The sequence below is a fragment of the Stegodyphus dumicola genome, chromosome 6 (genome assembly GCF_044657685.1).
Source record: "Stegodyphus dumicola isolate Sdum_Otavi_A_Nest chromosome 6, ASM4465768v1".
Taxonomy (NCBI): Eukaryota; Metazoa; Arthropoda; class Arachnida; order Araneae; family Eresidae; genus Stegodyphus; species Stegodyphus dumicola.
In genome coordinates this window covers 157,707,210-157,849,079 of record NC_140773.1, presented here as the reverse complement: position 1 = coordinate 157,849,079, position 141,870 = coordinate 157,707,210, and the positions used below count along the sequence as shown (strand labels likewise).

General features: G+C 34.8%; 1 protein-coding gene and 1 non-coding gene across 2 annotated transcripts; one reads left to right on the top strand and one right to left on the bottom strand.

The window, feature by feature from the left end:
• Nucleotides 1-81,686: 81,686 nt before the first annotated feature.
• Nucleotides 81,687-141,650, top strand: LOC118200544 (agmatinase, mitochondrial-like). The gene is made up of 7 exons (XM_085817922.1): nucleotides 81,687-81,997; nucleotides 106,930-107,055; nucleotides 112,530-112,714; nucleotides 122,458-122,658; nucleotides 133,328-133,472; nucleotides 138,845-138,939; nucleotides 141,303-141,650. The coding sequence occupies exons 1-7, from the start codon at nucleotides 81,841-81,843 to the stop codon at nucleotides 141,417-141,419; spliced, it is 1,026 nt and encodes a 341-aa protein (XP_085674048.1). The 5' UTR covers nucleotides 81,687-81,840; the 3' UTR covers nucleotides 141,420-141,650.
• Nucleotides 110,429-110,500, bottom strand: TRNAA-UGC (transfer RNA alanine (anticodon UGC)). Its single transcript has one exon. It is a non-coding gene; the product is annotated as a tRNA-Ala (tRNA).
• Nucleotides 141,651-141,870: the final 220 nt, after the last annotated feature.

Genomic DNA, 141,870 nt, shown 5'->3' with positions numbered 1-141,870 from the left:
TTTTTTTTTTTTTTCGGTGCTTCTATTCCAATACACCTTCAAGATATGTTGGGCATCGGGAGTGAATATCTTTCAAGATCATAATGCAACAAGAGTAGAAATGCTTTGCTACAATAGTATCCATATAGCTGATATATTTTTATTAGACAGCAAATTTGTATGTACGAACTGTAATGCAATCCTCTGGTGAGCTGGTTTCAAACAGTCACATGCCCATCAAGAAGTCCAAAACTTTCATGCTGCCCAAACAACAAGCATTAGCAAGTTCTGATGCCAATCAAAAAATATGTGATATGGTATCTTTCAACATTAGCTGCCATTATAATTGGAATCGAATGACGCAATTCATTGCCTTTAAATGAAGATCGTACATCAGAATGAATGAAATCCACGCGAAAGCTAATGAATGTTTATGTAACGCAAACCAGTACTTCAGTCTAATGTAGAGTGAGTTTTACATAAGGACGACCTACACTGTATTCACATGTTACGACGTCAATCCTCATAATCAGAAACTTATACTTGGCATGTGAAATTTGCACACTAGTTTTGCCAAAATATATCTCTCAACCGGAACTTCCAGGGTGACGTCATCACTCTCTCCCATCCACGGGCCGATAACGTAATTATTCCAGGACTTCAGATACTATTACTTACAGTTTTCCTTAATATATTAATATACCTTAAATATGTTCGCCATTTGCTTAACTTTTTTTTCATTCAATAAAACTACTACCCTTTTGCAATTTCGAAGGTGGTTGGAAAGCGTAAGATAAGACCATCACGATGCTCTAAACAAAAGCGGGATTTATCAGAGAATCCGAACGCCTGTGATGTGCTTGGTTGAATAGACCTTTATAGGTGTTGCCTCTGTGCTATAGCGTCAAAGGAAACCGAAGCGATGGTCACCTTCCTGACGATCTGTAGCGTTTCAGAAGCAGCTGCATAAGTACGTGGAGATACCTCCAGGGGTCGACTGGGAGCAATCCGGTGTTCTGGCTAGGTCAGTATCTAGACAGACTCGAATTTTGGAGAAATATTAACAGTCTTCACAGTGACTAGAACCATCGTTTATTCGGTGATAGGTTCAGGGTCGACAGGGACCACGGGCCCCCTGGTCTTGTCTGTCGCCTGGTTGTAAGGACGTTACATGTTCAGATATCGAAGGTTGTCATTGGGGATTTGGCTCCGCTTGGTCAACACTTGGGACGGTCGATGTCGAGCTATGTTACCTTTTTTGGCCGACCAACCGTACACCATTGTGATTGTGTTGCATATTCCCAGACCTTGTGAAACAAAAATCCTCCTCCTGGGTTGATGGCAGGGTTATGCCTCCTTGAATGGCCTGTAGGAGTTTGAGGCGCTATCGAGCCAGCCAAATCTGGGTGCCCCTTCCTTCTAGTACACAGTACGTGGAGATACTTGAGCTAAACAGCACCCCTAAACTGCTGTCCTTATTAAGCGCTGTATCCCCACTATCCGGTTACAGTACCACAGCTTTCAGTCATACTGGCCTCAGCTATTACACTCACAACCAACACTTCAATAACATACACTTTTATTTCCACCTATATTCCACCGCACCGAGATCCGTTACAGGTCAAGGCTGATATACGTATACTTCTTACACTTGATACACATGTTATAATAGGTGGAGATTAAAATTCTCGACACCGCGCGTGGAACCGCTATAATTCTAACAATATTGGCACTGTAATCTATGACGTGACCTCTACGGCGGGATTACACATAACAGCTCCCAAAACCCCAACACGGTATGCTTCAAATTCTATAGGGATCATCGATTTCTTCCTTCTCAGAAATACTAGCGTTCCGCTGGATATTTCTGTGTTGAATGAACTCTCCATAGTCTGGTCAAAATGATCCTGAATACTAGCAGTTATACCTCACTAGACAACAGAGCGTTTACTACAGACTGGCATAAATGCGCCAAAGGTCTGCACAACATGTATTACACATTCCAACAATACACTCGGAGGAGGACACTGAAAGTTTAATCAAGGTATTCACAAACGCTGTTCAAAATGCTCATGAATTTGCTAAAAAAGAAATGTGTCAAAAGTGAAAAGAACTAAAGAGCTTGCTAAACTCATCAAGGAACGAAATTCTGCTAGGAAACAGTTTCAAAGAACAAGACACAGAGATGACAAGCAGAGATTCAACAGGTTAAATAATTCAGTCAAGTCTGTTACAAATGTACAAGCACAACTCGACTGAACTCGACTGGAATGCTTAAATTTTCTCTCTACAGAGGATAACTTCCTGTGGAAAGCTATTGGATAATATAAGAAATATCACAATAACATTCCGCCTCTGCCAAAACAAGATCCACTACACCTAAACTGAAAAAGCACTACTGTTAGTACATCGTCTGGAATCTCAGTTTCGCATAAACAACATTCGTGATACTACAACAGAAAACTTATTTCAGAACTTCAATATAATTCCAGTCTTGCCACTGGAAGTCGTTGGCTATATCCAAAAGTTAAAGAAGAAAAATAGCCCTGGCATCGATAGAATCTCTAAACTCCTGATTAAGAAATTTTCGCTGAAAACTGCTTTCCTGTTCACAAAAATATGCAGTGTCATCTTAAAATCGCAGTTCTTCTCAAGCTAATGGAAGACCTTCTATTAACCCCACCCTGAAAACCCAGCAAACCTGCTGGAGTACCACAATCTTACAGACCTATCAGCTTATTGCCACGCCTGAGCAAAATTATGGAAGCCATTCTACTTAAACGACTCAACGACCACATCGAAGAAAGAAGTATCCTCATCTCGTATCAGTTCGGATTCGGAAAAAAATCTTTCGACAAACAACCAGCTATACAAGGTGGAGGAGACTACCTCTGAAGGTCTGGCTAAAAGAGAAGTAACCAGAGGAATTTTCATCGACATCGCTAAGGCTTTCGACCGAGTGCGGATGGATGCACTCCTCTACAAGTTTTACTGTCTGCGTTTTCCAGATTACACCATAAACATTATGGAATCCTACCTAACAGGTAGACACTTTGTCGTTCGTATCTGTGGCGCATATTCCACCCTCCGAGACATCAAGGCCGGTATACCACAAGGATCTATACTTGGACCTACATTATTTAACATTTATATGAAACATCCCTACCGCACCCAACTGTGGTCTGTCTAGATACTTTCAATGTACGTTGATGACACAGCGATTGTAGCCCAAAGTGGATTTCAAGGCCCAGTCATCCAACGGTTACAACAGATACAAGGGTTAGAGACTTGGCTCACCAAGTGGAAAATTCTTGTAAATGTCGATAAGACCAAAGCTATCGTATTTACAAGAAAAAAGAATATCGAAAAGAACCTGAAGTTTCATGGTGCTATCCTACCATGGGCCAAGCAAGTCCCTTATTTTGGGATGATCCTCGATAACACGCTCACATGGACCCAATACATCACATTTATTACACAGAAGTTTAAATGTGTAAAGCTCAACTCTTCCCGCTAATTGCTCGAAATGATGCTTTATCCTTAGCTAATAAGTTTCTCATGTATAAGTCCGTTTTACGCCCATTACTTTGCTAAGCATGTCCAGTCTGGGCTTATGCCTGTAAATCAAATAGAAAAAGATTACAAATGGCGCAGAATTATGTTCTCAGCCAAATTACAAATTCTGCTTGGTACTTATGCAACAGGTGTATCCACGAAGAACACGGGATTTGTCTTCTTGTTTCTAGTTTTTAACGTAGCATTATTTAGGACGTTATAGTTATTGCTTATTGTATATTTATGTATACTCTTGCATTTTATTGTAGTATTACTGTGAATTTTCTCCATGTGTCAACTTGCTCTTATTGCATCTTAATTCTTTACTAACAGCACTAAAACTTTTCGTACTTGCCAATATATTAACCACTTTTATTTCAGGCTCTTGCACCTAGCTCGAACGGCACAGCTGAAAAATTTAAAGATCTTAAAAAAATTTAAATATTTAAATATTTATCACAATGCTTTAATAAAACTTATTATAACTTTATTGCCCTGTTAATGTGAAGTATTAATTAGGAAACTTTTATAATTCGATTAGGGGTAGTGCTTCGTTAGCCAGGTACCCAGGAGTTACACCGTTCATCAGAGATCGAGGCAGCACCCCTAGTTTTCTGATCCAGGACTTGTGATGTGGCTGTGCAGTCTCCAAGAACAAATACGGACAAGTTGTTTGCCGTTTCGAGCATGGTGAGTGAAAGCCGTTGAAATGTCACATATCGTTCGATATGTTCCTCCAGGACCCATCGACTACAAATTTTCTTAACGCCAATGCGAGTAGCAATTGCGCGATACTGTAAACCGCCGTCTCAGAGAAATTTATTTTTTCATGATATGTTTGCAAAGGAAATGGGATAGTTAATGCATAATTACTTTCAAAATGACTACTTAAAGTATACTACAGGGATTGGACTTCAGAAGAGAAAAACTTTTAATTTACCTAAACAAAATTTTTCTTTCCACCTAACCGGTATAATGGTTAGTTTCGTGCCGAAGGGCCCGGGTTCGAATCTCGGAGAAGGCACGGATGTTTGCAAATGTATAGTGTCGGCGTGGCATGGCGGCACTCTAAATATGAGGCGAGCCGAAAGTCCTCTCGTGTGGTTTGGTGCATTCGCAGATTACCCTTAGGACCCTTTTTATTGATTTAGTTTCAGTTTTGATACTATCCAATTTGCCAACCAGTAACCCTCTGAAATTATTTCACTGAGGAAAAGCAACTTCATTGTCACAGGTAAAAATGTCACTTTATTGCCCAGTTGATGTGAAGTATTAATTAGGAAACTTTTATAATTCGATTAGGGGTAAGGCCTCGTTACCCAGGTACCCAGGCGTTACACCGTTCATCAGAGATCGAGGCAGCACCCCTAGTTTTCTGATCCAGGACTTGTGATGTGGCTGTGCAGTCTCCAAGAACAAATACGGACAAGTTGTTTGCCGTTTCTGACTAACTTTTGGCCTCTGAATCCAAAAATAACCTCAGTCTGTGTCTCTCACGTTAACTTTTTAAGTTACAGTACATTCTCTCTTTGCCTCAAAAGCCTTAAAGAATATACCTATAAAGAAAAACAAAGTGAAAGTTTATACTGCTCACACAGAATAGTTTTATTCAGACAAGAGTCATATATAGTTACTGAAAGTTAAATGTTGTTCATACAAATAGCAAAGTTTTTTTTACCAAATAGTAAACGTACACATTAAGGTTCAAAAGCTTTGCTTGATCTGTGGATATTCTCGCTTCATGTTCCAAGAATAGTCAGCTATCATATGTACACTGCCGGGGGGGGGAGGACACTTCTTTATCTCCTATTCTATTGGGCCGATTGACAAAATTCAAATTACGTTTTCCATGTCTCGAAAGCGCGACTTAGGATATGTGTTAGATTTTTTGTATAGCTTTGTTCTAGCATAGGTATTTTGACATAAAGTTGGACTGTTCTGAAATCACATACCAATTTTTTCCATATTTGGATTCCACTCCTCAAATCATGCCTAGATATTAAATTTTGTAATTTTTGGTAAGAAATTTATGGAAAAATTAAAAAATTTGTTTTGGCGAATTTATTTTAAATTGCGCCAAGAATAATTCATTTGGCGAACTTCTTAATTTATATAGCAAGCTATTTTCTTTTCTTTTTTCTTCATTGTCTACGAACGGAAAAAAGTAACCACTCATACTTTCAAATAATTTTTAACAAAGTGCTAAACCATATTTTTGGTAGTATTGCGAAATTCAGTTTCATTACCTTGATACCGTGATTTAACCTTAATACCATGCCCCCATGACCTTCAAATCTTGATGGAATAACTCGCCCTCTCATCACTGACTGCACGGTGATGCACATAAATGCGCCAAATTTCAAAACGCTCCAAAATGTAAATTCACGTATAGCTTAGGAAATTTTGAATAAAAAACTCTAATTTTTTGCAGGTATGCTTAGAAATATATCTACTTTAAGATGATGGCAAAACTTTTATAGGTTATATATAAGGTTTAATGTTATATATTTTATATGTTATAGCTTTTATTCAAACGTTTTCGAAAAATTTATAAAAATTATTTAAAAATACAAATTTTAAAAATAAATAATAAAAAATAGATGAATTTTATTTGGAATGAAACTGAATTTCGAAATATGAAAGGAAGAATTTAATAAAAATTGAAGTTTAATAAAAAAAAGGTATTAATAAACATATATCAAATTCAATTAACATTGAGGAGGTAAAATTTGGCAGTTAATTTTTTAAAAACTGCTCATGCGATTTTTACAGAACTTCGCAATTTGGCATAATTTGAGCTGTAGAATTGAAATATGGAAAAAAAACGCATGTCATTTCAGAAAAAAATCTGATTTTGTGTTAAAATACGTGTATTAGAACAATGTGATATATATATATATATATATATGAACAATATATTATATTGTATATGAACTTATATTGTATATGATTTATTATACTTATATTGTATATGAACAATATAAGTATAATAAATATCCCAACCCGCGCTTTCGAGAGATGAAAAACTCAAATTGAATTTCGTCAATCGGCCCGACCCCTCTTTTTTTGCGTAGTGTACATCTCATCTACCTTGATTCCGTGCCCCAATGACCTTCAAATCTTGGTGGAATAACTCACTCTGCTCATCACTGACTGTAAAAAGATTTTCAGGTAGTTACCAAGACGGCTACATAAAAAAAAATGCAGTTGCTTATATTGCAACCAAGCATGTTGAAGCTCTCCAAAAGTTGCTGGACAATTTGTCTGTAATTCTGTGCTCGTGTAGCTACAAGAATGCCTTTGGCAATGTTTTTGAAGGAAAACCTTTCTTTTGAATCAAACATTCTTTTGAAGTTCTGTCATTGTAACGATGAAATGTTGATCTTTAAGGAGTTGTCGGATCTGTTGACCATCAACAGATTCGACAGGCCTCTTTTTTATCTTTTCAAATGATAGGCTAGGAAATGCCCAAATGAGATACTTGAAACAGTCTCTTTCGATTGGCAAAACTTTAACAAATTGCTTTATCAGACTCAGTTTTATATGCAGAGGTGGAAATATAAATTTTATTCCTGTCAATATGTGGCTGATGTATAATATTTGGATTACTAGGTTTCAGGTCAGATGTTGGTAGTAATTCGACTGCATTCAATGCTTTTCACGAGCTCTGCTGTCCCATATGCAGAAAAAACAGAGACACATAGTATATCCACGTAGCTTGGCCAAGGAGGAAGCAGAAAATTTTAAGATCAACACAGATGATTCATTGGTGCATGTGATATTGCAACAGATCAATGATTCCCTTTATGTCACCATACTCTTCACGCAAACTGACTGGCCTATTGGGACTGAACCAAATAAATTTCCATTGTGGAGGAGGACCTAGTTTAAGCTCCTCTTCAAGCTGTCGATGAACAGCCGCCATTGAGTTGCGTTATTGACTGAAGTCCCTACTCTTTCATTAAAACATGTTCATTTTGGCAATACACAAATCTATCTCACTTCAAAAGTATTGCAGAAATGCACTTTCTCTTGATCGAAAATAGGACACCTTAGCTTCTTTTCAAGCGAGTGTTGATGATGCAGTCTTGATGTTAACAACTCTAAAGCTTTTTTAAGTAGTCCCAGACCTCGTGTAAGATCATTTAACTCATGCTGGTTAAATCCCTTACGAACGGAATCATGTCCAATTTAAAAATCTACGTCGTTGCTGTCAATTTGATATTCATCAGAATCGCATTTTTTGTACTTCCAAAGAGGTTAGTTACTGGGAGTTCAGTTGAGTGAGGCACTAGGCGTATAACTGATGGTAAACTAGTACACTTTATTTTAGATTTGTTTCTCTTGTTATTTTCATAATACAAAAATAACAATCATATAAGTGGTCTTTGGGATTTTGCCAAATCTTAGGTATATCAAATGGAAATTCAGAACGTGTTCCATTCATGCACATCCATAAATACTTGCACACTTTGTGACACAATACTCGACAATACTTGCACACTCTGTGAGAAGCTCATGAATTATTTTGCTCACCAATTTTTTACTTTAAAATAGGCAAAACAAATTTTCCTGGCAAGTATTCTGATGTTTGTTTTTTGCTGAAAAATAGTAAAACCACATATACAACAAAACGAATCGGAGCTGTTTAAGCACATAGTATGTCGCAAACTAGCAGAGGAAGACATACGAAAAGGTTTCAATTTATATTTTCTCTCTCTCTATATATGTGTGTGTGTGTATAAGTATGTACATATATAAAGAGGGGTATATATATATAAAGAGGGGGAGAGAAAGCGACGCAAAGCGTTTCTTGCAAATGGATGATAATTATCTGATATGAGCTTAGTTAACTGAAATGTTTTTATTATAAATGCAAATTTTAATGTCCTGTTTGTTTTGAAGAACTCAATTAGCAGAATACAATTAATTAACAAAGGGAAATTAAATAATTTAAAAAATAATTTTATTTGATAAAGATATAGAATTGCAAATCAAGATGATTTTGACTAACCTAGTAAGTCCTGTGGTATGTCATTTTAATTATTAGTAACTTATTTAATTAGTTTAAATAAGAATTGTAGTTTCACTAGGATAGCGCAACGAGTAAGAAGGAATGCATGGATTTTATATTCAATAGCCCAATATGGATTCTTTTCCTCTTTATTTTAGACCTTTATGTTCAAGCAGAAAAGCAAGTATTTCGCAAAATTTCAGTTGCTTTGTTTATTCAGGTGCTACATCTTGGAGATTCAGTAGCATTTCTATGTTTTGTGCAAATATTTATACATACTGGCAGTAAATAATTTACGAAAACGAAGAGAAACTGATAAAAAATGGAAAAAACTGAAACGTATTTTTCCATTTTAATATTATTCTGTCTACTTTAATTACAAATAATTTATATGGAATTTATTCATTTAATTTATTTCTTTTTATGTCTTAATTTGGGTGCACTCCAACTGCGCTAATGAAAATCCCCCTCGGGTCGAGCGATTGTCCAACTGCGCCAATCAAAATTTCTTTCCCTTGCTGCCTACAGGGTTACAATTTAACTTTTCGAAGCTAATTGTAGCCAAGAGAAAAATAAAAATAAAGAAATAGAATTACACATCACAAGAACAAATAAAAAATATCTAATAAGCAGGCTAATTACTTGAATAACAGTAATAAATGAGAGAGCTAACAAAGAAAATAAAAGATATTGGTAAACATACATATTAGCATCACAAACATCTTTCATTTATTATAAAAATATCATAAATTAAATAATTATAAAGCATACAAATAATGTTTTTAATAAATTACATCAATAATAGTCAAGATGTCTGAACTAGACTGGAAAATTTAATAGAATTCACTAAAAAACATTATTCCATATTAAAGTGTGTTAAAGTGTGATAAAAATATTTTTTGTTAATTAAAGTAATCATGTAAATGTTTGCAGAAATTAAATTTAGTTAAATTAAAAAAAGCTTAGCATGAAATCTATTATAACAACATTACTATGCATTTGGAACACTGACGTATGAATTGCAAATAAATTAAAATTATTATGCTAAGAAGTTTTTTCCAAAATTTATCTAGAAGAAAGGAATTAGATAAACAATACTGCAAATTAATATAATCAATCAGGCCTCTCAATAAATAAATTTTTAATAAAATAAATAATAAATAAAAGTTTATTTTCTGAACCAAAAATTAAAAATTGGGATGCAAAAGTTTGAGTAATATACTTGGAAATATCTGAACATATAATTAATTAGAAATGTATAATTAAATTACTAACAAGCTAATTAACAGTAACATTAAGCTTAATTTCATTCAATCTAAAACAAGCAATCGATCAGGAGCTCCGCATAACTGAAGTTTTAATGCTATTTTACGTAGATTTGCGTATAAAATAAAAGTTGCACTTGTGAAACAAGTGAATAATGTACTGATAGTCAACAGGAATTAAAATACAGTGGTTAAAAATATGACTACTTGTCAGAAGGTATGCAAAGTTGCCTTGGCTAGAAAAATTGAATGATTATAGAAAACTCATAAAGTTAAGCGCTACAGTGTGAAAAGGAAATTCTGGAATAAACATGTTAAGAAAATTAGATGGAGAAATAATCCTTAATTTATTGATATCCATATAAACTCTATGGTTTTGGAAAAATGTTACATATAATTTGCACCGAGGTATCAATCACCGAAACCGAGTTAATTTCTTTCCTTATTTTTTTCTTATTAGAGGGATTTGTAAAAAGATATGCCAAGGTAAAAGTGAAAATTTTTGCAATATTTTTAAAGAATAAATTAAAAATGTATTTTTACTTCATGAACTGAAATTTTACGCTATATTTTTACACAGTAAATAAGTACAAAAATAAAGAAAGAGCTGGGGGATCACTGGGACTAGAAACTCGAGTCGAACTACCAATGTTTAGTGACTTTTCCGCTTGATCATAAGACCTTTTGAAATTAGGCTGAACAATATATTAAAGAAAATAGAAGATACAGCACACGTGAGAACAAAAGTGGGCTGAATTAGAGATTCACATGTTTGGTGAATGAGTTAAACTTACCTGTATGCCATTATGAAATATTAGGAATGTAGCATAAAAGCATGAGTGAAGAAGGCAATGGCAATCTAAATCATTGTAATCTAAATGTATATTATTATCAGTATCTGCTATTAATTTCAATACTGCTGAAAAAATTATAAATGAATTATATTATAAATCACATGAACTCTTTGCATTATAAATTACAACAGTTAGAAATATTATTAGCGTGATTTAGCGACCATCTTTGTTAACAAATAATTTCAAGTAATTAATTTTACAAATAATTCAGCCTGAAACTAGGTTAGAAAATAAGCTACATGCTGAAGATTAAGGTTTGCCAACGTGTTATCTTCTGTTAACTAGAGTTGCGATGCAAGAATTTGTAAAAATTATCATTTAAATATAAATTGGCATAAAAACAATACAAAGTATATGAATTCTACATACATGAAAACTTGAGTACAGTGCAACAATATGTGAAAAAGGAATGGATTAAAAGGGAACGGAAAATCTCAGGATATGAATATAAGGGAGTTTGATTTTTTTTGTTAATTATAAAAATTCTGCTGATGCACATAATTACTAATTTATTAATTAAATGTGTATTATAAACTAAATTTATGCCAAAGTACATCAGGTGGAAAACAGAATAAATATATAAGCGTTTCTAGTATTAAAATATGGAATTTGTAGCAAAGTTAAACACCTTAAAATAACTTCAATGACTAAAAATGGAAAACTTAATACCGGAATATATTGCAATAATATTAGTATGAATTTAGAGTGACTTAAGAAGTCCAATTTTTAGATTTAATAAAGAGAATTATTTTTAATTAAATTAGAACTGTTTAACTAAAATGGTAAACTTGAAAGTTAAAACCATTCTGCTATTTAAGAAGATTTGTTAATATTTATCTAGACAAGAAAGTTATTTAAGATCAGCTACAAATCCGATATTCCGATATTTGATAGGTTGATTATGTATCAGTTTTGTGTATGTCATTAATCTATCAATCAACGACTAAAATCTACAACTTGGAAAGTTTTTAATTCTTATAGAGAATAAAAAAGATCTGGCTCATCATTCCTTTAAGCATCATAACACTTTAAAATGAGTGTAAAAGAAATTTATTTTTACTTTAGCACACGCCAGACTTTAAATTAATATTTATTTTGCATGCACAATTTTTATAATATTGATAAACGAAAATAAAGGCTTGCAGTCTCAATAGAATGTCCCATTAATGGCGATAAATGACTTTTTGTAGCACCCAATTTTCTTGGTAAAGAAATAGGGGGCAGGAAACGTCGCGCAGTTCGTGGATTAGATAAGGGGGGACAGGGATCTTCGATCAAATTCGGCGCAGTTCGTACCCTACCCTTAATTTTGCAACTTCTCAGGAGACCGTGTGATTTACGGGGTATGATTGTGACATTTAAACAAAATGTTTAAAGATTTAAATATTCAAGAAATAAGAAGTTTCATATCAGAATTCACATTATCACAATTAAACATGTAAGGCTGTTCAAGTATTAACATAACGCTACTTATTAATTCCTAGAATAATTTTCAAAAGTATTGAATTCGTGAAATACTCGCAGATAAACTTATCTTTAAATTTTATGTTTAAAAATTCAGATTCAAGAATTATGTTAAGAAATACGGAAATTTTAATTGAGATTCTAGGCAACAGAATAGTTCTAAATCACTAGTAGAGTAATGTAAACATAGCGCAAAATTTCGCAATTATTTTGACGTATATCAGGGAATTTTCAAAAATGCATTTTTCTCAAGTCTCAAAGAAATCCGAGAATTATAGTTTTCTTTCTATTAATATTTGATTTCTATTACGATTACTGGAATTTTTTTTTATATTTAAATAACTTTTATTCCCACTTCCTTAAAATTTATTTTGAAAAACATACTTTTACTCCAGCGTCCTATCCAGAACTTGGAAATATTTCTCAGACTGCAAGATAGGTACTAGACCAGCGAAGATTTGTTAGATTTCTGAAACATGATTCTTGAGAAATATGAAGTTGCCATACTTCGTCGTCAGTACCCGTTAATTATATCAATGCTCCGCGACCCTTTTTCTTAATTCAAAGAAGATTTACATGACAACGTACTCTAAAATAATTAAATATATATTTCTAAAATATAATGAATTAGCCTAAGGTCCATTTAAACGAAATTAAATGCAATACATTATTTAATCACCTGCCATTTATTTAAAAGAAAAAATTTCTTCTAGTATAAAAACAAGGACATCATAGTCAGACTTTTACTGAGTTAAAAAAATAAGATTAATTTAAAAATATGTACTATATTCAAAGTCTGTTATAGAAAGAGTGCAGTGAGTACAAGACAGCAGAGTCTCAAACTGTACGGAGTTCCCCCGCCTGGCGAAAACGTAGTAATAATTTTTTTGATTCATTTAATTACATTTTGTAAACTTGACTTGAATTTCACGCTTTAAGCACATTATTGGCAATTATACGAAAATATCTCTACTACTGTTTTAGTAACCATGTCCTGGTATGAGAGTACTATTTAAAAAAAAACAAAGAATTTTTGTAATTTTAATCGCTCTGTTACTGGTTACTGCACTACTACTAATAATACTGACGAATAATAGCGATATTAATCCAGAATGTTTAATTCTGAATTTGAAACTCTTGAAAGGGATATATAGTAGAGTCTCGACTTTACGAACTTACACGAACCGTCAACAAACGTCATATAATTGAGACTTCTTAAAAGAGAACGGAATTAAAAAGCAAAAGGAATGCAAGTTGTATTCCTTTTTTATTTTTTCGAATTAAACATAATCACTTAAGTTTAGATTGTGTAATTAAACTTCCATAAGCATATGATTCTATCAAGATAATGCTCGCAAGTATCTTGGAATTGTTAGCCGCTTCAAAAAACAAACAAACAAACAAAAACAAAAAAGATGTCCTAGCAGCTTCTGTTGTAAGCCTTAAAATGACTTCTACGTATTCTTCTTCCTAGTCGGACAACCTTGCTGAACTTGTGCTCAGAATCTGATAAAGAATTTCCTCGATGGATATTTCTTCAGTGCATTATTGTGATTTTTTTATGTACGTTCAAGAATCCTGAAAAGCTGAAAAGACAGGTCATCAAGAATTTGAAGGTTTATAAGATATTTTCTCCCTCCTTTCCGCGTGACTTCTGTAGTAACTGGATAGAACGTCCCATAGCAATCGGGATATCCAGTACTTGAATCCCTGCAAAGGCACTGAACATTTTTCAAGTCTCTTGCTTCGAATAATCATTCTACAGGTTTTTCTGACAAAACTCGTTAAAGTTTCTTCTCCGCTAAGATTAGAATAATTTTTGCTGATTTCTGGCATTAGAACAATTTTATCTTTAATGAAACTTGCGTGATGCGTTGATAATCCTTTCCTAGAAGCAGATCTGGATTAAGACTTTTAGTGGCCCTAAGCACTTAAAAGAATTTAGTGCCCCCACAAACATTTACTTCATTCCTTCCGTTTTTAGCTGCACCATACATTCCATGATGAAACTGACAATGAAAAATTTTTTGTAGTACCTCTTTTCCTGAGCGTGCTTAATAGCATGCTTATTTTCTTAATGGTGAATCCAGCTCTGCCTAGGAGATGCTACTTTATGCATTAACATACAGAAGCATATTGCACTAAGTACATGGGTGTCTTATCATTTTTCAAATTGTAGGTTCATATGAACCTTTTTTTGAAAACACATGCCTATATTTTCGTTTAAAAAATTAGAGGATGCCTTGATTAGTGGCTTGCAAAAACTGAAATACGAGTAATATTTGATAAAAGAAATTAAATATGGATCGCTTGAAACCATGTAACTTCAATACGAGGGGTATAGTTATCCGCCGCAGGGATAATTTTAAAATTCTTGTTTGAAAAACATTAGTCCAGCTTTTTTTTCAACTATTTTTTTTTCTTAATCTACTCTAGATCTGTCTTCAGGCATTTTTTAAAACTCTCACATCATCTACGCTTTGATATTAGCATAATATACCAAGGAGAGTTTCTTTACGTGCTCAAAGTACGGTACTTCGGTTTCTGTATTTCGCTAAGAATGAAAATGGGACTTTTCCTTCACCAATCATGTTAGCTTTATTAAATGTAGTTCTTTGTTTAACAATTTAATCACCATTGCTCTTATCGCCTTTCAAAACAAATATTTTGTCTGGTAAAATTCTAAAATAAAGCCTCTCTCATTTACATTAAAATTATCTTCTGGCAGATGTTCTTAAAAGTAACAGTTTTGTCTCATCTTCTTTCTTTTTAGTAGTATCTACATTTTCTCCTCCAATTTTACCAAAATTTAGACCATTTCTCAACATAAGTTTTTACAGTTAGCTATATGATCCCATAACATACTTGAAGTTCAGCTTAAAAACCGAAAAAATTTCATTTTGTTCCTTTGAGAGGTGTTGATAGAGAGAAAATTTTCTTTTGACTTTTACAATCAAGCATTTAGTGTTTTCTACATTTCGGGAAGGTTTGATTCGATTCTTGGGTCACTCACAAAATAATCTTTTACCCTAGTTTGACAGCTGAACTTGATGAATTGTGTACAATTTCAGAATTGTTTTCTAGTTTCGGTTTTAGTCAAAACATGAGCATCTACCTGTATATATATATATATACATTCTCCTCTCTCTCTCTCTCTCTCTTTTTTTTTTTTTTTTTTTTTTTGATATATTCAATTAGGAAGTCAAAAGTTAATGAAAGAAAAAGGCGAACAACACACACGCTGGAAGTTCTTTGGCGCAAATGAAGAATGTCGAATGGTTGATTACTCTCTAGCTCAAATATCAATGCATTTTACGCTTACAGGATCAATTGCTAATACAATCATTTTTGAAGGAGAAAATAAATTTTGTCGTAACTCTTCTTTCTTTTCTGGATATAGGCAATTCTCCTCTGTCTGAAGGTCTGAAGATGTGAGCAATTTCTTTAGTCAGCCAAAACCGAGAAATCTCCTTTTTCTGCATTCAAATTTTTAGCTGTCGGAGAGAAGCAAAGAAAAGAAAGTGAAGTTTATGATATAGAGGGAAAATATGATTTTAGTTCTTAGATCAAAGAAGCAATCCTGCAAAATTAGTTCTATGACATATTTTCCAGGACCAACGCAACAGTTCCTAAAAATGAGCAGTTAGTTAATTAGGCATCCGTAAAAACGCGAGTCGACCGTATAACAGCACTAAAAGTAGTATATTTTATGACTAGGAGTTCGATTCGCTGTAATTCCGAGTCATTTGACTCATTGCATTTAGAACTGTTAGTATGCCGCCCAACCGGGATAGTGGTTAGTGACTCTGACTGCCGTACCAAAAGGCGTCGAGTTCAAATGCCGCCGAAGGCATGGATTTTGCAAATGTATAGTATCTACGCGGAATGGCGTCACTTTAACTATGCGGTGAACAGAAAGTCCTCTCGAGAGATTGGTGGTAAAGGAAGAGGGATAGGAGACCCTCAGTCCCATACCCCCGGCGAGCTTTTCTTCAAAATTCAAAGTCGTACTGTCACCTGTATGGTACCCAAAGGTCTTGCCAAAGACAGACAGAGTTTTGCCTCCTTACCCCGATAAATTTCGTGGGTTTGCTGTGATATCAGACAACCGAGATTAGTCACAACCACAACTATTATATTCCGTTAATATTTTAGAGCCATTATATTTCACAAATAATAAACTATTCAAAACCGTGTCCTCCTTTGCAGTCGTCTGTTTGCGTATAGGCTTGAGCGTAATGCAGTGTTATTGATGATGTTGGAATAAATGAATTCATAAACTGATTTTAACGTTTACTTTCTGCTTTACTAAGTAGCAAATTTGTGTTAATGACTTGAACAAAATGAATGTGAATAAATAAATAAATAATCGGAAAGCTTTCCGATTTTACATTACGCACAAAGGGGCGTTTTTTAACGTTTTGTGCGTTACCTTTATTTATTAAATATCATGTTAAATCATAAACTTCAGTTCAACAGCAATATCGTAAAATTATTTTTAAAAGAGCCTATTTTTAGAATTTCCGATACACAGTCTCCGCGCTGGAGGTAATTTTTTTTCCCGTACAGTGTTGCCACTGCTCGCTTTGAAATCGTTGAGTTTCTTAATCAAAAACTCATACCCCCGGCATAAATGCTTTACAAAGTATGAAATAGATAATAAAACAAATTCCAAATTTGGGTTTCCAGATGCCCATATTCGGGTGGAGACGTACGTTATTCAAAATTGGAGGGCTCAAGGTACCGTTGTTTTATCACAATGCGAGAAACATACGTACATTTATGCAGATTCTTCATTATGTAATTTATTTAAATATAATACAGGACTGTAGTATTTGGTGGCAACATTTTGAAAAGTGAACCGACATTTAAAGTTTTCAACACAAATGCCAAAATGAAATTATTAGCCCTAATTATAATAATTAGCCATAATTCTAATAATTATGTGATTCTTAATTAGCCGTTTGGGCTAATTATGACAGTTTGAAAACTAGACGCTGTGTGTTCTAATTCTGCTGCTGTAGATCTTGAATGCAAGTTTATATATATAACAGCAGCCAGAGCCTGATTTCTGATAGCAACACGAACGAACTTTATTATTAGAAAAAAATTTTACATGCGTAATTCGAGAACAGGGATTCTTTTACTCCTTTGTAAGAATTATCCAAACATTCTATTCTAAATAAAATAAACCAAATTCATGTAAATAAAGAAACAGAATATCTTAGATTGCTATCAGAAAGAACAATAGATGTGATTTTTTTCGTATCTAATAATAAGCTTCTATTAGAAGATCACTAAAAAAAATCTAAATAATGGGTTTTTAAGCTTATCGAATTTTTAAGTTAGCATGGCTCCATGAGTGGACGGAAGGAAACTGAATTAAAAATTCAAGAAAGCAGTTGCATATCATTTAATATAACAGCTGACAAGAGGAATTGTCAGGGATTTTAAATAATGAAGTGCAGAGAAAAATTTAAGGCTAATATTAAGTCACATATATAGAACTGCATTCAAATGTATTGCACACTATAAATATATTATACACTCACACACGGAACAGCTATCAATAATAATTTTAGTTATCAGGTTTTCTTGAAGCAGAAGACGTGAAAAATTTGAAGTGCCCTGGCTGGGACTCGAACCCTCGAATACGACCTCTCGAATACTTTTTTTTTTTTTTTTTTAAATAAAGAGGGAGGCGTGAAAAATGAGCATTGCCTTTGCCGAGACTCAAACCTCAACCTTTCAAATACGCGCCGAGTGTGCTACCGTTACACCTTGAAGACATGCTGGAAGGAGGAAGAAAATACCTTATAAGAATCCATTTGCAAATCCTCTAATTTAGGTTTTGCATATAAAAAATTAGAAAAAAACAAACTCAGCCAGATTTCTTCCAGAAGTCAAATCTAGCAGTCAAATCTAGCATGATGCACTCAATGTTCAATATTTTCATCCACTCAGTTATTTAGCAAGTTGAAATTCTTTAATAAAGCTACAGTATAACAGTTTTTTTTCAAAGGCGGGCGCTTGTCTATATGTGGTGGGCTCTTTATTATGAAGACACATAATAGGCGAGCCACCTTTGTCTTCTATGAAGAGGTAGACAGATTACATCCATGCCTTCTTCGCGATTCGAACCCGGGCCCTCGGTATTACAGTCAGGTTACTCTAACAACTATACCGTCTGAGAGGCCCAATAACAGTTCCTTAATAGTTACTTATTTTATTATCGTAACTACCTTAATAGAAGTCGCCAAATTCAATCAATCATAAACTACTGTTACGTTCTATTTTTCCCCCTCAGAGTAGCTTGCTTTATCACTTTTCAACATTTATCCTCAATTGAATTTATTGTACTGTAATTTCAGATGATATTTTCCATATTTCGAACTTAAATCATGTGATATTTTCTAGAAATGGTGATTAACCGATAACTTTGCAAGTTTAGACTTGCCGATAACTCTCTATCAGTCTGGTAAGGTTATAGAGCTTAAATTCCAGTATCAGACCAAGTAAAAACCTTTTTGTGTTATCATGCACATTAAAGTACCTCATGATACAAAGAAAAAGCAAATTTTCGTTAGCCTACTTGAATAATATTTTCATGCGGGATTTCGTTTTCATTTCCTGCATCGATGTAGGCCACAAATCGCCAGCAGGTTGACAGGTGCAGAAAGGGAAATGGTATCTCAACAATCATAGCGGATTTCTTAATTTAGTCGATACTGATTCATTAAGGAGCGAGATATATTAGTTACGTCACCCACACGGTATAGTGGTCAGAGAAGCCTACTACGGTACCGAAAAGTCCGTGTTCGAATCCCGCGTAAGACATGGATGTTTATAAATGTATAGTGTCGGTGCGGGGCATGGCGGCACTTTGTATATGCGGCGAGCTGAAAGTCCTTTTGTATGGATTGGTGGGAGACCCTCGGATTCCCCGGGGATGCTCTCCCTCAAAATTGGGGTTGGAAAATAACAGACAAGTCCAAACTCTCTTCGGAGTAGGCTCTGGCAACCATTGTTCCATATAATATGGACAAGACAACAACAAAATATATTAATTACAAAATATTTCATAGCAGATTTTAACTGAAAATTTTCCACACATATGTTAGTGTGACTAGAAGTACACAAGATAGACAAAATATCGTATTAGAACAAGCGAAATAAAACATTTCCAGCAAGATTTTAGTTGAAATGTGTCTAGTAAAATTTAGCCAAAATTGCGTCCAAAATTCTCTTCGAGTGCGTAGCAGCAGAGATTTCCCTTGCACATGTATGTGAGTTTGAACAGAAAGTAAAAAGTTAATAAAAAATATCATATGAACATATTAAAACTTGATACATTTAGCATGCATCATAAACCATTATAACAACTCACTACTTCGAATTTAGTAAAGTGCTCTTTACCCCCCCCCCCCCCCAAAAAAAATTGCTTTTCTTATAGAATGTATATTTGTATATTTTCTTATAGAATTTAAATAGCGTTTTAAGTTTTGCACCTTCAAATAAAATGTTAAATGTGTTGTAAGATTTCAAATGTACTTAAAGTCGTTTCAAAACTTCGGTGGCAACATCACTGAATTTAAGCTCATGTAATTCCCCCCCCCCTCGAAAAAAGGTAATAAAAAACAAAAACTCTGAAAGTTTTCAGATCTTATATTAAGATTTTATTTAACGTTTTGTGTGTTACCTTTATTTATAAAATTTTATGTTCTTGGCACTTAAACCATTAAATTCAATTCAAGAGTACTATCCCAAACTAATTTAAAAAGAACATATCTTTAGAATTTCCGACACACAATCTCCCGCACTGGAGATAATTTTTTTTCATTCAGTGTTGCCATGCTCGCTTTGAAATTGTTGAGTTTCTTAATGAAAAACTCATAAATGCTTTACAAAGTATGAAATAGATAATAAAACAAATTCCAAATTTGGGTTTCCAGATGGCCATATTCGGGTGGAGACGTACGTTATTCAAAACTTGATGGCTCAAGGTACCGTTGTTTTATTACAGTACGAGAAACATACATACATTTCCGCAGGTTCTTCATTATTTAATTTCTTTAAATATAATACAAGGCGATATATTTGGTGGCAACAATTTGAAAAGAAACGCCATTTATCGTGAAACATCGTTTATCGTGAAATTCCAAAACGAAATTAAACGCCCTTTAAGCTAAAAAGTTCACATTTTTTTAAAATCTAAATATCTGTTCACTCATAAGATAATAAAACAAGATTTACGAAAAATTAAATATATTGATGCTTTGAAGAAACTTTTCTGATAGTGTTTTCAGTTTACATTAAATAGATGTTGTTGCTAGTTGACAACAGATAAGAATTTTCTTTTATCTTGGATATTATAAAAATGCATTGCTCAACGCAGCATAAGTTAATCATTGAAAAAAAGTCATCTTATCTTGACAACTTAAGAAAATTTCAGAGCAAATGTTATATTATACCATGACTGTCATAAACAAAATAACATTTTAACCATCTATAAAAAGTCGAAAGTCCCTAATATGTGTTCACTAAAATAAGGAAATAAAACCCAAAATAAAATCTTAAGGATTTGAAGAAATGTTTTTCAACATGTACACTGTATTCCGCTATACATTTCCAATATTCTGGCATTTCGTCTTCCTATCGTTTTAAGTAAAAAAAAAAAAAAAAATCTGAAATGTTTCAGATTTTAAATTACGTCCAAAGGGGCGTTTTTTTAACGTTTTGAGTGTTACCTTTATTTATTAAATATCATGTTCTTTGCACTTAAACCATAAAATTCAGTTCAAGAGCAATATCGCAAAATAATGTTAAATTAAGCATATCTTTAGAATTTCCGATATACACAGTCTCGCGAGCTGGAGATAAAAGTATTTTTTTTCTATATAACGTTGCCATTTCTCGCTTTTAAAGCATTGAGTTTGTAAATCAAAAATTCGTTAAAGTTTTACATAATATATAAAATCTATAATAAAACAAATTCCAAATTTGGGATTTCAGATGCCCATATTCGCAGTAGGATTTTGTCATTCAAAATTCGATGGCTCTATGTACCATTGTTTTATCACAATGCGAGAAATAGACAATCATTTATGCAGATTTTTCATTATTTAATTTCTTCAAATATAATGCAGGACTCTAACATTTTGTGGCAACAGTTTGAAAAGTGAACCGACGTTTATGAGTCCGACGCAAAATCGCAAAACGAAAACAATAGGGACAAAGCCCCTTTGGACTAAAAAAAAAAAAAAAAAAAGAAAGCTGAAATTCTTTTCAAATTGAATTTTAATTTCATTCAGTAATAAAGATTTAGTTTTATAAGCTGACCGCAATAGGTATTATTTTTTAAGAAGAGCAAAACTATATTCGGCTAATTTTTCATACTTTTTAATTTTTCATTTTCTTATGGAAAACTTTTCTTTGAGTTTTTGACAGTAATATAATATTTTCAGACTGAAATTTAAAAAGCAAATAATTAAAAATTATCTATTTTTACTAATTTCACATTTCTAAGTTTTATTCTCGATTTTTTAAAATTAATTTACCAATTATCTCAATGACGAAACTGGCATCAAGTAAAAAATATTTTTTACTTGATGCCAGTTTCGTCATTGAGATAGAGCTAAGGGATATAGCTCCTCGTGTGTTTTATTTAAATTTAATAATCTAATCTAAATCTTTTTCCATTAATACCTTTTTTAGTGTTTTTTAACAGTAATCATCTACATTTAAATAATGCATTTTTTTCAGAGTTTTCGAAGATTGGGATGCCCTTGGTGGATCGGAATATAACAGGAACTTAATATTTGATGCAGCAAAATGAATCCTTTTTAATGAGTAATATCATATAAAATGGCTGAAAAACAATTTTTACTTCCTTATACGAAGTAAAGGAAGTATTGCAATCACGAAAAATTCCAGGTGCAACGAAAATATCCATTTTCATCGCTATCGAATGCAATTAAACGATGCTTTTGCGCGATATCTGTGTGTAAGGACAGAATAAAGGAGTCTTTTCCCCAAACGAATTACAAAACTGATTTAAAATGGATTCAGAAGAGATTTTTTTTCGTGGTATTTGTATGTATGTATGTATCTCGCAGAACTCAAAAACGAGCAGCCTCAGAATGTTGAAATTTTGTATATAGGATTATTATAACATGTAGTTGTGCACCTCCCTTTTTGGTTGCAATCGGACCCCCAAAAAGTTAAATTTTACTTTTACTTTTACCCTTGCCTACATGAACGGCAAAACACGAATTGAGTAAGTGAAGAGTTAGGATTGGAGGTAACTTCCCCTTGATAAGTCTGTCTCCCGCCTACTCAACAATTATTCATTTATGCATTTTTTAAAATTTTTTAGGATTAAAATTTTTTTGGAATATTATATTTATTCATGGATTTCGATACCTGCACTTATTTACATATGCTCTCAGAATTTAAATGATATTAAAGATTAGTTCGCAGCAATAATTAATCATTTATTTGTTTACAATTAAAATTTCATAATTTAAATTTCATTTTTAATTATCTTAAAATTTGCTTTTTACGAATAAAGAATGTTTGTTAAATTTAAATATACATGTATATATTTATATATAACCCACTCTGTTACTCGGCTAAATGAGATCAGTTTTTTTATTCTTATATGTTGGTAAATTCTGCATTTTTAACTTTAAAAATGATTGAATTATGTTGTTCTTATCTTCCGGTTAAAGTTTTTATACCTTTTGTTGCGTGCAATATTTGTAGAGTTATCAATGACTTAAAAGATGTTTCAGTGCGGCTAAGCCTAATTTTATTTTTACTATAAACAGCCGTATTTGTTTACATTTGAAACTTAATAGAATAGTGAATTAATTCTTTTTGCATCTTCAGTGTCTTTTTGCCAAGTGGGGCCGAAAGGAAACTTTCAGTTTAGTGCACCGAAAAATCTGCCTTCTTGCCTGCTGGCCGAATTACTCGTTTTTGCATAGAAACTGTAATTTTATTGTGCAAATTTTTTTAATTGTGCTTGGTGTTTTATGTTTTTCTATATCTTTCAATTTTTAATGAAGATATTTTAAGTTTTTATGTATTTTTGCCTTGCCTCAAAGTGAGAACTGAATTAGTTAAAAGAGAAGTGTATCTTTAATGAAATCCGAGGAAATTAGTGTTTCGTATTAGTAGCAAATAAATTCACCCGCTTGTCTCGGAGGAGGAGAATTTTTACGAGTAGCGATGCGCATTAGGTAAGCGTCGCTGAATCGTCTGTGAAAAACTGTTTCTTTTTTATTTGTTCAATTTTTTTTTTTATATGTCGTTTTATACTTATTACAGTATTTGAATGGGACATGTGGCAATGATTAGATAATTCTTCAGATGATATAATTTTTGTGCATTCTGAGTTATAAAATGACTGAGATGTAACGCTGTTAAGTGAACCTAGCGCCAGAGTGTCGCTATGGTAAATAAATACAGTGAATTTTAAAGAGTGCGTTTATCCTGTTGCGGTTTGGGGCCACAAGGAGTTGTTTCGTCTGGATAGGGAAGGGTGTGGGACATATGCCTGTTTACCTCTGTTAGACGCCAGGCGTCCCCGTCCTCCGTCACCTGTCACCTGCCTGAGGGATGCCTTCGTGGAGGACTTTCTATGGGAAACTGGCTCGTATACACGTTACACATGGGAAAAAACACGAAAACGCCCATGCAGCCAGCCCGTTCGAGGGATTCGAAACTCGGATCGAACTACCAGTGTTCACCGACTTTGCCGCTCGGCCGCTGGTGGGAAATGAAATGTAGGAAAAATGCGTATAATTTAATATTCCGTACAAGGCAGTCATATGTTGTACATATCAGATTTTTTCATATTTGCAAACTAAACAGTTTTTTGAGTAATTTATATTGCCTATCAAAAGTACTAAAATGCGCATATGAATAGTTTTTGTTACGAAAATGCCTTTCTAAGTTTCTGCGGTTTTAATATGGATTATGGTACCAAAGGCGTTTTGAAGCTCTTCTGACTATGGATTCCATTAACTACGTAGTGCCAGCAATCACTATTAAGAAAGTTTAAAAATTTGAAGATTTCACAGCGATACATATCTTCACGAGTATGCAAAACTACTTCTGATTTTGCATGTTTATATTTAGAGAAAAACAGCTGTGAAACTTTTGTTAAATCATCAGTTTGTCTTGCTTGAAATGATAACGGTGGCAATGTTTCAGTTAATAAGATACCGTTCAGAAAACTGGCTGAATTCAAAAACAACTAAATCACCTTATTTTTTAATACTTCCAGAAAAGTATCATTGTTTTGACTAGCAATAATTTAATTTCTTGCCAGAGAAGAAACTTCTGCCATTCCATCTGAAGTGAAATAGTATTTGTTGCAACCCTAGTGGGCAAACGAAGCATTGAAAAATGTGCCCAGTTACGTTTTGAATTATTATTTTTTTTTCATTAAATAATTACAATAATCCCAAAAAGGAGTTAATTTATGGCGGAAGAATAGCACAAAGAGCTTTTTATAGTTCTGCTATTTGGCAATTTATTTTGAACAACTCGATTTAAATACATGATTTTATATTTCATACTTTGAATTTTTGGAGGTTAATTCATATACTGTAATTAAGGCCTGTAATAAATCGTTAGCTGAAAACTGTTTCAGGTGTTAAACCGGAACCTGAATACGAAGACTAGATTGCATATTTATTTTTATACTTTATTAATTTTTATAATTTTAAATCTTCTTTTTAGATTTTTGAAGGCAAACTCTTATTTAGCCTTTCATTTGCGCTCTGAATTTCCACAGTCATTTTTTTTTTTTTTTTTTTTTTTTGTAATGCGAAGTAAGTAGCCTAACTCGGCACAGTATCAAAAACTTCTCACATTTCTTATTTGATAATACAAACATCATACACAGAAACAGAAACATCATACATTCCAAGTATCAACATAAAAAATTTAAAGACGTTTTTATATGATATTTCATTGAACTAATTTTATGCAATGTATTTTATTTAATTTGCATAAAAATTTATTATGCTATTTATAAATGTAATTAAAATGCATGCTTTTTTTATGTCTTATTTAATAGTCAATTTCAAAAGGAAAAACAAACCATTCGAAGTAATATATATAACAGACATACAACGTGAACTAGGAAGTAAAAATTGTTCTCCTTAACTATTTTCCAATAAATTTATATATTAAAACGACAAAAAACAATTGGGCCATATTTCATTTCAAGATTAAAATACTAAAAATAAAATACTTTAATTTCACTATTTTAAAAACACAGCAAACGAATAAAAATAATTTTAAAATTTAAATGAATGAAAGTGTTGCATGGATTCAAATGCTCTGTCATAAATTATAAGAGATGGAAAGTATCTCAACTAAAATTAATTTAAAGGTTTTGGTATTATAGAACAAATTAGTAGTTCCTACGCTTCAGTGACGCCTTGTATGGTTTGTTAAGGGCCCATAAAATATTCCAGTATTTCCAATGAAATTGCATTTAGTCTAGGCAGTTTTAAAATCACCAATGTATTGGTACTGTGATAAGAAGAATATATAGCAGCTAATATATGAACCATTCTTTTTTAAAGGAATCTATCAGCTTATCAACTAGTTTGAAAATTACTCTCAAGGAGAAGTGTCAACAAGTTCGCATAGATTCAAGGTCATTTCAAAAGCAAAGCTCTATCTGAATTTATTTCTGTAGAAAGAAATCTTACGACAACAATCTTGCAACAGGCACTCTGAAGATAATTCGACAGCAGTAAAACTAACTAATGTTTGGATAACATTAAAAAATTAATAATCAGTATGCGATGTCATGTTTATGCAAAGCTGACTTTTCTGCGATCCCTGTGATAAAAAGGAAGTATCACAAGAAAAAATGGTGCTGAGCAGGAAATGAAGTGTTACGTCCAATTTGATTCCGAGGTTTCAAAATATGTGAAATGAAAAAATCGCATCAATTATCCGCTCTTACTGTTCGGTAAGCCTATGTTCTGAATTAGACGCCATCCAAAAATGCAGAACCAACGGCATCGCAAAATAGATGCACTATAGGTGAAAACAGTTTAAAATATATTGAACTAAAATAGGATATGGGCAGGATTATTTAAGCACAGCACACGAAGGCAATTTGCCTAAACTCCAGCCCAGTTTGAATTATGATCTCTTTGTAAGAAAGGAATCAAGTAGTAAAATCATATTTATATTTTTCCCACTTCATCAAATGCAAACGTTTAAATCTTCAACAAAACTATCATCTGCGTTCACAATTCGAGGTTTGAAAATCAGGTTAAATGAATAGAAGCTTATTAAAAATTCTACGAAGACCGCACGTTCTCGATGTAACTGATATTTGATGTATATGCTTCTGATGTTTGATGTTCGACGTTTGACTTTACAATTAATAATCTATGTTTAGTACAAAATACACTAATCATAAATGTGAAGTTAAATTTACATAGACAAATATTCGTATATAACTAACGAGAAACAAGTATTAAACCTTTACCTTAGAGACCTCATTTTCATCTGAGGAAGTTCTCTCAAAGCAATTATCCCAACTCTCTAGACATACAATAATTAGTTTTAATAAAATCCGACGTCTTGTCAAATTAGTTTTATACCTCTAGATTGAGAGTTTGAAATCAAAAAATCTCGAAAGAAAAAATCTTGAAATTTAAAATTTTACTGGCGATTCTTAAATCTACCACAATATCACATTCTTTGCTTTGAAATAATCATTAAGAATTTCTAAGCAATGCATACTTTGCCATAAAAGAATTCGTTTGATGAATTTTGATCTACGGTATCTTTCAAGTGCATAATTCTGATTTTAAAGATCACTGCCCCATTGTTTCCATTTTAAATCACTAGCGACCAAGAAATACTTTTGCTAAATATTCTAAATAATTAAAAAATTATTAATCAAAATAATGAAGTTTTTGCTTTTACAAAGGGGAGTATGCTAGTAAATTAATGAAATCCACTTTCTGTAACTTACATTTGGCAAATTGTTTTTAATTCTGAAGGAAGTGCTCATATTGCAACCATATTCTTTATATTTATATTCACAACATTACTTATCCTGAAATGCAGATTTTGTTCTTCCTTGCGGTACTTAACACGAATTCTTCTTAATAAATTACGTGCTTTTCTGAGGGAAAGCTCAGAAGATTAGAATACAAAAACCTGCTTCGCGTATGAAGTTACTTTAAACTTGTCATTCTACTATCAGCGACCTCATTTAACTAAACACTCGAGAGCAGGTCAGACATACAAGAATTCTTCAATGTGGCAGCCATTAAAACTCGCTCGATGCTATTTTAAATATTCCGTACGTCTCGAAAAACAGAGCTGAACAATTTTACATCTTAACTTACGAAATTTAGCTCACGGCCAAATGACAGTTTCTTGGAAGGCTGTTTATCTTGAACAGAACTTCTATTTTATTTATTCATTTATTTATTTTGAATGAGACAAATAAAAATAGATTATCTTAACCGAAGTCGTAGCTTTAATAGTTGTTTATTTAAAATTTTCAGTCTGTTGATTTAGAATACGTTAGTGATTGCACATAATGCGAAATTATAAGAGGCCACTTGTAGCTATAGCAATGTTTAAAAAATAGGCCGTCTTTAATTATATAATTGAGTATTTGCAGACAGCAGAAAAAGTAAAGTGGTCAGTATAAGAAGATTTACTGTATATAATGCAGAACCAAATACTAAAAAAATACAAAATTTTATGGAACTTGTGAGGTTTATTTTACGTTAATTAACCATTTGCTTTATGTTCTAAACCTGCACTGTCACTTCTCTGTTTCCATTTTCCAGCCAGAATACAAACTAGCTCGTATTTAAGTGAGGGTTTCAGATTGTTTAGACAGAGCATGTTCTACCTGCTGAAGAAGAGTACTTGTTTGCTGTTGTCTTCCCAGTTGGTTTATTTGTGCTGATAGTTCTTTCGCTCCGGTGTAAGCTTCAGAGCTCACTTTCGCGTTTAAATATCTCTTTGTAGTCTTTGGCTATTTGATACTTAGATTAGTTTTGAATTTAAAATAATACTTTGAGTTCTCGCCATAATTGCTGGCTGGTTTGTAAGCTCCAGATGTGCCTTCTGTTCCGTTTACTTAGTTTTAAATAAAAGGGTTTTTTACACCCGTCATACGCTTCTGTTTCATCTTATACATAGTGATAAGGCGTTCACAGTCTTGTGGAGATTTATTTAATTCTACGAACAGTTAATTTTAAGTTAACGCAATTTTCCTTTCAGTCTCGTTTTCATCCACGATTTTTTGCCAGAATATTAATAAGCTAGCGCACGTGTACTCAAATGAGGCACAAGGAAGTAGTATTTAAGGGAAGGTTTTGGAAGGTGATTTTAGAGCGTGTTATGCCTACTTGAAGGCCACGTTGCTATTTTGAATTACTAGCGATTAGACTGCTGTGGCTTTGAGTGCTTCTAGCTGTTACGCGTGTTTTCCGCCGACTTCAACACGCCAGAGCCTTCCTATGCATTAAGGCCCACCAACGGCCGAGCGGTAAAGACGCTCAACACTGGTAGTTCGGTCCGAGGTTCGAATCCCGCGAACGGGCTGGCTGCATGGGCGTTTTCGTGGTTTTCCCCTTGTGTAACGTGTATACGAGCCAGTTTCCCTTAGAAAGTCCTCCACGAAGGTATCCCTTCCTTTAGGCAGATAGCCCTCGTGTGCTTTGCCATAATTGAATAATCCAATCCAATCCTGTGCATTAAATTATCCTGTGAGACATTAGGCTAAATTTATTACCTGTTTTGAGTTAAGCCAAAAGTGTTGGCATTGTGTAAGCCCAGGTGGGGCCATCTGTGCAATTACATTGAATAAATAAAAGGTTCTTTACATCCTTCGTCTTACTGTTATTCTTTAAAACCTAAGGATACTTCCTCGTACTGTCTTTTTGAGTTCGTTAGTTTATGCTCCCAAAGAGAATGAGATTCTATAGTCTTATCGAGAATAGCCACAAATTACATTTAGTAAAAGGCGTATTCTTTACAAGCTTTATTAACGCACATCACGGCACATTCTAGACAGGAACAGAGAAACCAATTCTCTAAATTTAAGGTATAATTGAATTAAATTTTCATCATTAATAATTAATTCGTTATATTTTTTGCATTATATTGCAATCATAATCAACAGCAGAGAATCTGCTGGATTATTTTAAAAAGAGCATCTTTTTTTTTTTTTAATTAACTATATTTGCATTACATTATTAATCTTTCTATGACAAAATTAATAATAGGTTTCTGATACATGCCTAAATGTGTATCAGAAACTTATTATTAATACACTCACAGTAGCAATAATCACTGTACCTGGAGAAAGCATTTTATCTAGTCATTGTATATTTTCCACATTGAGCAAAATATCTATCCCGATTGTGGTCTAAAATTGTAGAGTTACAAAACTTTTTTTTTTTTTTTTTTTTTTTTTTCGAGTTAAAAGAACATCTCAATAAAATTTCGAAGAGAGTTTTACGAGTTGCATAAATTATTTCTTCAGCTTATAATATTTTTTAAGAGAATTTCACTCACTGTATTTAAAGTTTCGTTCGCTTCTGTGTCTGTAAAAATGAACCATTAGATAAAGAACTAGCATGCTTAGGAATAATTTTTTATTGAATACGTGTACTTTTGTGTACTTTTCTCCAAGTCTTTCTGACATAGATCAAACTGAGAGGACTTAATGAAAAAAATCCAGAAAATGTGGACTTTTTTCATTACTTCGTATTTTATCCATATTTTGCATTTGGACGGATTTTTCTAATTTCTTAATTTAAGTTTCTGAAAATAATATTTATAGTAAAATCCCTAGTAAGACGCTATATCAAAACATTGGCACCTTTGAAAGTCTTTAGGTCTATGAGAAAAAAAGTATGTAATGGGTTAATAATTCTATGAGAAAAAAGTATGTAATGGGTTAATAATTCTGAATACTTTTAATGTGGAGAATATTTGTGTTATGTTTCTACCGCCCAGCGCAATAAGCCTTATTCAATCAATGAATTATCCAAAACTTATAAAGGGAAATATCGATCCCTTTTTTATGCCAGATGTGTAAACTTTGAATGTTCATAATTTTTAGAAACAATTCACATTGAAAGATGCCGTATTTAAGATCTTGCCTGGAAAGATGTAAAGAACATTATTTTACATTGCTGAGGTTGTAAGTTGTGGCCTTTGATAATATTCGTGGATGACGAACACTTCCAGCGCCACTGTCCGCGTGTATCTTGGATTTTTTTACATATTTAGAGAAGTTTAATGTTAGTGAAGAGGAGATCTAGACTTGGGTGGATTTAGACAATTCTGTTGCCGTCTCACTCTCTCAAGATGACGACGAAATAATAGAACATATACTGAGAAAAGAGAAAAATTACGAGAAAAGGAGAGGGGATGAAGATAAAAGACAAAATGGAGAGCAAGAACGTTACATGGATTTAAGCTGACGGAAGTTTGCAGATCTTCATGACATTTGCTGAGAACTGTTCATATCAGTCAGTATATTAGGTTATGAAGCTTCATTTTATACATAGGGAATTTATTAAATTAAGGCGAAGACCTTTTAAGCAGAGAGTTATTCGAAGTTAAGAGTGAGTGAGTGAGTTTTTTGGCGCAAAAACCAATGATGATTATAACGCGCCAAACAAATGGGGGGATGTGATGCTAAAGCAAACTTTAAAGTTTGAAAAAAAATTAAACATTTAGCAGTAGTAGCAATAAAAGCTCCCTGAGATATCATGTTGTGCAGACATTGAAGACAATAAAAGGTTTTGAACTTAACCAATTTATTAACAACATAATAAAGAATAAAAACACAGAAAATAAATTTCAACAATATCAGAGTCTTAGGAAAATATATAATATAACCATCATTCATCAAATAATATTTTTACCTGGTCTCCAAAACACTGGCATTCAATACAAACAAAAATGTTCTAAACATTAATTATGCGGCCTAAAAATGAAGTTGGCTACACATTCAAAACGTCCATGATCAATGGTTGAGAAAACACCTGAAAATTTAAATGAAGTTCTTGAAAGCACTTAAAACCGGCCTAACTCCGTTTGCACGAGGAATCGCCGCTCACGTATTTTAAATGCCGCCTTCATTGAAGAACATTGATGCCTTCCACGGCAGTCACTCACATGGTAGCCTCTGGAACCAAGGAACTTCATTCACTGGACTGCATGCATCCTTCTGAAGGGGCTGGAAACCGCTCACTCGAGTGCCAGGAAAGCAGGAACTAGAAGGGTTGAGCCAAAGCTGTTTCAAAAGAAGCGTCGTCACTGAAGAAGTTCAGCAATGTATTTTGTCATACTTTCTGACGGATGCGTCAATCTTCCTCCTGTTATATCCTGATTTTTATATTCTTTAAGGTATAAAAATAGAGTATGCTGCAGCATTGGCTTTGTTCTATCTGTCAGTGAAATACTGCATATATCACACTCATTAAGATTCAAGGAATATAATACCTTTCTGGATAAATATCCACTCAGATAAGCAACAACATTTTGTGACAAATTATCAAGTCTTTCAAAACATGCATCCTGGCAAGGAGAATCAAAATCAATGACAAGAGAGTCATCAAAATCATCATTACTTGTAATTTGTCCTTCTTTGACCTCCTCCTTCTGTACTTCATTTTCCTCAATTTTAGTTGATGGTACTGCAGACAAAATGAAAAACATAAATTTATCCCCATCTGGCTCACAATTTGAAAACTTATTTGTGTTACGGAAAGAATTTACACATGCAATCTTGAAAAGTGAAGAAAATTCATATGCAGATGGATTTGTGCGATTGCCCACACTCCCTCGGATACGACTGAAAAAATTTTCAAGACAATCCTGATTGCACCTTTTTGTCATAAAATATTCCCGTTCATGTAACATTTCTTCAGAAAGTTTTAGTATTGCTCTTAGAGTTTGCAACCAGCCTATTCTGCTACGTGGTCCTGAAGCATGCTTTCTTGGACCATCTTGGTTTTGTGCAAGTGGTTGCAAAAAAACCTATGATTCAACATATGCTATCATCTCTTTCCAAAAATTAATATGTGCAGAACCTTCTTTCACTGCACAATGGAGCTGTTTTCATCTTAAAGGATTCTTTCGAGTTCCATTCATGGAGTGAAACAAATTGTCAATCTTTAGAATGAACTCTACTGTTGGAGCAGCACTTGCTTCTATCAGTCCAGACAAAATACACAGGTTCATTCCTGCTGCTACTGTGTGGCTGAACACTTGTGCAGCAAGAGCAACTTTCATGGAGTTTAATCCCATTGTATTTAAGTGTGCATCAGTAATTTTCGGTGCACAGTGGATAAGCAGTGTTTTATCTACTTCATGGAAGTCTCGAATGTATTTGAAAGATACGAATCCTTTACTTGTCTGCAGGTCATACTTCATAAGATTCCTCCTCAAATTTTTCAAAAGATGTGGTGGATCAAACAAACAATAAATAGTCTGGCCATTAAAATCAAAGAATGGTTTATGAGAGTCCACTCCTAAAATTCTAAACAACCTACTATTATTTCCCCCCTGGTCACAAACCAGAGCTTTAACTACGGCATTAGCATCCGATAATTTTGCTAAAGCTTCTGTGAGTATTTCTCTCAGTCTTTCTGCATTTATTGCATGGTTGGAGAAGTAAAATCCAAGTGGCAGTTTCTTCTTGCTGGTTAAACTTCTCAGCATTAATACTAGTACATGATTTGCAATTGAATCACTGGGAAAACCACCTAAGTCCTCAAATCCAACTATGCGATCATTTTGTTTATCATGCACTAGACAGGGTTTCAATGACATCTCATCAAAGATCAATGCAAACATTCTTTCGTGATTTTCCTTATTTTGTAAAACTTGTTCTAGTTCTGATATGATATCTGCACTGATTCCTGTACATGACAATTTTGATGAGACAAAACGTTGAAGAGTTCGTTCAGCTGGAAGTTCAAGGAACTCTTTCAAAACACAATAAGCTGCCCGACTTTTGCTGTAGATGCGGTAGGCATCGATTTTATCTGACTGCCTAAAACGTCTTCTTTTTGTTTTCTGGGTATTCAATGTTACCTGGCGTTGAATAAAAGAAGATAATTTTTTACTAACTCCTTGACTGGAAAGGGTTTTTTCAAGAGAATGAGCTGTAGAAAATTTCTTCTTAGATGACACAAATTTTAATTTCAGCCGTCTTGCCATGTCACGATATTTTTTAACTTTTTTTGCCAATTCTGATTTTCTGGGTGTGTATTTTTTTCCAGAATAATGTGACTTCGGTGTGCTACAGGTCACTGGTGTTGAAAATGACTGCTCTGGAGTGAGAAACATTAAAGATGCGTTACAAGTTGAAAGTTCAGTGGAGCAGATATTTTGATAAAGATTATTGAGTCCTTGAACATTGGATATTAATTCCTGTTGGAAATCTGACTGATGATGTTCAGAACTTGGCACTGTGATATGATTTATCTCGGGCATTTTATCTCGAACTGAACCATTTGTCACAGAATGACTTAACTCAGGCACTTTATCTGGAACCGAGCCCTTTGTCACCTGGAGTTTTGTAGAACATGGTACTGCATTGTGTACTAAACGATGTTTAGTAGTGATATTAACGAAGCACCAGTCTTCAAAATTTACCATACATAGATAGGCTCTTTTGTGTAGCTCAGAGGCAGGAACACCCACGAGCTTTTCATTCTGCGAAGCCTTGACCCAAGCTTGGCATCTAAAACAAAAAAAGATGGAAAATAAATAACTATACATATAAACTGCATTAGTTTAATGTATAATATAAATTTCATTAATTTAGTGTTCTGGAGATAACCCTAATATTTCCCCCCTCTCCATGATTTTGTCATGTCATCTTTACTTAGAACATATTTTAAATCAAAAATTTCCCTGTTCAATAGATCACGAATGAAAATAGTTTCACATCTATATGTTTTGTCCTTGAGTTTTCAATAGGTGATTTTGTAAAACATATAGCAGCCATATTATCAGCAAACAATATTGGTATTGAAACATGGTTACTTGCAATTTTAAACTGAATGCATTCATCCAAAATATTTCTAAACCAAACTAATTCTTTTGCTGATTCAGTCATGGAGATAAATTCAGCCTCCATAGTAGACAAACTCACTCCCCTTTCTTTAAATGTACGCCAAGATACAGGTGATTCTCCCAACAAAGCTATTTGTCCACCAATAGACACCATATCATCCCTGCTTGAAGCAAAATCCGAATCTGAATATATATTGAGCTTCAGTTCCTTGCATACCAGTTTAAGTTTGTGCTGTCTGGTATTGGAAACTTACCCTAAAAGTTTAAGTAATCCTTCCCAGTGAAACTTACCAGGATTGCTTTGGAACTGAGAAAATATATTAACAGCATGAGCTATATCCGGAAGAGTACGATTGCAAAGAAAGGAGAGACATCCCAAAACATTTCTATAAGGATAATTCATCATTCAGTCGTTTGTGTACTGGGACTTTGAGACTTTGAGTATTTCACACCTTTAACTATTGGAAGGGAAGTACTTTGTATTTTAAAAGACTTAAATCGATCAACTATGTCTTCTATATATAATTGCTGATGAATTAAAATACTATTGTTCTCATATTCAAACTCCACACCCAGAAGCTTTCTTGTTTTACCCAAAATTTTCAAATCGAAATGTGAACTCAGGACTTTTAATATCCTTTTGGCCTGAACTTCACTTTTCCCAAACACTACTATATCATCAACATAAACTAACAGAATGACAAAATCTTTAAAACGATAGACACAATTGCAGCACTCAAACTTGATAAACCCTAGGTTACAAAATGTTCTATCCAACTCGTAGTACCATAATCGCCCACTCTGATGCAAACCATACAAAGCTCTATCTAAACGACACACAAAAGTTTCTTTATCTCGCTCTACAAAACCCTGAGGTTGGGACATATAAATTTCCTCTGATAAAGGAGCGTAGAGATAGGCACATTTTACGTCGCATTGTATATTTGCCCATCCAAGGTGTGCAACTAAAAGGGAGAAAAAGAGCCTTATTACTGAAAAGTTGACTACAGGAGAGTAGGTTTCATCATAGGTATCGTATTTAATTTGCCGATAACACTGAGCCACTAAACGAGCTTTAAAACGAACAATGTTTCCAAATTCATCACGTTTAATGTTGAAAATCCACCTGCAACCTAGTGGAGTCTTGTCTTTAGGAAGTGAAACAAGATGCCATACATTATGCTTTCGCATGTTGGCCATTTCATCTTCCATTGCCTCTATCCATTTAAGCTTTTCTGTGGATTTCATTGCCTGGTTATAAGTGTTTGGAATTGAAACATCTAGTCAGCTATCTCGGGTATATGACGTTGAAGGAGTGCCAATTGGGTCGATTTCACCACTATAAGTGTTGCTTCCCTTGAAATCAAACAAGGTAGGATCATACTGAATATTATGTTCAGTGCAATACCTTTCTACATCATTTGGTGATCGTAGTCTTTGATTAGACCCCCCTCTCAAAATAATACACATCCGTACGAGTGCCGTCTGGCCTTGGAACAGGTTTACGAAGCCAAGTTACTTTTCTCAATGTAGGTTGAGTATCAGTGCCAGTTGTAGAAGAAGGTACATTGGTATCGGTTCTTTCCTCTATTTCAGGAAAATAGCCAACTGGAGTATCAGTGGATTGGAACTCTACCCTTTCTTCAGATTCCAAATCAGGAAGGGTGCCCAGTACAGCTCCACTGCCACTTTTCTGCATTCCAATTGACTCTTTAAAAGTACCATTTAAGGTTTCTACTACCTTTTGCTCATTTTCCAACCAAATCTTGTACCCTTTTGTTCGTACACTGTACCCAATCAATCAGCCCTTCGTCGCCTTTGGATCAAGCTTAGAATTCCTTTTAGCCTTTGGAATTCCCACATAGGCAATCGTTCCAAATGCCTTAAGGTGACGTACTGAAGGTTTCCGCTTAGTGTACAATTCGAATGGGGTTCTATCTTGGCCCTTATGACAGATTCTATTAAATGAATATGCAAAATACATTACTGCATCTGACCAAAATTCGGAACTCATTCCACTATCATGTAAGATTGCACGTACATTGTTGAGAGCTGTCTGATTAAATCTCTCACAAACTCCATTCTGTTCTGGAGTATATACATCTGTAAATTCGGGCTTTACACCATTTTTATTACAATATGACCTGAATTGATCATTATCATATTCTCGCCCATTGTCAGTCCTAAAGTATTTCAACCTAAGGTTCAAAGATCTTTCCGCACGTGCTATATGCCTTTCAAATACTTCAAACACCTGACTTTTCTCCACAATGGGGTACACTACCACGTAACGAGAATATTCGTCAATAAAGGAAACGAAATAACGTTCACTATTCTTACCTGGAATGTTAATAGGTTCCCATACATCAGAAAAAACCCTTTCAAGCGGCCTCTTTACTTGAATACCTTCTAAGGGTCTATAGGAGATTCGTCTTTGCTTATTGATTTGGCAACGTTCACAAAACAAATTAGGTGAGTGCTTTAACACAGGAAGACCTCGAACTGAATGTCTCTTACTAGTCCTGACAATAGCACCATAATTTATATGACCAAACCGACCATGCCATAATTCACTATAATTATGCTGAACTGTGGATGCCTCAAATTTTACAGATTTGCCCCCCTTTTTGACTATTTTCGGGAATACATGATAGTTACTTCCTATCAACTTAGCTTTGTACAAAGTTTCATTTTCATCATCAGTAACTTTAATTTGCCCATTTTTACCATAAAATCTTGCTCCACTGATATCCACCCTAAGTCCAGATATTAAATTTGTCTCAGTTCAGGTGAGTATAACACATCTTTAAGCAAAATAACTGTATCCCCAAATTTCATTTTAACAGTACCCTTCCCATGAATTGGAAAAATTACCCCATCAATAGCTACTAGCATATTCTCATTTTTCACAGGAGAAAAAGTATCAAACAATTCACGATTTTTACAAAAATGATGAGATGTAGCAGTATCAAATATCCAACTATCATCATTTTCCTCCAAATTGTTAACATTAGCTTGAGCTATAAAATGGTGAGCATGGGAATTACTTTTACCTTTACTCAACTTGGGTTTATTCTTACACTTAGGAGATGTTTTATTACTACTAGATACAGCTGAGGAAACAGAAGAAACAGGTGAAGGTGATCTGGAAAAATTACCTTTCATCCTACAGTATTTTTGAATATGACCTGGACGGCCACATTTATAACACTTGAGCCCTTTAATCTGCTTAAATTTGTGTTCACAGTTAGTACTTTGGACTTCTATAGTCTTATTGGAATTTTCCCTATCTATCTCTCTTAAGTTAAGACGTGTTTCCTCTGCTAGTATTTCAAGTTCAACATTTTTAAATATGAACTTTTCATCTGGCCACCTCAAAACATTCTGAACTACTTGATCAAATTTATCTGGAAGGAACCTAAGAAACTGGAAACATATATATACGTTTCTTACAGCCTGATTAATATCAGCTAATTGTTCAGTTACGCGTTTTAATCTAGAAGAAAAGAAACTAATACTTTCATTTGGCTTAATTTTACAATTTAAGAACTCTGAAAACAGAGACATATGTCTAGACCGATAATCTGGCTGGAAGTATTTGGCAAGCATATTCCATGCCACTACCGGGTCATCAATTTCACATATCAAGTTTCTATATTCAGGGCTTACATTCATATAAATTAACGATAATGCTAATCGACTTCTATTTTGATAGTCGGCAATAATTTATTTTGTAATACCCTTAAAATCATTTAAATCAGGACATTTTTCAATACCTTTGACCAAAAGCCATGCATTTTTTTCATTTAAAACAAATTTCATATCTTTGGACCATGTAAAGTAATTACATGCCTCAAGTTTAGCAATATTATGCATGACACTAACAGTAGCCATATTTGAATTTTAATAAAAACCGCCCCCCAATCTCTTAAGTCCTAAATTAACTTTAAACTTCAAAAGTCTGTACTAAAAATAACTCAGGGGCTGGGCCCATAAAAAAATGATGCTAAAGCAAAGTTTAAAGTTTGAAAAAAAAATTAAACATTTAGCAGTAGTAGCAATAAAAGCTCCCTGAGATATCATGTTGTGCAGACATCGAAGACAATAAAAGGTTTTGAACTTAACCAATTTATTAACAATATAATAAAGAATAAAAATACAGAAAATAAATTTCAACAATATCAGAGTCTTAGGAAAAAATACAATATAACCATCATTCATCAAATAATATTTTTACCTTGTCTCCAAAACACTGGCATTCAATACAAACAAAAATGTCCTAAGCATTAATTATGCGGCCTAAAAATGAAGTTGGCTACACATTCAAAACGTCCATGATCAATGGTTGAGAAAACACCTGAAAATTTAAATGAAGTTCTTGAAAGCACTTAAAACCGGCCTAACTCCGTTTGCAAGAGGAATCGCCGCTCACGTATTTTAAATGCCGCCTTCATTGAAGAACATTGATGCCGCCACCGGCAGTCACTCACATGGTAGCCTCTGGAACCAAGGAACTTCATTCACCGGACTGCATGCATCCTTCTGAAGGGACTGGAAACCGCTCACTCAAGTGCCAGGAAAGCAGAAACTAGAAGGGTTGAGCCAGAGCGACGCGAGATACTTATAGCAGAAGTAGGAATGACGTCATCTCACGGCAACCAATCAGCTATCGGCACGAATCGGCTTTTGAGATGACGTATCATCACGTTTCGTTTTTGCATCTCAATTAGGTTGAAACAGTCCGTTCTCAATGCAAACAGTGGCAGCAAGAAAAAGAAGTAGAAGTAACTACTATATTACATTAAAATAAGACTTAAACTAAATAAACATTTCAAGGAGGAGAGATGATGCAGTAAAAGGTTTACAATAAGTTATATTTTCCAGCAGGATGACCTAATTTAATGGAATGAAATACTTATTAATAAAAATTTTAAAAAGCTACATGTACCAAATCCAGAGAATGAAGTCACATAAAAACCTGGTAAAAGCACACATTAAAATATAATACAAAATCTGCTGAACAGATTACATTAAGTAATAAAAGCCAGTCTCTTTTAAATAATAAAATGAATTACAATTGGCCTCTCTTCCGATTAAACGGTCGAGAGATAAGTGAAAGCTATTAAAATATTTCTGACGAAGACTGTTGAAACAGGGACACTCAATTAAAATATGACGGACAGATAGACAAACTTTACAATTTGAACAAACAGGCTCATTTTCAGCTTTTAAAAGATAGTTATGTGTCACTCTAGTGTGACCAATTCTGAGGCGAGTCAAAAGAACTTCCTCCTTACGATTTTTGGTTGATTCCCAATGCTCAATTCTAGGTTTTACATGTCTTAACTTGTTTTGAAGCTGAACATCCCAAATTTGCTGCCATTTTTTCAGACCATTCCCTTGATGACACAGCAGATATCTCTAAAAGGGATAAGGCGACTAGACAGTTCAACAGCAGATTTGGCTGCAATATCTGCAAACTCATTTCCCTTTATTTCAGCATGTCCAGGAACCCAGCAGTACAAGACTTCATATCCTCGAATCGTTAAGTTTATATGAATTTTCAGAACATCCACTACTACAGGATTCTGAGTGTTGGGAAAAGCTTCCAAAGATTTAAGAGCACTATACGAGTCTGTATAAACTATGAACTTTTTGTGGCAGAGCTTTGAGATGTACAGAAGACCATAATATATTGCAGTTAGTTCAGATGTTAGGACTGAGAAAGCATGGTGCAGGCATCTGCCCTCTATGTAATTTTCAAATACAAAAGCCATCCCGACATGATCTTTTGACTTTGATCCATCTGTGTATATCGGATAATAACTGCTATATTTGGCCTGTGCTCAGCAAAGAGTGGTCTGTAAACAATCTCGTTAGTGCTTGCCTTCACGTGCTGTTTGAATACATCAAGAAGCTGAATCCGTGCATTTTCCCAAGGTGGAATTTCAAAATTCTGTACTGCTTGGGGGCGCATATCAGAGAGGGAAAGTTCCTCAATGATAGGGCGAACTCTTAATGGAAAAGAGGAACACAGGATAGACGTGTTTCAAATAAAGTGTTACACACATTATCAAGTAAGCACAGCTTATTGGGATGTTCAGGTTGGGAAAGAATATTAAAATATTGCAAAAGGGACAATTGCTCACGCCTCAGATAAAGTGATGGTTCGTTAGATTCAACAGAGAGGCTCTGGACAGGAGAAGTCCTGAAAGCTCCTGAACAAATCCGCAGAGCTTGATGGTGTACAGGATCCAGTTTCAACAAAACTGATGACTGGGCGGATCCGTAGACAACTGAGCCATAGTCCAGTTTAGAGCGGACAAGCGCTCTGTAAATGCGAAGCATAGAGCAACGCTCTGCACCCCAGGATGTGTTCCCCAACACTTTTAAAATATTTAGTGTTTTTAGACACTTCTTTCTTAAGTTTAAAACATGAGAAAGGAAAGTCAATTTTCGATCGAACGTCACTCCTAAAAATTTTACTTCGGGTGCAACTGAAATAATTGTACCATTCAGATATAATTCAGGCTCAGGATGGAGACCTCGCTTCCTACAAAAGTGATCACACACAGTTTTCTGTTTGAGAAAGGTAAATCCCTGTTTGTTTGACCATTCTTGGATCTTATTCAGAGCCATCTGCAATTGCCTTTCTACGTATCTCATGTCTGCCCCTCAACAGCTAATGTGTAAATCATCTACATATAGTGATCCCAAGATGGTGGGAGGAAGTTCTTTTAATACAGAATTTATTTTTAAACTGAGTAGCGTTACACTAAGCACACAGCCTTGAGGCACACCCTCTTCCTGTTCAAAAACATCGGACAAAACAGAGCCAATTCTTACTTGAAAAGTTATAGTGTTGAAGAAATTCTGAATGAAAATTGGTAGGTTGCCGCGCAAGCCACTCTCGTGAAGATCGCGAAGTATACCGTATCTCCATGCCTTATCATAATCTTATCATAAGCTTTCTCAATGTCAAAGAATATTGAGACAAGGTGACTTCTTCTGACAAAAGCTTTACGAATAGATGTCTCAGGAGCAGGATACTTACTTAAACAGATGCTTTAGCATTTCGTAATTTATGCCATCAAAACCCGGAGAAGACTTATGTGTCTGCAACAAAGCTCTCTTTAATTCCAGCATAGTAAATGCTCTATTGTAAGGCTCAGATTTGGAAGAGTTGAATGCGATGGGATTTATTTCAGAGTGATGCTTGATAGACAGAAATGCAGGTGAATAGTTTCTGCTGGAAGAAACGGCAGCAAATGTCTCACCAAGAGTATTCGCCATTTCTTCTATGGAGCTAATCACTCGGCCATCTTTTTCCAAGAAGGAAAGTGAGTGGTCTTTATAGATTCCGCATGCTTTTCGAACTCTTTTCCAAACCCGCTTACTAGGCGTGGAGGAGGTTATTGACGACACATATGAAATCCAGGAATTCCTTTGGCTCTGCCTCCTTACTTTTCGTGCATTTGCTTTGGCTCTTTTAAATGCTATGAGGTTTCGCAGAGTAGGATATCTACGAAAAATACCCCATGCTTTTTTCTGCTGTTTCAGTGCTTCATGACAGTCACGATTCCACCATGGTTTCGAATATTTTAGGAGTTTTCCTGATGTTCTAGGAATGGAAAGCATAGATGCCTCAATAATAGTATTAGTAACAGCTTCAACAGCATCATCGATATGCGCATCTTTTACCATGTTCTCTGTGAGCTCTGTGGTGGAAGAGAAGAGTTCCCAGTCTGCCCTATCGAGTATGAATCGAGGGGATCTCGATATGGGGTTTACTCCTCTTCGTGCAAAAGATATAAAAATGGGATAGTGATCGCTGTTGTAAAGATCATTTCCCACACTAAAAGTGCAAAATGGCAACAGAGATGGTAAACAGATGGCAAGGTCGAGAGCGTGAAATGTCCTTGAAGGCTCATGGAAGTAAGTATCCTGCCCATTATTCAGGAGACAAAGGCTATGATCTTCGATCATTAGCTCAATTTGTCTTCCTCGGCAATTTGTATCTTTACTACCCCAGAGCGGACTATGGCCGTTAAAATCAACCATTATTATGAAAGGCGCAGGGAGCTGCTCTATAAGACCCTTTAAATCTTGCTGATCAATGTGCTCCTTAGGAGGTAAATAAATAGAAACGACTGAAACTACAATATGAAAATTTACTTGTACAACGACAACTTGGAGAGAAGTCGTCAAAGGAAAGGAACTTGAGGGATAATCCAGTGAGGTGAGGAGACATACACCTCCCCTGGCACGCTCACCTGCAAGGTTATCCTTCCTGAAGAGAGAAAACCTCTGAAATTTTGCATGTTGATCAGGTTTCAGATTCGTCTCTTGTATTGCCAAGCACACAGGATGATAAGCATTGATCATAGCTTTGATGTCAAGGAAATTTCGGTGGAAACCGCGACAGTTCCATGAGACGAGGGTGGCCATTATGATTGATGTTTGTTCTTCCTGTGTTCCTTTTTAGTTTTGATCGGAAGCAGATGTTCGGGAATTTCTAGACCGTCTTCCACTTCCATACTGTCTGAATCTGCAGATTCAGAAATAATTTCATTTGCAGAACTATTGCTGGGACTTCTATTTTTGGTTACTATTTTTGGAGGCACAGTTTTGGGTTTGCTCGAGATTGCTATTTCTTTATTTTGTATGATATGTGTTGGATTTTCTTTTTTCTTGCTTGCAGGCTGCTGGTTTTTATTTGGTGGAGTCTGTGTATTTATGGAAGTTTGGGTGGCTATTGTGCGGGTTGATTTCACGGCATTGGCATATGATTTGTTTGATTGAGGCTGTGTGCTTTGAACTTGTCTTCTGGCTTCGGCATACGAAATGTTCCTAGAAACTTTTATGGTCTGCACTTCCTTTTCTAATTTCCATTTTGGACAGGAACAGAAAAATGCTGGATGGTCGCCCTTGCAATTAATACACAGTGCTGCAGCAGTGCAATTATCGCTGTCGTGGCCAACCGACGAACACCGAGCGCACGTCAGGACATCTTGGAATGGCCAAAACGATGGCACTGGAAGCATCGCATCGGATTTGGAATGTATGGACGTACAGGACAATTGAGATATCCAGCCTTAATATTCTAGGGCAGATCAGGCGTTTTGAAGGTCAGGATCACGTGTTTCGTGTCAATCAACTGACCTTCCTTACGCATCTTGATCCGCCTGGCAGCACTGACATTTTGATCGGCTAGCTCGGAAACGAACTCTTCTTCAGAAACAGACAGAAGATCGACTTCCGAGATTACGCCTCTACAAATGTTAAGTGTTTTATGTGGAGATACTGTAATATCAATAATTGTATCGATAAGCAAATCTCGGGATCGGAGACGCTTTATATTTCTTGGCTGACCAATGGAGGAATGAACATACTTCTGAATTACAAATGGAGATAACTTTTGAATTTCGCCAGAAGGACTTGAGACTACAACGAAACGAGGGCTGTTAGGGTCATTTGCATTTGCATCGGTGCGTGCTTTTTTAGCAGTAGATTTATCTGAATTGGTGTTTTGAGTGACAGGACTGACTTCAAAAACTTTTATTAAAAATATGTGTGAGTTAGCCATATTGGAAAGAGAATAGATTCGGGTCCGACGGCCCCGCCCACCACGGAGCCCAACAAGGGAACACATATTCCTGTGTTAGGGCTAGCCGGACCTATACGCAAACTGAAGCCCCACATTAGGTTTTTCCGAAAGCAGGTACTCCCGAGAGCTTGACCCCAAGCCACTGACACAAGGACTAGTGACCAGCCGATTGACACCTGTGAGGACGACTAAGGTGCCTCCCGTTTAGATGAAGCAGAGGCCAAAGCAGTGTGTTGGGGACAGTACCTCGCCCCTCAACTACCAGGACCCTCCTTTCCAGCGATACGGGTCTCCACGTACGGCAAACACGTGGGCAGTTTTCTCGCCACTCGAGAACTAGAGACAAGGGCTGTTCCAGTTTCTTGTGACGAGCCCCAAACTCCGTAGAGAGAAACCACGAGGGAGAAGGGAAGGGAAAAAGTTCCAGCCAAGAGGAGAGGAGACGGAAAAGGGGATAGATCACTGGGGCCCCAGGATCGTGACACCCGTCTCACCAAGAAGATGATCCCCTGAAAGGCTAGGGTACCTCGGGATTGCCACACCCGTACTCACAAAAGTGAGCCCTTTGAGGGGTATTCGAAGTTAAATAAATACCTTAATATAAATTAAGGAATTCGTAAAGTTCATCTGATTAATAAATATAATAATTTTAAATGTTGCTTAATTTTGTTTTGTTTAAATATAAAGCCATGTTATATGTCTTAATTTTAAAGTTATCTGTAAATAATCAGTGTTTTACTGATTCTTCTACAATAACTAACAGAGGGCTTATATACAATTCCGTCCTCAGATTAAGTACTCTTGAGCGCAGATCTAAGCCTTAGATCATTTCAGAAACCTCAGATAACAGGTATAATTTCAGATAAAACATGTATATAATTTATTTAAACTTATGACGGAATTTGAAAAATCAAACACAATAAAAATTTGAAAACTTTATTAAGCACACTTCTTTTTTTGTAGGCATACAATAGTTACATAAATGACGTTATAAAAGAGATCACAATCTTCAGATTAAAAGTTCTGTTATCACAGATAATTCCCCAGGAATCTAAATACATTCTACAATGCACAGTTTATACACATATTCACAAGCATTCAGATTCAATTAGTTTAAAAAATGATGGCTGAATACCGTAAATGTTGGAAACACACAGAACGCAATAAAATCTTGAGAAATTTACTGTAACACATAGGAAACATTTAAGGTATTCGAATACGTTCAACACCCAAATTTTGGAAAAAATCCTCGTTACACTGGAAGAAACCATGAAAATGTCTTTGTAGCCAGCCCTTTTGCCGGGATTCAAACTGCGAACCGAACTACCAGTATTCATTGACTTTCGGCCGCTTGTGAACCAAGCGAGATAGATTAGCTTCAAGACCACTTTTTGTTTTTATTATTTCGGTTTGCATAAGCTCAAAGCAAGTTAGTTTTCTGGGCAAAGTCCTACACTTATATAGCTTTCCTGTTTGAAGTAGATCTCTATTGTTTCACAATAATTTGTAAGGTTCATTTATGTTGATTAGCCAATTATTTTATGTTTTGGATCTTTACTGTCACATTTCTCTTATTCCGTCAGTATGCAAATTAGTTCGCGTGCCTTTAAGGTGAGATTTTTAGATTGAAAGACAGAGCGTGTTTACCTCTCGAGGTCCCGTTTCAAGCTTGCTAGGTGAGATAAGATTTGTAGTCTTCAGCTTTACATTATAATTGCCGATTGATGATCTCCACGCCTGTTAAGTTTTGAGCTAACTTCGCATTAAACTGATTTTGTGGCTACTAGCTTATTTGAATTTAAATTTTTCATTTCACTTACTGTATTTATGTTATCGCGTCACAAGTGGTTGGCTGAGTTGTAAGACAATGTGTAGCTCTATTCTTATTTAGTTTTAAATAAAGGGTATTTTATGCGCTTCTGAAGTTTCAGCTATTACTTTAAATTTGGCGATAATTTCTGACAATATATTTAAAGTTTAGTCATAAAGAAGATTTTTAAACATTATAAATTAGTTAACATAACTAGTATTATTTGTTATGCATTCATTGTAAAAGCTATTACTCCGTTGTACCTTTTTAACACACAGATCAGTCTTAATTCTTCACTAAGATTAGGCTTGTCTTTTATGAAGGAACAGCACTCGAAGACTTAGTCCTTAGGGGTGAGGCTCTTTTGGAAAATAGATTAATGGAATGAATCCAAGTTCCACGAAAACTCCTTGTAGCCACCTCGTTCGGTCGTAGGGAGAAAACACATGACGAACTTCTATAGTTTAGTAACTATATTCATTCAACCACTCGTGTGAAAGGTCTACAGATACAGAAAGAACAACATAAAGTACCTCGCGCAATAATAATTTAAGTCTGAATTATATGTTTTTATCTATTCATCTATTCTTTACAGTATATGTTTTCACAGTGTGGAGATATATATTTCAAAGAATTCTATTTAAGTTTGTAAGGTATCATTAAAGTTTCTAATCAGTTATTTTATGTTAATTTTCTGTTCTACTCTTTAATTTTAATATTCCTGCTGGAATGTAAATTTCTAGCTCGCGTGATATTCAAATGAGGTAGAAATAAGAAGCTATTTAAAGTAATGTTTTAGAGGGTAGAATCAGAGCTTGCTTGAAGGTCACGTTGCTAATTTGATTCTTGCGAATAGTATTCGGCGGCGTTGAATTATTCTCGCCATTAGCTTATTACGCCGACTTTAGGTCAGAGCCAGCTTGCGCGTTGTATCAACTGTGATACAGTTGGACTAACTTACTTTCTTAGTTTATCCATTATCTTTGAATTAAGCCATAATTGTTGGCTTCTGTAAGCACGATTTGGTACCGTCTGTTAAACTTTTATTTGAGTTAATAAAACGGTCTTTACACCCTTTTCCAGTCTCTGTGAACTTACAAGACATAGTGAAAATTTACACACAATCTTTTAGAGTTTTGGTCTATTTTATGCTACCTGAGAGAACCAAACTGTACCGGTTTAAAAAAAACGTTGTAAGGGAATGATTATATTGCATAAATTTTCTAAATGTATCAATTAAGATTGAAAAACTGGAGAGTAAGTAGAAAACAAAATAAATTGTAAAATGAAAGTGATACTTGAATATCACTTTTTGGAACGCGCACAGAATTTGTTTATTAATACAAATGCACGCCACATTTTGCTGTTGAATTTTAGTTACCATTGAAAAATCTATACTTTCGTAACAACTAGTTCATGAGTCTAAATAATAGATAGATTCCACTTAGAACTAAAATATTCATTACATTTGCTGACAGCACATGAGTCGACAGAGTAAAGCACGTATAATCACATATGGTAGGCAATATGGATCTGGCAGCGTCTAGAAAATATCATATTGAGGTACATGGTTCCAAAATTCATTATTTTTCTATGCACAACTTCAGTCTGTCCCAGGTTGACTCTAAAAGGCATAAACCGGGGATACACTAGATTGATATAAATCAGTGATTGAGAATTATATATATTCTGTGAGATATCAACCAAGAAATTCAAATGAACAAGTTAATATATCATTCTCTAGAATAATTTCTTTTGAGTATTTTAAGGTTATTTATTTTTCAATAGGTTTCGCTTTCGCAAATTCGTTTTGAAAAATCAGTAAGATGATGAAGAAGGTTATGTGTACCAATAAACATTCCTAGCTTTAATAATGCTCACTTTATGTACTTTACAAAAGACCAAAGTTAGTACTATTTTCAATTAATGAAAATAATCCGAAAGGGAATTTTCCTTTTAACCTTTAACCTTTAACGCAAAAATAAGAACGTTTTATTATTGCTCAACATTTGTCCCATGTAATAACAGTAAAACAAACTGACAAAAGGAGTTATGAAGATGTAAAGTAGTTTTGTAAAATGCTTAACTTTTTCGAAGAATTTTGAAAAAAAAAAAAAAAAAAAAAAAAAAAGAGTATGATAGTTTTAAAGACAAGCTCATTTGTTTTTCTTCCAGTTTATTATATCACACAGACTACAGTATAAATTTTGACTTTAGATAAAGTGACAAACAGGCGTAAAACTACCCATACAAAGAGAAATGGCTGTGAATTATGTAAGATCGCGCTCCGCATATCTTCCATTGCTGACCCTCTGCCAACAAAATTCAACCAACTATAGACATTGCCAGCACCTTCCATTCTTTCAGTGTGCTTACTACATTTTCAATTTTAGAAGACGAAATTATTATCTATTAACATTTACATATTTATCTAGTTTCTACAGCTCGAATTCATCTTTACATTATACATTTATCATGTGTAGTATGTATTAATCTGTTCTTTGTTACAAATTATTCTCTAATACTTGATTACAAACTAGCTTTTAGAATATATTTTTGACAATATGTATTCATCATACATTTTATATTATTATTTCAGGTTTCAAGAGTTATTAGTATGATTTATTAATTTATATTATTTTGTTTACATATGGTACAGAGACATATCAGGTTAATTTTGGTGCTTTCTCTCTATAATACTTGTTTATATTTAAAATTTTTATCAACTCGTTATTTCAAGGTGTCAGATTGCGCATATTTAAATTTTTTTAATTTACGCCAGGTGTTATAAAACGTACCTAGAGTAAAAAAAAATGCCGATTAAAACCAGAATAAGAAGTAGTTAACATTGTCTTAAGAGCACTGTATCATGCAGCTGAACTGAATTTTTGGTGAGGTTGTCCAAAAGGAGGTAGAAAATATAAGGAAGTCCTGTTTTTCAGCTGAGCAATTTTCACACCAGACTTACACCTCAGCCAATCCTTCCCATCTGAGCGTAGTAACCGCCAAAAGACATATGTTGTAAATAGATGGTTGTTAAGTAATTTTCAGTTAAGATTAGTATGAATATTTTTATAAAATATTGTAATGTTTCTACATTTTTTTTAAGATTAGAAGTCTTGTATCTTCAGGAACTATATATGTTTGGAAATTCTGCTGAATTAATTAATGATTTATGGTTTCTGATTACATATACATTTGACAATATTTAGGAATGGTTATTGCAAGTAATAAAAGTTCCTCATAACATAAATCATTAATTTTGTTTTAAATCTTACACAAAGGCTGTTGCAGATGAATCAAAAAACACTACTGTTATTCATCAGTTGACGGTGTGAAGCTATCTTTGGTAAATGTTGGAGATACTGGGCATAATGTAACAAGTCTCCTCTTTCAGTATCAATACAGCTTTGATATTTGCTTATTTTACTTTCATAACTGTCATCCTGCTGAAAGATAACCATTATTATAAAGTTTCCATAGTAAGGACTTATCCCATGTTTCCATGCGGTTTCGGGGTATAAAAGATTAGCGCGGTATACTAGCATTGGAGGACCCATAGTTAGAATCTGGGAGAAAGCACAGTGGATTTCTCAGATTTATGAGCGCAATATTCTGTATGTCAATATTTGAAACCATATATCTGACATTCTACCGTTATTGAAGGGCGACGCCCATTCGAATGCGAGCGCATATCAATGACTGTGGTGATGATGATAAGAAAATACAATATATACATATATTGTAAATGGAAATTTAGACTGGAAAATTTAGACTATTAATATCAATTTTTGCTTTCAGTGAAAAGAACTGACGAAACTTCATCGACAGAAGTAATAGGACCACCTCTTTGTTCATTTGATAGGTCTTCTCATTCCAGGGAATTTTACGTTTCTTTAATTTTGCCACATCTGCCAGTCTGTGTTGGCCTAAACAGTGGTCGTGTGGTTAAGACCACTGAGTACTGGGAGTTCGAGCACGGTGAATGGCAGGCTGTATAATTTTTGTAAGAGATTTTTTTCCTTCCTTACTTGGTGCCTTGGTGGTGTTACTGGAAACATGTCTTATTTGCAGTCGGGAGATTTGGAGTTCGAATCTGGGCGAGAGTATTACTGATTTTTTTTTTTTTTTTACTATTCCAAAAAATCCTTATTGACTGATCAATGCTAAACGAATTTAAATGTGGTGGACTATATTTCTTCGTCACCAACAATATTTAGTGACTGAGTTCCCGCCTCCCCAATCGCCCTGTTAATGGGAGAGAATGTAAAGTATTTTCTACCTTCGTAGTGTAATTAGAAGCACATCTGGCTACCAATGGGGAAGTCTGAGGTCCGAATCCCAACAACAGCATCGCTGATTTTTCACGTTTCAGGCTTCAACAATCTTAATAGCCTCTACGGTGTCATTCATTACGCTTATGCAGTTGGAGTTTTCTGTCTTACGAGTAATGACTTTTTGGAGAATTTCTCCTTAAGAAAATGGCTTGTATTAACGTTACACGTGAGAAAAACTATGACAAAACCATGCAGCCAGTCAATATGGCTGCTGAAAACCAAAACTCAGGCGAATTCTAAACATTTAGTGAATTTATATATTTGCTCGAGATGGACGCGTATAGTTATGAATGGTACAGGTGTCTGAGCAAATTCACAGAGATAATATATGTCTATTAAGATTGGTAAAGTTTTTTAAAGTGTGAAAGTTCATCTAAAGCTCCTATTTAAATTTTCAGCAGTGCATATTTTTCCTCATCTTTACTGGAACCGAAATAAATACTTCATGAATATACTGATTTTTCTCATGCGCAAGGTGAAAATGAGAAAGATTTCCTTAAAAGCCCTCCAAGAAGGCATTTCTCACCTTAAACAGACAGCCCTGGTGTGCTTTGCTATATTCAAATGATTTATCCTAATACTTGTGCTGTTTCATATAAAATGCATTGTTCTTTCACATCTTATTATACAATTCATTTTTTTGTTGGAAATCTTGATATTCACAGTGGTGTAAAATATTCCGAGTAATATATGAAGTTTCCAAAAATAAATACTTACTAAAGTCTGCTGTCGTATTTTTTTTTCTTTTTTTTTTATATATATATATATATATATATATTTATCAATGGAAAACTAAAATAGAACTGACTAAAACTGACTCTTCATAGATAAATTGCAGAAGAACATAACAATCATACTGCACAGTTTTAAAGGCTGAAAAAAGTCAAGCAGGAAAAGTAATTAAAAGTGCCTTTTGCCTTAGTATAGAAAACAATTGCAAGATAACTGATATCTCCAAATTTGTCTTTGTGTTCAATCGACAGAAACACACAAATACTTCTCTTTATTTTTGTTGTAGATAGATTATCAAATAAATTATTTACACTCATAAATAAGGGAAAGAACCTTATCCTCTTTTTTTATCATCTACATGATCTCAAGTAGAAGTAGAATATTTTATCGCAAAAAAAAAAAAAAAAAAAAAAAAAAAGGAAATATTAAACTAAACGCAGATATATAAAAGTACATCTCTTGTTATTTCAGCACCATTTCTTCTCCTTCCCAAAATAGTTTGCATGGGATTTAAGACACAAAATATTATATATTAGATTTTTATGAAACACGGAAGTTTGGAAACTGCTTCATCTTCGAAAAATTTCTTTCCCAATTTACAATGACTTAAGCAAAAATTGCTCAGACAACGGGATATAGCGAAATTAAAGATATACAGCCTTCTCAGGAACAGAAAATTAAATGCGTAATTATAGAGTATTGCGATCTCTTTTAATTAGTATGTATTCATACATTGAAAAAAAAAACCATTTACACGTACTTCCATTTCTATCACTTTGACAAAGAAACCAAATAAACTTATTATATACCAAGAAATAAAACAGATCAGGTGACAGATCATCATTCTTGAAACTGTTTCACGGTTGTATGTTCAACAATAACAATAAATCCCTTTCTTCGCTTTCCATAGTAAAAATTCCTGTCCCAATTGATTATTCCATCGCAGGACGGGTTTTATCTTTCCGCACTTTATTTAAATAAAATAAACACTAGATTCTTTTTAATGAATCCAATTTTGATAATATTAAAACGTTTTTTGGAACCTTTAAAAACACAAAAATATAATTGTCCCATCTTAAATCAAACTACTCGTGCAATTTTTAGAACATTTTAATATTTCCATTCCAGCAATACATAATTATTTTAATATCTATCAAAATCACTTTAATATAAATTTGCAAAACTATCATCATCCAAACTGGTTTTGTAATCATCCATTTTAAGATTTCTGTTTGAAGCATTTAAATGTCTGCAAGTCGGAATGCCCAAGAAGAAACTAGAAAAAAATCCTAGTATATACGGTACGACTTAAAATTGTCGCCAACACCAAATGATTTGCTTACTGCTCATCATAAATACCGCGTTTACTGCTCAATATAATGTCGCGAAAAGTTGCCACGTCCTGTGTGTACAGTATACTAGGATTAAACCAGGAATTGTAGGGCACTGCTTGTATAGGAACTTCAATAACTGGTCTTCCATAAAAGTGGGTCGGACTAGTATAGGGGTACAAACTGGATTTGGTGACTTTTGGCGACTAGAGATAAATTGGATTGGTTCAAATCCGTCATTTTGGTGTTGGCGATAATTTTCAAAACCGCGCCAAAGCCGTACCGTATACTAGTATTTTACCTAAAAACACAGGGGAATAAAGTGTATTTTCAAAGACGGAGATTATCTGTTTTAATTAATAACAACAAAACCGTTACGTTATATGAAAGTTACCGTTCAAACTGTACGAGTAAACATTTAATTAACAATCTTGTTACCATAGAGAAACATCTGAATGTTATCAAGAAAGTATGTTGTTGAAACCGTATAAAGGCTCCACAGTTCTAGATAATTTTGATCACCTGTGGTGGCCTTAGAGAACACGATTATTTGTGATGCTCAACATCATTTTTTATTTAATTGTCTTCTCCGAAATACTTTCCTTCTTTCCACCGCAGCGAGGCAGCCTATCCACCGGGCTGTTAGCATATCGGCCAGATAGCCCTACTGACGGAATTAAAATGGTCCCCATAACACACTTTGATGCATATTGTGCTCAAGACGAATGCTGGGGATGTAAACAAGTGCTAGGCGAGTCAATGGTGCAGTGATGGACGAAGAGGTGCAATGCAGGTGAGGAAAACAATTTCACTTTCTCATTTACATAGTTACTTATTTATTTTATTTGTCAAATGCCAGTTACATTGGCCGTTAAGCCATTAAACTCCTTGCTTGTCAATAGCGCTGAAATTTACAAGAAAAATTTGTCAGTGCTTAACACTCGTCCAAATGTTCCGCCGTCATTGGCCGTTCACTATTGCATAAAACACACAACGGCAAATCAGCTAGTCTAATGTGAAATAAATGATTCTGTATACAGTCATGCCTCGTCAATAGTCTAAAAGATGCAACTGCAATTGTTCGCGCGTGGTCAGGAACAAAAGCTGGATTTGTTGAGAGAACACTCCAAGGCTGAGTGGAAAATCTCTAAAAGTCTTTTGATATGTTAGAGATGTCACAAGCATAATAGAATCGAGGCTTGCAGTCGTTAGTCGTTTTGGGCTTTTGTAGAACAGTAGCCCCCTTTTTCGGCAGCATATCAGTCATCTCATTCCCATAAATACCGCACTGTGAAGGTACCCATTGAAAAGTAAAATGTGGAAAAGTTCTTTTATGACTTCCTGACACTGTTGAACGCATATGTTCTTACAGTCTTGGTAAGAGGAGATGGCCTGTATTGCTGAAGTCGAATCAGACAGTACAACAGCCCTCCTGAATGAGCTCTCTCAATGATAATTATTGGAGAGCCACATGAATGGCTTTCATTTCTCCGAATACAGAGTTATAGATAGATGGTTACAACTTAAGTTCTGTCAATAGGCATATACAACGTGAACAATAAATGAGTGCTGTGGATAGTCAATTACAGGTATAACTGAGTTATAATCAGCTGAATAGTGCATTAATTATGACTATGAGCGATTAACAGAGTGACTGGTAAAACAGTAAAAATATTACATAATATAAGGAAAAATACATAATTCAAGGTTTACAATTCAAGGAAATAAGTATAAACAGAAAAGAACAGAAAAAGCTAACTTAAAATAAATTAACTACAAATACAGAACATACAGGGGCTGTGTACGGGGACTGTGCTGGTGACGAAGATGGCAGTTGAAAATTACTCCAGCCTGTCTGATATATTACGCGCAATATTAACACAATCGTCTATGCGTTTCAGTGAATAGCGATATTTCGAAGTAGCTTCGGCCCATGCATGGATGTGGTCCGCTACTGGCTGTTTAAGATGATGTTCGTAGTCTCTATGCAAACTAACACATAGTAGTCCGGATCTCCTGCCATCCTGCATGAGCACTGATCATTTTTGCGTCATCTGAAGCGATGCAGGTAAATTATGAAGGGACATGCTCTGTTATGAACTGGTTAAAGTGAGGCGAGCCACTCGTAGAAGCCCACAGACGTTTGGGGAAAACCCATCAACTCTTCTGCCAGTAGTCTCTGTCTCCCACAGATGCTGCCAACGCTTTAATAATTCTCTCTCGATTTCAGCCTTTAAGAACGAGCCAGGCAGAGGCACATCAAAGTGTGCGAACATGGGGGTCAGTTGCTTCTATTTTGGCTGTTGCATCTGCAATTTCATTACCCATTATTCCGGTGTGGGCAAGTACCTTTTTAAAGTTTGTGCCTATAGTATTTTGATGTATTTATTCAGAGTTTTTGTATGGCTCTGACGAATGGATTTTTTACTGCATTGGCTTGGATTGCTTGAAGACTAGAGGTCGAGTCTGAATAAATAGAGGAGTAATTATTTTCCAGTGCATAGACACGTTCAGCTTTTATTCTGCTGGAGATCTCTGAGCAAAGGGGTGCAAAATATGCTAATCCGCACATATGGTGCATTACTTGGCAAAGGAATTCGAGGTGCAGCAGGCCCAAGATAAGGAAATTCTGAGAACCAGAATTCCAAGTGGACAATTTTTGGTGGGATAAATTTACTGAGCTAGTAAAATAGAGTTTTCATCACAATTAACAAATTTAGTACTGAAAACTTAAACTGTTATTTGACAAATTAAGTTCAGTTTAATGCACACATAATAAATAAAAGTTAAGCTACCTTAAAATTAAAATTAACACACCAAAAGTGCAGCAACAAAACGTTTTAAAAAATTAATAACATTTAAAAGTTAAATAACCTTAAGGGTCAGAAACAAACAAGTACAAAAACCAAAGTAAAATTTTAAGTTCCTAAATTAAAGTTAACCCACTTAAGAAAAATGAAAAACTTTTAAAGCTTTCAACTTAAATTTAAAATTTACCAAAAGTTAAAGCTTAACTTACAATCAATTTATTCCAAACAAAAACAGAAACTTTAAAACAAATTAATAACTTCAGTTGACCAAACTGAATTAAGACGCAATTAACTTAAAGCTTGAAATTAATAAACAATTAATACATAACACTTTCGATGCAATCAGTTCAGCCTGAAAAACTGAGTTGTGGTTCCTAAGCTTTCTTTCCCAGAATCAAAAGTCTTTAACATATGATTCCTATATAGAACACAATATCCGCTATCGATGCTACATTCTCCTTTGACTCATTAGTGTAGATTGCAGTGGCTTTGAACCACGTTGGTGACTTACAATTAATCAAAATACTGAATTCGGCTGGATGACAAGATGGCTTGGAACTGCTTTGCTCATAGTCAGTATATACATAAGTTCTATCCCACAAACTTGTTGTCTTTTTCAGTCGGAACACATGCACTATTGTACTCTGGCTCTTAGCTAAGAGATGCAGAGGCGGCTATTGTGAAATCACGTTTAGTGCTTTAGTAGGCGAGGTTTTATATCCTCGGGAAATGCTTAGGAGGAACGGTCTTTGTGCCAAGCGTAACAGATTTTCCATTTTAGTAGTGACCGTTATGCTCCACATAGAGACCCCATACACTGCAATACGTTCAGCAGCTTCGGAGTACCACGTCTTAAGCATCTTCGAAGAAACTCCATATGTTGGTAGTGCTGTTCTGAGCGTGGAATGAAATATCTCGTGAAGTCGTCCCTTGATCTCCTTTAAATGTGGCATCCAAGTGAGTGTTGTCAATTACAACGCCACTTATTATATATTATGTACTTCGTTTTCCATCTGTTTTCTTGACATAAATTGGTGTTCCGAATCAATTCTGAACCTAAAGTTTCTAACTATTTTAATATTTTTGCCATGAAGGTTGATGCACGGGGTTCTTCGATGGCGCTTACCTGGGAAAATAAGCATACCTTAGATTTTTAAATTGGAAATAATTGACTTATGATCATTGGCCCATTTAGCCATCTTGTCTATTGCTTCTTGCACCCTAGTCTCATATGCGTTGCGGCTGTGCTCTTTGGTTACCACCAAAAAGTCATCTGCATAAGCCAGTACTTCCGTGTGAGGATCTGGGTTAAAGTGATTCAGCGCTGTGTCGGCTACAAGATTCCAATGTACCGAACTCAGACAGGATCCTTGATTACAGCCTCTATTGATTGATCGTGAATCCACATCTGCGTCCGTTGTGGCTTGTAAGCGGCGATCGCTTAAGTAGCTGTAAATTAGGTCAAAAGGATCTTGGGGCAACCGATGTCCTGTAATCACTTGAGTACGTCTGGCCACCACAACGAACTGAAGGCGCCCTGTATGTACATAGAGATAATGAGATTGTGCTGATTATTTCTTCTGTTATTGACTATCATTTTTCATAAATGTTGCAGGGCATGATCCACCTATCTGCCAGGGATGAAACTGTATTGCTTTTCACTTATACTTTGTCCAGACAGAATATAGTGTTCAAGTCTTTGAAGGAGGACTCTTTCCAGTACTTTACCCAAGGCAGGCAGGAGGCAAATGGGCCGATAAGTACATTAGGCTCTTTGTTCGCTTTAAGGAAGAGCACCACGTCACTAAGTTTCGCGCCTCCTGGGAAATGTCTGTTGCGCCAACACGCAGTTTTGTAGGCGTACAGGCGTACAGTAACACCGGATGCGTACTGTTAATGGCTTGCAGAATGCCATAATCTACCTCATCAGGACCTAGGGCTTTATTGGTATTTAATGCTTTAACAATGTTACCCATTTCTTTGGCGGTTGCCAGCGGTTCTATATCTGTTTTCTTTGTTTTGTAATAGTGTTCAACACTGGCTCCGGTATTTCTTTGTGCGAGATTATTTGTCTGTGTTATCAGCTGCCATGATTAAAAACTTGCTGTGTCAGGACGTGTATTTGTCGCTCCGCCGTTTCGCCTAATATCAGCGGAAGTTCTCAACGTACCGCTGTAAAAGTAGTTGCTACATGTAGCTAACATCATCAGGAGTACACATATATAAAAATTGTGTCATTACGACATTTAGTCGTTTTTTTTATGGAACTTCAAAGTTTTTAACACTATCATTCACGACTTGGAGCCATTTTCGCCGTGTTTCTCAACTTCGCAGCCCGTGGATACACCGACGGACGTCGTAGCAGCCGGATTTTTACATAGCCGGATAGAGGATCATTTCAGCAGTATTTTGATATAAGTTTCATCAAGATTGGATAATTGGTTGAATAATTATGCAGAAATTACTCATTTAATTTAGCGCTTTTTTCGCTCACCCTGCATTTTCGACCGTTAGGTGCCACCGTCCCCCCTTCTGGGTAGCGCGTTTTCGTCAAGGACATTCGCAACGGCTTTCCTTTTATGAAGTGGACACTTTATTAGCTGCCTGCCAATTAATTCCCTAATTGCTGTATCATGCTGGAATAAACGGCAATCTTCATCATCTATCTTCAGAAGCAGAAGTTTTAAATTTTGGTCGTGATCGGCCCACTGGTTCCAAAGATATAATTTTTTCGACATTTATTAACTTAGAATTTTCAAGCTGCAAAATTGCGTAGTTTGACTTCCTATTACAGTGCAGTGTTGTGTTTCAGTGTCTATGTGCCTTTGGATTACTATGGAATACCTTTATACAGATGAAGGACAGATGAAATACTGCTGCCAAGGTAAGAAAATTTGACTTTTTCCTGTATTCCAGATAGAAATATAAAAATTCAGCACCAAACGCAGTACTGTACAGAGAAACTTAGATCCTTTCCCATACGATGAGGGACACAGATTCCTCCACTTACTCGAGAGAATTTGCTTTGCAAACATTCATTACCTCGGACATAAGCTATACTGAGAAGATTGATAAACTCACTGACGAAATTAAAAAGATCGCAACTTCCTTTCGAGGTGGCAAAAATATTCTACCCCTAGGCTTGCGAAAGCAACTGATAGACACTGTTGAAGCCTTCCGAATTCTGGCTTTGGGAGTATCTGAGTATATTCCACCTCCGGATACCGTCGATAAAGCAGTCAACACATCCAGTATTTTCGCGTGTGAACTAGCAAGTCAACAGCAACACATCACAGCTGCACCTAATCTAGCGCAAAAAGCAACAGACAATCGAAAGTCCTACGCAAGTGTAACGGCGCAAAAGCCTAAACACACCTTGCTGATCTACCCTAAAGACCCGTCCACAACATCCAGGAAAGTGTTAAAAGAAAAATTGACTGCTGAATTTCCGTTACCCACATTGGGAGTTCAAGTAGCAGCATTAAGATACATCCCGCAGGAAGGACTTGCAGTGGATTGCCATAAAAAGGAGGACATTCACGCACTCTCGGAAAAACTGCAGACTGAAAAGGCTAAAGAATTCTTGCAAACCAAGATCCCAAGCACAAGGCTTCCCAGGGTTGCTATACACAATATCCCATTAAGCGTTACACAGGAGGAACTTAGACGAGTCATCAGTTTAGAACTCCATATTAACAAGAATAATGCCAAAATCCTGTACAGGCTCAAAGAAAGGATTAACACAGTCAAGTGGATTGTCGAATGTAATCCCGATGCCTTCCAACAACTCATGCGCTCCAGAAAACTACTCATCGGCTGGCGGGCACATCGAATCTCAGAGTACTTCAATACTAAGAGGTGCTACCGCTGTCAAGCATTTGGCCATACCCAGCAGGGATGCCAAAATAAAATCTATTGTGCATACTGCTCGGGGAATCATGCAATCAAAGACTGTCAAGCCAGACGAGGCACATGCATCAACTGTGCAGACAGTAACTACCGCAACCGAGACAAAAAAGCTTGCGACCATCCAGCATATGATGTTGCCTGTCCGACATACACGAGATACGTCGAACGGATCAAACACAGCACTATCTATGAATAGTCCATCTGCTACTAATGCTAACAACAACACGCCTGTAATCCAATCTAATAATAACAATAATCATATGCAGATTCTCTCTCCACATACTATACCTCCATCAAGCAGGAACATAGGTACACTAAGCACAAGTATCATCAAATGCCTGCAAATCAATCTTCAAAGGGCTGAAGCAGCAACACCTCATGTCCTCACGCAAGTTATTTCCAACGACATAGACCTCGTAATCATGCAGGAACCATACTGTAGAGAAGGTCACGTCGCTAGCTTACCTATTGCATGGAAAATATACCAAAAGGAGTCCCCGACGGCAGATCTTGCTCCTAGAGTAGCAATTGCCTGCTGCAACCCCGCATGGACACCACAAGTCATCAAGCTGCATAGGTATTATGTCGCCATTCTAATCATTTTTGAAAATATGCAATTTATCCTTACTTCGGTGTATTCACCACCAACAGATGCAATTGGCAGCACTGTCGCCCACATAAGCGAAACAAGTAGAAAATTTCCAAACACAGCTCAAGTCATAGGAGGCGACTTTAATGCCCATCATATTATATGGGGGTATAGTACCACAAATCCAAAAGGGCAGGAGCTTGAAGATTATATTGCGGCAAACAATTTACAATTGCACAATACAACAAATGCACCACCTACATTCGATAATTCGTACAATCAATGATGGCCAGACTTAACGATCTCAACTTATGATATTGCTAACAACATACATTCATGGCATGTCTCAGACTCTGAAAGTTGTTCAGATCATAAATACGTAGAATTTACTATACAAACAGATACCACCATTTCTATAATTAAACGCTATAGGCTGCCAGGTAATAAGGTTAGACAATTGACCCAGGCCTTTACTCGTCTCCTGCAAGCAAAAGAATTGCAGCTAGAATATTGCAACAACTCAGAACACCTTGATTCCCTTGCACAAGGACTTCTAGAGGAACTTAATGAAATATTTCAACAAATTTTACCCCTCCGTACAACCAAGAAATTACAAGGAATCTCTTGCTGGACCGGCGAACTAAGGCAACAAAGACAAAAATGCAGAGCTTTGCGCCGCAGACTAAGAGGCAACGTGGACGGAGAGACCAAAGCACAGATTCTGACTACATACCGGCAAGAGCGAGCTAAATATAAGAAGAATATTCTGCAACAACAATACGAATCCCTACGGGATCTTACATAAGATTGCAACACAGAAGGTATTCAAACCAGCACAGGTTCCAACAGCTAGTCTTTCAACAAACCCAGCGGGGTTTACAGCTGCCACCCTTCTTGACGAAATTTTTGCAAAGGACGATCCGCATGAAGATACACTGGAACAACGTGCAGTGCGAAACAATACAACTATCCCAGATACGCCAGATGATTATGCTTTCTCAGCAAAAGAATGTTTTGCATTCTCAGCAAAAGAATGCTCATGTATTTCGCTACCTACCCCTGAAAAAAGCCCCAGGACCGGATGGCCTGGACTATTCAATAATTAAAGTTGCATATAAAGCCAATCCAGATTTCTTCACTAAATTCTTCAATAAATTACTTCAGGCAAAGCTCTTCCCAACCGTATTTAAGAAGGGACAGGTAGTCTTGTTCTTGAAAAAATTCAAAAATCCAGCTGAACCGCGGTCTTATAGGCCAATCTGCTTGTTGTCTGCACTGGGCAAAGTGTATGAAAAGCTGATTGTCAATCGACTTCGTCATCATCTGCACAAGACCAAATATCTAAGTGTCAGACAATTCGGTTTCCGCATAGGATCTTCCACCGTTCAAGCCCTTTCAACAATCAAGGATTGCATCCAGAAGAATAGAAATGATAATATGCATACGGCTTTCATTCGATTGACCTGGCCAGCGCATTTGATACTCTGTGGTGGCGAGCAATCAAACAAGCTTTACGCAATGCAAAATGTCCGACCAAACTTTATCTAACAATCACAAGCTACTTACAAGATCGTATGTTAATAATGTCCCACGATACAGGTGTTTCATCCAAAGCCCAAGTGAGAGGTTGCCCGCAAGGCTCTTGCGCGGGGCCCCTCCTATGGAACATCACATTTAACGAAGTGCTCGCTGCAGACTGGCCCGCACACACGCAAGTTGTCGCCTACGCAGATGATGCTGCACTCCTGGTGCGAGGACGCACACGCAACGAACTGGAGAAAAACGGCACAGAAGTCTGCACACTTTTTGCTGACTACTGCACTCGACTTAAGCTTCAAATATCAACAGAAAAGTCAACAGCGTTGATCATTCCAAGGCCAGGAACAAATCCAACACGACGGCCCTGTATTAAATTAAACGGGAGAAATATTAAGTACGTTAAAAATCTTAAATATCTAGGAGTAACATGGGACTCCGGTCTAACCTTTATTCCTCATATAAAAGACCTTCGTGTTAAAACATCTCGAATAGCGAGAACAGCGCGCCAATTTCAGGGCAAGAATTGGGGTCAGAGCCCCCATTTTCAGAAACTGTTATATCTCACAGTTGCAGAGAAAATCGAATTATATGTAGCCCCAATCTGGGCAAACCCAATGGGAGCCAGGAAAATCCGTCAACTATCAGCCTTGCAAAGACCTTTTGCGATAAACCTATGCAAAGCATATCGAACTACAGCCACAAATGCAGCACAGGTACTAGCTGGTATCATACCACTGCATATCAAAGCCTTAATGGGATCTGCATATGCCCAACTGATCCACTTTCGCCGAGATGCGACATTTGGAAACACTACCTATAGCCCAGTCCAATATGAGAATCGGGGCGACGTATTGCGTACACATCCCTCAATAAAAGGGACAGGCATACGCACAGTTAAATCCAACTGCCTTCCTCGAGACACCCTCACGAAGATATACATGGATGGCTCGAAGCATGAACATGGAGTAGGTAGTGCCTTTATACACTATGACGGTTCCAACACCGAATACACATGGAAAGGACATCTGAAACCGGAAAACAGCGTCTTTCAGGCGGAAGTTACTGCTCTCACAGCAGCGATACAGCATATACTCAACAACAATATACAGGCAGCTACCATATACACGGACAGCCTTTCAGCAGTAAATGCAATAGAGAATCAACACCATGTATCGCCGAGCATCATTAACTTGCAAGACATCCTGCAGCATAATCGTCACACTAAAATTACCATGGTCTGGGTCAAAGCCCACGATGGCAACCAGGGAAATGAAGCAGCTGACCGTTTGGCTAAGGATGCTGCAAGCAATCTCGAAGCACAAGAAATAAATATTCCTGCCCCACCATCCTATCTAAAGCGTCATTTGCAGGGACAAGCAATACGACAATGGCAAGAAGAATGGAATAATGCGGAAACAGGGAGGCGCACCTATGAGCGTATTTCAAAGGTATCAACTGACCGCCTTATCGCCATTGCTCCTTTGGTAAACTACATAACAGGTCACGGGCCGTTCCCGTCTTATTTTCATCGACATGGGATATCAAATACAGACATCTGTGTCTGTGGAGAAGACGGAACGCCAGACCACTACCTATTCAGGTGCCCTCTGACAGATACCATGCATCTTTTCATGCCCACTAGCAACATAACTGCCTACCACCGACTGATAATTAAGCACAAGGGAAGCATAAATGCAATACGTAAAATTATAAAATTTATCGCGGCACTAGGTCAGGATATCTGCCAGCCCATTTAATCAACATAAGGTTTTCCACTGCATTTATCCAGGAAACTACAATTTACACACGCATACCTTATATCTTATACCTAAACAGAACTTGAACTGGTTTGAGAACTCTTGCACAATAGCAAATATTTAATGAACTTTAACGCTGTCATGTGTCCTTATTAGTTCTATACAAGCACAGTATTATGTGCTTTTGTCAGTATTATAACGACTCCGTAGCATGCCTTCCTATAAGCATCATATCAGCTTTCTGTATCATATGTTTCTATTAGCACTTATTACTCATATACTATCATATGTATCTTTGTCTACCTTAATATTTATTTGCACAATGTGTTTTATTCGTATTATATCTGCTTTGCTATTAGTATCATATCAGCTCTGCACCATGTGTATTTATTGGCATCATATTTACTTTGTACCAAGTGTATTTACTCGTTCTTCACCTGTACTGCATCTACTCAGCACCATGTCATGTCATTTAATTAGCTCTATATTTGTTCTGCATCCTGTATATACATTAATATCATATTTGCACTGCATTATGTGTTTCAATCGTATGACAGCCTAAGTTCGTGCACTATGAGTTGTCTAATCATAAGTTTTTCTTTTTACGCATATACTATCATATGCATTATGTGAAACACCAACTGTTTACCCCAAATATTTATCTGCATTAAATATTTTCATTTGTATTACATCTACTTTACATCATGCGTTCCTATTAGTACAACATATGCTCTGTACCATATGAGCCTATAAGCTATTTATCTGTTCTGCATCATGTATATTTATTAGTATCATATCTGTCCTGCATCAAATGATTTTAATCGTACTATACCTGCTCAGCGGCATGTGGCCCTTTTTTTCTTTTTTTTCTCATATCTGATTTGCATCATACGTGTTCATTAGAACTTAAACTGCACTGCATAATGTATTTTCATGTACCTCTATTAGTATTATATCTGCCCTATGTCACGTTTTTTAATTAGCTCTATATTTGCTCTGCATCATGTGTATATACCAGCATCATACCTGCTCTGCATAAAGTACCCTAATATTTATTTGTATCATATGCTCCTATTTGTATTATATCTGCTTTGCATCATGAGTTTCTATTAGTATAACATATGCCCTGTACCATATGTATCATATTCATGCTTGCATCATGTGTTTCTCATTAGTATTATCTCTGTCCTGCATCATGTGCTTTTAAATAGCATCATCTCTGCCCAAAGTCATGTGTTTTTATCAGTATTATAGTTGTCCTGAATCATGTCTTTTATTTAGCTCTATATTTGCTCTGTATAATGTGTATATACTATTAACATATTTGCTCTTCATCATGTACTCCTATCATGTGTTAGCCTAGGTTCATGCACTATGAATTGTCTCCCCATAAGTATTATTACTCATATACTACCATCTGTTTCATATGTAAACCAAAAGTTCATTGCTAATAATTATTTGCAACTTATGTTATTATCTGTCTTAAAACTGCCCTGCATCATGTGTTTTAATTAGTATACGCGCGTGCTTTATATCTGGCAATGTTACACGCGTGCTTTATATCTGGCATGCACCATGTGTTTTCACTAGTATCGCAGCTTTATCTCTGCTCTGTATCCTGTGATCTTACCAGTTTTATTACACGTTTTTATATGTCACATAGTATTACATCTGCCCAGCATTATATGTTCTAACAGCATCACATGAATGCATTATTAGTACTCTACTTAGTAGTCTGTGAGTATGTTCTGTGTATTTTAAGTGTTTTTATGTGTACTGTATGGTCTAAATGTTATTCAATGTTGTTATGTGTATTATATCTTACATTATTATGCCACCTCCCCCCCTCTTTTTTTTTTTTTATTTCGTGTAACCACTGTAATCCTAAAACCTTCAAATGTCATATACATCACTTGTAATGTAGACTATGTCAACCGCCCTTGTATGGCCATGTAACTTTCTCATTAAAATTCAAATATACTCCCGAGGCAGCCTGATGAAGCTCCAGGGAGTTGTTGCCACTAGATAGTGGAGGACGCGGGGCATATGCCTGTTTACCTATGTTAAACATCAGGCGCCCTCGTCCTCCGTCACCTGTCACCTGTTTGTGTTATCAGATCTGAAGATATTGTCCAGAATGTGCGCTACTACTTCTGTGTTAGTTGCTGTTCCGTAGGTTATTGTGGCCGTAAGATTCGAAAACATCTTATCATGTGCGATACGGAAGATAGTTCCGAACTTATTCGCAGTGTTCGTACAGTATTCTTTCCAGAGTGAAAATTTCGCTTTTGCAATCCGTCTTTTTGTAAGCAGCTCTTAGGTATGGAGCTTGTTTTTTTAGGGCGTGGACGTTGCTGCGTTCTGCAATCTTTATGCATTGCGTCGATGTCTTTTCCACTATTGCAACTGTTACATTGTGCGTCGAGACGTTCAATATGGGGTGACAGTGAATCTTTAAATTTATTGAGGTTTATGTACTTCGTTTTCCATCTGTTTTTTTTTTTTGACATAAATTGGTGTTCCGAATCAATTCTGAACTCGATGTAGCGATGGTCGTTGAACGAGGGGTTCCGCTCGTTCAATGACCGCTTCAATTGTGAATTTTGTTAAATATACCAGTGCTGGCTAAAGTGATATCAGGCCACCCCTGAGTCCTAGTAATCCAGTACGTAGGAGGGCTGTCGATGGGGTTGATGACTGCAAGGTTGTGAGAAGTGATGAAGTCAAGAATAGGGAAGCACGTCTGTTTTTCTCTGGGGTGCTCCATAGAGGGTTAGCAGTATTAAAGTCCCCAGTGATTATCTTGTTCCTAGTGGGAATCAGCATGACTTGTTCCAGCTCCTGGAATGCAATGACATTGCCATGTCATTGCATTCCAGGAAATGAAAATGAGGGAGGAAAATACACGCTGATGATGGCAATCTGTCCATAAAACTCCTCCAACTGTACAGTAACTGTATATTCTCCTTTACACATTAGCAGGGGCTTAAGTTGACCATTGTGAGCGATGGCTGCTTGATTGCCTACGGACTGGTAAGCTTGATGTTGCTTAATCCTGTGATCCTGTTGTTAGTGAAATGATACTCTTGTAGTGCGGTTAGATCTGCATTATTTTCTAAAATAACCTGTGCTGCATGAACAATTGCGGCTTGGCAGCGCTACAAGTTGCCTTAAAGGACTGCAATTCCATGTACTGTTCTTGGATATGAAAAAGGCTGCTGTTCAACTACCGATGCGGCGCTGTCTTCATTCTGAGTACTTTTGCTTCATAGGCTTCACATTGCCTTGCATTTTATGGGTGTGCGGTGTCGAAGTCCCTTTGGATTTATTATGAGTAGCGTAATTGACGCAGTGATGAGTCTTTGTTTTGTAATTATCCTGGCTATGAGCTTATCCACAGTTAACGCAGGTCAACGCCGCTTTACAAGAGTGGCTCAAGTTCCCAGACGCTGCCAGTTAAAACACCTTACAACTTGAAAATATTTTCTGAAAGCATAAGAGCTAAATTCTATGAGAATTCTTCAATGATCCTTAATATCCTCGTACAGATTCTGCTATAGGTCGATGATCCACGTGAGGGCGGTAGTTGTGCGAATAGGATTTCTAGATGTATTTGTTCTTCACTTGCTGAGAGAACCAGGCTCGCAAAAGCTTCACGTATGTCTTGTTGGTTGTCGTGTGTATCTCACGTTGTCACGTGCCTCACGTGTTGCGGATGCGGGAGTACCAAAAACAATTGCTGTTAACTAAAAACAATTACCGATCTCCGAAATACTGTTCACTTTCCCAAGTAGTCCTACCATGAGAACTTTCAGTGTACGTTTATGCGGGGAGCATAATTCACAAGTGCATATCAGTATCGCCATTGAGAGACAGGTTTCAAAAATGGACAAATGAACTTCTATTTCTCTTATGACGCTGAATCTTTGGAATTATGCATATAAGCGCATGTTGTTGTTTGCGTTTTATTTTGCATTTGTTCCACAGTTGTAAATGTATGGCGTACAAATGCTGCTATTATTTTATACCGTTGTAAATATATCATTTTAGTAGAAAATCTCATAGTGCTTTTATTTTATAAGTTTATGTAATCTTCAATATTTCACTTTCGCAAAACTTATCAAGCACTGATATTTGGATTAATGTTCGTGGCATATTATCTCTCTTTATATCAAGAAAATGACTCAAGTTACAATTAGCCTCGAATATAAGGCATTTACTAACACTTGTAGATTTAAAGAATTCAAGTGTATACATTTTTATTGAACTAAGAATAACTGGAAATGTTACAATGAATCTAGTATTTTCTTATCTCAATGCTTACATACCTTACAGACAGCAAAACTTACATACAGCATGCTCACATACAGAATACAGCATGCTTACATACAGCAAAATCAAATTTGATTTTGGAAATGAAGATTTAAAATATATATTGTGAATGATCTGATTATACCTATTGTTAACATTAAAAGTTATACATGGATAAATTAGATATATTCGTTGTGAATAAAACACATTCATTCTGTTTGAAGAGTATTTCTTGAGCAGGCAATTCATTTAAGAGTAAACAGTTATTCATGTGAAATTTAGCACACTAAATATGTAGGAATGCAGACTATTCAAGTTCTCTTTGAATAAAACTGTGCATTGTCAATGCACATTATAGATAGATTGCAATAAAAAATGCTAAGACTTCTATTTACATACATAATTATGCTTGTGTTTAGTCTAACTTCGGACTCAAAATTTTCACAAGAAACCCATGATGCTTTAATTATCTTGTAAAGGAAATTTCGTGACAAAACATTTTCAACCATCTTGTATAAAGCTTGGCAAAGGTCATGTGAAATGAGAATAAAATTACTGGAAGCCCATTGGTCCGTTCTAAAAGCCACTCCCTCGGTGGCGATACATATGTGCACTTACGAAATATGCATACGGGCAGTAGAGACAGAATCTACTTATAACCTAGTGAAGAAGATAAACATAAAGTAGTCGACTAAGATGTTTGTTTTTCTAATCGATATGGGATAAATATGGGCATAAAAATCAATGACATTCAACGTTCTTGAACTCTCTTTCTCTCTAATTTTTCCCTGGTGCTTATATATTTTCGCAACCATCTTAGTAAAAGTCTCCAAAGTTTCAGAATATGCCAAATTCTGTTAATCACGCACATAAGAATTATTCAGGCTACCGCACGCGCATGGCAAGTATTCAGTTTCAACATCGTCGTTTCCGAATGCGTTTTTTTTTTTTTACTGTATTGCAAGTTTCAACGGCTTTTATAGAAAAATTGTCATTAATTGTCTTAAACAGGATATTAAAATTCGTACTTGTGGAGTTTTTTTTTTTTTATAATAGACGAAACACGGGAAATTTCTGCAGCAATACAATATTTTGCCGAAAACCCGCTAAAGGAATAATGTTTAAATCTTTTCAAAAAGCGATCGTTACGAAATCTTTAAAACGGAAACAAAAATCAGTTTTAATTAGGTTTACTGTTCTTTTTTTTTTTTTTTTTTTTTTTTTTTTTTTTGTAGTAAGTATACAATTGAAATGTAAAATTGGTATGTATGTAATATATATTCTTTTAGAATTAAAGTAGTTTTTCCGTAAAATTTGCCAAAGTGGTTGCGATAATATGTAATGGTGGTATGTTTTTTCCTGTTGTCTTGAAGAATACCGGGATACTTTTTTCGCTGTGATTATTTCTCGATAATACAATTTTACAAGAAATATGCTATTCTTAGACTGATTATATTGCCAACTACAATGTTAAGTTAAGCATTATAGATTCAAATAAATTACGAGCTATTAATATTCTGAGTGATTAAACAGAGATTGCAAGTTACACGATGAAATTTTAGATACTATAAAAATGAATTTCATCAAGAAGCCATATGGAAGCAAGAAACTTCTAAGATAGATTTTCCTTTTAAAGTAACTTACATTTAATTTTACTTCACCTGAAAATAGTTGCATTTCTTTTTTCTGATACAATCTAGCTAATAACCCTAAAATGAGGTGCTATATTCGAAGAATTTTATTTCAGAAGGTTTTGAAACTGCTGGAGTATTACATTCGCGTATTCAATTAATAAGTTTAAGATCCGAGTAAGGAATACTAGTCAAATTTTTACAATGCTCTAAGTATGGAGAGCCAGAATGTCGAGTCTAGAAGAAGCACTTCCTGAAGTCACATCAGTATCAGCAAATTTTGTACGAAGCTCTTCCTTCACTTGTTATCAAACATGAGATACAGCTTTACATTGCATGAAAACTATTATCTCTAAATATCCGCATATCTGCACGGCAAGAATCTCATGCTGTTATATGTACTTGCAATGAAATACCTTGTACCAGCTTTTAAGTGTTAGTGTCTCAAATAAATGCGGGCCATAATAATCATTGTTAATCAGATCACGTATACACAGTGCAAAGAATTTCATATACCAAATCGGAGTGTAAGTCAACCCCATATGCCGTATTTTTTGGTGTTTACTGTTGCTTCTAGATTAAAATTTGGGTCATCTGTAAATCGAATCTTCCATGGTTATATTTCGTCAATAACCTTTCTCTACAGAAATTGGAAAGCAATATCTACATGCTTCTGAGTATCTTGTTGTTTCAGTTCTTGCATTATGTGGATTTTGTAGAAGAAATGTAACAAAATGGACTGCAATACCTTTCACACCGTAGATCAAATAATGCATACTTAACATGCCTCCGCTCGAAAAAATTGTGATTATATACTGATAACAGAAAGTTCTAACAGCCGCAGCAACAAACAGCAACTTCTAGTGAAATGGGTTAGTGTCCACTTTCTGGAGCTACAAGTTGAAGATACTCTTGCAATACCAGCTGAGCAACTGCTTCTAGTCTCATAAAACAATCTGACGAGTAATTCTTTCTCCTTTAAAAGCATGTTAGTCAAAACAGAATGGCCTTCTAGTACCAGTGATTCGCTTTCAATACAAAAAGTATTTCCTAATTTGCATAACCAAAGAATATTTCCTATTTTGAAAAAAAAAAAAAAAAAATGTTTAAAGCAAAGCCTGAAATTGTAATTATTCCTACTTCTTCTTTCCATAGTAACTGTTAAGTTGAACATATATCTAATATTATCTTTGTTTGAGACAATTTAGTAAATTACGAATGGCAACAGTTGAGGTTTTTGACATTTAAGTTTTGAGCTTGTTCTTTTTGTTAGAAAAGGAGAAAAATGACTTTGACTTGCTTTTCATAAGCATTTGAGAATTAATTATTATTATCTTACGCCACTTATGTTTTGAGTGTTGTTTGAGATGTGAAAGCTGGAGTTATCATTTGTTGTATTTGTAAATAAAAATCTTTGTATTGTCACAAGATGTTTCATTGAATAATTGATTTCATTCATTTCCATCACTATTCTTCTGCTATTCGAAAATAAAACGGAATATTAACCATACTGCATTTAATTTTAAGCGTCAAGGGATAGAAAAATTAATATTTTTTCTGTCGGATACCATTATTATCTGGTGACCTTTCATCAAATTTAATATGAACCTTGGAAGTATAACTTGAATCAAGGAACAGTATTATTGTTTTAATAAAAAATTAAGTAATATAACTACGAAACATGCATAAAAACGTAAATGCTTTGAAGGATATTCAGATATGCTGAGTGGCAACAAATGCGAAGATTCAATTTTTGGTTTGGAGATGTAAGTGCTTCACTGATTTTCTTTTTCCTAAAATTATATACCTCATTTCACTTTAAGTTTACTATTTTTAATTTAGTATAGATACTTACCAGTTCTAAGCTAACTTTTTATATGTATTTATTATGTATAATAAATAGTTTATTCTTACTACACATGTAACACAACGTAAGTTTTTGCTATGTACCATTTTATTTCGCATTGCCGTCCTGATAATGATAAACCGGGAATTGTGTAGTAATATGTCAAGTTTTTATAGTATAATTTTCCAATAAAGTTTTAAGCTTTATCAGTTCAATCTCAAAGTTTTTCTTCTTTCTGTATGATTTAATCATTGACATACACTTTCTCTCCCTGAAAAAGTTTAAGCATGCTTGTATATTGCTTTTGTTGCGGTTTGTAATGGATTAATTGTCAGATTTACTTTTGAAATTTATAACACTTTCAAAGATTAGAGATTAATCCTCAGTTAAGGATATGATATTGGCGACTTTTGAAGAACTATTTATTTCACGAAATTTTAAAAAGGCGATAATTATTGGAACTTAATAGCTTGTTTCCACTAAAGCTGAATACTTGTAGTCAATAATCTTAAAGTACCACCAACTCTCGCCAAGGCTTTTGTACTCTCAAATGAAGATTGATTAAACCTGTTAGTAAATCTTTGGTACTTTGTCAAAATTGTCACCGCGCCAATTCCTAAAACTGGCAAACTTAATCACCCAATCTGAAATCACTAAGAAGTTTTTTAATTTTGCTTAGATCATATGATATTTTCTGACACAGCATTTCTCTATCTTAGAAAATGAGGAAAAAGTGAACACTGAGTTGTATTTCTTGGTATCCACTGTAGTTTCTTTTTCAAACACACACACACACACATATGCATATATATATATATGTGCATACATAATACATACCTACATACAGGTTGATTCTAAAATGTCTGGCAAAAATGCAAATTCAAGTAGAGGAAACTAATATGAACAGATTTCGTAATGGAATGTGTGTACGGAAATGACGCACTGATGTTGTAGAAAGTACACTGAAGATGATGACGACAGCCTGAAGAAAAGAAAAATGATTATCCCCATATATATTTCGTATGGTATGCATGTCTACAAGAACATGAATCTTGCTAACACATATTTTATCTATTGGGTTGAAGAAGAAAATGGAGCAGCTGTTCAAAGAACTGAAGAGATATTTTACGATTAGACAGCTGCTGGGTGGACCTGTTTCTTGGATAAAAACAGATTTGACACGCCATCGTTGGGAATTTTCTATTACTGTTGGCAGCCGCACTTTTGAGCACATATTGAAGAGGGTTGAATCACTAAAAATTATTGTTTCTTTTGATTTTACTTGTCTTTCTTACTTACCTGTTGTTCATACCCTTCTTACTGGTTAGAATATACAGTTCCATTTTCGCGCACTCATTCTGTTTTAAAATCTGCTTAGTTTGAATCTCCTATTTGCCTTTACCCTGTAGAGTCATTAGTTTTTTGGCAGCAGGAAACGATAAATGAGCAGTGACTCGAACCTGGACCTCTCGAATATACGTCAGTGTGCTACCGTTACACCACGAGGGCATGCTGGCAGGAAGGAGAAAATACCTCATATACTCCCCTTTTTAAAGGGCAACTGGGGATTAAGGGACCCAATCACCAAATCCCGGTGGTGACGAATTATCGTCCACCCCCTTTTAGTTCAGGCGCCGCCGTTCTACAGTAGGTTTGTCTGATAAGCAGGAGACATGAAAAATGAGTAAGGCTCTCATCGCAACTCCAACTCTCCAATTTGGATGTTTGTAAAATTAAAAATATTCTGAAAAGTATGCTGAGTAAAAGTTTCTCAGGCTTTAATGGTGTAATTTCAGTTTCAACAGATTTCTGTCAGTATCGGCAAGAAACTTCTGAAGCAACTATATGAGGGTTAAGTTTAGAACTTAAAGCTGCCACAGGAACTTGAATTAACTATTTTACCGCAGTACGAAGGCTTCAGGAGGTTAGAGACTTGCTTTGTGTCACTTTCCTTTTAGCTTCCAAAGAAGCCCTTTTCAGATGTTGTCGTCACGTTCAATGGAAGCAAAGCAATAGTTAGTAAATATGTACTGTTTAATATCGAGTCCAGGTATAGCCTTAGTGGTTATAGATACATTTTGATCTGGAGGAAGCGAATAACACGTACGTAGCCTTCTCTTATTCGGGAAGGCTCCCATTTCCATGAAATGGTTCCATAGTATGAAACAGAATAAACAAAAATGACATCGCTGAGAGGCATACTTTTGACGGAGGATCTGAAACCTATCATAAATACTTAAATGAAGTTATGGAACTCCATGTAAGGCTGTTTAACCCATGCAAGGCTGCTGGCCCTCATATTTTGCTAATGAAGGACAATGTTTGCCCGCATTACGCATCTGTTACGTCAGAATGCTTGGAAACGGAATAGAGTAGTCACAGTCAAATAGAGTATCACAGTCGAATAGAGTAGTCAGCTTACTCCCCAGACTTGAAACCTATTAGGCATGTGTGGGATGCCTTAACTGCCAAATTATAAGGCGTCAAATGCCCCCCTCCTTGAACTCTCTAAAATCCCAAAATTGCACTTTCAGAACAGTAATGGGCAACCTAGCGATGTTTAAAAATATGATTAACAGTTTTGTGAATTCTTTAAAATCATGATGTGAGGTTTACATTTTTGTCAGAGATGTTTATGATATAGTAAAGAAAGATTTGCTGTCAAAGTGGCAAGATTATTTTCCTATCATTTTTAACTTTCCATAAAGTTGACCTTTAATTCAATATTTTGAAATTAATTAACTTGCAAACATGCCAATTAATTCAATTTAAAACATAATTTATGTAAACAACCAAAACATCATGCAAGATTTCAGATCATTCTGGTCTTCTGTCTCATCTTACAGATAATGACTTTCAATGATTTTCAATACTTATATATTTATACTGGTCACTTTCACAGATGGTCATCTTAGCTATGAAAGATTCTAGCTGCCAAATTCGAAGTTCGAAGAATTTAACTGAGCTGTTACTTGAAGCTAGACTTTCTAGCTAAGCGTGCCGAACAGCGGTAATACTGTTTATATTAAAAGTAAATGTAATACACTGTCAATCAAAGAACTCACTGTGAATCTTCTCATTGTTCTGTCCCTATCTACTTACTTCAACTGCCTCCAGCGAGTGAATTTGCATTGCTGTGAGCTCCTGTTTGAAAGCCACTGAATTGAGGAGAAATCATCGTGAGAATGTGGAATTTTTGCTTATTTTGTTTGTGAATATGTGCTCTACAAGAAGACAGCCAAATTTTGAATACATCATTTAAAAAATATTGAATGCAACGTGCTACAATGCTAATCGTGAATATAGTGTTCCTGAAATTGTGTTCTGTTTTGGTGTTTTATGTGTTGCGGGTGATTAAAACGTTTTATGGTGGTTTGTGCCTCGGTTATAAAGTCCTAAGTGCTATATCGTATATCATGCATATTAATGGATTATTGTGTTCATATTGAAAGGTTGGCTCTCAGAATTAATTCATATGAAACCAAAAATAACATACAACAGTAAGGCACTTTCTGGTTTTGCTGAAAATGCAATCAGTGCAGAAGCAACAACGATTCAAGCTGTTATGTTATATTCATTATCTCAATACAAAGAAATTATTGGACTGGTACCGGTACTTAATATAACTGCTGAAGATGAATTAGATATATGTAACAGCAAGAAGCAATACATTAAAATTAATAATAATGCACATTCTATACTATGTTGTCTTTTGTAGAGTATGCAGGAAAAGTTAATGATTTTAAACAGTGTATGAAATGTATGATCGAAAAATAGTGTTAAAAAGAAACATTAGCATTTCTATAAAATATTGTAATCTATAATTATGTGGTATTTAATTGTGTAATATTAAAAAACACTAAATATTTTTTATTGATTGCAAATTGCAGTTTTATTACTTTTCGTTTGGTATCTTTTCTTCCGAACACTGTGTAATTCGCGTTTTTTTTTTTTAAATATTGCCGTTATTGTATGTTTATTAGATTATCCCAATAAATGAATGTTGGAAATTAGGTTTTATTTTTTATTAAATTTACGTATTTTCTATTGCCGTTATATATGTTTATTAGTCTCAATATTTGAAATTAGATTTTATTTATATCAATAAATAAATGTTGGAAATTAGGTTTTATTTTTTATTAAATTAAAGTATATTCTATTTTCTTCGCTTACTTTATGTGTTTGTGATAAAAAAGAAATTCATAGTATATAGAAACAAAAAGTTTCATCGTGTGCTATTTAACGTACTTAGCTTACTATCGTATACTATATTATTTAAATTATTTCTGTACAGTAACAAAAGGAAAGTTACTAATTCAGAAGTCAAACAACAAAAATCAGCTTTATATTTTCAAAATTTTCACAGGACTATTTTCAATGGTTTTACCGAACCACCATCCTCAGCTGCAAAACCACAAATGAACAAGATAGGAAATAATGATTAGATAAGATAAGAAAGCCTGGACAAGAATAAGCAAGTGGCGCCATCTGTTGGTGAAACCAGAACTAAAACATAATTTCTTTAAAGGCCGAAGGCAAATTTGGATTGGAATTAGGATCGTTAACTAAAACAGAAAAATTTTTATGAATGTGAAATGCCTCTAGAAAATCCAGTTCTCCAATGGAAGATGTTTTTTGAATAATTTTGGCAGCAGAAAAATTGAAAGTGTGATTTTCGGACCAACAATGTTGAGCAACAGAAGACTTCTGTGTTTCCTTTTTTCTAACATATGCCTCATGTTCCTTGACGCGAAATTTTAAGGCTCTTTTAGTTTGGCCAATGTAAATTAAACCACACTGGCAAGGAATCCTATAAATACTCCAGGAATTCATATCCGGAATGGGGTCCTTGAGTATGGAACTCGGAATTTTATTGATGGGAGAATAAACAACCCGAAAGTTAAATTTCTGCAAAATATGTGCAACTTTATAGCTAATTGATGGAAAGAAGGGAATGACAACAGAATTTTTATAATCTCCTAAAACAAGAGTGTGCCTTTTAGTGTGTTGAGATGAGAATTTTTTAACTGCTTGATTAATAATGTTGGGTGAAAAGCCTCTGTCAATAGCTATTGCTTTTAAATAATTTAGTTCTTCATCAAGGGCTAGTTTAGAGGAGCAAACTTGAAGAGCACGGAAAACATAGGAATAAAATGAAGCTAACTTTTGTTTAGTCGGATGACATGATTTAAAGTGTGGCGGAAGGCAAACCGATGAAGGTTTACGGTAAACCGTAGTACTGAAGTTGGATGTGTTACGTGTGACCAGAATGTCGAGAAACGGAAGAGAATTGCAAGTCTCAAGTTCAAAAGTGAACTGAATAGCAGTATCAATAGAATTCATTGTTGAAAGAACTTTATTTAAATCATCTTTATTACCTTCAAACAGGGTAAAAGTATCGTCTACGTAGCGGAACCATGCCGGGAAGTTTAAATTTTCAAACAATTTTGATTCATAATAATGCATGTAGATATCAGCCAGGAAGGGACTGAGAGGGCTTCCCATGGCTAATCCCTCAGTTTGCTTGTAATATTTATTTTGGAAAACAAAATGTGTTTGTTTCCAACAGAGTTGAGTGAGAGAAATTAGCTCATCAATTTCGATGCAAGAGAAATGAAATTCGCGAAGTCTGGTTTCTAGACATCTTAATTCACCCTCCACTGGGACATTGATGAATAATGATTTTACATCAAAAGACACCATGTGTAAATTACTAGGAGGAATGCTTTTAACCTTTTTTACAAACTCTATTGAATTTTTTATGGTGTAAATGTTATTGTCTAATAGAGTGGAAAATCTAGAAACTAAATATTTAGCTAATGGATACGATGCAGTACCTAAATTTGATACAATAGGGCGGAAAGGAATAGGACTTGCCAAAAACTTTTGTTGTTTGACTTCCTTCACCTTCGGACTTGTCAAAAATAAAAACTGCGATCAAATCTTCGCAAATCATTTCAAGCAACTTAAAACATTCGCTTATCCCATCTGTTGCGAATTGTGCCAGATTATATGCTCTTCCCAAAATTCATAAAAGTGGCATTCCTTTCCGCCCTATTGTATCAAATTTAGGTACTGCCTCGTATCCATTAGCTAAATATTTAGTTTCTAGATTTTTCACTCTATTAGACAATAACATTTACACCATAAAAAATTCAATAGAGTTTGTAAAAAAGGTTAAAAGCATTTCTCCTAGTAATTTACACATGGTGTCTCTTGATGTAAAATCATTATTCACCAATGTTCCAGTGGAGGGTGCATTAAAATGTCTAGAAAGCAGACTTCGCGAATTTCATTTCTCTTCCACGAAATTGATAAGCTAATTTCTCTCAGTCAACTCTGTTTGAAACAAACACATTTTGTTTTCCAAACTAAATATTACAAGCAAACTGAGGGATTAGCCATGGGAAGCCCTCTCAGTCCCATCCTGGCTGATATCTACATGCATTATTATGAATCAAAATTGTTTGAAAATTTAAACTTCCCGGCATGGTTCCGCTACGTAGACGATACTTTTACCCTGTTTGAAGGTAATAAAGATGATTTAAATAAAGTTCTTTCAACAATGAATTCTATTGATACTGCTATTCAGTTCACTTTTGAACTTGAGACTTGCAATTCTCTTCCGTTTCTCGACATTCTGGTCACACGTAACACATCCAACTTCAGTACTACGGTTTACCGTAAACCTTCATCGGTTTGCCTTCCACCACACTTTAAATCATGTCATCCGACTAAACAAAAGTTAGCTTCATTTTATTCCTGTGTTTTCCGTGCTCTTCAAGTTTGCTCCTCCAAACTAGCCCTTGATGAAGAACTAAAGTATTTAAAAGCAATAGCTATTGACAGGGGCTTTCCACCCAACATTATTAATCAAGCAGTTAAAAAATTCTCATCTCAACACACTAAAAGGCACAATCTTGTTTTAGGAGATTATAAAAATTCTGTTGCCATTCCCTTCTTTCCATCAATTAGCTATAAAGTTGCACATATTTTGCAGAAATTTAACTTTCGGGTTGTTTATTCTCCCATCAATAAAATTCCGAGTTCCATACTCAAGGACCCCATTCCGGATATGAATTCCTGGGGTATTTATAGGATTCCTTGCCAGTGTGGTTTAATTTACATTGGCCAAACTAAGAGAGCCTTAAAATTTCGCGTCAAGGAACATGAGGCATATGTTAGAAAAAAGGAAACACAGAAGTCTTCTGTTTCTCAACATTGTTGGTCCGAAAATCACACTTTCAATTTTTCTGCTGCCAAAATTATTCAAAAAACATCTTCCATTGGAGAACTGGATTTTCTAGAGGCATTTCACATTCATAAAAATCTTTCTGTTTTAGTTAATGATCCTAATTCCAATCCAAATTTGCCTTCGGCCTTTAAAGAAATTATGTTTTAGTTCTGGTTTCACCAACAGATGGCGCCACTTGCTTATTCTTGTCCAGGCTTTCTTATCTTATCTAATCATTATTTCCTATCTTGTTCATTTGCGGTTTTGCAGCTGAGGATGGTAGTTCGGTAAAACCGTCGAAACTAGTCCTGTGAAAGTTTTGTAAATATAACGCTGATTTTTGTGGTTTGACTTCTGAATTAGTATTTATTCGGCGTGTTATTGTGTCTTAAAAGGAAAGTTATTGATTATAAAAAGTACATGAAATAATCATTGTAATCTACCACTATTATAAAATGTAGAAACTAAAAATAAGTAAATGCATTAACATATGAATGAAAGAAATGATCTTAAGAAACATCAGTATTACTAGTAAATACTGCAATCAATAATTATTGCACTTTTAATTGCTTACTGTTTGAAAAACGCAAATAATTTTTATATTAATTGGAAATTTTAATTCTGCTACCTTCCTTCTGCTATTTATACTTTCAAACATTACTAGTTCACGTTTTTTCTTAAATAGTGCTGTCATGTATGTTGTTTGTTAGGTTATTATTTCATTTTAGATATGAAGAGAAGTTTTTTTTTTTTTTTTTTTTTTTTGGGTTTAGATTTAGGTATATTTTTGTATGAAATATTTTTTATCACATTTAACTTCTTTATACAGTCTTTCATTTGCATATCTTGGTGATATAGAAGTTAATGGTTATTTTTTTGCTATGAAACGCAAATACATTTACACTTGAGTTCAGGTAAAATACTGATTAAGTTACCTTAAGAACCGCCTTCTAATTTATCATGACAAGGGCAATTTTCAATGTCTCTGAGATTTAACAAAAATAAATGTGATAATATTGTTGGCAGAAACACTCTTTTTTTACCCACATATATATCTTTACTTTTATTTATGCCTGATTGAGTTTTATTTACTTAAAACCTACTATTAATGTTATATATTTATAATAACCACTTTCATAATTACTCTCACTTAAGGGAAAAGATGTGGAAATCTTAAATAATCTTAACTTAGAATTTAAGTAATTTAAAAATATAGTTTAAAGTACTGAAAGTAATTAAGGCCATTATTAATTGCGCATATTTAGTCTAAAGAGAAAAAATTCTATTATCTTCTGTTTTTCAGGAAATGATAAAATATTTAAACTTTAGAAAAATACAAGGAATACAAAATTTTAAAAAAGAAGAAAATACATTAATTATTAAGCTTATTTTTCTGCATAAATCAATATGTAACACAAGGACATAAAAACGACATTTTTACAACTCTTGCGAAAAGGTGGAATTTGGCGAACATTTAGACGTCGTTAAGATGTCGTGATACGATGCTTTCACAACTAAAATATCACCTGCGAAAGACGCAATAACGACGTCTATGCGAGAAAAACCTTATCTTCAAAGACGTAATAAAGACGTCTTTGCAACGGTTGCAAAACAGTGGAGTTTAGCGGACATCTGGGCGTCTTAAAGACGACATTTTACAATGTTTTTGCAACGTATATCTTCATCTTTGTATCCCAAGTAGCACAGCAACGTCGTAACGACGTTGCTGTGCTACTTGGATACGTTACGACGTTGCTACTTGGATACATACATCGACGTTGCTGTGCTACTTGCACGTAAACAGCATGGCATGAAGACAAAATAATTAAATTTCTAAGCAGTTTGGAGGTTTACAGGGGTTCGAAATTAGTAGAAACAGTTGCCACCCATGGCGGCTAAAACAGCTTTAACCGGTTAAGCATGGAGTCAATTTGGGCTTGGATGACAGAAACGGACAATTCATTCCATGCTGCTTCATTTCATTGCCACGCTTCATCAACCGTATTAGCTGGAGAGGGCTGACGGGCTAGTCTCTCAGCAACCCACGACCAGATATTTTTAATGGGTGACAGATTTGGAGACTGTGCAGACCAGGGCAGCAATCAAATACCCTGTGTATGGAGGAAGGTCAGAACACGACGCACAACACACGCACATGTCGCAGACATGGTCAGAACACGACGCACATGTGATCTCGCATTATCTTGAAAGATGGCGTTTGGTAGGCCTCGAAGATAGGGCACAACCACTGGCGTAAGATGTCATAAATGTACCGATCTGCTTTCAAATTACCATCGATCCTAACTAGAGATGTGCGTGTCGTGTACCCAATGGCTGGTCAAACACCATTACACCAGCTGCAGGGCTTCTATGCCGGTATCGAATGCAAGCAAACGACATGCGGTGTCCTCGGAGCCTCCAGACTCGTATACGGCCATCAGAATACTGCATGCAGAATCGGGACGCATCTGAAAAGACGACATTGAGCCACTCCTGTATTCAGCTTTGTTGTTCGGCGCACCAGAGTCGCCGTCTCTCTCTATGTTGCATTGTCAAGGGAAGTAATGATCGCCGTGCTGATAGTCCGCGCTGCTGCAAACACCAACGCACCGTATGAGGGGATACTGGGTATGCTGCAAACATGACAATTTCTTTACTAATTGTCCCTGTTGTTGTTGTAGGGTTTTGCAGGTCTGATCGCACAATATGTCTGCCCTCTCGAGGGTTAGTCAAGGAAGGGCGCTCAGATCCTACATGCCCTTCAGTATGACCCTCAACAACCCATTGATTCCATATTCGCATGACATTGGTTGGATGCCGACCTGTGCGATGAGCGATACCAGGGAATGATAATCCACACTCTGGATAGGCAACGATCCTGCCTCTATCGAATTCCCACACTTGCTGGTAAATGTTTATTATTATTATTCGAGGCATAACACGATATTCCGAGCAAACTCCAACTTTCCAAAGCGCTTTCCGAATGAGAAACCTACTACGCAACGTTTCGCTTATGAAGTGCTTCAGATGTCTTTTCTTCCTCCTGCGTGGCCTAAAATCAGCTTAAATACTAATTATTTGCATATCCCAACCTCTTGCCCTTTCATGTGATTTTGACGTTCCTCAGATCATTCCGTCCTGGAGCTGCAATTTCAATGGCCAGAAGTGTGTATAATACTTAGAATGTCTTCGTAAGGGAAGCAGGCATTACAAATAGATTCAGGTATTTTCCTCTGAACCTGCAGTTTTTGATGGTGCTGACTTCGTAAGCTTTTATATTACTGTAGCTCGGTGTTTTCAAGTTAATTTGGTGAGTTAGTTCAAAGTCAAAGATGCAGTATTCCGGATCTCCGGAAACACCACGTGGATACAGCTGCTCTGTTGGTCACCTGCTTGGTCGATAGCTGCTCTGTCAAGTAGCATTTTGCTGAAATTAAAATAATCAAAGGTTTAACGATTGATTTTTCTTTGTTAAGACGTGAGATAGGAGTCTTCCATGGGTTATTGTCCTAGACGATAGCCTATATTTCTTTAGTAATAAAACTGGCCTAGCTTATATGGAATTATGATGCACACTAGCTTCAATAAATTTCACGCTTTCTCACAGTAAAGTATCTGAATTTTTACACGGCCTTCTAAGCCACTATAGACAAATATTTACAACGCGTGAATAAATATATTGTAATAAAAATAATTAAGCAAATTTTTCTAATCCGTTTAAACCCGATGTCTCTTATCTTTCAAAGTATGTGGTATTGTATGATGATTTAATGCTAAAAATAGCATTCTACTTCTGAAAAAGGAACAGAATGGTGTTTCAGTTTAATTGTTTATAGATTAGCTATAAATTGAACAATCAGTACAATTTGTGAATAAGTAACTATTTCTATAGATTTTCATATAAAAACTTAATGCGCAACAATTATTCTGCTTCAAAACTAAATGAAATTGTTATTCTTTAAAATTCTTCTCTAGTTAATACAATTATTTCAGGTAAATGTGCAAGCAAATTTTTGTCTTCTAAAACCATAATTCAGTAAAGAAATTTAGTGTGCTTCGAGGCTATTTTAAGGAAAGAAAATTGGTATTGACCATTTCCATGGCCATCTAACATAAACGCGTCTTCCTGAGTAGTAAGGTCTAGACAAAAAAAATGTGGAAAGCTTTAAAATGTATTCGCAATGTTGCTTTTCAAAATGAACGAAGATTTTTATCTTCTAAATTTAACGAACCACTGCCAGAAGATTTCATGTCGGCTGCTGGTGGAATTGCAACATTCATGAGACTTCCATTTCAAGAAACGGCAAAAGGTGAGTAGAGTATTTCATTAACTTTAAGCTGAATTTTACACTCTCTTTTTTTTAAGCATGCATCCAGTGATATGAAATCCTGTGCAGATACTCGGATCGTTCCCCAAATTCCAATGATATTCTTTTAGAATTTACGATTTTATGATGGTGTGAAAACAATGTGCATTCAGCAAATACGGAATTTCGAATCGTAATCTTTACAGTCTTTACAGGGATAAAATTATATGATACGCTAAAACATGTTCAATTTAGACGGGCAAAATAATGGTATTCAGATATGATCCACTTACCGGAAAATTCTAGTTACATAATCATAAATTTTATATCTTTCTGACTAGCATTATAATTGGTTATACTAAGTGAAATTCTCTTTAGTGAATATCAACGAATATTAGCATGACTTTTTATCGTACCAATTATTTTTCGAGCCTCACTAAAACAGAGGTAAAGTGATGATTATGTTATTCCTTCAAATAATTTTAAATTCAGTGATTCAAATATTTTTAAAGCATAGTGTGTTCCTGGCTGTATGTTAATGATAAATATCTGTAAAATAACTTAAATTTTTAGTTTCAGTATAAAATTCTGGATATTAAGTAATACATTCTACACTTCATTATACTCATAGAAGACTGCGTGAAATTCCGTTGTCCTGGGTTTAGACTAGTGTAAATCTTCTGAGCATTCTGAAAGATGAGTTAGGCTAAAAAATCTATAAATTCGTTTTTTTTAAATGCTTTTTATATTTACGATACTTTCCGTTTAACGATATTGTGTCAGAAAGCAATAAGAAACTAATAGGGAAATTGTAATTTAGAGAAAAAGTGTGGCTACTTAGAATCTCAATAAATATTCTTAAAATTTTAAAGTGTATTATTGACATTCAGGAAAAAAAAAATCCTCAGAAGATGCCATTGTCATAAGAGGGGCCCAGTACCAGTCGTGAAAAATTCCAAAGAAACTTCCCTTCATTATAGGTGAAAATACGCAGAAATGGCAGAAGTCATAAAAGACTTTTAAACGTAAACTTGCCGATCGCGAATCAGCAGAAATTAAAAACCAAATAAATATGATTTTTTCAACAGTGATGAGAAACTGATGGAGCAATCAGCCGCTCCGCAGAAACATTTACCCTAAAAGAAGAAAAGGCTCCTTTCCATCATCCTTCCATTCCATCATTGAGGCAGAATTCAATTGGTAGAACCTAAGAAAGATTTTTGTGAACCTTTGTACTGAACAGTTTTAAGCTCAAGCTAAAACATAGAAACTTAAGGTATTTCCGAAAAACAGTAATGACTAAAGAGTGATAGCAAGACTGTAGAGACATTAGGTATTTTTTTAAGGAAGAGAGATGAAAAATGAGCAACTCTCTCGCCAGGAATCAAACCAGGGACCTCTGGAATACGCGCCCAGCGTGCAGATCACTGCATTACGAAGGCATGCTAAGAAGACGAGAGAAATACATCATAATACAACTCCATAAAAATGGAATTCAGTCTCACACATTCAGATGGTTAACGAGAAAAAGATAAAAACAGTTATCAAAGACCTACATAACGCCATTTCTGAAAATTACTTACTTGAAGAACTAATTGAAATGAAAATTCCAACTAAGAAAGATGAAAGAACTTTTCAGGATCAGAGATGGTAATGCAAGAAAGATCCGTGTCTATTTCGTCGAGATACCTAGGAATGGTAAAGGCAATGCAATTCATAATATTACGATATCTTCAACATCAGAATTTTAATAGAATCTTATCGAGCAAGAGCTGGCCTGAAGTAGCGCCATCGCTGTCGAAAGTTTGCCATACAGAAGATGGCTGTTATAATAAGCTTGATTGTGTCTTGAGAATCATCTCTTCATCTTGTATTCGTATTCGATTTGAGTTACATATCATAAATTCTATATCTTCCTGAAGAGCATTATACCTAGTTATGAGGAACAGCGAATTATTTTTCCAGCCTAATTAAAAAAAGGTAAAGAGGTGAATTTGTTATTCTTTCAAGCAATTTTATATTCAGTACTTGAAACGTTTTTAAAGCACGGTGTGTTTCTAGCAATATGTTAATGATAAATACCTGTACAATCACATCGTTTTTCAGAACCTACGAATTCAAGATGAAAAAAGAAGAAGGTAAGTTGTATTATGAGCGGTGGTAGTTACCACGCAGCGTCATATAGGGGTTGCTATCCTAAGCAGGTGGAGGAACCCAATCCATGGTAAAGACCGGCAAATTTCTTATGTTTTATGTCCCAGCAAAAGTAAAAGCCCGTAAAGATCTTCTTCCGAGTGGAAACACTACTGTCGCTCTTAAGTGATGTGACTAAAGGGATAAACACTTCTGAAATAAGATGAATTAAAAGATGCTTTGAACTGCCTTGCTTCAGAAGACGCTCGCAAAATTTTAAAGATTAAGGAATTAGTGGAAGTCCCCTCTTTTCGAGAAGATCAGAATCAGATTAGATGTAATTTTCTTGCATCAACAAAACACAACAAAAATATTTTGATAGGTTAATTTTACAATTACCTAATAAGTTACTATTAAGTTATTTTACAGTTGCTCTATCATGAAGAGATTCACAAAATAAATACTCGGCAATTCGTTTATCTTCTTCGAAACGTGTGCAAACTAATAATTGAACAAAGTTCGCTATATCAGTATTTTCATCCAACTACAATGCGAAATAAGGGTCTTTTTTACGGAATTCGCCATTTCATGAATTTGTCAACTTACTGTATCATTTGATAACGGATTATTAAGTTCATTATCCGCTTTTTCGTTGGATAATGTTAAAATGATATCTTTATAGCTGGCGGTATACAAAGTTTTTACCAATACTGTGAGCCTACCCAATCTTGGCCATTCTTAGGCTTACTAGGTAACTAGCTTCCAAAGCTTTCCCGCTTCAAGTAACAAAACCTTTCATTATTTGTTTACTCTTTTTGAACTCCGATAATTTTCTCTTAAAATATTCTTCAATTTATCCTTTAAATTGGCATGCTTAGATTCAAGATTATAGTACTTTCTCCCTCCTTTCTGCATGCCTTCGTGGTGTAACGCTAGCCCACTTGGCGCGTATTCGACTCTTCCAGATTAGAGTCCCGGCGAAAGCATTGTACCTTTATCAAGTCTTCTTCATCAAAAATAATGAACTAATCATTTCTAACTTAATGACTATACAAGATGTCTTTTAAGAAATTATATTTTCATACTTTGATTGAATAGTTCACCGTAAATACACGTTGAGGTTGAGGGTCAATTTCATCGCCATTTCAAGTAAACCCAAATGATATATAATTTCATTATATTTTCTATAAATAGCTTTTCTTTTCTTTTCAATATTCTTAGTGCTAGTAGATTTTCCTGGATCCATCACTTCTAAATTATCACTTTTCCGCTTGGTCAGTCATAGTCCTTTTTTCCATTTTGAAAATCTAGGTTTGTTTTATTATTTTTTTCACAAATATTTAAACGCAAAATATATTACGAGCTCTTCAAAAACAAACAACGATATTATCAAATCGCGTAAAAAGGTAAGGCATATAAAGCAACAAGAAGGCATACTACCTGCTGATAGAACACAGCCAACCGACAAAAAAACTGATTTTAATTGAAATATGAGCCCGAAAACGGTGGCGATATAAAGTGTAAACACACTAATAAATCGATCAGTTTTAAAAGAATTAATGAGATACTATTATCTTTTTACAGGAACTTATTTTTTTATCTCGTATTAAATACAACATCTATTTGTATTACTCCTTTTAGAAACATCATTTATAACAAAATTTTATCTCAATGGCTTAAAAAATATTTGCGAACATAAAAACGGATTATTTTGCTAAAGTCTATGAGCGGTTATTGACCTTAAACAAAACTCAGATCACATAAATTTACGAGTGTTAGAAAACTTAAACAGGATGTTGGGTACATAATTTTTGAATTTAATAGTTAAAAATGCTTTGTTTCATTGTATACCACCCATTTTTTTCTTCCATACCACCGACTGAGAATCGCTGATCAAGCTTAAGTATCTCTTGGCTCTTCATCTCTTTAAACATTTACTCCCACTAAAGCATTTCGCCATGAAACAGAAATTGAAATTTAAACCAAGCAGAATTTTAATCTTATAATAATCCAAACAAGCAACTAATGCCTAATTAAAATTTATTAATGATCGAACACTAAGACTACAAATATTAAAAACATTTCAAACTGCTAACTTTACAAGAGCATTCGCAATAAACCTGCAACCAAATAACTCTAAAAATTAACAAACATTCTAGAATATTGAGGATATAAATTTAAGTATCGTTTTACTTTCACCAGAAAAATAATTAAGTAATTTTACCTTCCTAGTTAAGTTGTAGAGTCATTTAGTTATTTGAAAGCAGGAGAAATGAAAAATGAGCAATGCCCTCGCGCCGGTACTCGAACCACGGGCCTCTCGAATACGCGCCGAGCGTGCTAATCACTACACAACGAAGGCATGCTAAGAAGGCGAGAGAAATACTTTACGAAGTTATTATTCGCTTGCTATATTTTAATTTTAAGAGGGATAGTTGAAAGACTATTTAACAGTCTGTAAAAGTAGTTCTAAAACTGTTTTGTCCCATGCTTTCCTTTCACCATTGGTAAAATATCATTTCTCTCCTCCTCCTTTTCAAAGCTCGAAAAATACTTAAATACATTTATTTAGATAGATTATTTTTAATGTCTTTTATAAACTAAATATAAAAAAGTATAGCAAACTTTGATAAAGACGAAAACTTGAATAAAAGCAGTTTTTATATTTATAAAATAAAACTAAATAGCTAAATAAAAGACAGACCGCATTTCCTCTCCGAAGCTATCAAATCCCCTCCCTGGTTGAGAATAACTGATCTATAACAATAAAATCTCGTTAAATGGCAGAAACAATTAATTACAAGACACCGCGTTTCTTCTGCTTCTTTTATACTAGACTAACTTAAATCTTGGCAAAAGGTTGTTTGAATTTCAAAAATGAAAGTATCGACAAGGCAATTTAATTTAAACTTAATAACTCCTACCATATGGAATTTAAAACAAGAAACCTTACACTTTTATTTTAATCTTGTACGATTTAAATTGTGCCTGCTTTAGCAGACTCCATCAGCTTTTATAAACCTAGTAAAGGAAGGTCGGAGAATATTGAACTAAAAAATGGTTTTAAAGAGATACAGCTGATTCCTACGTGCAAAAAAGACAATATCAATAAAAATTATTGGCTGTTAAAATATGCATTGATAATCCAGGAAACAACTGTTAGATTTGGCAGCATTTTGAAGTTTCGGAAGATTGAAAAACAACTCTGAATCGACAAATATGTTTGCACCTGCATATTTTCGCCTTAATCCAACCAATGGATCAAGGCGTGTATAAAATTTTAAGGCTTATTACATGCGGCGAACATTTAAACAGATGTTTGAAAAAACAGACGGTGAAGAGAAACAATCAATAAGAGAGTTTTGGAAAAACTACAATATCACGAATGCTGTAGAAAACATAAATTTTTCTTGGAATAAGGTAACATAAAAATGTTTGAAAGGGGTGTGGAAGAAGATTTGGCCAGATCTAAGCAAGGGCGGTGACACTGGACACTCTGTCGATATGAATACGGTGTGTGGTGTATTTAATTATGGCAAAGCACACTAGGGCTATCTGCCTAAGAGGAGGGATGCCTTTCGTGGAGGACTTTCTAATGGAAACCGGCTCGTATACACGTTACACATGGGGAAAACCACGAAAACGCTCGTGCAGCCAGCCCGTTCGCGGGATTCGAACCTCGGACCGAACTACCAGTGTTTAGCGACTTTACCGCTCGGCCGCTGGTGGGCCCGATATGAATGAACTACTGGAAGAAATAGTAGAATTAGCGAAACAAACCGGTTTAGATGAAGAAAATGTGGAAGATGTCGAAGAAATAGTGCAAGAAACAGCAGCAAGTCTTTCTAATGATGAACTCAATGTATTAGCGAACCAAAAAGAACACAAAAATATTGAAAGTAGTGATTCTGAAGAAGAGCAAAAAGAACTTTCAACAGCGTTTCTAAAAACCAGTGTGACAACTATAACAGAAATTATGGACCAATTTTTTGAAAATGACCCAAATTTTGACAGGAGTTCAAAAGCAAGACAGGCTGTTATGGATGCCTTATCCGCTTACCAACAACTTCTTACAGAGGGCAAAAGGAAAACGCAAATTACATTAGATACCTTCTTAATAAAAAGGCAGAAAATTGGAAATACAGAAGAGACTGAATGATCTGAAATGTAAACATACTGAGTTAGAATTTTTTTTTATTATTTTTATATCTATATTCGTTTATTATGCTTCTATATTTGTAACAAATAAATTTTTGTTTTATTGTTATAAAAAACATAATTAATAAATTTAATGGTAAAATACCTGACCAGTTTTCCACCCATCTATTGCGAAAGGTGGTTCTAATTCTAAATGAAGTGAAATACTTCAACAATCTACAAAAATAATCATTTTATTTACATAGCAACCTTAATTGCATCGAAGGTTCACTGCTAACTAACTACGTCGCAAACTATAAAACTAACATTCTTTTTCAGAAGCGAAGCGCCCTCTAACGGCGATACACAAATCATTTGGGGGATTTTTCCACACTCCCCACCTGATAATTTTTGCAAAATTATCACTGTTTCAGCATACAAATAATAAAATATAAGAAAGCAACTTACATACCAAATACATTCAACTGATGTAAATATAAATTGCAAAAGGAAATTCTATAAAATAAACAAATATAGTTAACTGCATCAACTCAAATGTTACTCAATACGTAAATATTAATTCAAATTACAAACAGTAAATTATTAGTAATAACTAAACTAATTATCTAAAATTAATGTTAGTGAATATGAAATACAAGAAGTAAAATTAAAAGGTTACAAATTTAGTTCATTTTAAGTCTGATAGTTCAAGGGGGTATATCAATTGTACAGGTCTTTTAAGGTCCCCTTTTTTAGTTTTTACCACCATGATCGTACAAGACCATCACGTCCTTTGAAGACTTGAATTACTCGACCTAAATCCCAGAGGAACTTAGATTTAGTTGTTCCTTCAAGTAAAACTATATCACCAATTTTAAGATTTTTCTTGGCTTCTGGTGTACCGAAGAAGTGAGCATTTCTTAACTCAAGAAGATACTGATTTTTCCATTTTTTCCAGAACTGTTTTATAAGTGTTGTCTGATATTCTTTTCGTTTTATTAGACTCTTTCTTGTTGGAGAGTTATTCAGGATCTCAGCAAAGTTGTATGGATATTCATCCTTATGTCCGATCAATAGAAAATCAGCCGGTGCAAGCGGTTCAGGTTCATGTAAATCGTTGTAAACGTAGGTCAAAGGACGTCTATTCACAATATTTTCGACCTCTGTCAACACAGTCATAAATTCTTCAAAATTTAGTTGAGCTCTGCCTAATATCTTTTTCAACGGTTCCTTTATGGTTTTCATAAGGCGTTCATAAAAAGCTCCTCACCATGGAGCAAGCTCGACGATAAATTTCCAAGTCAAGTCTTCATTTGCTAGAAAATTTTGAAACTCTGTACCTTTAATTATGCTGTAAAAATACTGTAAATCTTTGGCAGCATATTTGAAAGTTTTCGCGTTATCTGAATAAAAGGTGCGACAGTTTCCTCTTCTCGAAATGAAACGTCTGAGAGCCAAAATGAATTTGTTTGCAGACATGTTGGAAATGAGTTCTAGATGTAACGCTCGTGTAACGGCGCACGTAAACAATACGATGTATGATTTCTGAATGTCGTTTCCAGACCTGATGTAAACTGGACCTGTGAAATCCACGCCTGTAACATAGAAAGGTGGAGTTTCAACAATTCGATCTTTAGGTAACTGAGCTGTCATTTGTTTCGCTGGTTTTACTGCGTATTTCCGACAAATTAAACAGTTCCCTAAGACTTTCTTTACCAACTGACGGCCTTTAGGAATCCAAAATTTCTGTCTTAGTTTGGCTAAAGTTGCTGCAACTCCCACATGCAGAACGTTATTATGTTCCCTTTTTACAATTAATTCAGTAAATTTGGAATCTTTAGGAAGAAGAACTGGATGCTTCTCGTCAACTGTATATTCGGTTTCTTCTAATCTTCCCTTAATTCGGAGAATTTTATTTTCATCAAGAAACGGTGCCAAGCTGAATATATCAGAGCTTGGAGAAATTGACTTGTTAGATTGAAGAGCCTTAATTTCAGGTGTGAAGAAATCCATCTGGGATTTACGAACACAAAAAATTTCAGTGTCCTGAATTTCAAAGGCACTTAATTTTCCACTATTAGCAGGCAGTTTTCTTGCCTTAGCAACGAAACGTCTAACCCATGCCATAATTCTGAGATATTTCAGCACATTACTGAATTTGTTATATCCAATAGTTGATCATCTCTTTTCACAACAACGTCATAAACAGATATCTTACTACGGAGTTCTAGTTGCTTATCGTTTCCCACGTCAAACTTCGGTTGAACTGGCCAGTCTATACGTTTGATTTGCAACCAGTCTGGTCCAAACCACCAAAGTGAACAATTTCTTAAATTAGCAACAGTACTTCCTCGTGATATGAGGTCGGAGGGGTTATCTTTCCCACGGCAATAATGCCAATTATTGCTTTCAGTTAGTTTCTGAATTTCATAAACTCTGTTTTTGATGAAAGATTTAAATTTTTCGGGAGATCCCTGAATCCAAAAATAAGTTATTTGAGAATCAGTCCAGTGGAAGGGGATTACTTCGTATTTTAAACATTTTGCGATTTTATCACTCAATCTAGCGGATAAAAGCGCACCTAAAAGCTCCAATCTAGGAAGTGTAAGGGATTTCAGAGGAGCAACTCTACTCTTGGAAGCAACAAAAACTGTTTGAAAAGTTCCATTGTTCAAAACTATTCTCAGATATACCACGCATCCATAAGCTTTCAAACTAGCATCAGAAAAGCTATGGAGTTCTATTTGTTTCACATCTGCATCTAATATTCCTTCTAAATAGTAGCGGGGAATTCTGAGGTGGTTCAGTTCTTCAATTTCTTCGTACCAGGCTTTCCATTTATAACTAAGATCAGGTGGCAGTTCATCGTCCCAATCAATCTTTGCAGACCAGATTTCCTGAATCAGACACTTTATTCTTATAGTGAAAGGGCCATAAAATCCGACAGGATCAAAAATACGGCCTGCGGTTTGCAATAGAAAACGTTTTGAGTTGATTGACGAGGAAATGAAATTTGTCAAGTGCTGAGTGTCAAAATAAAAATTATCATTATCCGTATCCCAGTTAATTCCTAACACTTTGATCGGGACAACTTCAGGAGATTCTTGCATCGAAAATTCTTTGCAATGCCAAATATCTTTGAGTTCTTTGGAATTAGTATGCCACTTATGTAGTGACATATTAGCTTCATTAAAAATGTTCACAATTTCTTAACTTGTTTTCAGGGCTTGTTCTAAATTTTGGTGACCACCAATAATGTCATCAACATACAGATAGTTGTTTAAGAGTTCTACTGTTTCAGGATATATTTCTGAATATTTTTTAAGGTGATGCTTAATAGTAGCAGCTAGGAGAAAGGGACTAGATTTTACTCCAAACAAAACTCTTGTAAATCTAAAGGTTTTCAAGCTTTCATTGTTATCACCAGTATCATCTTTCCAAAAGAATCGTGTAACGTCCCTGTCTTCTTCATTTAACTCTATCTGTAAGAATGCTTGTGTAATGTCCGCTGTAAAGGCTATCGAATTTTGTCTAAATTTTATCAATAAATCAAAAATATCAGGATATAGGTTCGGACCAGTATATAAACAGTCATTTAGAGAGAGTGTTTTTGGTTTATGGGCTGAAGCATCATAAACTATTCTTAGTTTGCTTGTTGCTCTATCATTTCTGATGACTGCTCTATGAGGTAAATAAAATAGGGTTTTATCATTTTGATTGTCTTCTTGAACTGGTTCAATAATATGTTTTAACTCGTAATCCTTTAAAACCTCTGTGTATTGAACAAACAAAGAGTTATCAATTTTAAATTTGTTACTCAATTTCTTAAATCTTTCAAGTGCTATATCCTTATTATCTTCCTTTAAATGTTTTGAATTCGGTTTCCAAGGTAATTTTACTTGGTATCTGCAGTTCTTATACCTGATATCAGATTCGAAAGATTTCATAATTTCTAAATCAACAGTTTTGTCGTTTTGAGTATCACTTTCCAAACCCAAGTTTTCTAGCTTCCAAAACTGTTGTAACTGATCTGATATCAAGTTTTCATTTACAATTACTTTCATAGTTAATAATTCACTATGATCATTATTTACTTTACCCTGCAAACACCTCCCAAATAAAGATTCTGTGGCTACTACATTTCTTGAAATTCTTTTAATTTTACCAGTAATTATAGAATGGTAGAAATCTACCCCTATGAGAATATCAATTTTGTCACTTTTTCTACAACAATCTGCTAATTGTAAATTTTGTAAAATTATATTTTTCTTAGCAAAGTTCAAATCTGGAGGAGAGATAACAGTATTGGATATATTTTCGGTTTCAAGAAGCTCAATATATATATTAAGATTAGGATCGTTTACATTTTCTAGTTTTGCTCTAACAACATTAAAGGTTTTTTCTAACGCACTTTTATCACCAAAGGAATAAACAGAAAGTGATTCTTTTCTAACAATCGGAAGTTCCATTTTAGTAGATACATCTTTAGTTATGAAAGATCTCATTGAGCCATTATCAAAAAGAATTCTGACATTTTCAGATTTATCATTATTTCGGATCAATGCAGAAGCCGTTTGTAATAATATTTTATTAGATCTATTTTCATCGGAATTATATGAAGAAACAGCGGAAATAACGCTCGAATCCGACGTTTTCTTTCCAGGTTTTTCATTATCTTTTTTCTGATGGAATGAATAACAAATGGCTTTCGAGTGTTTATTAAAGCAGAAGGCACAGTTTATTTTTTGTTTACAATTTTGAATCCGGTGAAATCGACCCAAACATAAAAAACACCGCGATTTACGTTTTAAGATCTCTTTTTTCTTTTCTACACTTAAAATTTCGCAATCCGCAGATTTATGATTTGTGTTCCCGCAGAACAGACACTGCGATTCGGATGACGCCGCTAACAACTCAACTGTAGACGGCTTGCTCGTTATGGCTGGAGAATGTTTATGTTTGAAGGGCAAATGCTTTTCCAATCGCGAATATTTTTCTCTAGAATTATAAATAACAGAAGCCGCTCGTTCTCTACTGAATACTTCGTTCCTCAAAAAGGCTAACAGACCTTTTAAATCCCAATTTTCGTCTTTAATTTTTCGGCTATAATCAAGAACGAATTCATTAGGAAGTAATTTCAAAATTAAAGGCGTTAAGAGATTTCCGTAGGTATCAGAGTCTATTTTTAATGCTTCAAGATTTCTTATCTGTACTTCGGCGTGATCTAAAAGTTTTCTTAATCCGTTTATATCATTAGGATTTCTAACAGGTGAAGTACTTAAGAGTTGTCCTAAATGCGAATTAATTAAGATGTTCTTTTGACCAAATCTGGAACGTAACAGTTCAAGAGCAGCTTCGTAATTATTTTCGATGAGAGCGAAACCAGAAATAGCTTTGGCGGCTGAGCCACCAAGAAAGCTTTTTAAGTAAATTAATTTTTCTATTTTTGATAAATTCGGATTTTTATCAATCGCATTTTGGAACTGACCTATGAATTCTAACCAATCCGAAGAATCACCATAAAATTTAGAGATCGTTAATTTTGGAAGACGAGTGAATTTGTGACTTTCGTTTTGGGATTCTGTAACGGTTTCATTAGAAATGTCTCTATTTGCATTGTCCGAATTTTCCAACTTATTCAACTCTTTCAACTTTTCTTTCCTCTAAACTGCCACACTTGAATTTTCTCTTCATATTCCAAAGCGGATGAGATTTCAAGTTCAAATTCGTCTTCTTCCACTTTTAATTCTTGTTCTATTTCAGCGTCTAAATTGCTCAAGGATTTTGATTTTTCGTTTAACTGGTCTAAAATTTCTTCCAATACATTTACATTTATACTATTATCATCTTTATTCAGTTCGGTTTCAATTTTCTTTAATATCTTGGACACTCCGGTCCTCAATACCTTTCGTTTCGATTTCAGTTTAGCAATAAGATCTTCCATATTATATAAAAATAGAAAATACAGGCTTACCTTGGCTGTCTTCGCATAAAATGATATCCAAAATTAAAAAACACAAACTTCTAAATTGGCCAAAGGTTCTCGGCACCGATGCACCATATTGCGAAAGGTGGTTCTAATTCTAAATGAAGTGAAATACTTCAACAATCTACAAAAATAATCATTTTATTTACATAGCAACCTTAATTGCATCGAAGGTTCACTGCTAACTAACTACGTCGCAAACTATAAAACTAACATTCTTTTTCAGAAGCGAAGCGCCCTCTAACGGCGATACATAAATCATTTGGGGGATTTTTCCACACCATCTTCCTTTCACCCCATTATTTACATGTTGAGATAACCTCGTTTAACGCTGTGTCATATTACGCTGTATTTTGATGGAACGTATACCTCGCGTTAAGCGGGGTCTTACTGTACTTATATCTTTCTGTCCTTATAATAAATTACAAGATGCCTTCTTGAGCGTCAAAAACTTGTAGATTTCTCTGCTTAATTTCCTAAAACTCACTTTCACAGCTGTACATTTACGATATAAATTACTGTGCAAAATGAACCTACAAGTCAAGTTTAATTTTTCTCCAATTCAAACACTTTATTTGGTAGCTATTGATTAAGAATTACAGTGTAGTCCTATTTATCACATAATTGTGTCAAAAGACGATTGAAATTTTTAATACGCGATAGGACGTCCTAGAAAGATTCACTTTTCTCTGTAATGACTTGTCAACATTCTGGACTTCCACTGATGAAATCACTTACCTACAAACAATATTTACTCAGTGGAATAGGGGTAAATTTATGCACATGAAGCACATACTTTGTGAAATTATTGTAATTTACCTTTGCAAACAACAAATAAGTAAGCCAGAAAAGCTACCAATGATAATTAGACTCTCCTTGAATCTAAAAATCTACGAAAATTTTGTCAGTATCAACTATAATATCAACAAATCTTTTCTGTGATTTCTGTAATTTTCCCTCAACTGAATTTTTGCAATAGTCATTTTATATTTCAATTTTAGTGTTCAATTTTGAAAATTCATATGAAATGGAAAGTTTATTCATTAAGAAAGAAGAATCAGTAAAGTATGATTAAGAATAAAGTAGCAATTTTATTTTTAATCATACTTTTACTGATAATGCACTAATGCAATAACAGTCACTAAATGCGCTGAAAGCAATAATAGTCACTATCTGTCAGTAATCCGTAATGTTATCATTACAACGTTTGAGCAATTGTGAGTCAAAGATATAAAATAAATGGTATTCTCCGTGAACTTATGAAACAAGAGAATACTTTTGAGAAAGCAGAAACAATTGTTTCGCCAAGCTGTTAAAAACGTAAGTCATTCAAGCACCTGTAAAACTTAAACAGAAGATTTTAAAATGTATTATAACGCATTCCTTTTTCTTTTCATATGTCCTTTCTCTTTCAAATATTCCAATACTGTATTTTTTCTGAAAGAAATTAAACGCGAATAATGAACGATTTCATATTAATATAATTAATATAATTTCATATTAACATATATAAATTTCATATTAATTTCTGTGCAATGACTTCCAGTTTGTTCCGAAACAGGAAATGGAAAAGAGAAAAAGATTCTTTTTCCTTTCCTGTTCAAGAGATTAGCAGCTAATACAGAACAAAATTAAAAGTATGCCAGTTTTATTCTAAAATTCTTCAAATAGTAGGTAACATTAGGCTACGTCAATGATTTATGGTGGTAGTTTGAAAGTAAAATATTTTATATCTCTGAATGTGCAGAAAGACTGGATACTTCTTTCAACGATTAGCATCTCAGAAAAATGAGTTTTGCTGTGACAATAAGTAATTTATTTGACTTATTAAATAAAAAAAAATTTTCCAATATTTTTCTACAGCAACAAAACTATTGTTGCCAAAAGGGAAAAAAATGCCTCTGGACTTTTCTTTCCTTTTTTAGCAATAACAGTTAAAACATAATTACAAAAGAAAAATTTAATGAGGTATATTTTACTATCCCATGAATGGGGCATTGCGCATTGCTGGATTTTAATGCCAATTTAGAGCCTAATTTTGTTTGCATCATATGTTAACAGATTGAAAGATGTATTTCGTATTAACATCCTCAAAGATTTGAATTCATGAGTTTCTATCCCGTGAATTAACGCTGATTTATGTCTCTTAAGCTATACAGATAACATATTGTTTGAAATTAATTGACTGTTTAACTTTTGAAGCTTTGAGTTCTTCTGGATTTTAATTTTTTTAATTACTTGTATTGATTGCTTTAAACACATATCTTCCATATATCTGTGAATTTAGTTTTAAATCTCTTTCAAGTTGCAAGACCTCTGATTTTAGAGGTCTTTGTTTTAAATTCGTGGGCATTACTTGAATGAATTATCAAACGCATATATTTACATCACGTCGCGCCATAAAAGCTATAATTTAACCTATATTTCTCAATAACATTTTACAACAAGTGTTATTTTACGCCATATGTTTATCGAATAATACACTTCTAATATTTTTTTAATATATTGATTGCTGTAATACTCTATAATAATTCGTGGGCACCCGACGCAGGAGTGTAGCTCGGAAAAAGTGAGTTGCACTAATTGCTGCAGTAGTAATTCTGAAAGGGGGACCTCTTTCAGCACAGATCATCCAGCTACTTCAAGTTCCTGCCCAGTGTATGGAGCCCATTTCGAGAGTCTGAGAAGGACCACTGCAAAGAACTAAACCAAGATGACACTAAACAAACATATAGCAGGTCTTCGATTTTTACAGTGTAACTTGCAGAAGTGCTATGCAGCAACCATAAATACGCTGCAAGTAATGACACATACAGCTGCCAATGTCGGAATCTTCCAAGAGCCGTACGTTCACAACGGAGTGATTCCTGGTGTTCCAACACACAGCAGAACGTTTCTCTCAAAGAATCAGCTAGCTGCGATTATTTACAGTGGCCCTCTCTCCCCTCTCCTAATGAAAATCACAGAGCATACAGTCTCCATCAGACTAGACACTAGTAATTGCAGCATTGATATTATTGCTGTGTATCTACCCCCGAGCGAAGATATTACCTCTCTATTAGAGGAACTTAATTCTAACCTTCTAACTGGGGCATCACACTGTATCATAGCAGGAGACTTTAACGCCACCAGTCAACTATGGGGTGCTGACTCGGAGAACCGAAGGGGAATTGCGGTACTCGAATTCTTGGACAGTAAGCATTTCATTGTCATCAACGCTCAGGACTCACCGCCTACCTTTGAAACATCTAGAGCTCGAGGGTGGCCAGATCTAACAATATCAACTCCCAATACAACTCCGTACATACAAGATTGGACAGTGAGTGACCTGCCGTCACTCAGTGATCACAAAATTATTACTTACAGGCTGGATACTCCTATAGACTACATAATAAAGAAAAGATTCAAAACGGCATTTGGAGGACATTCCGTTTTACGGGAACACATTCGAGCGCACGTAGAGAAATTTATCAAAGATTTCAACAACTGCCAGGACAGAAACTCCTTAGATAATCTCTACGACTTACTAGTTACAAAAATAGTGCAAGCCGCCCACAAAGCATATCGTTTGAAATCTGTAAAGGCAAAACACTCGATATCCTGGTGGTCACCAGAGCTTAACACAGAGAGGAGCAGAGTTCGAGCACTTCGCAGAAAAGCACAATCCACGGTAGATCCATATCTACGGCAACTCAAAATGATAACATACAATAAAGCCAGAGCTTTATATAAAAGAAAAATTAAAGAGGCCAAGTTAATCTCATGGAGAAGTTACTGTAGTAATGTCACTAAAGCCTTTGGACCTACTCAAAAGATAACATGTAACAAGGTGTTTCGTCCTACGACGCTTTCGCCTATGGTGAATAGCACTGCCTCATCCAACATCGAAGTAATCAGTGAGATCATAAATGCAGTTTTTCCTGATGATGATGAAGAGGATTTCTTAGAGGAGCAAGAGGAAGCGAGAAAAACCTACAGTATGAAATTTCGCCAAGTTACCAGAAGAGACGAACTCCCTCCTACGCAAATGGAAGTGGATAACATCATACGTACTCTGGCACCCAAAAAAGCTCCAGGTCCGGATGGAATTGATAATATCATCATTAGAGAGATACACCGGGAATTCCCAAAACTATTCCTTGCGGTCATTTCAGCTTGCTGGAAACATCAGTACTTTCCTAAAAATATGAAGTTGGCAGAAGTGGCGTTATTCCTAAAATCAGGCAAAACTCCGGCAGAACCTACATCTTACAGGCCAGTCTGTCTACTGCCAGCGCTCGGTAAGGTATTGGAAAGAGTAATTTTTTACAGATTGGACTTCTTCCTGCAAAGGAACAACGCCCTGCATCCCAACCAATATGGATTCCGAATGGGCAACTCAACTGAACATGCCATAAAAGACTTAATGGCCACTATCAAACAGAACAAGGATAACAATTTGCACTCACTGGCAATAGCCATTGACATCAAGGGAGCCTTTGACTCCCTTTGGTGGCCAGACGTAATAAATTTGCTGCACAACATGGCGTGCCCAACAGCCATTATTACCATCCTTCGCTCGTACCTTCAAGATCGAAGTGTACAAGTAACATCAGACAGCGGCATTTATGTCAAAAATGTCTTTAGAGGATGCCCACAGGGGTCATGCCTTGGATCAACACTGTGGAATATAGTAGCAAACTCGGCATTTCGTCAGTTTGAGAGCGTAGAATACGCTCGAATCATAGCCTATGCGGACGATTTTATGCTAGTTGTGGCAGGAAGGAGTAACCTCGAAATGAGATCTCAATACTGTCTTGATCTGTTCTCCCAATGGGCCAGAGCACATAAGCTTCAGATTTCGGCAGAGAAAACTAAAGCTTTGCTCATAGGACGCAGCAGGCAGTTAAGACGCAACCCAAGCATTAAACTCCATGGGATACCGGTAAAATGTTTCCCCCAATTGAAATATCTTGGGCTATTACTCGACAACAGACTTTCTTGGATGCCACATGTCAGGAATCTTAAGACTCGAATTAGCATCCTAAGCAACAACATGAGACGCATGACTTCACATAAATGGGGTATCTCATTTAAGCTACTAAAAATTTGGCATAGAACCATTACAGAAAGAGTAATAACTTATGGAGCAGCAATCTGGGGTGGTGAACTTACCTCTCATATGAAAAGATCCCTGCTCTCTATTCAGAGACAGCAGCTACTTCAAGTATGCAGGGCCTACCGTACCACGTCAACACTAGCCCTACAACAACTAGCAGGAATTCCTCCCTTAGATTTGATAGTAGAAAGGGAGGCAGCTATCGTAAGGGTTACCAGGCTGGGTCAAACTTCAACACTCTGGGGTCATAGTTATCACCACTCGGACTACGAGGAGCAAAACAACTGCAATAACTTTCATCCAGCAGCTTTTAATCTCTCTGACGGTATCAGTATAAACGACCAACCAATTCAGAGGTACAGTAATAACCTTTTCACAGATGGCTCCAAAACTGAGAACGGCACGGGCAGCGCCTTCTGTAGACTAGAAAATGGAGTTGTAACATTCGAGTGGAAAAGGAAATTAGGCTTGAATAACTCGGTATACTAAGCAGAGCTTTTAGCTATCAGTGCTGCAATTAGATATGCGAACACATGTCAACAGGAGAAATTCTCCATACTCAGTGATTCGGCATCAAGTCTGACGGCTATCGCAAGTCAAAACAGCCGGAGTCCATTGGTATACAGAATTCAGAAATAGCTTCTGACAATGCCTATTTCGCAAAGACCCACTTTAAAATGGGTTCCCGCTCACACAGGGATTCAAGGCAATGAAGCCGCTGACCTACTGGCCAAGCAGGCAGCCAACTGTACGGATATATTAGAAAGACCAACTAAACTTCCTTGGTCTCATATTAAGCGAACAACTTTGACAAGTCTTCTACAAAATTGGCAAAGTAGATGGACAGAGGCAGAGGTAGGACGAAGGACATTTCGCTTACTGCCAAAAGTTAACATGGAAATAAAGACCCACTGTGCTAGCCTAACACAGTTCTTGACAGGTCATGGACCATTCCCAGTATACCTGAACAGATTCAGACTTAGGGATACTTCTTTCTGCGAATGCGGAGAGGAAGGCGACACGGACCATTATTACTTCCATTGTGTAGATACAAGAACCTGGCACTTGAAGAAACCAGCGGACTGTGCCTGGGCAATGTGGACGACTAACACACTCAAAAACAGAATAGCCCTTGATAAAATAGAGAAAATCTCAGAACACTGCCTAAGCAGAAACAACCGTGGATAATATTATAATGTTTCAAAAGTTCAGAACTTAAAGCAGATAACCAGAATAACGCTTAGTGCCTTGCAGTTAACAATATGTAAAAACTATTATTAGTTTATAATATTCAACCTTGTTACTCTGGAGTCTTTCCCGCCGTGATGGTATATAATTCCGTTTGGTTCATGTCCGTGGTCGGAAGCCATCATAGCGGTGCACTCACTCACTCACTCACTCTATAATAATATACATCGTATCAAAACCGTACCAAATAATATACAACGTATCCAAACCATACCATATTACCAAATAATATCAAATAATCAATCCTTATCTGACCTTCATTTTAACAATCACTGATAGTAAACACATACTTCCAGTTACAAAAGTGTCTCAAAAATTCATATTTTCGAATTTTTAAATTAAAAAAATTTAATATTTAATAAAATACGAAATCTAAATTTTTATACGCCCCCGGTATCTATACTTATATTTAGGAAGATTCTATACTCCTTGTAAAAAGTAAAATACAGCTGACCTCCCGTACAGTAAAAATTGATTAATATATTTGGCATCAAAGTCAGAGATCAAATTTAGGAGCCGTACACATACTAAAGAGTGAAATGCTTGTATATATTGTAATTGCCGACTCTTTCAAGTAATGAGGGCAGAAATAATCAGGAGAGCAGTAATGAAGAAAGAAATAGAGCTTGCTGAGAGGACACAAATTCTTCGACTTGCTTGATGAATTCTGGGTCCACTAGTATTTTCATTAGGAGATGATTTGTGTTCTAAGTGTTCAGCGAAAGCTCTCATTTTGTCAGCATCTGGGTATGCGCTGAAGTTTGCATCAGTTTGCATCAGGCTGATTACCCGCGTGTTCGCTGTTGAGGAATTTATGAAATTTCCTGAAAGATCCGTCATTTAATTCTGTAGTTTCAATTTTTTCATCCTATCTTTCAATAGCGTTATTCCTAATTTCATTCTTAATCTTCTTACTGACACGATTTAACTCAATTACCGTATCTCTACTAAATTGTCATCTCCTATGTAAGCGATTTCTTACTGTGCTAAGATGCTGTATACTTTTGGGAAGTTTTCCAACAGAGTCCTTTACAATCACAATGTTGATGGCTTCGTGATAATCGTCGTTTAAGCGAGTGCTGAGCTCATTGTATCGATATCAGAGTGATATGAAAATCTTTTACTTTTAACCTGATTTTTCTTGAGAATATTCTGGAAAAGCTGAAAATCTGTATGGTCTTTAAACTTAAGCGGCTTGATTTTTGTGACACTTAGAGTGCCTTTGTCCGGGATGTGGTCCAAAGTGAGCGCATACTCGGTATCTATTGCCATGAGGATGATCGAAGTTCGTAAGTATTAAGCCAAGTATGCCCACTGTCTTCTTGGATGAAATGGTCTGTATGCAGTTTCTTCCGGTGCATAGATTGAGATGGGATTATAAAGCATGAAGTGGTGAAGAGAAAATATTTTTCATAAAAATAGACATCATTTGTAAATTCTCTTAATTTTGCAAACGTGTAATTCGTTAAGGAAGACGATAAGCAATTAACTCAGTTTTTAATATAAAAGTTTAAGTAATTCATTAAATAAGGTAATAAACCCAATTATTCAAGATTTAAATGGAGTGCATGACATTTGTCTAAAGAGCAGTAAAAAATTACATATCTATCTTATATATATGCGGCTGAAGTGTTTGTCGCCGATAGTTTATTGGTTGCTTGCGTAACTGTAAATTGTTTTATTCCCCGTGCAGTGCAGTGCGTGACGAATATTATGAGAAAGCTAAGCCGTAAAAATTAAAAATACAAGAGCACGTGCATTTAACATTTAATAAATAAATTTAACATCTGTTTGTCGCCGATAGTTAATTGGCTGCTTGGGTAACTGTTTTTTTTTGTGTAACAAATTAACGTAATTAATATAATTACAGCTATCAAAATTTAATGTATTAATTATTATAAATTTTATGTTACACAACATGTATTTGTTCAATTAATTATTGGTATTGTTTGGTCAGTTATTTATATGAGCTTGCCCGAAAATTTTTAGCTAGCGTCATTCATTCTTGCTTGTATTCGCGATTACTCACACAATGGATCTTGGTAAATTTTCACGTAATAAACTACGATTTTCATGACTTAAGTTAAACCCTTAAAATTTAATATTAATAGACGCAGAAAAATTAGCACTTTAATTTGAGACTACTTTCATAATTCTACCTTCAACAGAATTTAAGTTATAGCCATTTATTTAACGTAATACTTGCAAAACCCATTGTTTGGCTTAAAAGGGGGAGGAATTCACTTTTAACGAAAAAATGTGCACTTTTAACGAAAAAATCTGAGTTAATTGCTTTTGGACTTGGGACAAGTCTTCTTGAGGTAGCGGGTATGGTTGCCATATTTTTCACTTGCAGTTGTTTAGGCGTGGCTTTCGTTTGGCGAGTATTTGGCGAGAATTAAGTTTCGCTTTTAGTTCAATGTTTTGGAAATAGGTGAAATTTTGCATGGCGTAAGGTTGGAGTCTCGACAACAGGTTTTTTTCATTTTTGCGGCCGTGGGCTTAGCCAAGTTGGCTGTCCCGTCGCATCTAAAACGGGCTGATTTCGGTGCGAAGGACACTTTTTCGTCACTTCTCTTGACCGGCAGTACAGAGAAGCCTGCTTTCGTACAATATGTTTTTTTCGAAAATGGCGGTGATCCGGCACGCCGTACCTACGGAGCGATCGCTCCTGCGGCCTGTATAAATCTTCACCCGATCTAGTTTATTCAATATACTCGATTGTTTCCTAAAGTAACTGCATTTTGATATTTATTCTGCACAACGATTTTCATCGGCAATATGAGTGATCTACATTCGTCTAATTCAATCGAGACTTCATATCCGGCTATTCCTTGTTTGGCATGTGACATCTGCTTTAGTACACCAAAACCTGATTATCCTGAGCTGAAATAGTTCACTGCAACGACTTCTCGTTGGTTCACTGCCATAGCTAATCTGATTATCCTGAGCTGCATTAGTTCACTGCCATAGCTATTCTTAAACTTCACCATCTAAGTTATACACGTTTCACTGGAGCTTCATTCATCATGCGGGTATTTCTTCAGGAAATTGACGGGATGGCTCCTGATCCAATTGGTCTCTCCCGAGCAATAATTGGCCATCCAATAATGGCAAATCAACATCTATGGGTTCCTGTCAGATCTTTGTTTGCACTCCTGGCCCGACCATGCATATTATAAATTTTATGTTACACAACATGTATTTGTTCAATTAATTATTGGTATTTTTGGTCAATTATTTATATGAGCTTATTATTACAGTTCTTTTTAGAGTTCTCTCGCCCCTCCTTTTTTAGACAACAAAAAAACTTATAAAATTTTCTCAACTTTATGTTGCCTCACGCAAACCTCAGGAAGCTTGCGGGATTATTGTATTCTTCTGGACTGAAAAACTTCATTCTTAAGTATTTTCCGGAGCTCAATTTCCCCCAGGTTGTATACATATGACCGTTCAGTTTCCCTGCTGACTGCGTCGTCTTCAGGAAGTTTTCTCCTTTTTCTTGAAATTGTTATTTTAGTGTAACCTCAGCTCTTTGTCTCCTCAGCCAACCGTCGATGAATCTAATGACTTGTTAGAAGAAAAATTTAATTTAGAAGAAAGAAGAAGAAAAAAATTTAATTAGTTAAGGTTTATTTGATGTTCCTAGGCTGAGAAAATTAAAAATATGTATATAATAACCTTTCAGGCTCAGTTCGCAAAAATGAATTTTACTTAAATTACTTCACTGCCTCGTCTTAGAAATCTTGATAAAGTTGTGTTCTATTATATTTTATTTTTAATGATTTTTGTGTGTGTGTGTGTGTGTAATATAACCTTTCCATCTTTTCCGGTTATGGAATATTAATAGTGTAGGTGAAAATTTTACGAGTAATTATGTGCAATATTGATTAAAATTCTGCATCTTCCCGATTATTGTAATTAAATGGTCTCTAGAAACCATAGTAAAGAAAATAAATTTGGTGCTTGTAAAAAGTTTAAATTCTAGAAATTGCACCCGGTATTTTACCTAGCTTGCTTGTTAATTTGCAAATGTTCAATTGAATTAAGTAATTCTGTTTCCAAAGTATGAATGTGTTCTCAAATAGCCTGTGTTAAAATAAATTGGTTACAGTATTTGTCAAGTTGCAGTATATGTTAAGGTTAACTGTTAAATGTTAATTCCCCCCCCCTCTCTGAAGAAGGTACAATTTTTTCTGTTAAAAAATAGTTCTGTCTGGTTATGGTATCTACCATTAATATTTGATGCTATATTATTAGACTCAATAAACTTATATATTTTCTTTGGATTAATTAAGTGTATGTTTTATTTAATTAGTTCATGTCTTTCACCAGTTGCCTAATTAGGGTTGTTACGTTTTCCATTAGTGAACACAACGCAATGTTAAAATATTTGAGATGGGTTAGTCGGTTAGAAAATTCAAATTCTTCTTACCGTGTCTTTCTTAAAAAGGCACGGAACAGTTTTATTTCCCTGCAGTGCAGCGCGTGACGAATATTATAAGAAAGCTAAGTCAGAAAAAGTAAAAATACAAGAGTACGTGCATTTAACATTTAATAAATAAATTTAACATCTGTATATAATAGAATTCGGAAATATGCAACTGGCAAAAACCGGCAACGATGAAAAAACAAATAAAATGAAATAAATAAATATCTTTATGATATGCGGCTTAAGTGTCCATTTGTCGCCGATAGTTTATGGGTTGCTTGCATAACTGTACTAGCCAATGAGGTGAAGTTGCCACGGCACAGAGTTGCCGTTTCAATTGAGACGTTGACAATTTCCTGTAAAACTTGCCTTTGCTATGAACCTCAATAAGTCTCAGAGCCAAACGCTTAAGAGTGTTGGCATTTTTTTACCTGAGCCTGCATTTGGACACGGTCAACTTTATGTTGCCTGTTTAAGAGTTCGTGAAAGAACGGACGTAAAATTAAAAATAATGGATGGTCCTCTGCAAGGCGAGCTTGAAAATGATGAAAAGATCTACACAAGAAATGTTGCACATAAAGAGATCTTTGACATGTGAATTAACATTTTATTATTTAAATCACCTTTATTTATTGAGCTAGCGGTGGCTCTTAAGAAATGTACCGCCAATGGTTTCCTTCATTGCACTCTACTTTAAGCAATTAAGCAAGTAGAAGAGGGAAACCCTGTGGGGCAGTAAGCAAAAGGGCGTCCTCGCCGCCTGCCTTGTGTAAATCAGTTTGAATTAGCAGACACCTTTGCACAAATCATTTTAATTACAATTTATAATATCTAGAAAAGCGGTCATTTCGTATGACCGCCAGGCTTTCTAGTATACATATATGCACGCTACATATACACATTGAAATAATTTTTAAAAAATATTAAACAAAATACAATTAATGCAGGTACAGAACATATAGGGGGTGTGATGGAAATACTTATAGCAAGTTTATTTTCGCTATAAGAGGGATTTAAATATATGAAATCAAAAAAATCATTAATTACTGCCAGATAAATCTCACTGTAGGGTAAGCAAGCACGTCAACCATTCGGTACTGAAACTCAAACGGAACAAAATAATTATTTTTGCAAAGTTCCAATTCCCAGTAACTCTTTAGCAAGTTTATAACCGATAAAATAACTGTCGATTGTCCTCAAAAGTCTCTATTAGATTCATTACAATATTTTATTCTACATTTTTGTTACCTTCTCCTTCAGAAGGTTTCATGGCATTTAATTTAAATGGCACAATCATACACTGTTTTGATATTAGACATCAAATAGTATTTCATACGGCATTTTCTCTTGGCATTGACAATTTAATAGGAAAAGGAAGAAACTGCTCTTTTGTGCATTTTGATTAAAACTGAACGTTTTTGGCAAGTAAACGTCATAAAAATTTATTCTATTTTGTATAAACATACCCAATTATCGATTATTGCTCAAAGTTCCATTTATAAAAAATATTATTATTATTTTCGAGTATTTCGTTTGATGTGAATGATATGAATTATTTAAAATCATTCATATAAAATGTCAGCCTAATGGATGGCTTATTATTACAGTTCTTTTTAGAGTTCTCTCGCCCCTCCTTTTTTAGACAATAAAAAACTTGTAAAATTTTCTCAAGTCTTATGAAATAAATAGATGCATATCTTTAAAGCACACGGGAAATATTCCAGGCTTGCATTAATATTCAAGAGAGATATCATGGAAATAATAATAGAGATAAATCGAGTCCAATTAGATTAAGATAATTAATATCAACACGCTAAATTGAAAATATATATATCATGGCAGAAAGTCTAGAAGAAATTTTAACAGAAATATAAATGGAAAATGTATTAAATTATTTACAGGTTTAGATGTTGGAATTTTGGGTGTTCCTTTTGACAGTGGAACCTCAAATCGCCCTGGTGCACGTTTCGGTCCTCGGCGAATCAGAGCTGAATCTCCTCTTCTGAATAGATGCAATGCAAGTACAGGTAAGATAATAGTAAAATGCACATCTTTGAAAAAACATTCTGTGTTCCATCTTTTCACCTTTCATTGTACTAACGGGCGTGAAGAAAAAGATGTCGCTTTTTTTTTTTTTTTTTTAAATATTCTTATCATGGCAGAACCTAAAGCTTAGCAATAATAACAGCTTTTGTGTAGACACAAGCAGATACTAGTACTGTGAAGAAAAATAGACTGTTCAAAGGCTCGAGAAAAAATTAAAATTTTAACTCCAAGGGCAAAAATATAAATTAATATTCGGTACGAAATAAAAAATTTAAGAATTGTTTAGACATTAGATAGAAAAAAACTTTGAGTTTGAGTTAGAAGTGTAATATCGTAAAAGTTAAATAGTGCTAAAGCAATTTTACTTGGAATTACCATTCAGTTTTCTAATAGCAAAGATTTATTTAAGACACAATAACACGCCGAATAAATACTAATTCAGAAGTCAAACAACAAAAATCAGCGTTATATTTACAAAATTTTCATAGGACTAGTTTCGATGGTTTTACCGAACCACCATCTTCAGCTGCAAAACCGCAAATGAACCAGATAGGAAATAATGATTAGATAAGATAAGAAAGCCTGGACAAGAATAAGCAAGTGGCGCCATCTGTTGGTGAAACCAGAACTAAAACATAATTTCTTTAAAGGCCGAAGGCAAATTTGGATTGGAATTAGGATCGTTAACTAGAACAGAAAGATTTTTGTGAATGTGAAATGCCTCTAGAAAATCCAGTTCTCCAATTGAAAATGTTTTTTGAATAATTTTGGCAGCAGAAAAATTGAAAGTGTGATTTTCGGACCAACAATGTTGAGCAACAGAAGACTTCTGTGTTTCCTTTTTTCTAACATATGCCTCATGTTCCTTGACGCGAAATTTTAAGGCTCTCTTAGTTTGGCCAATGTAAATTAAACCACACTGGCAAGGAATCCTATAAATACCCCAGGAATTCATATCCGGAATGGGGTCCTTGAGTATGGAACTCGGAATTTTATTGATGGGAGAATTATTTAAAAGCAATGGCTATTGTCAGGGGCTTTCCACCGAACATTATTAATCAAGCAGTTAAAAAATTCTCATCTCAACACAGTAAAAGGCACACTCTTGTTTTAGGAGATTATAAAAATTCTGTTGTCATACCCTTCTTTCCATCCATTAGCTATAAAGTTGCACATATTTTGCAGAAATTTAACTTTCGGGTTGTTTATTCTCCCAACAATAAAATTCCGAGTTCCATACTCAAGGACTCCATTCCGGATGTGAATTCCTGGGGTATTTATAGGATTCCTTGCCAGTGTGGTTTAATTTACATTGGCCAAACTAAGAGAGCCTTAAAATTTCGCGTCAAGGAACATGAGGCACATGTTAGAAAAAAGGAAACACAGAAGTCTTCTGTTGCTCAACATTGTTGGTCCGAAAACCACACTTTAAGTTTTTCTGCTGCCAAAATTATTCAAAAAACATTTTCCATTGGAGAACTGGATTTTCTAGAGGAATTTCGCATTCATAAAAATCTTTCTGTTCTAGTTAACGATCCTAATTTCAATCCAAATTTGCCTTCGGCCTTTAAGGAAATTATGTTTTAGTTCTGGTTTCACCAACAGATGGCGCCACTTGCTTATTCTTGTCCAGGCTTTCTTATCTTATCTAATCATTATTTCCTATCTGGTTCATTTGCGGTTTTGCAGCTGAAGATGGTGGTTCGGTAAAACCATCGAAACTAGTCCTGTGAAAATTTTGTAAATATAACGCTGATTTTTGTTGTTTGACTTCTGAATTAAAGATTTATTTATTAATGAAAATCACGTTAAGTAAAAAAAAGTTCTCTTTTGTAACTATGCAAAAATTACCAGCATGTACCTGTTAGCAAAAAGGTATTTATAAAGATCCATAGAGTTTAACGTTTGTATCCATTATCAGAAATGCTGTTTACTGATTGAGTACCAAGCATTTCAGTGAAGAAATCTTATGTGCAACCTCAACAATTTTGAAAAATTGTAATGAAATGAACTATAACTCCAGTTCAACTTGCTAGGTCACGCTGTATTCAAGATATTGCGAGTTCAGTTCTATTTTACTACAATAAATTAAATATACCAATAAAGCGAATTATGTGAAATTATCTGGCTCATATAAAAATTATGTTTGTAATATGTCATACAGTCCTAAGTACCCGAGATAATTACAACAATAAATCATCCGGATATTCAAAAGCTCCAAGTAATTAGACTTTTTTTTTGGGGGGGGAGGGGGGTACTCCTAGAATCTATTTACTGTAGTTTAAGTGAACACATTTTACTTTTTCTTTCTATCGCATTTTATTTAAATAAATATCCTGCGTTTCAAAAATTATTATATTTTGTACCCAGGGGAAAAATTGTGATACTTTACATCCTGAGAAAATAATTCTATTTATACCGGATGTCTGATAAAATAAGACTGACTGTAGTTAATTTAATCTTAATATAACCTTTATTTAACCTATTTTGAAAAAAGGAACAGAAAGAAAAGGCTCAAATTTTCTTGGTGACACGTATTTGTGTTTTTCAACATGTTTCCTAACATACGCCATAGCAATGTTTCTAATGTATACATAAGAACAACAATATTTATATCAATACAATCGAGCTTAGTCGTGACGTTCGTTCGAAGATCCTGAATAATCAATGCTTTAATTTTGCAGTATCTCATAATTGCAACACATACTAAACTAACTAAACTAAACTAAACTCTAAATGCAACACATACTAAACTGAAACTATGAAAAAAAATGCAGAAAAAGGGGAAATTCACTTTTGACTTTAAATGACGTTGAAGGAAAAATACTGAGTTGTAAATATACTCTCTGTGTATTAAGAAAAGATTTTGTGCTCCACGCGTTTTTTAAGGGGGGGGGGACCATAAACTGAACGTTTCATAAAAATGAGATATACGAAGTAAGATCTTGTAACATATATATATATATATCTTGTAACATAAAATAAAATATGTATGTATTTAAAATTCTGTAAAATTCAAATAATTGTACTACAGAATTCTGAATAGAAAAAAGAGAGCTGGAGGTGCGTAGGATCGAATGTGTGGTTTTAAAACGGGAGGTACTTAAAACTGACAAGCGAATTATTTTGGCTACGAATAGTTTTGGCTTCCGAAATTTAAAAGTATAATTTTTATCCCGACTATGGAATGCTTCTGAGAGCTTTTTAACACTAGCTTCGGTTTAATATATCAGATATATTCGTTTAGCCTTCCTAAGTGAAAGAAAGATAAGTTCTTTGGTTTTAGCGATCTAAAATCAAAAATTTTGTAGAATTCATAATTGCGAAACAAAATTTTAAAAAAAGGAAACTCGCTGGAGGTGCGGGTGATCGAACCCCGGGCCTTTCACATGCAAAGCTAACGCTCTACCACTGAGCTACACCCCCACACTCGAACAACTGTTACGATAACTACTGGTTGGTTGCTAACCTACTCTGCGTTCTGTGATAGGTGTGTGAGGAAAGCAAAGGAATGGCTGCACGTTTCGTTTACATTAATAAGCAAAGAATTAGTTAACGAAGAATTCAGTATAAGGCTGATTCTACGATTTTCTCTCTCTCTCTTTTATTTATTATTATTTTTTTTATCTTTAGTCTTCAGAATTACTATAATATTTAATCATGTTCAATAGCACAAGATGCGATTCAAATAATTTCCACAGACGATTTTAAAAATAATATTTCATACTGCTGTGCTTTAACGCAATGACATTTTCTTTGTTTTATTGAAAGAAAATTGCTGCTTTTACAAGATATTTATTTATATTAAGAAAAAAATTTTAAATCAAAGCCTAAGAATTTAAAGAAAGAAAAGGATGCTAATAAAGTACTGCTTATACATGAAAAGGTCCAGTGACTTACTTACCTAGAAGAAGGCAGAGGAGGTGGTTCGCTCCAGGTGGCATATTTTTGGAAGCGGCATTTTTCGCATGGAGCGTGGAGGTGTAAAGAATAATGAGATTCTGAACTGCATCCCGAATTAAGGTGAGGGAAGAAAATCGCTTTAATTCGAGGTGAAATTATCAGAGAAATCACTAAACGATTTTAATAGCTACAACCTCTTGTCATACCTTTTTTACACCGACGAAACTTTTTAATGAAAATTACGAATATCAACTAAATTACGATCACTGTGACATTAATAATGAAATATACCTTATTTAGAGAGAAGTATTCCAAGAGATTTATTTTCGTTATTGCTAGAGGAAAAGAAACAGAAACATGGAAGGGTGGTCCTTATGAATTTTTGCAGTTTATTCTAAAATACAATCTACAAAGGAAAGTTCTAAATATTGTCATAATATTGCGAAGTTTTCTCACACTTGCTGTAAGCGGTGCTGGTTGTCGGAAGAGTTTCAATCACTTTAGAAAAAGTTTAGAACTTTAATTCTTTATTCTCAATTTAAAAAATCTTTCTATACTGTCTGCATTATAGCCAATAGGGCAGTCAAGTAGAGGATTGTAACTGGGAGTCTTCAAAGCTAAAAAAAAAAAGTACACTAATAATGATAAATTTAAAATTTTGCAATTTAAATGTTTCTTCAAAATAAACGTAAAGTTTACATTTTTTCGTTATATGGCATTTTGACTTTTTTTTTTTTTTTTTTTTTTTTTCTGTATATCAAGAGGGAAGGTAAAATCAGGGATCGCCCGGGCGGAAGAAATTTTAGCTACGCCACTGAAAAAGCCCAGTTTAATAGTAAATAAGCAAATCGAGACTTCAACCTAAAATTAGCACAAACTATTAAGAAATCACCAGGAACTGCAATTTTATCGGAAATAATCCCAATTTCATCAAAATGTTACTATTACGGTGAATGCAGTAGAACTTGCTTAACGCTTAAGCGTTTCGTCAGAATGACGAGAAATGGAACTCGGAACAGGTTTTTTGCCCACCCTGCATAGGTAGTAGGAATGGAACGGAATCTATATCAATCTCAACAGGTTGCTAAGAAGGAAAATTTTGAAAACTTCTAAAAGATCCAAACTGAGAGGCAAATTGGCACGAGCAATTTTTATTCCAATTTGATTTTTATTCCAACAGTATAATACTAATGAAGACTTTTGTACTTCGTTCTCTTTAACCTACTGGATAGGTTTACTTTGATATTAAGTCATATCTGCACCGAATAAAAAAGCCAGTAAAAAATTTTGGAAGCTGTGATCAGAGGGAATCTTCCCACTTCTTTCCATTCGCTAAATCATATAATTTTCTCGATATTAATATTTTTTTTTCTCCCTTCGTATATAAAGCAAATGAAAATGTTTAAACTTCCACTAAACGAAAGCTGAAGTTAAAAATTTAAATCCTAAATTTATAGTATATGAATTTTTTACAATTCTGAAAACTGGTTAAACATTAAAAATAGTCATGTTATTGTATAATTCAGTTTAAAAAAATTTAATATCTTTTCAGGTTTCGAGCCATTTAAACACTTTCAAGTGGCTGACTTAGGTGATATCCCCGTCAATATATACGACATTCCACAAGCCGTACGTGGTATTAAAAAATTCATATCAGAAGTTTTATCTGAAGGATGTACACCTTTAGTCATGGGAGGAGATCATACAATTACATATCCTATTTTGCAAGCCATGAAGGTACATTTTATATGTTTAATAAAATGCCTTACGTTTTAAGTATTTATATATGTAAGCATTCACATTAATTAGTTAATTTGATCATTGTTATGATTTTATAAAATACTAACGGGCAAGCCCGCCAGATGAGCGGACTGCGGCCAAAGCAAAATTTAGAAGTTGTTTGTACGTCTGAAAAGCAAATGTACAAAAATCAAAACCTTTCAACTTGATTAACAATTTTTGGCCATGCAAAATAGGGTTGTATCAATGTTTCGTACAGACTGCGACTATAAAGCTGGTACTCTGCGTACCGCTGTCCAACTCTGAATACTTGATCACCATGAGGAAAGAAAATTGCATACGTCATCGGTTTTAAGTTAGGATTTAAAGTACTGATATGAATGAGACCAAAACCTCTTGCACATAATACAATATCTCTGTTTGATAGAGGAATGACATCTTAACTCTTGAAAACAACTGCAACTTCATTTTCTTTTGGAGCGTGGTAACGTCCTCTGTGCTTACCTATAACAACACTTTCGTTCTTGATGTACATACGGATAGCAGCAGCAGTTTCAGCATCTTGCAGCGTTCCTTCTACAAATTCCTTTCAGCGTCTTGTAGGCTTCTACATATGGATTCACATTCCTTAAAACTACATTCAACTGTGTCAACACTTTCAGCATTCAGAGCAACATTTCATAGTATAGTTATTCTCTGCCTGAGGGTTTGATCCGAGTCTACAATAAACAGCTGGGCATAGTGTTCTTGATCAGGATGAAATCGATGAAGGTGGTTTGCTTGATTATATATGGCACCATGAATTCTAAAACAAAAGGGACCTGAACCTCTATGCATTTCTATATTGGCACCCAAGGAAGCAAAACTAAGAAGACAGTTATAAGTACGTATCTTAGCAAACAACTTGTAGTGTCCAGAAGGTTTAACTTCTATCTGGATACAGGAGTAGCAGGAAACTACATAGAAAGAAGGGTACAAACCCTTTATTAACTCTTTAAAATTTACACTGTGTCAACTTGACGCTAACAAACTTCGCCTCTACTTAAGCGGTAACTGAAAAGCAGGTAATTGAAAATCAAAAGATGAAATGTTTAACAAGCGCTAACCTACAGGGCTCAGCGAGATACCGAACTTCGACCCCCTCTATAACTGCCAGCAGATAAATGCATTTAAGCCACTTGAACCAGTAATCAGCAATTGTACCTACGGCAGAGACGACTGCTCGAGCCCAACTCTCTCACTTCCCTTCTAAAAAACCTCGGTATTTAAACTTTCCTCCTCAAAGTAGAATTTGTAATCAAAGTAGAAGAGTATAAAGGGAGCCAAGGCATCCTACAATGCTTCAAATGCAAAGGGTTTAATAACATGCTGCAGTTTGGTTGTAATTACCAACCCAGATGTGTCAGGTGTGCCAACACACATGAATCCAGAGAATGCCCTGATAAGAACAGTAAGGAAAAGCCGCTTATCTACACCAACTGTGACTAAAATCACACTTCAAGTTTCAAGGGTTGTAGCAAGTTTCCGAAACTAAAAGGAGACAAACCTAAAACTTATCAAAGCAGAATTATTGAAGGAAAATCTTACGCTCAATCATTCGCATCAGGCACTTTCAGCGAAACTTTAAATGAAGCTGAAAAAATTTTATCAGATTTGGCAGAGCTAGTCTCGATAATTAAAAATGCTGGATTTGTCCAGATAACTCAACGAATGAAACAACTAAATACCACCAATCAGGGAAAACTCTCTGAAAATAATTCTAATAATGGGTCATAATCTCATCACTAAGGCACTCGTACAGGTCATGATATGGAATGCTCAGAGCATTTTTAATAAATTTCAAGAGCTTCAAAATTTCTTAACCAACTTTAATATTGAAGTCGCTTTAATTACAAAGCCGCATGCAAATCCCTGCAATTGCATCGACATTCCAAATTATAGAAGCTATCGATGGGATAGACTAAGCCACAGAGGCGAAGGACCAGCTATTCTTGTTAAAAACTTTCATCAATCATGTCTTATTAAAGAAAACAGAAGCCGTAACCAAGAGCATGTCACGGTTTCAGTACTCCTTTCGGCTTATGGAATCACGTATAAACTCCATGTATAACCCACCTAACAACCCTCTGAATGAACAACTCTTAAATGACATTCTATCTTAAGAAAAGCCTGCTATCCTCGCTGGAGATTTAAATGCCAAGAATACTGAATGGGCCTACAGACGCACTAACAGCAATGGTACTGCACTTTATAATTTCATTAATAAACTATCTCTTCGCACCTGAGACCTATACTTACCTGCCTGATAATATTAGAAGAGGCGATATCTTGGATATTCTGATTTCAAATTGCTCCATCCCTATTTATCTTGATGTTAAAATCGATCTTACGTCCGATCACATCCCGGTCATTGCTACTCTTGGCACCAACAAAATTTCTGATTCTAAATTCATCAATAGTACTAACTGGACCAAATTTCACGATTTTCTCACCCAGAACCCTCCGGATATTAAAAATCTGAAGACTACCTACGATATTGAATCTGCAATAGATACGCTTACCTCAAATATTAAAAATGCTTACAATCATGCCACCAAAAATCTCCCTGCTGATCAAAATCCTGACATTCTCCCCCTTTTTATTAGAAATCAAATGAAAGAGCGAAACAAACTTCGGAAAAGATGGCATATCACGTGGTATTCAAGAATTAAAAGTGAGCTTAACAAAATGAGTAAAATTATTAAGAAGAATATTCAAAATTTCAGAACGGAAGGATGGAATGAGAAAATCCAAAAATTCAATGAATCTGGAAATGACTTCTGGACCTTTGCTAAAAGGCTTAGAAGTATCCCCTCTTGCAACAATCCCATCAAACAAGGTAATACGATTGCTATCACTGACAAGAAGAAGGTCATTCTCATGACAGATCATCTTGGAAAGCAATTTTTCCCTAATGATCCTGAATTTTCTTACGACATAAGATATTGCGTCCAAGATTACCTCAACGGACCATCCGTCAGACTCAATACTGATTTCACCAATCCTCAAGAAATTATCGATAGTATCAAACGCCTCAAAAATAGGAAAGCGCCTGGCTACGATAAAATTAATAAATTTACTATTAAGCATCTTCCACTCAATATTATCACCAAATATACTAGAATCATCAACTCCTGTCTTGATAAGTTTTACTTCGCCATGTACTGGAAAACAGCCAAGATTATGCGCATTTCTAAACCAGGTAAAGATATTACGAACCCCTGAGGGATATCGCCCAATCAGCCTACTGCCCGGAGTTGGCAAGATCTTCGAGAGAGTCATTCTTAACAGACTGAAAGAATACATCAACCGACCCTCCCGAGCAATTCGGATTCAGAAAGACCTTTTCTACAACTAAACAACTTGTTCGCCTTACCGAATTCATAGGTCTGCTCTTCACAATAATCAGAATGTCACCTTACTCATGCTAGACGTGCCGAAAGCTTTCGACCGCGTCTGGCATGAGGGGCTCATCTTCAAGTTAATCTCTAACAACTTCTCTAGAGAGATGACGCAGCTTATCTACTCTTTCATCTAAAAATAGGAATTTTTATATATCTTTCGGTAAAGACACCTCCGACAAAAGAAGAATTAGAGCCAGCGTTGCTCAGGGGTCCATTTTAGGACCGATTCTGTATCTCTTCCGTGTATCCAACTTCCCTAACATCAACAACAGAGTTAATAATTTTCTTCGATGTTATGCAGACGATACGGCTATCGCCGTTAAGTCATTGAACCCAAATACTGCTCTTAACAAAATTCAGAAAATCATCCTCACATTGAGCACTGATGTGTTAAATGGAGGATTTCTATCAATGCAGACAAATCCCAGTTACTCATTATCAGTAGAAATAGAAAATCAAAACAGCCCATCATTTCTAATTTGAAGATTTTCAACACTGAAGTCCCCATAATTAACAAAGCGAAGTATCTTTGAGTTACTATCAATTGTAGATTAACCTGGACCGACCAAATTAACATCTGCCGCAATAGAGCCTACGGTAACTTGAAGCCTCTCATAGGCAAATACTCCAATCTTGACTTAAAAAGAAAACTCCATATCTATATTGCCATTATTCGGCCAATTCTCTGCTATGTCTTCCCTGTTTGAGCCACTATCAAAGACAAAGATATCATTAAAGCTTCAAATTATCGAAAATAAATACTTCTACTCATTACGAAAGCTCATTTTTATGTCTCAAATGCTATGCTGCATAAAGACCTGGAGATCGACTATATCAAGGGATACCTCCACAAAAACAACAAATAATTCTTCCAAAAAGCCCTTAAATGCACTTAGATGACAAATTTCCAAGTTTTTAACTATTCTATTCTACAAAAAGACAGAGACCTGAGACCTTGGGCGGCCCACCTCTGTGGTACACTCTTTCCCACGTAATATATATAATGTATTATAACTTTGCGTTTATGTATTATAATTTTCATCATATTATATATTATGTATTTATTCCAGATTTATTATCTAACCCAGATCTTTTCTTATTTTCATTGTACTGCATTTATGTTATATTTTGTATATATCCTTTCACCTTAATTATTAGGAATTATTCTTCACGAATTTGCTTTTAGCTTTCAATCAGCCCGTCTCCATAGCTAAATTGTCTGGCTATCCACCTCAGAGACACATGGTTGCCTTCTCTTTCTCCTAGACCTCAGAGCCTCCACTCTCACTGGTCAACGACTTACAACTTTCAGGTGCCACCACGGCAAACTTATCAGGAGCCGGTAAAGTCTCATTTACTCGAGACACACCGGCAATACCGGCATGGACTGGACTAGACTGTAGAATTTGCATTCACGTCACGCGCGCTACCAAATTTAACTATTCTGGCACTGACAATTAGGGGAATGAAGGCTTATAGGAAAGTCTGAACTAAAATTTAAATTATTAGTTAAAATAAATATAAATCCCTACAAACTCTTAGAAAATTGTTGGCTGCTATTCATTAAATTACGCCATTCTTCTAGATATCTTTTTCCAGCTTCTAAAATTTCCCCATTGTGACAGCAGTGCACCTGACTTCCGTATTCCTTTCTTCTGGAAAGAAGAGTTCATTGCAGAGATCGCAGCAAGCTTCCATTGAACCGACACTGTGTTGATGAACACAAACATCGAATCTACATCTTCCTGCACTGTGAAAAGTTCTACTTGAATGTCGTGCTGTCAGTGACGTAGCTAGTGTCAGTGGCTTAGTGGGGCAAGGGGGACATCTGTCCCCGGGCGCAGCATCCAAGGGGCGCCAAATTGATACTACGAAATTTTTTAATGAAATGTTTTCCATTCTTGGCACATAGAAAGGGGCGCAAATTCTTCAGTTGTCCCCGGGCGCTGGAAACTCTAGCTACGTCCCTGCGTGCTGTACTCATTCAAAGCCTGTCTTCTCGTATACACATCACTTCTTCAGATCGGACTTGTCTGTTATGTGAAGCGTCTTGAGTTCGTCATATAGTGGCATTCTGTTCTAACTCTTCCACTCGAATTTGAGGAGAATGCTGAGTCTTGTGTCCTTCGTCTACTTGCAACTTCTTCTGTCTTTTCAACACGCATTTTCTGTTGACGTTCCAGTTGTCTGATAAACCCCCTACTCGTTTCTGCTTCAGTTCCTTGTAGCTTCATTTGTAGCTTTACGCTTGTCTAATCTCTATTTTCATTGCTGAAAACATCCCTGGAAATTCTTAGAAGTCAGGCTCTCTGCTGCGTCATCGTTTCACGTTTTATCGTCCCGATGCAACCCGCTGCATGACCGTTTTGCATTTCAGGAATGAAAAGAAATCCCAGAGGACAAAGTCTGATAACAGGGAAGTTAGGTAATTGAATTATAAGCTAAAAACTCTCAGGCCATTATTCTTGAATTTAAAAGTGCATTGTTCTGATGCATCAACTACCCATCACTATCACAAAAGTTTTGTATCACACGTTATGTACACGTTATCTTTCAAGCGTTTCCTAACATCCACTTAGTGAACAACACCATTCAGTGTTTGTTCTTCAGGGAGAAATTCAAGATGTCCAAAAGGGGGGGGGGGAAATGCATGACGTTGATCTTTGATGCGTTTTTCTACGTCGTTTCATTTATGATTCATTCCTGTTTTGATCGGTAAGTTAACTTCATAAAAAATTCCCTCAATGATTCGTGAGTTTCCTAAGAATATTTTTCAAGTTTCGCTAAAAATCTGATGTTCAGTGATCCACTTATCAATATCCGTCATCGACAAAAACAAAAGAAGGATGAAAAGTAGAAGCCCACCTCTAGTTTGTGTGCTTGTTTTGAGGTTTGAGAGTTACTGACGCGTGAGCTGGTCTCCCGCCTTATAAGGCAGCAAGCGAGCATCGCCAAATATCACCTCAAATTAATTTATATATTTATTGGGCAGACTACATATCTTAATTCGGGCAGTAATTAATGATTGAAAATTTCGAATTTATTACGAACAATTTTGAGAAGAATTTGCATATGCATCTATGATAAATGAATGCAAACAAAGAGCTAATGAAATTGTATATATCATTGTATATTGAATTGTATATGTATGCTAATGAAATTGTATATGAATGAATAATTTTAATAAGCTAATAAATAATGGCAATAAAAATAAAATATACAATTTTCTGCAAATAATTTTCAATTACTATTTCATCGCAAATAAATAAATAAATGAAATAAGTCTTTATAAAGAACAGTCATTTTTGTGAATAAATTTAACGTTGTATTGTTCTGAATAATTAATGAAGTAACAGATGACAAGAAAAAGTTATTTAAAAAAATTATTTTCCTAAATTGGATATTAAGTCGTACAAATGTTATTGATTTACTGTTGATATCAATTGTGATGATAAAAACTAATATATTATGCAATAAAAATTGAATTTAAATTTGCACTGTTAAAGGGGCTGTATGTGTAGCATTGCTATAATGCATTGTATTATCTTTGGAGGTATTTGTATGGTACAAACAGTATTGTACTCGTATATGTAAGTATAATTCAGCAATTATAGATGTTTAGTAACGAAAACATCATTTGGACACAAGAATCTAAAATTAAAAGTGTAGGATAAGAATTATTTTTAAAACCTTATTTTAATAACTTTTTACATAATGCAACGCTTCTTACATATAATTAAGAAAACAAAGTATTCCTTCTAAGAATCAAGTAATAACACGAGTCTTTGCCTCTTATGTCCTCATTTGTTCTATTCCCTCCGTAGAAGACCAAGTATCCTATCGAGTGAATTGCATCAAAACAAAAGAAAGGTAATCAAATTTGCAGTAGTAAGCGTTAAGCTAGAATCATTAGGTTGGTCGAAATAGGAAACATGAAGAATGTACAAAGCCGGTATTCAAATTCTAGGCAATCAGATGTTAGCCGAATGTGATTCCATTTGCACCACGAAGACACTCGGTATTGAGGAAAAGAATATCTTCTCTCCTTCTTAAAGGGGTACTGCGGAGCAGGGTACCCGATTGCCAAACCCTGGTGGAGAAGAATTATCGTCCGCCAAATTTTAGTTCGGGCTCCACTGTACAGTCTCGTTATCACTTTTGGAGCTGGAAAGGTGAAACAATGCACTGTGCCCTCACCGATATTCGAAATCCGCACACGATGGTACTCGGCAAGGAAGGAGATTTAAAATAATTAAAAAAATTTAAGATAAATTAGCAAAAAACATGCTCATAATTTTTCTCATCCGACATCAGATGTTGAGGATCATGTTTAATGAAATGAAAATGTTGGCAAGTTGCTTTATAAATATGTTTCCTTTAAATGGTACAAAGGAGAAATGTATTTAAGAATATCAAAGAAGTACTCAACAAGTATCTTTTTCCGAGCAAGTTCTACTGTATGTTTGATATTTTAATCTTCTTCATTTCAATGCTATTAGATTTCAAAAAGGTATACTTCAAAGAGGTTTATGTATATCTAGCTTATGAAATTTATCATTTGAGCTATATCATGTCTTGCATTTCATGGAAAATGGAGCCATGATTTAGAACATCACTTATCCATCTAATTTTCAGACATTGTAACTGGCATCTACCAGTTGCTTTGTTTTAATTACTGGATCATCAATAAAATTGTCTCATTTGAGGTACAATTAGAATAAAATTAGATAATGCACTTTACTTATGTCAAGTTGTAGGATTCCCCACTGTGTAATTCTAAGTTACAGTTAAAAGTGAAGACTCTTAAGAACTAGTAAACGAATAACCGCTTGAGTTCGTGAGACAGTGAATAAACTTTGAAAGGGTTAAAAGACCCGTTATTATTCAAATGAGATTTAACAGAACTCCGTCTTGGAGTTGTACAATAAAGGCGACCCTCGGGCTTCAACTTAAGAAACTAAAAATTAAACTAAACTAGTCTTAACTAAAGAAATATAGCCGAAGCTTTCAAAATTCTAACACAGTTGACCCCTTAACGTTAATTTACTGCGAAGCTATCAAGGGCCTAAAGTACGGCCGAGGGTAATAATAGCTTACGAAAGAGTAGCCTAAAAAGGCGGACGCGTGCTATCCAGAATATCTGGTATCTCTCTGACTAAGACAGTAGAACTTTGCGGTTAATTACCACTCTTTCTCATTAGCATTCAGACGTCATTCTAAAACTACGTTCTGGCCGGAAGTGGTAAACTGAAATTAAGAAGCGATAGGAAAGGAGGTTTAACTCAAAATTTTACTGTTAATAAAATTAACATAATCCTTACAAAGTCTCATTGTTTGTAATTCCCCAAAAAATGTGAAATCTGAGTGGTTATTTGGTGCTTGAATTTATTATTCAGTATTCTAATAATATGTCAACATTCTAATATTAATATTCTAGCTAGAACGTTTATGAAATATTCTTGTACAAAAAATAAATGATCTTCTAAACAACGAGACACTATAATTAATTTTTTATCATTCATAGCACTTAAATTTTTCATGTTGTTACGAAATGTATAGACGCGGTGAGATAGCTTCCCCGCAAAGCAGGTTTAGGGTTGCCATAAAATGGCAAGGGAAGGTAGGGTTGCCATATTTGGCGATATACTATGGACGGTTGGAGAACCTTCTGGAACGAATTCTTACTGGTTTAGCCCAGAATGTTCTCGAACACAAGCCAAAAGCTATATAAACCCTGCTGGTCCGCAGTCAGTTAGAGTGTGTCTCAGAGAGTGTGCCTCGTCTAGCGAGCCGTGCGGAGTCGATCGAGTTGAAGCCGGGCAGCGAGTGCCGAGGGGTCGTCGAATGCACCGAAAGAGTCTCGTAGTGTATCGCGGTTAGTGCATCGTCGAGAGAGCGTGTTGAGCTCCGGGAACGATTGAACCGATGAGTCGAGAGCTGTTCTCTGGTGTATTAACTTTAGTTTTATTGCGAGAAATGTGATAACTAGTCTACGCTCTTTTACTTGAGTAAGCTCAACTTCATTAAGATAACAAGAAATTCCATTACAGTAAGTATTACCCTAGATGTAACTTAGCTTTAACTCTTTTATCTTCATTTTGTCACCTTTTGTAATTTAGTTCTCATATTCCGAAATAAGCAATAGGAAATTGTCATAAAAATGTTTAATAACTGTGCTGTAAATTGGCTCTTCGCTGAAATGAAGAATTGGTTTTAAAACTTCCGTGGTATGCTTAGGGATAAGTTGTCAGAAGATCTTGAGAGTTTTCTTTTTAACTAATTTGTATAATTTTTCAGGAAAAATATGGGCCTGTAGGATTAATCCATCTAGATGCCCATCTTGATTTCTTAGATACTTTAATGGGATATAAAATAAATCATGCCACACCTTTCATGCGAGCGTTTGAAGAAGGTCTTTTAGATGTTCAGCGAGTTGTCCAGATAGGGATGAGAAGTACATGTTATTCACCAGAGGATTATCAGAAACCTGTCGAAAAAGTAAGTAGTTAGCACTTAATATAAGTAATGCCCAGATTTATTAACTTTCAAAGTTTTATAATGCAACATATTTTCACATACATATTACAATAAAAAACCTAAGTAATTCTGATCACTATAAGATTTATTTGTTGCTTGTGGTATGTAAGTTATATAAGATTAATTCCCTTTTATTATTTACAGCATATTTTTTGTAGTTTTCTGCGAGTATTTACCCACTTTCTACCAAATTAACCTTTAACTGCTGTGAGTGCTGTTCCCTACCTGAGCGCTGAGGATTTTCTAACTGTCGTTTCCACCACTAAAAACGGAGAAGGGTCCCTGTCCTTCCTCCTACCTTTTCAAACCCTTCCCATAAGGTCACATATCCAGTTTCACACTTTTAGTTGAGTTCTTTATTATGGTATCGAAAGACCTAAACGATGCTCTTAATTGGATCCAAGATTAAAAAATCAACTCATTCTTAACTTCCATCATATCATGTATTGGCAAAATCAGAGCGGCAAAGAATTCAGCAATAAAGCTACAAACATGATTTCAAGCAGCTATGCTATTCATAAAATTCGCAGAATCAGAGGATTAGAAAAGATTTAGAAACGCCCTCCATTACTAACCAATAGGAAAGCAGGTAATATCCTCACGACTATTTTCTGGGCTTAATTTCCTTCTATTTCTTATTCAGTCTACCTTCTCCGGAAGTGGTATACGCAAGGCTCTCACCATCGCAACATCTTGTGAGAATTCTTTATTTTGGAATTCTCTGCCAACATTACTCATGTTATGGTAGGAAAGTTATGCAATTTCGCCATGCGTTACATACAGGATGAGGCTTTTAACCTAGGCGCCTGTTGTCAATGTGCTTCGCACCTGAACCTTCTTTATTATGGTTTCAGTTATCACGATTTTTACATTTTAAGGTGTCTGGGAGACCGCTCACAGCAGATAGGTACCATTTTTAGTGGACGATAGACGTTATTTATCGGATGCTTGTCTTTCGTAAAAGTTATAGAGTCCAAGTGGGTTAACTTCTATCTGGATACAGGAGTAGCAGGAAACTACACAGAAGAAGGGTTCAAACCCTTTATTAACTCTTTAAAATCTACAATGCGTCAACTCGACGCTAACAAACTTCGCTTCTACTTGGGCGGTAACTGGAAGTCAAGTAATTGAAAATTAAAAGTTGAAATGTTTAACAAGAGCTAAACTAACCTACAGGGCTCAGCGAGATCCTGAACTTCAACCCCCTTCTAAGCTAGTGGCAGCAAAGCAATGCAAATTAAGCCACTTGAACCAGCAATGAACAAATGTACCTACGGCAGAGACGGGCTAGCTAGAGCCTAACTCTTCTTTTCTCCTACCGAAACTCGGCTTTTAAAACTACTTCCTTCAACATCGAAAATTTGCATGCGTTCACGCGCGCTACGGCATTTAACTGTTCTGGCACTGACAATTAGGGGAATGAAGGCTTATGGCAAAGTTTCAAATAAAACTTTAAATTATTAGTTAAAATAAATATAAATCCCTACAAAGAGATAAATATGGCTTCAAATTTTACAAGAAAACGTCCCGTATATCTCACTCAAAAAGAAATTGAATATCTTGTCAACAATATTTTTGATGTAGAATACTCTGATTCTGAAGAATCATGTAGTATTCACAGCGAAAGCAAAAGTTTCTGCAGATGAATATCATAATTTTTCTAATGACTGTGAACAAAATGATAATTTTTATGGAAAAAAGCACTTCAAACGAAGCAAAAAAGAACCAAGTAGGGCGGTACGAACACAAAAACATAACGTAATAGTTCAGCTCCCCGGTCTGAAACATCCTGCAAAAATAAGCTCAAGAGCAGAGCCCGAAGATACTTGAAATTTATGTTCATACAATATTGTTCCAGTCATATCCTGATGCTACAAAATTGAAAAGAAAAATATTTTATGCGTTTATTAGCTAATTAATTTATTAAACCGCATCTGAAAGTTGGGATAACTTCCGCTTTTTTTGCCAAGGGAACTGAAGATAACAATTAGAAGAATCCTTGGACAGAAGGAAATTAATAGAATGGATTTATCAAATCAAGAAGAAATATTAGAAGAAAGAAAAATAGGTAGTCTGATAACAATTAGAAGAATCCTTGGACAGAAGGAAATTAATAGAATGGATTTATCAAATCAAGAAGAAATATTAGAAGAAAGAAAAATAGGTAGTCTGTTCCCACCTTGTAAGAAGAGGAAAACAGCATGCAAATCCTTGGAATGCAAGGAACCAGCGTGTCTTCAGGGCTCTCAAAAAATGTGTTTTGACTGTGTATCACCTTATGAGTCCCCTTGTAAACAATAATATACTAATCTATTATTTATTAATAATTAAATGTTGTATAATGTGGTTTAATTGACAGTAATACTTAATAAAGTCACATATTTTCATGTATGTTTAATAAAATCTTTGTTTTTTAAATGTTTATCCCTTAAAGCGAACAAAATATTCTTTTTTTTATATGAATTAAGCTTTGTAAAATTAAATTATTTATTTTTAAAATATATTGATTTAAATGAATTATAATTCCATAAATATGTATAAAGTATCTATAGCATTCCTTAAAAAGGCATAAAAGTATGTATTTTTACGTGCTTCTTTAAACTGGTCTGTGAGACTGCTCACAGTAATTATGCGGAAAAAACTGTCACAGCAGTTAAAGGTTAAACATCAATAATATCCGTATACAATTTATCAGTAATTACAGATGTAAAAAGCAATCATTGTTAAACTTAAGTTTTCCTTTTTAAAAGCTATCTCACTTTGAATATCTAATCTCCTTCTTTATCAGTATAAGCCTTAACCTGTACAAAGACGCCCGTTTTCATAATTTTTCAAATTAGTGAAAGTCTATTAATATAGGCACTATCTCCTCATTTAGTATTTGTTTCCTTTAAAAATGTTCAGTTGAAATTTTTTATATGATAGATTTATTTTCGAAAGGTACCCAATTATTTTACACATGCATAATTTCACTCAATTGATATCCTACGTAACAACCCCTTATGAAGCTTATCTGAAAAAATTCTCTTAATATCTGATTACATAATCACATAGCTTCCGTGATGTATGATTACAATCGAGTTGTAATTTCGTAAAACCTGATAAAAAGATAATAGAGCAAGAGAATGCTTGAAATTTTGATTATTAATAAAATATTTCCTCCAATCAGTTAGCAAAGAAGAAGATGACTCCCCTTCTCTTTCAAGGTCTATCAATACAGTCGTAAGATTATATTAATTTTAACTGAATTTTTCTCACAGAAAACCTATCAACATTAGCAGTTCATTGATCGATTTTTAAAAGTCGGTAAATTTAATTCGAGAATAAGGACTGACTTCAGAAAACTTCACTTCAGAGATTACTCTACGGTTTCTCTGAAGATGTAAAGATCGAAATTCTGAGACTATTAGTTTAGATTTTAAGCAAAGAGATGAGTGAAACCTCTGTAAAATGTCTCTTTGATTTGAAATCTGTACCGAAGGTTAAAAAAATCACTATGATATTAGTTCTATCGCAATTAAACAGAGCAAATTCTTAAGAAAATAGGCTTAGTGGAAGTGGTTTACAAACTGATACTTTAGGATTTGTCTAAATAAACGTATAAACTGAGCTAAGTAAAACCATTATTATTATTTCTCTGTATCAAGTTTGTCTCTTTTCTCTGTCGTAAAAAGGGGTTGCACGTAAAGAATAATCTTGCATGCAGTAACTCAAGTAACTACTGTCTTCAGAATCTGTTCAAAAAATTGCACAGTTAATGTTAATATATATGATAAATCATGCAGATGAACATTGAAAGAGGTTAATACACAGGACGGAGAGTTAAATTTACCCTAAAATCAAAGTGGAACTTTGCAAGTTATATGGGAATGAGATATTGGAGACAGTAGCCCCGCGATTGCTACCAAAAGTACAGAACTTTGTAGAAATTAAGAAGCCGACAAACATTAAACGATTTATTTCAGCTAGCAACTAAATAGGAAAACAGATGTATAGAGGTCTAATATCGTCAGATAAGAACTGATTTTCGTAGAAACAGCAGACATAGGGTTGGTAAGCGAGGCCGCAAATTTCCGCCAAAGGAAAAGATAATCGAATTCTGCACGATGATGAAAAAAATTTACAAAGGTGAGAATTCGGAAGAAACGAAATACCGATAAAAAAGGGCCAGAGTAAAAATTTAAGCTAAACCGGGCCGCAGTAAAACGAGTCAGACTTGTCAATTTAGTGAAAGTGTCCTCAGATAGCACTGAATACTTGAACTAAAGAATACTCAGTTACTTTACTTACAGTTCAAATTGGAGCAACATACTACCAACGCTAGCTAAGCTGGATAGTGGTAGTAAAAGGAATTTTTTGCCCGCCAGACTTTTATTTTCAAATACTTCCAGAAGTGCAGATTATTTGAAGTACAGTAAGTATATTGAAGTTATAGTTGCACAACGTGGACACTTTTTTTGTGCTAGGTAGCATAATATTTAACATAAAATTTAAAACTAGAGCTAAAAAAATAGTGTTTTTGGTTTTAATTTGCTTACGAATTGGCATTACTTTGCGATTTCCTGCAAAAAAGTAAATCACAAATTAAATTTAAAGAAAATAAGATAAGGAATGAAATAGTCTAAGTAACAGAGCACCTAAACCGATCAAATAAATTAGAACACCTTTCGGAGGGAGATAAGAAAGAAATAATCGTGTCATAGAGTAATTTTCTTATTAATCTGAGATAAGCCTGGGCTAATTCATATCATGACCACGACACTGAAATGAGTCAAATATCCCTTTGTAAACTAAAACCTTAAAAATATATGATGCGGTTAAATAAAGAATCATTCAGGAACACTTAAATAAAAACATGTTAGAAAAAAATATTATAATTCCAGTAGCAAGCGCATAGGTGCAAAAAGAAAAACAACTATCCAGTGTCAGATTTTCGGCACCTCGGGAGATTAGCTGTTAACTACCGCTGTAGAGACATTAGGTAATTTGGAAGCATGCAAGATGAAAAATTAGCAACGTCTTCGTAAGAAATCGAACCACGGACCTCTAAATTACGCTCTGAGCGTGCTGACCACCACACAACGAAGGCATGCGAAGAAGGTTGGAGAAATACTTATATACTCCCCTTTTAAAGGGTGACGAGTTTTTAGAGGACCCAATCACCAAATCCTGAGTGAGGAGAATGATCATCCAAAACCCTTTTAGTTCGGACGCCACTGTAGAGACATTATGTAATTTGGAAGCAGGCAAGATGAAAAATTAGCAACGCCTTCGTCGGGAATCAAACCGCGGACCTCTCAATTACTCACTGAGCGTTTAGACCCCGACCACGCAACGAAGGCATGCCAAGAAGGTAGGGGAAATACCTTATACCGTAAACTGAACTGCTATTAAGAGGAAATAATTAATTTGTAGAATAAAAAGTACTCGGTGCATGACAACTTGACCAGCGGATATTTTCAAATACGTCTTAAATCGGAAAATGATCATAAAATGGCCTTTATCACGAAATCAGGGGCTTCTGCGTTTACATGCTTAACGTTTGGTTTATCGGGCAATCCAATAACCTTTCAATGGGCGATGGATATCATTCTTCGGCCGGTCTCGAGGGGAGAAAACATTTTATATACCTAGAAGATATAATTTCACAAGGAGAGCTTGTAAAGGTCTGCCGTAAAGTATATTGTTTCTTAAAAAATGCAGGATTAAAAGGAAATATCTAGACACGTAAATCTATTTGTAAACAATTAAGGTATTCAGGGTTTAAGATCACTCAAGAAGGCACTAAAACACCTTTTTCACCGACTCATCTGGAGTCGAAAACTCTTGCGGTGAAAACTTTTTCCCACCCCAAACATTGTCAAAAAGTTAGCATTATTTCTCGGACTATGTTCGTATCATGGAACGTTTATGAAATACTTTTCAGACATTGGTGAGCACCTTTTGAAGTTAAAAAGAAAAGTAGCAAAGTTTAAATGGGCTTGATTGGCAGACAAGGACTTCCAGAACTTAAAACAGACATTGATCAAGTGTCTGGTTTTTAACGTGTGCGACCCATAAACGACTTTACAAACTGACACGGATGCATCTGATTTTTCAGCAGGAGAGTTCTCATGCAAGAGGGACAACCGATAGCCTATTTAAGCAGAGCTAGGAGTCTAGCGGAAAAAAAATATTCCTTGATTGAATGGGAAACCCTGGCGTGTGTGTATGTGCGATGAAGAAATTTAGAGTTTATTTCTCGAAGAAACAAGTTGAAATATTCACTAATCATGAGGCCTTAACGAAGTTGGAAATTGAAAGGACTTTAATGCCGAGAATGAACAGATGGACCTTGAAACTGCAAAAGTACAAGCTGAAATTCCATCATAACCTTGGAAGGGAAAAAAGCAATAGATACTTTGTCAATAATTAAGGTAGATGAGAACGTTAATAAAGTGAACTTAGATTCTAGCGAAATGCTGATTAACTCATTGCAAAGAATTCGAGCAAATTTATGTATGTTTACAAGAACCAGAAACGTTTGTAGCAGTGAATGAAATAGGAATCAAGGGTGGGGCCGAACATTATGAAATAATCGATATTTCATTCTATAGAAATACGACGAATGAAAACTTAGAATTAAGTCCGGTTTTCTCAGTTCCTTTGATACTGGAACCTTTTTGCGAATTACATGACAACCCGATGTCGACATTTATGATGTTTGGAATATAATACAGAGAACGACAGAAATTGTTTCTTTTCCCAACGGGCAAAACATCACACCCCAATAAGTCCGGAGCTGTGTCACATACCAGAAGTGTAAATACGTAAATTTCAAATTGGGTAGCTGCTTAAATAGTATAAGATGTAGTTTTCCAAATTAATTTTTAAGAGTAGAATTATTAGGCCTTTATCCAAGAAACCAAGTTAGTAAAGCACGCTATTTGCTAGTCACTGCTGATCATTTCACTAAGTGGTGCAAACTATTATTAATAGGTAGTGCTTCAGCTAATGTCGTAGCAAATGCACTTTTAAAAATTCAATTTTAAAATGCCGGAGCTCCACTAAAAATTATGTCAGATAATGACCCGCAACTGTAAGCAATATTTTTGAGAAGCTGTGCACAGACCTGATATAAAATAAATGAAAACTATCCCATACAGATTTCAGTCAAATATTGCTGAGCGCGTAAATAGAAATATAAGATAATTCTTTGTTACGTTAGAAAATATCATAGCAGCTGAGGCTGGTACATTGAATATTTAGCGTTCGCACTGCGGTCCGCGAAACAGGAAGTACAGGAAAAATCACTGGCAAAACTATTTCTGGGCAGAAAGATGATAATATCCTTGGGTAATTTCTTTTTTGTGCAGGAGAGAAAACTAGAGTTTCAATAAAAAGACATTCAAAACTTAATTGATGAGGCACTCAAAATGTCGGATTAAGTCCAGGGATAGACAGGTGACGGAGGACGGAAGCACCTAGCGTCTACCCGAGGCAAGCAGGTTTATGCCTCTCACCCTCCACTACCCAGCGTTTATTGAAGAATTTGATAACTTGGGTAAGGTACTTGGCCATACAAGGGCTCGATGGTGTTACAATGGCCACATTTTTGGAAATAGAGGATGCAAGAAATATCTTACAATGCCAGAATATAAAAGCAGAGAACATAAAATATGAAAGTAGTATAATAAATACAATAAATAAGGAGCACAATATAAAAGTACATAAGTAATAAATTTGCAATAAAATAAATAAGTAGTACAGTGTAAAAGGAGTATAACATAAAAGTACATTTAGTAGACAGGTGACGAAGAGCAGGGACACAAGGCCTCTAAAAGAGGTAAGTAGGTATACGCCCTACGTCCTCCTCTTTCTAGGAGCAACAACTCTCTGGAGTTAATTGAGAGCACCCTTCGGTGTTTAAACGAATACAAATACACTCGGTTTCCTTTTTGTTTGGTGTTTAAACAAAATTCGCGGTTCGCCGTGCATTGTAATTCGCATGATCACACTATATTTCGCTAAGTGTTCAGATTGCGCAAAGAATTCATTGCACCTCTGCATTACAGGAATATATGCTTTTTTGTTGACTAAAATGTGGGTAGCTCAATGAGTGAAAACCTTATATAACCTGTAATAGTAATACAAGATAATTCCTAGAGTTTTATTGTCCCAGGGATGAAATCGTGATGCTAGTCTGACATATCCACAGTCGCACGATTTTGTATAATTAAGCGTCTGTAAGTGCCCACGTTATTGAACAAGACAAAATTGTATTATGATAAAAGATGGAATGACATGAATATAAAGATTAGAGATAGAATTTTTAAACAATTTAATTCCAAATTTGAAGGGCCGTAAGTAGTGGTGAATATCAAAGATACTGTAGTATTTTTACAAAACAATTAGGGACATATAAGTTCCATGAATTTTAAAGATCAAATTTTAAAGAATTTCGAGAAAGAGATAGGCCGTTGATGGGAGAAATGGGAATTCAAGCAGAGATACCGTGTAGAAGGCAGGCACAGATGATAGGCAACGTTGAACAAGAAAGGCTGAATAAAAAATTCGAGAAAAATAGCTCACCCTGAGAGTAGAAACGATGAAGAGGTGCAGAAAGAGGTTCATGTAAAAGTACCAGAGGCAAAGAGGTTGAGAAAAACGTCAGAAGGGCAAGATGAGAGGCTGTGTAAAAACAAGAAGCGAAGGTCTAGGAATATTATGGAGGGGCAGAAAAAGCAGTGCGGCAGGAAAATTTATGTGGGACCGCCAAATCGCAAAGAAAAGGTGGTTGTCTAGCATAAGGTGGTAAAGGAAAAGATTTACCTCCACGGCTAAAAAGGTCTTTCGGCTGGGGAAAAAAACCAAAAGACAAGCTGATGAAGGGGCCAAGTTGTAACACCAACAGGCCTCGTAAGAGCTGCAGCCTCCGAAAATCTGGAAAAAGCAGTGAATAAAAGTCGGAAAAAGAGGTCCTCCAGTTCTTCGTTGACGCATGATCAACATGCAACCGTAGCAAGAGGTTAATGTGGTTAAGACATCGTCGCTAAAGTTTGAGCTCATAGGAGAGTCGAAAAGCAGCCGCTTTCAAGGAGGGCGGTCTTGAAGAAGCTAACAAAATCATCGACACATCGAATGCAGCAGGAGCAGAAATCTAGAACTCATAGGGTTCGAAAATTGTTATCAACGACGAATGACGGACTGAAACAGTACGTAAGGCAATGGATTGGAAAAATAAAAGATATTTTTTGTTATTATTTCAAACTGAAGTGTTGTTCCAAAATTGAAACTAAATAACATTTAAATGTGATAATTTAAGCGGAAAACATCGACTATAATTCTGAAAAGATTTCAGATTTGTTTTATAGTGCAATATATGTTGAAATGTTAAGCTTAGAAATATTAAGTTTCTGAACTGTAATGTATGTTTAAATGTTAAATCTAGAAGGATTGCATGCTAATTGTTTGAAATTATACAGTATGTGTAAAGATAAAACCAGATGTCGTATTTCGACTTTCGGTAAAGAGGAAACTGAATAAGTAAAGAGAAAAATAAGCTAAATCTACAGCACAGCCCACTTAAGTAAAAGAGAAAAATGTAGAGATTAGGGTAGAGCATGTAGTGTTAAAATGTTGTCAAAAAGTCTCGGGTATAACTATTATGATATACGGAAGTGAACAGATGTACACGGAAAGATAAGAGATGCACTAAGTTGTTTTCAGAACAAATAAAATGACCGTAGATAATTATTAGGAAAGATTTTAACTAAGAATGAAAAAATAAATGTTTTATAGCAAAATAAATATATTGTAGTGAAATTAAATGTATTCGTGTGCTTAAGATGCCTTTTCTCCTCTCAGTTGAACTGGGAGGATGAATTATGCAAGACTTTAATTTTTTTAAAAGAGTAAAATGAATGTAAAAAGACAATGCTAAAGATAATCGCTTTTCATAAAATCCATTTGAGAACTTTTATTCAAAGCAGTTCTGGAAGGAGCGAGTGTGTTTATGTTTAAGTTTTACTTAGGAAATGTTATTTAATTTAATTCTTTCCTTTTTGCTGCTTTTCGCCACGAATTTCGCTCATTCCAGAATTTATGTAAATTTGAGTGGTAAGCAGTTTTAGCATAAAGTTTAGAGAATTACGGACAACAGAGCTGCGCTGCTCGACTGCGACAAACAGACAGTCGACGACGCTAATGAAGATTTTGTTGGGAAAACTTTAGATTTGAGGTTAAATCCAGTTTTGTTAAGTGCGGGTTTGAAATTCTGCAGTAGGCTAAGCAATCTTATTGTCTCTAGTCAAATTAGATTATTCCTTTGCAATTTAATTTATTCCATTTACATCCTTTGTAAAAGAAAGCTTTGAATTTTAAACCAGACCAAATTTATGTTTGTGTATTTTAATTTAAGCACTCACGAGGGACGAGATAGAATAAACGTAAAGTGTTTTAAGTCTGTGTCTATCTATCTAATAGTTATATATTCCGGTTCTGATAATTCACTTCACTGAACAAAGGTGTAATCTTATTGATATTGCTAAATTATTTGAAACCCAAAATATGAGCTACACAATAATTATTTATAATCATAACCACTTCGTAAAAGGTATAAAGAAGTAAACTTATTTCATAAATTCTTCAGGGATTTAGAGTAGTTCTGGCAGAAGAATGCTGGCATATTTCATTGAAACCACTAGTGGAAGATATAAAGAAGCAGATGGGAGATGGTCATGTTTACATCAGCATTGATATTGACGCACTGGATCCCTCTTTTGCTCCTGGAACAGGTATTTATCATTTGAAAGCATCTGTAAGCATTGAAAAGATATTTTCATCTTAATCTATATGTAAAAGGAGAAACTAAAGCCTTTTTGATCAGGCATGAATGTATTGCCCTTTTAAATTTTCCTATGATACGTTGCAAATCCTTTTTGCTCTCTCATCTGTACCTTCTGTGAATGATAATCTACTAATTTTCGTTTATTACCATTGAGGATGCCGGTTACTTGAAATTTACCAATATCCTGCAATAGATGATCACAACTTACAAGTTTTGAACAGCCTCACCAAGTAACGATATTTGTTAAACGGCAAATGAATCCCAGCTACTTTAAAAAACTAACTACTTTTCCCTAATAATCTATTTCCTACTACTATTTTATGTTACAACCATAATATAAGACTATTTTCTCGGTTTACCTGCTGTACAGGATTATAAAAAAAAAAAGACTGACCATTGGCTTTGTTTCTTAAATTTTTGAAATGCAAAGTGGTAGATATAAAATGAATGAATTGTTCAAATTCATTGTTCAAAATTGTTCAAATTGTTCAAAATGAATTGTTAAAACTATTTTATTTGATTTTTAGTTACAAACAGCCTTAAGATAATAATAAAATTTTTGCCAGATTTGTTTAACCATTATAATAAATATTTTATTTCTTAAACATATTAGCTGTTTAACAGAGAAATACATCAGAGTAACAAAAAACATTATGGACTTCTTTGAATATTATTTACCACTTAAACACTTTCTTCTGTATGATGCCTTGATCGAAAATGCAGTATATCGACTACAGCAATTGTTATAAATTACTTTTAAATCGAAATGACACCTTCGAAAATTTCAGAAAACGTTAATTGGTCATAATCAAGCATTTACAGAGCTTAAACAAGACCACAGAAGAAAATTCAAAGTATTCAAGAACTTAAATTATAGAGTAATAATATTCATAGAATAATTTAAGTTATTCTATGGCAGTATTCTATCAAAACTGTTCTATCATAGAATAATTTAGCCACAGAATAATTCAAATTATTAAATGGCTAAATTAGTCTAGAAATTCAAATTATATTACAGCAATAGTCTAGTAAAACTCTTCTATCGTACAATAATTTAGCCTCATAATTCAAATTGTTATATGGCTAAATTAATGTAGATATCCAAAGTCTTGAGCCAAATTTCTCTATGGCAGTCATAGAATTATTCAGTTCTTTACACTCAAGTTACACTTAATTACAGAATCATTCAAATTATTGCTTCTAAGTGAGAATTTTAAAAAGAAACGAACAAAAATAACTTGGAATAACACTTGTTGAATTAAGAATTCGAAATACGTTTTAAAGTAAAGTGATGAGCACACCGAAAAGAAAGGAAGGGAAAGCCATTTAATAAAACCAGTGTTTCAATGGCTTAGAACTGCACTTCTTAAACTTTTTTTCCTTCCTGACCCCTTTTTAGCATCGAACTTTTCTCTTACCCTGTAAGGATTATGTTAATTTTATTAACAGTTAGATTTTGAGTTAAAGTTCCTTTCCTTTCGATTCTTAACTTACTACTTCCGGTCAGAAAGTAGTTTTAGAAGCACGTCCGAGTACATAATGAGGAAGAGCGGTATTTAACTGCGAAGTTCTTCGGTCTTAGTGACAGAGATAGCAGGTATTTTGTCTGCACGCGTCCGCCTTTTTAGGCTACTCTCTCGTAAGCTATTATTAGCTCGGCCGTACTTTAGGCCCTTGATAGCTTCGCAGTCTATTGGCGTTAAGGGGCCAACTCGGTTAGAACCTTGATAGCTTCGGTCATATCTCTTTAGTTTAGTTAGTTTAGTATTATTCTTAGTTTCTTAAGTTCAAAGCAGCCCAAGTGTTGGCTTTATTGTACACTCCAAGACGGAGTTTGTTAAACTTTAGTTGGAATAATAAAGGGCTAGTTTACCCTTCTATTTTGTTGTTTCCTGTCACACGAGCTCAAGCGATTATTCGCTTATCAGTTCTTAAGTTTGTTCACGTTCAACAGTAACTCAGCATTACACTGTGAGGAATACTACAACCCCAGATTTTAAATATAAAATAAAGATATAAAAATAAATATTTTTCCCAAAATAACTTATTTCTTTTATAAATAGCATACATATCAAAAGAAATAATTTTAGGGTTTATTTCAGGTAGACAAAATTAATGAAAGAAAATCACGTTTTAATGACACGGATGTGCTTGATTTTTGCTGCACAACAAATTTAATTTTAGTGCAATATTTGACATTGTTGGACATAAAGCATCTATACTGTTTTTCGAAGTTGATGTTGAATGATTCTTTGATTTAATCAGTGTTAAAGTTGAAAAAAAATTTCCAGCTAAATATGAGTGCTGAATAGCAGAACAGTTTATGAAACTGAGGAAAATTTAGTTCGAGTTCCGATCCAAATTTCAGTCAAAGATTTTTGTGGAAAACATGTTTTAAGCTTGGATCATTCGATAGCTCTGCAAATTCTTCTTGAGCTTTATATGACAGGGGATTAATCTCATTAATGTTATTCAAACAGGGTTTCTGAATTCAGGATAACTTTTTAAAATCAAAATTCGATATAAAGCATTCACAAAACTCTGTTTCCGGGGTTTAGGCATCTGTAATGATTTTTGCAATTTTAGTTTTACAATTATTTTTTTCAATTGTAGATATATTAGGTATATTTGGAAGCAGGCAAGATGGAAAATTAGCAACGCGTTCACCGGGGATCGAACCGCGGACCTCTGGAATACGCACCCAGCGTGGAGACCACCCCGAAGGCATGCAAAGAAGGCCAGAGAAATACGCTATAGAGTTATAAAATTGTTGAGAGTCAACAGCATTTCGAATGAATATAATTTTTCACGCTATTCTTCCAAAAGCTGGGTTATATATATATATATATTTATACATATATATATAACTTTAAATGTTATTGTTCAAAGTAAATTGATATTTTTTCCTTGGAAAGACATGATGAGACCAGTTAATTTTTCAAAATTATCTGATAAACATGAAAGATTGATAAGACTTGTGCTGCAAGGGCCTTTCTGTTAAAAAATATAACATTTCATCTTTTTATAACAATATTCTTCTTAAAATTCGTCCTCTTGACAGTTTTGAGGATAATAATATATATATATTTTTTGTATTTGAAGTCCATGTCATTAAAAAGATTTGAAAAAAAAACGGCTGATAAAGGCCTCGCATTGTTAAAGTTCATAATTTTTACAGCATTCTGAATCACACCATTCAATTCCCTTGCTAATATTTTTTGCTGCAAGGGCCTTTCGATATACCATACATGATCATAATTAGCAGCTTTAATAAATGATTTAAAACCAATATTTCGCCCGTCACCCTTTTCCGCACCATCTGTGCATATTCCAAAGCATTTTTCGATTCTAAATTTTCAGTGTAAAGAAATTCTTCAACTTTACTATATACAAACTTTATTATATCTTTCCTTAATGTATAGTCTTCCAAATGATGACAAAATAATAATTCTTTATGATTGTTTTCTTCATAAATGTATGTGACATTACCATTTTTGAAATATCAGCTGTTTCGTCCAAATGAACAGTTTGATTTTTTCCTAAGTCTACTAATAAGTTGCTCGAATTGGAAATTGCTCACTTCAGAAATTCTATTGGTAATAATGTTGCTTGACAAAAGAATTTTCAAATTAATTTCCACATTTGCCTCGGAAAAGGATTTTTGTGGCTTTAATAGTTGCAGGTAAAACAAGATCTATTTCAATGGTATATGATTTTTATTTTTAGCAACCAGCTATGAAACTTGACTGTTAGCGAAAAATATTTACTCACAACCAGCGCAGTGTGAGTAAATATTTTTCGTTAACAGTCGGAAATTTCTCAAAATACTGTTTTTCTTCATTTGAAGATTTTATCATTCGTTTGAAATATTCTTTTGGTTAATTGAGTGCGAAAGATGCACAAATAAAATAACTTGTCTCATAGTATAATCTCATAGTATATATTCAAATAAATACTAGCCTTAGTCGAGCAAAACAGTGAAATCCAATATTGTATTATTCTCGCGTTGTACACATTTGTCGCGGTGATGCAGAAACAATTGACTGTACTGGAAAGAATTATCCCTACAATTGTCACACCGGCGTTAACTAATTTTCAGCACGCCTGTATTCGCAGGACGTTCCGTACTGTGCTTTTGCGACGGCATATTTTGATTCTGAAATAATTTATATGCTGACATTGTAATGCGACACCGCGAGTATGATACATCTAGTGGAATTTTTCAGTACAAAAGTATATATTACAGCTCAACTTAATCAGTATTACGGTATAATTGTGCTGTACAGAAAACGTAATATATTAAAGAGAGTGAGACTAATTTTTCTTTAAATTCATGTATGTGAATTAAATTTTCACGGCCCAACATTTCTTTTAGCTATCTTATTTGGGATCACAATTCACACGTTAAGAAACGCTAGCGTAGAGACATAGCGTTAAAACCGACTGTTTCAACATAGGGAAGTGTGGCTAATATCCTAATTTACGTCAGAAGGTTATAAGCTGTAAAACACAGCATATGTTGGAGAAAAAATGCCTTAAAATATCGAATTTCGTTTCTAAAAGATAATTCAATGAAAAGTAAGAGGTAACGCTCTGGGCTGAATTCTAAAACTTTCTTCTAAAATCTAAATGGCATATATTCATGACAACAAAAAAGACTTGGTTATATCTTTCAGATTGCAGCCGAAAAAGTTCTATTGCATTAGTCGTGTCTATAATAAAGTTTATAGTACATCAGTTTCAGTTATTCAGTCTAAAGATGGTATTGTTTGAATGAGTATTTCTGTCAATGGGGTGACCAAACCTTGTTTTATTTATCCAGAGTCTAAACTTGATTCAGAATATTATACGCAGAAATTATTAAAAACATTTCTGAAACATGATCTCTTCAAAATGTATCCAAAAGAAGACAGAATGCCCCATAATATTCTTCAGATTCTTTACTTTCACACGTTATTAAAATTCTTTTGGATCAGTCGTTCAGTTCATAAAGCTTCATTAATGAATGCCAAACAATACTGAAGCTGTATTATTTGAATATTTCTTATGTAATGTGTATGAAAGAGAACTTAAAAAGAGTCTTAAAAAAGATAATGTCTAAGAAATGTTTAATGATGTTCCACAAATGTTGCTAGTTTTTATAAATTTAATTCATTGATGATTTATATTGATTAAACTTATTTCTTAAATTGGAATCATGGACCTACTGCATAGTATTCAAAAAACGTTTAGTCTTGCAGTCGCTCCGAAATATCCTGTACATACATATGAATCTTAGTGTAATAATTACAAAAAATATCATCATTTATTCTGTTTCAGGAACACCCGAAATTGCAGGACTGACAACTATACAAATATTGGAAATAATAAGGGGTCTGAAAGGCTCAAAAATTATTGGAGCAGATTTGGTTGAAGTAAGACTATAGTTTTCAATAGCTTTATGATATAACTAGTAAAATGAAAAAATAATTAATAAACTAAAAAATAAAAAACTGCAATATATATTTTACAATCAAAATAATTCGTTTCTAATCATTATTCTGTGAGTAAAATTAGAATTCACTCATATAAAAATAATATCAAACTTAAATCATTTAAAAGGGATTACTGAACAAGAATTTCCAACCCCTTGGGGATAGATACTCTTACATATTTTCATCCTTAAGTGCCTTTCCACAAATGAAGTTTTTTTTCTCATTTTATCTATTTTATCTTTAAAAAATTCAAGAAAACTATTCTTCTTGAATGAAGCATTGGTTCTTATTAAATTTCGGCAGGATGAAAAACATTAACGGAAAAAGATAAAAACTGAAGCGTATTACAGTAAAACTGCAAGTTTGTTTATCAAAAAAATAATCAGTATCAAATAATCACGTTTTTATGACTTGATTCTGAATTTGAGAACACGGTGCTGTCATATCAACCATCAACTTAAACTCTGTGATGTCATATCAGCCCATCAACTTAAAAGGTATTTCTCCCGCATTCTTAGCGTACCTTCGTGGTGTAATGGTCAGCACGCTCGGTGCGTATTCGAGTCCGGCGAGGGCATTGCGCGTCCGAGTCTGGCGAGGGCATCGCGCATTTTTCACGTCTCAGCATCAAAAATTCTAACTTCTCTACAAACTAACTTCTCCTTTTTATAAATAACTACATAACGTTGATTTTTATGCTATGACTACAAAAAATTATAATTTTTCGAATAAAATCTATTTATCTCTTAAATAGCATTATTAACCTCTATATTTTACAGGGAAGGTACTGATTTATTAACCTGAAAGACAAATAAAACTTCAAACAGATCTGAAAATAATTATTTAAAAAACGATCCGAAAATTCCTATTCAGACAAGTACTACTACGCATTTTAAATAGAATTGGTATAATATTAAAAGCTCACTAACAGCTATAAGCTATCAAGTTTAATTAACATCTGAAAGAGAACGCCTGTACTATATTTAATTGCATTAAGCATGCTACATAGCTGTAAAATGCCATACTCTTGCATTTATTTAACTGTAGTAATATGGTTTCGTTACTGATAAAACTGGTATTAACCAGCTAGCATTTGTAGAATAGTCTTATTTTGTATCTCTCGAAAGAGTACTTTATATAATGAATGAGATTAATGCCTGAAAATATTAATTTCAATTATACTTATATATTAGGCGGGCTGTAAATGATTTCATAATTTCAGAAACAAAGAATATAAAAAACTGCAAAAGTGGAGCGCCTTTATTCAAATAAAAAACATAGGCACCACATATAATCAATGATCAATTTCTGTATACACAAACAAAAGAAAAAAAAGGAAATTGTACTTAAGATTGAAGTGATTAAATCCAGTTGTTTCTAACTTCATTATACCGACATCTAAGAATCTGTATGAATTAAGAATCTTTCGTTTGAGCGATTAAGTATTTGACGAAGATGCAATGAAGATAACTAATATCTTGGCAGATATGACAGAATATTCACTGCTGTAAAATATGGCTAGTTTAATTTTTATGTTTAGTGAATTATCTTTCGCCTACATAGGCAATCAAGCCTGGACACCTGCCCTTCTTTATATTTTGTTACTTTTTCTTTTATAATGATATAGTTTTGACTTCACACTGTTTTTCCATTTTACTGCAGTGACATTTCAAGCTGTTTTTCTCAATGTTAATAATTTTGATACAGTTTTTAGTGAGTTGGTGGCTTTCGATCTCTTGCCACTACCAAGAGTTTATTCCCCGAGGGCTTTCTGCTTCAGGAAAAAGATACCTTCGCAAAGGACTTTCTTAGGAAAACTTATTTGTATCTACGTTTCGCATGGGAAAAACCGCAAAACATACATTTAGCCAATACATTAGCTAAGATTTACTGTCGGTAGACGCAAGACCGTAATCAGTTATGCTCGGTTAATAAAAAAAAGTATTTCAATTACTTAAATTCTACTAACAGGATAGTTTTGATTGGCGTCTTAATTAATCTTCATTTGTATTAAATGGAATTACTTACAGTTATCAGTAGCTTTGTTAAACTTATATTTATGTATTTCTATTAAAAATCACGTAACAATTCGTGAACAGAAGAGGTGAGCTAGAAGACAATTTTCCTCTTGATAGTAAGTTAATAATTTTTTATATTACTACGTCTAATACGTGCTTTTTTAATTTAAATGTTTTTCGGAAAACAACGTATTAATATTTCTTTATTTTGCATTTTTAAAGCCTGTTTTCAGTATTGAAATTTACTTAAAAGAAATGCATCAGTTTTTCTTCTCTTTTCTCTAGGTTTCACCTCCATATGATCCAGTTGGTAACACTGCACTAACTGCAGCGAATCTGTTATTTGAGCTCTTATGTTCTTTGCCACTAAAAGATCAAAATAGCTTTAGAAGTTTCAATTAAAGAACATAAATACATGTAACTCAAGAACTCTATATTTTTAAGCTAATATTTGAGGTATGATAAGACTTATTGCTCTAAAATTTTGTGAAATTAAAATTCTTTTTAACTAGCAAGATAATTTTAGAAGCAAAAGTTTAGACCTAAATTTTTGTCCAATATTGACTAGATATAATACTGCTTACACTCTTTGATACTTTCTTCCTTACTTTTGTTAATTTTTAACAGAATCGATTTCTGCTCACATACTTCAAAGGAGTTATTTCAGAACTGAATTTAATATCTATTTAAAATTTATGTAAAAAAATATTATTAAAATTGTTTTATAAACTTTAAATCTTGGTATGTTATATTAGAAAAAGGTTGTGCTTTTCTTCTAGACAAAGTATTTTATTAATTTTATGAAAAAAATCCAATACCAGCTTTATATGTATTCCAATCCAATAGAAGGAAT

Excerpts from the sequence above, each read along its gene's own strand:
- LOC118200544 (XM_085817922.1), top strand. The coding sequence starts at position 81,841 with ATGTGGAAAGCTTTAAAATGTATTCGCAATGTTGCTTTTCAAAATGAA. Across the intron at positions 112,715-122,457 it reads CTATTTTGCAAGCCATGAAG|GAAAAATATGGGCCTGTAGG; the intron begins GTACATTTTATA and ends ATAATTTTTCAG. Across the intron at positions 122,659-133,327 it reads ATCAGAAACCTGTCGAAAAA|GGATTTAGAGTAGTTCTGGC; the intron begins GTAAGTAGTTAG and ends TAAATTCTTCAG.